This window comes from Opisthocomus hoazin, chromosome Z (genome assembly GCF_030867145.1).
Source record: "Opisthocomus hoazin isolate bOpiHoa1 chromosome Z, bOpiHoa1.hap1, whole genome shotgun sequence".
Classification (NCBI taxonomy): domain Eukaryota; kingdom Metazoa; phylum Chordata; class Aves; order Opisthocomiformes; family Opisthocomidae; genus Opisthocomus; species Opisthocomus hoazin.
Genome location: NC_134454.1, coordinates 9,316,299 through 9,419,929, shown reverse-complemented (window position 1 = coordinate 9,419,929; position 103,631 = coordinate 9,316,299). Strand labels below are relative to the sequence as shown.

Sequence of the window (103,631 nt, the reverse complement as noted above, 5' to 3'; positions counted from 1 at the left end):
TTGCTCTTGTTGTGCAAATGTGGGTTTCTAAGTGCACAGTTAACGATCTCTGCCCAAAATAATCTGCCACTTTCTCTTTTCTGCAGCTCAAGCAACTCAATTACAATGTTGTCAAATGGAGAGGAGCATTTGATTGTACATCTGAAGATTTTCCCCATTTTATTTTGTTTTTTTTCCAACTCTCTTCAACTTTTGACCTTAAATTCTCTCATGAAGCTCGATCTAAGTGGATGCAAGAGACAGGGTCTTGTTTCAACCTGCTCTGTGTATTGGCAGGAATTATTTTAAGAAACATGCCTTTCAGGGGAGCATGAATACTCTTGGGAGCAGCCAGCTTGGTTGAAATTCAGCCCCAGTACTCATCAGGGGAGAAAAGTGCAGTCATAACTGAGATGCAGCTCTACACTCTCTCTGCACTAAGCCCTACCTCCATCTTCTGAGGTCCTTCACCACTACAGGGTAGAAGACCTTCTCATAAAACCTCCAGTAACCATCTGACAAGGACAGCCAGTCCTTATGTTCCTCTTCTCACTTTTTTATTAGAGATTTCCAACACTTTTAAAGCAAAGTTACATATCAAAACCTCAGTTTTTCTTCCAAGCACTGGAGAAACAGGACCTCTTCTCTCCAGACCCCCTGACTGCCTCTCTCCACCTTGCTAGGGCTACTTATGAATGTTCCTCATTGAGTGGGTGAGCTCACTTGGTTTTCACACTGATAGAGGCACTCGAACCCATTCCTTCCCTCATCAGAACCCTCCTCCTCACACTTTCTCTACTTTGTCTTCAGCTAATGTTTGGGTGTTTGACTTTACAGCCTTAATAATATTTTGTTAGGGTATACATTTTGTTACTATGGAGCTCTCTTTTGGGAAAGAAGGAATAGCATCACTGGCTTCAAGCACCATCAGACTGTGCGCTATGTCTTTTCCAGCAACATATTTTTCCCTTCTGCTCTTTCTTCCTTTTGCTTGATTTTATTCTTCCCTCTAGGCAGATGCAACTGGCACATCCTCTCTTCAGGTGGGATGCAGTAGGTGGTTATGTTAGTCAGGTTGTAAGCCCAAATTAAAATATAGAGCAAAACTGCATGCTGCCCTAACTGTGCACCTGAAGCACATGATAAAGTTCGCTGTGTAAGAAAGTAAGAGTAGCTTCGTATGTATGGCAGATGCGATTTCACCCTCCACCTTTAAACGAAAGTTTTAATTCGCTTGTCTTCAGCCATCTCAGGGATGATATTTTTAAAAGGGTAAACACTAAAACCATGACCCACAGGAAAGTTGAACTGGCTTTTAGAACTGACTTTCACTTTACCACAAACCAATTGTAGCACATACAAGAGTAAAGAGGACTTCACAGAGCCAGTTCAGCATGTGTGAACAGCATCCCAGCTCTGTTCCCCATTTTTAATGGGCAGCAGATTAGGCCTGACAGCCAGAGGAGTGGTTGCCTCATCCACTGACAATGACAATATCAACTTGAGCTGTGTGCCCATAGGCAGGGCATACACACAGAACTTACAGATCGATGTAGTCCATTGCACAGCTAAAATGGAAAACAGGTTTAGCTGTCAGTTGAGGCTGCTGCTTGCTGGTGCTTGCACTTCCAGTCCATTAGCTGAGGAAGGGATGTACCTAAAACAGGTGCCACTAGACCTTTCAACTTTGAATGCCTGACAAGCTGCCAGTTGGCTATTTACAACAAAAGATAAAACAAGGTTTCTGACAGTCAAACTTCCTTTGCTCTCTCTTCCTCCTCCCATGGCTGAGCAGGCTGTGATCTCAAAATGCTCCTGTGCTGGTGTCTGACTGGACAGCATTACCCTGGTAAAGTGAAAACCTGACCCAGTTTGACTTGGCTGTTGAATTTTAAATGGCACACAGCCAGCTTGCTACCAGTTGGGTTATTCATGCTGCAATAGGAAGCAATCTTCCTGACATGCAAACTTCCTTCTTCTTCTGCCTGAGCAGAAGTGCAGGCAGTCAAAGATGCTGAGCTAGATAAAGCACAGTTTGACCCTGTAGAGGTATGGGTCTTGACCCAAGGCTGTACTGCAGCTTCTTTGAGCTAGCCAGCAGCAAAAAAACGTCATTACCCATGGCAAATCCTGGAGAGACGGAAAGGAGTTCTCGCAATAGAGAACTGTTGTTACAACCCCTACAGCAGCATTTACTCCATATTCAGATGCAAATGTGTGATCTGGAAATACTTGGGAAATAAAATGGGCCATGGGAGGTGGTAATCTAAATTGGACTTAAAGATGCCACTGCAGAGTCTGATTACTTTCATCTTTCAGTGAAGAATGCTAACCTATTAGAAAGGACTTCATCATCTGTGGGTTAAACTGGTTATACAAGACAACTTTCTTCCTCTCCTCTTCTGTCCTCATGGACCATAACTCTTCATTCTATTTAAAAAAAAAGGTTACATCAGCCTGCAATGGGTTTCTTTAGTCTGGTCACTTGAGTTGATGCACAATATTCCTCCTGGAGGACAGTAAGTTAGAAGAACTGTCCGTCCCATCTAAGAACACCAAGGCACCAATACAAGTCATGTGTTTGTATAAGGCTCTCCTTAGATCCTTATCTGCAGGGAAGGAGAGTCTTGAAATAGCAGAAGGAAAGAAATGGGGAGCCTATATTTTAGTTACCAGCTGAAACAAAGATATTCTGTTACTGTTCATACCCTCACACTCATAATTTTTACTCATTCTCACTGTTTGTTGCACCATTGCATCAGGCATGTAGCTGTGGGACTGGTTTTACACTTGAACCCTGAAAGCAAGGTGGCAGGCGTTGGAAATCTATTGTAATGTTTGATTAGGTACCTGGAAATCCAAGTCAGTGATATGAAAGTGATTAGGGAAATTAAAATCATTGGAAGTTTGTTAATACCCAAATGTAGGCTCTGTGGTGTACAGTGTATTTGTCTCAGCCGCAGAGATAAGAAATCCACAGAAATCCAAAGAAATACAAAGTAAGAGTATTCATAGAAGAATACCATGCTTCAGGCAGAGTAATTTCCCCTCTTAGTTGCTTCATCATTGTGACTGTAGTTTTTCTGAGTCAGCTCCCCATAAGCACCTTCACCTGTTGCTGATCATTTCCACTCATTTCCCAGAAGCCTGAGAGGTGAGCTCAGGCAAGGAGCTCACAAAGATGCTGTGTTGCAGAAGAGGATGTGGTTTCACGTTGGCTGAAAAAGGCCCAGATCAGCACCCAGGAATCTTCCCCCAGGAATGAGGACCTTGTGCTAGACATCGCCTCAATAAGTTCGCAGATGACACCAAGCTGGGTGAGAGTATTGATCTGCTGTAGGGTAGGAAGGCTCTGCAGAGGGATCTGCACAGGCTGGATCAATGGCCCGAGACCAACTGTATGAGGTTCAATGAGGTCAAGTGCTGGGTCCTGCACTTGGGTCACAATAACCCCATGCAACGCTACAGGCTTGGGGAGGAGTGGCTGGAAAGCTGCCTGAGGAAAAGGATCTTGGGGTGCTGGTGGACAGTTGGCCGAACACGAGCCAGCAGTGTGCCCTGGTGCCCAAATATGCCAACAGCATCCTGGCTTGGATCAGGAATAGTGTGACCAGCAGGAGCAGGGAGGTGATCGTGCCCCTGTAATAGGCACTGGTGAGGCTGCACCTGGAGTACTGCGTTCAGTTTTGGGGCCCTCACTACAAAAAGGACACTGAGTTTCTGGAGCATGTCCAGAGAAGGGCAACAAAGCTGGTGAAGGGTCTAGAGCACAAGTCTTATGAGGAACAGCTGATGGAGCTGGGGTTATTTAGCCTGGAGCAGAGGAGGTTGAGGGGAGACCTTCTTGCTCTCTACAACAACCTGAAAGGAAGTTGTAGTGAGGTGGGTGTTGACCTCTTCTCCCAAATAACTAGTGACAGCACGAGGGGAAATGGCCTCAAGTTGCATCAGGGGCAGTTTAGATTGGATAATAGGAAGAATTTCTTCACTGAAGGAGTTTTAAAGCATTGGAACAGGCTGCCCAAGGAAGTGGTTGAGTCACCATCCCTGCAGGTATTTAAAAGACATGTAGACGTGGTGCTTAGGAACATGGTTTAGTGGTGGACTTGGCAGTGTTAGGTTTATGGTTGGACTTGAGGACCTTAAAGGTCTTTTTCAACCTAAATGATTCTAAGATTCTATGCCTTTCTGGAGGGGTGCTCCACATCGTCATGGAGCAAAGTAGGGATGGAAAGACGTGGTGACTCGTTCTGCTATTTACATTAATGCACTATATATAAGGAGAAAAAACAAGTGGTGTTTAGATTCTTCAAACGACAATATTTTCTGCCAGAGATTGATATCCACTTGCAGCTGTGGAAAGGAAGCTGAGGAACAGAGTTAACAAAAGCAGTGGATTTTAGAAAAACAGTAGCTATGAACCAAATGTTGAGTACCCTAGGTGTATGATTCTGCTTTCAGCCAAGACTTTTGATATAAAACAAGTTAAATCTGGAGAGCTGCAGATCTGGGCTGTGTGTTGCTCTCTATTTACAAAGAAGGTACACAGAATTCTGTCTCTTTGAATAAAGCAGGGACAAACAACAGGAGGCAGTTTCTTTGTTCAGAAAATCAAATCTGTTTCAAGCCAGCATTCTGCCCAAAATTAGAACTTTCTCTCCCTCTTTGGATTTCTTCCAGGGCCATGCTGCTGGTACTTCCTGGGCTGGCCCTGGCTCCTTTTTTTACTGCCTTTTTGTTAGGTTCTCTGTACACTCACACATATGCACCTTTATGATCTAGTCTGAATCTATCATCTGTGTTGGCAAAATATCCCAGAAGAAGCTTTTTGACTGGTACAGTCCAGGCTTTCCTTAGCACCTTGCTGGTCTGTGACTTGAGTGGGAATTTCTACTGTTTCATTTGTTGCTAAGCAAAAGAGTAATTAATTATTTTCTCAGTGAGATCATATGAGAGTCTACTAGCCAGCTGTACTGAGGTTTGAGATCACCAATAGGTCAAAATTATGAACCCTGACAGCTGTCAGTATCTTCCAGTCTAGAAGTGTTGTATTTATTAAAAGAAAACAAGTTAGAATATGCAGGAATTTAACTAGCAGGTCGATAGCATGATCAGAATTAAGAGGAATCTGAATTACATAAAGTTGTGCATTAAAGGGGGGCATTCTTATAGATTTAGATTGTTAGGTGCTAAGGTAGCATGAATCTGATTTGATTAAATTGCCTTTGAATTTGAATTACAAACTTTACTAACATAAAAACTTCATTCTTAAAAATAGTATACAAAAAGGAATTAAATTTAAAATTGATTTGGCTTCACATCTTTGAGGGTCACCTTGTATGTCTAAAACATGAATATTACCTCCCTAACTCCTTTCTTGACGTCCATGAAAATGAAATACAGCTGGTCAGTGTAATATTAATATATACTGACATGCTTGAAGCAGTAGGTAATAGGCATTCAGCATTGTTCTGAAAAATAACTCCAGCTGATGATATACAAAACAGAAGGATATAACAATGCAATCCCTCTGCCAAATTTGCTCTTAGCAGCAGCGGTTGTTAGATGTGACTCATGAACACTGTCATTTAGTAAATGTGTTGCTGGTTGGGAGTGAGCTCAGTTTAGGAATCTAACTATCTAGTCCAGTTCAGGAATCAAATAGAAGAGTTGACTTCATTCAGGAACGGGAAAAGGGCATGAGCAAGTTTCTTGGTTGGTCCTAAAACTGGCTGAAAACTGCTTTAATGAGAGTGGCAGCTTGATGTTTGTTATATTGTTTGTGTCAATGAAGAGTAATTTGACACATTGCCTTAGAAAAATGATTTCTGAGCTCAAGTTTTTGTAGGATCCTCTTTTAGCAAAAGGAGGGCAGTAATTATCTCAGCCTCCAAATCTACTCTCCCTCTTCTTGTGACTCATCATCACAGAAAACAAAGACCTTTACACCTCTTTCTCTGCTGGCTATGCCAGGAGACTGGCTTCCTAGTGAGCAGCCAGCTTACCTGGATATAGGTAAGTAGCATATATATCAAGTTCTTCTCCCCAAAACGTTTCAGTATAAATCAAATGTAAGTCACATGTTACACTAAACAGATGAAGAGCTAGTGATGGCAAGAAACACAAGCTAGCAGGTGCCCAGAAACTTTACAAGGACAACTTATGTTACTTATGTAATACCATCTAATGACATCAAATGACAATTTTTCTTTTTCAGAATAGATTCCAAAATGCAGTTTGAATCTTTTCTGAAGTAAAACCATTTCTGACTGCTGAAATTTTCACTGAAATCAATACAGCTTTGCAGGAGAGAAATAGGTTGATTTGAAACAGCTTTTTTTCTGACAAAAGTTACTCAGAAAGTGTTTCTCAACTGTAGCCACTCCTGACCTTACAAAAACTTCAACTGTTCTCTAAAACTTGAGAGCTGTGATGGTTACATGTGAAGTACTGTGTTCCTTTGACTCTTCCCCTTCCTTTAAAATGTAGACCCATGACAGATCCATATATTTGTTTATCTTTCACAGAACAGAGATATGCACATTTCTTGTCCTATGCAAATGATTAATAATGTCATGACTTTTTAGTCACTGACTACGAAGAAACACTTTGCTTCTTACCCTCTGCTTCATAATTTGAAGCCTCCCACCCCCATCCATGACACACAGGCCTGTCATTCTCTTTCACTGTCATTTCCTTCTATTTTATCTAAGTGTTTCAGAGTTTTCCCCAGGAAATTCTTTTCTATTCATTTTTAGTGTTTTTAAGGGAGCAAACAAGATGAAAGCTTAAGGAAAAAAATGTTGTCTTTCTTGATATTGTAAATATAGCTGATGTTTCCCTTTTTGTAGCTATGTGGGATGCAATCTTAAAACTATTAAGGTAAATAACAGTTAGTGAAGCCTTCATTTTGCAGCACAGCAGACACTGTATCTTTCTAAATCAGTTAAGAAGCAACACAAAGTTAGAGCAATGGAAGATTTCAGTGGATATCTAAAGCCTAATTGCTCCTCTCCACAGCAAGACATGTTAAACATTTGACTATTTACTGGTCCCTACTAGTAGTTTTAAACCCAGGAATATAACTTCATTGTCTTTTTATGGTGAACTTGATTGCCTTCTTATGGTGTAAATCAGGAATAACTCATTTGAAGTCAGAGTGTTCTCCTGTGGGAGGCTGCTAATCAGACTCTGATAAAGCAGATGAGCACAGTTTCCTTTTGTCTAGCTACTCTTATGCTATAAGCAACACGCAGAAGATGAAAAGTCTCTCCAAATTTTTTACTGGAACCAACAGCCACTATGCAGACAATTTGCTGAACGTTGTCTTCCAAAATCCCCATCTGACAGAGTAATTGAATAGTACAGCATGGTGAAAAAAAGGAGATAGCCCTGTAGTAATCAGGAATTACTCCACTTTCAGTTAGTTCTTCTTAAAATATGGTAATTAATCTAACAAGTAGGAAAAATTGAGAAAGTGTAATTCCACTTGTTACCATGGAAATTACAACTTGTCTGACTGACAAAGGAAAATAGTCTTGTTGTATTAATGTCTTCAGCAGCTGAAGAGGACACAATATTTATAGAATTGGAGAATCACAGGATAACTGAGGTTGGAGGGGACTTCTGGAGGTCATCTAGCCAACTTCTTTTTTAAAATGGGTCCAACTTAGGTCAGAGGGTTAAGGACACTGACCCGTTGAGTTTTGAGTATCTCCCAAGGATAGAGACTCCACAGTCTCTCAGGGAAAATTGTCCCAGTGCAGTGGAAATTTTCCAGCAAGAATTATTTCTTATTCCCATATTCTGATGTGTGCCTGTTTCTTCCCGTCCTGTCACTGTGCACTTCCAGGAAAACTTGGCTCTGTCTTCTCTACATCTTCCTGTGAAGCAGTTGCAGATAGCAATCAAACAATCTCTGCAAAGTTAGTTTCCAACCACGCATCCCACTCTCTGTAGAGTTGCAGGAGGTTAATTCTTCACCAGGACTTAGGACTTGTCTTGGTCAAACTTTTTGAGGCTCCTGCGATCCCATTTCTCCAGCATCTTGAGAATTTCATGTTCCTCTCAGCATGCCCTCCAACATATCTACCAACCCCTGGCTTGGTATCATTGGCAGGCTTTCTGAGGGTGAACTTCCTGTAACCCAGGTCATTAACAGAGATGTCAGACAGTCTGGGTCTCATATCTGTCCCTAAGGAACAAAGGGAGCAACCAGCCAACAGCTGGACTTCATACTCATGGTTGCACACCTTGAGCCCAGCAATCCTGCCGATTTTCCACTTACTTGACCACCTCTGCATCCAATCCCGAGCTTATCATTTTGGGTACTAGGATACTATGGGAGACCATGTCAAAAGCATTGCAAAGTGTAGTGGAGTCATCTCATCATAGGAGTCAGTCGGTTTAGTGGCAATGACCTTTGAGCTGTTAAAGATTGATATTGATTCATTGATTTTTGCCTGTTTCTTTTCAGCCAGTAGTTTCGACCCTGCTATTTGTACTCAGTTAAAGCTTCTAGTTTCTGTTGTCCAGTTCACCTAGTACTGTTTGAAAACTCATAGATCGTGTCAAATGCGTGAAAACAGGAACAAGAGCCCATGAAAGAACACCTGCACTGTTTTATGGCTCGTGCTAGGTGGTACAACACGTTGCATTTGAAACAGATTTTTCAGTCAGAATGCTATTTTTCTCTACTGCTTAGGATCCCTAGCTGGCTAGGGATTCATCAGACCAACATCCATGTGACCTCATAAATACCTGATATGCTCTAACGAATCTCCATTGCCTCCTTTCTCAGGAAATTGTAGTTACTTCCTTGTACCTTGCAGTAAAAGTATTAGAATAGTAGCTCATGTATCATTACCCTTGCATGATATCAGTTCTTGCAAATATCTTCTTAGCGCATATCTAAGTGGTTCCCTGAATTTGTGTAAACATTTTGTGCTATTGAACTAAAAGTCACTTAATTTTACACCTGTCCCTTCCTCAGTTTAAATAATACACACATATTTCTCCTTCCTGCTATTGTTCTCCCATATAGGAAAAGTAAGAAGACCCAGAGTGTGCAATTTGTAAAGGAAATTACAGTAATGTATATTGGAAAAGCACATTAATAATAAATGAGTTAGCAAGTGCCCGAGTTACTGGGCACTTATTATCAGAGACATTTTCCCATAAATTACAGATATCTATTCTTTGTATGTAGTCTACATCCAATTTCTATTTCACCCAACGGGAATGCTCTTGCTTTCTTTCTCCAGCACTGACAAAAATCTGTGAAGAACAAGAGGGCAAATGATTTATACACTCGGTTATTCAAAGTCCCAATGCATGCCATTAATTTGAGAGATTCTGTACCACACGGGTGAGAGGAGGTTTAAATCAATAGTGGTGGAGTCATGGGAGATTCAAAGGAGAGGATCTCTAGACACAGAGAAAGATTTTGAGCAACATAATTCAAATGTGGCACTAACCAAGGTCAAGTGGCTGACATAATGAACTGCAGAGTCTGAACTGCACAGAGAGATCTTGATAAATTGAAGGATCAGGCCAACAGGTAGCTCAAAAGTTTCAATGAAGAAAAGTGGAAGAAGCTCACGCACTGCTATATCTGGGAATCCGGCAAACCTGGCTGATGTGCTAGTCTACTTCAGGAGGACTATAGCCAGCAGGTCAAAGAAATTTATCATCACACACTACCCTGTGCTGGTGAGACTGGCTTTGGAATATTGCCTCCAGTTTTATTCATCTCCCTTCAAGAAAGATGTGGATGAAATAGCAAGGTTCCACTGGAGGTTACCAATAGGACCAGGTGCCTACAGTGTTTACGCTGTGAAGAAATACTGAAGGATTTACTTAACTTCGGGAAAAGAATGCTAACAGGTGATCTAGCAGGTACCTATCACTACTTGGAGGGCAGTTACAAAGAGGACAGGCCAGTTCTTGGTAATGCTAGATGAAATAACAGAGACAGTGACCAGAAATTGTGGCTTGAGAGGTTCAGGTTGTACATTAGGGGCATTGGAAAGTATGGTTTTGCTGGCAAAAACAAGTACAGCACAGGAACAGGTTGTCCAGCAACATCTCTCAGTACATGGAGATTTTCAAGACTTGGCTAGAAAAAGCTGTGGCTGATGTGACTCATTCTGAGAAATTGTCTTACTTCAAGTAGGAAATTGGACTGAACGACCACTAGTGGCCCTTCCAGCCCACATTTCTCAGCTTTTGTGAACTAAATGATCTGGAATCTGTCCACTCCAATGCCAACAATGAACCCAGACCTGGAGGAAATGTGACAAAAGTATGTTACGGACTAGCTACAAAAAGAACTGAAATAATTCATAATGATCTTTACTAAATGTTGTAATAGATGAACAGCTAACAGCATGCCTGGAAGCTAGAAAAACTGAGAAATTGCAAAATTTGCGTGCATAATCAGGAATACTTTAAGGTTTTTTCATCTTATAATGACAAATTTCAAGATTTGCTGTTGTAGAGGCAAGTAGAAACAGTCAGTCAATGTATCTTGGTGTCTATTTCCCTCTCAATTTGTAAAGGATGACTATTTATTTTGCATAGCTGTTTATTTTCAGGGACGCTATCTTTCCTCCAATCACATACTCCAGAGGAATGATTTTAAGTAGAAAAGTTTCAAAAACTTTACTTTCAGAGTATTGGTAAAAAGTGGTTGGAATGGTTAAGCTTTTTGTTGTTGAGCCTAAAGCATCTCTAGCTGCCACTGTAGAAAATGCTTGGGAGAACACCAGTACCTGCCTAGACGAGCTGCAGATTCCACACAACACCACTCTTCATGGCTGAGCATCTCAAATATATTGGAAAATTAATGGTTTCATATAGTGATGTAAAATCTCAGAAAGAGCATAGGAAGCATTGTTCCTTCAGTGATGAAACTTTCATTACTACAGTGACATATGAAGGTGTATTTTCAGTTCTGCTGCAGAGACAAGGTGCAAGAACAGGTAACACTGACTTTCTGCTTTTGCATTTACAGAATCACAGAATCACAGAATCACAGAATGTTCAGGGTTGGAAGGGACCTCTGTGGGTCATCTAGTCCAACCCCCCTGCCGAAGCAGGGTCACCTACAGCAGGCTGCACAGGACCTTGTCCAGGCAGGTCCTGAATATCTCCAGAGAAGGAGACTCCACAACCTCCCTGGGCAACCCGTTAGAGTGCTCTGCCACTCTCAGAGTGAAGAAGTTCTTCCTCATGTTCAGATGGAACTTCCTATGCTTCAGTTTGTGCCCGTTGCCCCTTGTCCTGTTGCTGGGCACCACTGAAAAGAGTTTGGCCCCATCCTCCTGACACCCACCCTTCAGATATTTATAAGTATATATTAGGTCCCCTCTCAGCCTTCTCTTCTTCAGGCTGAACAAGCCCAGCTCCCTCAGCCTCTCCTCGTAGGACAGATGCTCCAGTCCCCTCACCATCCTCGTAGCCCTCCGCTGGACTCTTTCCAGTAGCTCTTCATCTTTCTTGAACTGGGGAGCCCAGAACTGGACACAGTACTCCAGATGGGGCCTCACCAGGGCAGTGTAGAGGGGAAGGAGAACCTCCCTCGACCTGCTGGCCACACTCCTCCTAATGCACCCCAGGATCCCATTGGCCTTCTTGGCAGCCAGGGCACACTGCTGGCTCATGGTCAACCTGTCGTCCACCAGGACACCCAGGTCCCTCTCCACAGAGCTGCTCTCCAGCAGGTCCGCCCCAAGCCTGTACTGGTGCATGGGGTTGTTCCTCCCCAGGTGCAGGACCCTGCACTTGCCCTTATTGAACCTCATCAGGTTCCTCTCTGCCCAACTTTCCAGCCTGTCCAGGTCTTGCTGAATGGCAGCACAGCCTTCAGGTGTATCTACCACACCTCCCAGTTTTGTGTCATCAGCAAACTTGCTGAGGGTACACTCTAACTCTTCATCCAGGTCGTTGATGAAGAAGTTAAACAAGACTGGGCCCAGTACTGACCCCTGGGGGACACCACTAGTTACCGGCCTCCAACTAGACTCAGCGCCGCTGATGACAACCCTCTGAGTTCTGCCATTCAGCCAGTTCTCAATCCACCTCACTGTCCACTCATCCAGCCCACACTTCCTGAGCTTCCCTAGGAGGATGTTGTGGGAGACAGTGTCTTAGTGAAGTTACGTTTCATTTGTGTTCCCCATAATGTTTTGGTGCAGCATGTGGGCATTTTTAAGATATTTCAGGAGTTTTTTCTAAATACAGTGTTGTTCAGGTAATCCTAGACTTCTGGCTACTGAGAGCCACAGATACCAAACTTGGGGTAGCAATACAAACCAGTATCATGTGTATTCAGAATAGAAAAGTCCATCATGTTTAGTAAGTGTGATGGCATATATGGGTTTTATCTAGCAATTTGGTAATGTGTGTACTGTGAGTCAAGAGTAGAAAACATCTTTAGCCACAAAATTTTTCTAATTGTGCTTTTATGTGTAGAGGTGGATGGATGAAGGTCACTATGACCTCCAGGGCTTCTTTAAAACCTTACATAAATAACTTAGCATTATTCTGTATTTCCATTACTCTTTGAAACCATTCCAAAGATGCAATCACTTTGATAGAATTATAGTTTGTGAGGTTCTTGAGAGCTAGCATCTCATGCTGAAAATGTTAGAGGGCATATTTTTATTGTGTCAGTGTCACAGTAAGACAAATTTTAATTCTGTGAACAAAACCTTTTACAAAACAAGGTGTTTCCTCAATGTTATCTCTTCTGATAGCTGAAACTATGGTCATGGTCAAATGAAGCTGCAAAAACAGCAGTGAAGTCGAAGAAGAGCATCTTTGAAGTACTTGCAAGTTCAGTGTCGCCAGTAGATGTGTGCTTTAAGTAAGAATACCAGCAAGTGCAGTACAGCATTAAGCAGGTATGTTATATGAATCAAAAGTCATACTTACTTGCAAAGAATCCATAAGAGAAATTTTGTCTTACAGACGCTGAACACAGAACAGAACTATGTTGAAAATATCTAAAATATGGCAAGCAGTTGGATTTAGGTAAACAGTGCTTATGGGGTCAATGAAAAACATGCAGTTGTCCTCCTAATACATCAGAAACATTAATTATATACTTCATTACATCCACAGTATGTAAGGAATTTATTTTATTTATGTGTCACATACAATGGACTCAGTATATTTTAAGTAACTATTGCCAAGCTGAAACATTATCTCCTAGTAATAAATTATTTTTTTCTGCAGTATATGAATAGATTCTGATTTGTAGAACAGCCAGCACAACTAGCACTTGTTATCTAGAACCCCAGCTGCAGAAGTTTGCTTCTATGTACAGAGTTTGCTTCAACCTGTTGCTCTGTATTTTGCACACAGGACTTTGAGATACAGCTCTTTTTGCGATGCTTTAACAGTTCTTGCTTTATTTTGCCTTCATTTGCCTTCTGCTGTTGCTGATTCAGCACAATGATATCTGTATTACCAGGTCTGATTCCAGCCATAAATGCTTTGTAATACCGTGAGCTGATCTCACACTATTCTGTCTACAATGCTTCAAAGTGCAAGTGCAGCTATCTGGTCCCATGAAACAGCAGAATACTGTTCTGTGTATTTGCCCAGTTTCTGTCCATGTTGCTGAAATTTATAGCCTACAACTACAATATATAGTTTATGCACACAAAAAGCTGTTCTATGCCAGAAGAGCAGCATCACATTCATCATTAGTGAGAGGAAGTGCACAAAGCACCAGCTGGCTTTCAACGGAGTGTGCGAGAACATTTTCTTTTCTCAGAAAGCCCTTTGGCCTTATTAGTTTTCAAACATCAGAATCCGTCAGTAAAAATAATTGCAGTCTCACTGTGACTTCACAAACATGATATAGGTGGGTCCAGGTTTAGCAAGAGACCTTTGCCACTGTTTTGCTATAGAAATGGTGAATTTGAAGTCTCAGTTTATTCCATAAACATAAAGGAACAAGACACAACACAGAATGGCTGCAGCTGCAGGCAGCAGCAGCATTCATGAGGTGCACAAGAAAGATCCATCTATAACAAAGGTAAAGGTCTCTGCCTCCTGTCGTATCTGGTAGAGCATGAGGTGCACGCTCAGTGGTAATACTGCTCCACCAGAGAAAGGGAAAACTATCTGTGAGGTAAAGATCGACAGAAGGAGAAGGGCTTCCGCGCAGGTCGGGGCATACCAAAATGGCCTTGCCAATGATGAGGTATAAATCTTACAAAATATGTGGTGTTTATTCACTTACACAAAGAAGGAATTGTTAAATTAGACAAGGTCAAAATTAGATTCGCACAATAAATTGCAAATCTGCTGCAGGTTTTTCTGCTCTTCTGGACTGAATTTGTCTCCATTACTCAAAAAGGCACTTTTAAAAAATGTCTGGTATTGTCAGTTTTATACCTTCGTTTTTTCCCTTAAGGTCATTTAGGGAAACAGGAAGCATTCTCACTCATTATGTTTCTGCTTACTGTTTAAACAACAGCATTCCCTGAGCTGCCCTTTTAACCACATTTACAAAGTTTATAAACTGGCTGCTTGGTGTTGGAATCCAGTGGAAAATCCTCTAACAGATGAAGTAATCAGAGCTGAGCTGAAGCAAAGTGACACACAACAATTTATACCAGTGGAGGTCTGCCTTCTGTATTTTCTTGAGTTTCTACGGAAGACCAGGAGCTTCATATATCTGAATGAAACCTATCGGGATGCTGTAATACACAAGTAGTTCTAATCCAAGATAAGGTATGTTTTATGGAAACATTCAAACACCTTGGATTTTATGAAGTTTTCAGGTTAATCGTGCTTGAATTTAAAAACCGTCCAGATTTCAGAAACTTTAGATTTACAAGGCATGTAGGAAAATTACAAGATCACATTGCTTCCCATCATCCTCCTGCACCTCTACTTCTGGCACAAGGCAAGGCTTTGGAAGTAAAACATCTTGGTTAACCATAATTACAGTGGGAATGTGACTTGACTGCCAGGAGCTATTTCTTCATTTCAGAGCTGGAAGTCACTGAGATACTGTATAGCTACCAGCTGAAATTGTCAACACCACTTTTACAAAAGGCATCCAGTCTGGGATGCCTTATTTCTGGGACACCCTGCCTTGTACCTGATTTTCTGAGCTGCCAGACAGCACAAAAAATCCATGTGAAACGGCATCTGAAAATCAGCCTCTAAAATTCAGAGGCAGTCTCTCCAAAACTGAGGCAAATATCAAAAGTTTGCCTATAAGGACGTATTTGTCTATAAAAATATACTGAGTAATCCCGTCAACATGAATGTTACTTCTTATCCCCTCAGTCTTTCTGGCTAGCAACTCAGGAATCAGGCTGGCTAAATAATCTCAGGTGGTCCTAAGGAACATACTTCAGTTCTCACAGAAGTTATCAATTATGATCACTGCAGCATACAGAGAATATATCTCTACTTGTACTCACAATCAGAGAGAGATGGCAATCTCTCATGCCACTCATAGGAAGTTTTCTAAGCTATTGTATTGCATGATAAAACCGATTCAATTATTCAGCGTTACAGTAATTTTCTAGGTGTTTTCTTTTTAAAGAACGTATGAATTGGAGGTATATTGGTCTATTTAATAGGATATCATGGGAGTTGAAATAGCTGGGAAATGGTCTTGGCATACCTATGAACCAGCTGATTTGTTACTACCCTTCCTCTTTTCTCTGATTTGCCCTAATTCACATCAGGAATTGTGACTGCATCCACGATAGGAACAGAGCTCTGGTGAAGTAAACACCCACTAATGTAGTCTTCTTCTGATGTGGAGAAGCAATTCTCACTTCCTCTTCCCCACCATTCTGTTTTGATGGGTGTCCTTTCTGAACGTGAAAGTTTAAGGAAAGAAACACTAAGAAACCAAACAGAAGTCCTGCACAGTATGATTCTAGCTTGCAGCTTCCAAACTGTCTGCATAAATGTCCAGACTAATTAAATGAGCAGTCTTGCTCAAAACACACACTCATGGTCTGACTCACTATTTGTAAGACTGACCTTGAATATTTATAAGACAAAACCACATGTGCAAATTATTCCCTGCAGCTAACAGGAAGACTAAGCATTTATGCAAGCAAAATGTTATAATAACATGCCTGATGTTCTCACTGGCAAATTGAGAACAGTGTTACACCTCTCACTAAATGACAGGGAAGGAACAGGACCAAGCAGAACACAATGGGGGAAAAAAAAATCATACCTGGCTTTGTATGTGAGCACAAGGGAGAAGAAACATACACTGACATGTAATCTTGGGACCACGGAAAACGTCCGAGTGCTGAAGCTCACTTTGGGAAGAAAGCAGCTTGCTCTTTGGACATTCGAATCTGAGCAAGGGAGAAGAGACAGCACAGCAAGTCCCATATTGCTTATAAGCCTTGTACACAACATACATCCCACACAGGAGTAATCAGAGCCTTACTGGGATACTGCTTGTTTTTGCTGCTATTTTGACAGTATGCAAACTCTTCCCATGATGTGGATATTTCTAGGCACGTCATCAGGATCTGGCCAGAGGTCTTTAGACAAATATCCTTGGTAAAAACATCACTTACTACCCCCATACCTAGGACTTGCAGGAGATAAAAGTGGCTAATTATATAGGTACTCCACTAAATAACTGACATGAGAAGTCTTGACTTGGCTCAGGAAATTGTACATCCACTCTGACCCTAAGAAAAAGACATTTAAAAGAACTGCATAAACATAAAAAGCAAGTTAATGAAATAAATAGGACTTTGACTTGTATACTAGTTGGTAGAAAAGATTTACCTGTAGTAAAGTGTGACTGATTATGTTTAGCCAGTATGTAAGAAGTAGGCTGTGGGCAGAATAAAACGGTGCTACAGTAGACATATTTAGAATCATCTGTCAATGGAAGAACACTTCTTTGCTCCAACTCTCTGCAGGTCAGAGGATATTTTTAGGCACCCCTGCCTAAGAAGAAACAATAAATGCTAGTTACTAGTTCAGACCCTGATTCAGAGAGGTTCTCAGCATGTAGTTGAAACCCTCTACTGACTCTGGAGCACAGTATTTTTAGGAGTAGGTAAGAATAAGAGCTAACTATAACAAGGTATGAAGCAAGACAATTCACTGAAAATAAATGGCTCTTAAAATGAATAAAAAGTGAAAGAACAGGCATGATTTCTCTAGAAGAAAAGGGAGCTACACCTATATGGCTACCATTGCACAGGCAAGGATTTGAATTTCTTTTCTCTGGCTTAAAGTTTCAGTGCTATTCCCTGCTGACATGTCATGGGGGGTGGAACAAGATGTCCTCCAGAAATCTCTTCCAATGTAAGATGTTTTACAGTTTTGTGATTAGTTTGCAAGAAAATAAAAGACCAGCCCAAGACACAGGTGTCACTAATGTGGCCAGAAGTATAGGTAAAACAACTGAAAAAAATCTAAAACTGGCTTTGGTAATGCAAATATGACAAGGCACCACACTTTTCCCATCACATTCTTCAAGGTAGTAAACTGCTTTGCCTGGATACCCACAGCAGAGAAGGATACATGGCAACTTGAGGGAGAAATGCCTTGCAACCCAACCAGTTCTACCTATGCAAAACCGTATCCTGGGTAAACTTTTAGGCCTGAAATTTGTCATGCTGCTGTTTTCATCTGTGTGGCTGGCCATAGAGAGCTGCATTAGGGCAACAGCCACACAGATTCTTTTGTAAAATCAAGCATGCAATTTTTTTAGCATTTTGTGAAGCGTTTTTCAAAGCTTCCATTTTCCAGTGCTTACAAATCTTAAACCCTTCCAAAGGGTAGTAAAAGTGCAGCAGAGCAGATTCTGTGGTCTGAATTTCCCCTGAAAGTACTTAACCACCAGGGCAATTTTGTACATGTATCATCCTTTCTCTATCACAGTTCTCTTTTTCTGTCATTCTGATGTGAGAACTGATAAAGCTTCAAACATAAAGAAGAAGTTCTCAACAATGTCTCTGCCTTTTATTTCTCCTTTTTTTTTCCTCCCTTCCCTTTACCCCTCCCCAAGTGATGGTATTGTAGAGAAAGAGGATGAGAAGTTTCTCAGACTGTTTTGGTAATGTTTAACCATGCACTTAGGACTTTTTTAATTAGCTAAAGTGAATTTGTGAACTGATGTCCTTTCCTGTTCTAACAAGTTAAGGTTGACTCTCTAGCTCCAGTTCTGCAGCAATTGGTGCCTGAAAGGAGTACAGGACCACTCTTTCTAACAGTTAAGACAGCACCTAAAATATTATCATTAAATCCTGCCATCCAGAGCAAGGTCCATTTACTGCCACAAAGCTGAAAGAAGTGCTATAGCACTTGCAAGTAGTTACAGATGGAGTATTTACCAGGGAGTTGTTACCTGGGAATTCACACTGCCCTCTCTCAGCTGTTCCAAATGTTACTATTGAGTTAGTTTTTGTATTATTATTTTCTAAAATTTTCTATCAAGGCTGGTGCTGCCAAGTCTCCTGCTACAAGACATTTTCTGTTCCTAAAGTGAATGTGGTGATTTCTTGCATGGTAGTTAGCCTGAATTACCTAGCACAAGCAAGACTGGAGGTGGGCAATTTTCTTTTTATTTTGGTGTTGCAGTTTCTGCTGGATATGTCTGAGGTCCTAATCTCTCTTCAAGCATCTTACAATGGTCAATGGGACTAAGACCCCACAAAATTCCCTGAACTGCATAGAAACTGAAGGAAAGACTAGCTCAGGACTTAGGAAATTGGACATGAAAAGTGGGCCTTACAATCGCTTTTAAGGACAAAGCCTTCAAAAACCACCTTTGCTGTGAACTAAGAGGACAATTTCTCTTCTGGAGCAGGTGCCAGAGTGGGTGCAGGGGCAGGCTGCTGCAAGGACCCATCTCCTTGGGACTCCAGGAACAAAGAGCCCCATCAATTTCAGGCAAACAACAGTCACGTCACCTGTCCAAGGATAGCATCTGCCCAAGCAGCGAAGTCACAGCTTTGTGTTTGACAGAAGTGACTGCACTTTTCTTCTTCTGCCCTGTTCCTGAAGCAGGCAGTGGGTATGACTTGGGCATAGAGCTGTGGCTATTTGGTAAGAAAATTAGAGCAGACTGCTGGTAACATGGTGTTAGTCCACATCATTATCTGCTTTGATACTCTATGTAAAAGGGAGACTTCCCCTGAAATTACTCCAAAGCTAGCAAGAAACATTAAGACCATTGCTCTAATGGCCTGTTCTCACTGACAGGGTAAAGCAAAGCTCATCTGAAGAGTATTTTCTTTTATCCTAGAAAATCGTGAAGTCTCATAAGACAAATAGAGGCTGATTGTATGTGAAATTAAAAAACTATACACATGAGCTGTCTGTGAAAACTTTGTACCAGCATCTCAAGCCAAAACGTAGGAGGTATGTCATATTCAAACAAACCAGAGAAGTAGCAATAATTCTGGTTCTAAATGGATAATCTAGCAATTGAATACTAGAATCAGAGGCTGAGGACACCAGTTCTGTCTAGAACAATCCAGGCAGCAACCCAATGTAGATCTTATCCCTTTCAGTCTTGGATTTTACAAGATGAATCAGACAAGTTGTGGAAAAGGAGTAAAACTTGTTACAGTTCCACCGTAGATGAAAGTATCTGATAGTGTTCTTGAACTCATTCCAAATCCCTTCCCAAAGAATTCTGGACATTTGATTTTAGAGGTATTTACAGAATCACAGAATCACAGAATAGTAGGGGTTGGAAGGGACCTCTGTGGGTCATCTAGTCCAACCCCCCTGCCGAAGCAGGGTCACCTACAGCAGGCTGCACAGGACCTTGTCCAGGCGGGTCTTGAATATCTCCAGAGAAGGAGACTCCACAACCTCCCTGGGCAGCCTGTTCCACTGCTCCGTCACCCTCAGAGGGAAGAATTTCTTCCTCATGTTCAGATGGAACTTCCTGTGCCTCAGTTTGTGCCCATTGCCCCTTGTCCTGTTGCTGGGCACCACTGAAAAGAGTTTGGCCCCATCCTCCTGACACCCACTCTTGAGATGTTTGTAAGTATATATTAGGTCCCCTCGCAGCCTTCTCTTCTTCAGGCTGAACAAGCCCAGCTCCCTCAGCCTCTCCTCATAACAGGGATTCTCCAGTCCCCTCACCATCCTCGTAGCCCTCCGCTGGACTCTCTCTAGTAGCTCCTCATCTTTCTTGAAATGGGGAGCCCAGAACTGGACACAGTACTCCAGATGAGGCCTCACTAAGGCTGAGTAGAGGGGAAGGAGAACCTCCCTCGACCTGCTGGCCACACTAAAAAAGGGTAATGTTTGACCACATAACACAGGTCCTATAAAGAACTGGTGAAAACACTATCCGTGCCCACTCAGGATGCCCACCAGATCATTGCTGACTACTGGGTTCCCAAAGCCACCTTGTTCTTATTCTACCATGTCTATCTAAATTTGGTGATTTCCAGCCCGGAGGGTGGAATTAACCAGACTAGCTATCGTCTTGCTTATTTGTACAGCACATGATTGTCATATAATTTGGAAATTTGCACTGCTATGCCTAGATGGCAAAAGGTCAGGTCTGAGTCCAGAACTTTCATTGTAAGTCATATCTCTGGCATCTCTAATAAGCATGAAGACCTCGCAACCCCCTAGCTGGGTGATCACCGTCCGCAGTACAGAAGAGACTAAAAAGAGAGCCTTGCCTATACACACGTGAGGAAGCTGACTACTAAGCCAGCTACATGGTGGCGTGCTGGGAGTTTGAAAACTTCATGTGCATTTCTTTCTCACAGGACAGTGGGGGAATGCAAGCCAGGATGGCCAGCAGCTCACCCAGATGTATAACAGAACAAGTCAGCTCAGAATGAACCTCCAGAGGTCATCTAGTCCAAACTCCATCTCAGAGCAGGTCTAATCAGGTCAGGTTGCTTAGGGCTAAGTCCAGTTGAATCTTGAAGTCCTCCAAGAACAGAGATTTTACATCCTCTCTGAGCAACATATTCCAGGGTTTGATCACCCTCATGATAACTTTATCCTAATGCCTGATCAGAATGTCCCATGTTTCAACTTGTTTCCATGGCCTCCTGTCCTTTCATCATGCATCTCTGAGAAGTCTAGCTCCACCTTCTCTTTGTCCTCTGATCAGGCTGCTGTAGACAGGAATAAAGTTTTCCCTGAGCCTTCTCTTCTTAAGGCTGAGCAAACCCATTTGTTTCAGCCTCTCTTCCTCTAACCAGCTTGGTGACAAGAAGGCAGAGTACCTCAGTCTTTTCTCTGTCACTTGTCACTAGTTCCCCTGCCTCACTGACCAGTAGGCTTACAATCTGCTTAACATTTCTTTCGCTACCAATGCAGTTAGAAAAATCTTTCTTGCCATCCTTCACTTGCCTTACTAGTTTCAACTACAACTAAGTTTGGTTTTCCTGATTCCATTTCTACATGCGTGGGCAACATCTTTGCATTTGTCCCAGGTAGCCTAATCCCTGCTGCCACCTGTGTGCATTTTTTTTTACATTTGAGCTCAGCCAGGAGCTCTGGGTTCATCCATGCTGGCCTTTTGCCAGCGTGCTTGACTTTCTGCACACTGAGATGGATCACTCCTGTGCTCTGAGGAGGCTGTCCTTGAAGATCAACCAGGTCTTCAAGGCCCCTTTCTTTCCAGGAAAGTTTCCTACAGAATCCTACAAGCAGGTCCCTGAACAAGCCAAAACCTACTCTTCTGAAGTCCCTGATATAGCTTACTTCTCTCAGGATCTTAAACTCCACAAGTCTCATGGCTGCTGCAGCAAAGGTTGCCCTTGCTCTTTATGCTGTCCACTAGTTGTTGCTCACTGGCGAGTCACAGGTCCAACAGAGCACATTCCCTCACTAGTTCATCAAGCGTACCAAGAAAATATCTTCAGTATGTTTCAGAAATCTCCTGGATCAGTTGTGCCCAGCCACATTGCCTTTCCAGAAGAGTAGTTAAAGTACCTGATGAGAACTAGGGTCTGTGACTGACCAAGACTTTTCTCCAGCTGCCGAAAATGCTTCACCTGCCCCCTCTTCTTTATCAGACAGGAGGTAGCAGATACCTATTGCAGCATCTCCTGTGGTCCGTCCTCTAATCCTTACCCACGTGCTCACTACCGGCTCATCACCTGTCCCAAGGCAAAGCTCCTTGCAATGACTCCTTCACGCAGATCTCAACCTCTCTGCCATCCCTGCACAACCCTTTCTTTCCTGCATCCTTCCACTGCAGCACTCTAGTCATGAGAGCTATCCCACCACAACACTGCGATCCTAATGATGTCCTAGCTTTGCAGCTGTGCATAGATTGTCCTTCTGCTTGTTCCTCATGCTACACTGACTTGTACATAGGCATTCGAGATGGATCCCACGTCGTGCTGTTTTAACAGGGGAAGTGTGAGAGCCTCCCCTGTCGTGCTGCCTCCCAGACACGTCTGCTCTGCCTCTTGTGCCCTCAGTTCTCTCCAGGTTATGGTAACCGTCCCTGGCATACCTCATGTAAAGCCCTCCTCGTTAGTTTAGGAAGACTGTTTGCAAAGACACCCTTGCCACACTTTGTCAAGCATACCCCACTCCAGCTCAGTAGCCCTTGCTGAGACTATGGCCACAGAAGCCAAAGCCCTGCCTGCGACACCAGCCACACAGCCAAGCTGTGATGCCCTGGATGGGTCCAATTCTGCTTAGGCCCTTCCTTATCTCACTGACAGGATTGAGGAGGCACCACCTGCTCCCCTTGCCCTTCACCCTCATCCCCAGTGCTCTGCAGCCACCCCTAATGCACGCCAGGTTACTCCCAGCAGCATCACTGGTGCCCACATGGCAGATCAGCAAGAGGTAATAGCCCAAAGGATGAACAGGCCTGAGCAGCCCCTCCACAGCTTCCAGATTGATTGTCAGATTGCTGCCTTCATCTTCACAGCAGGGAGTCTCCTAGAACATCATATTTCTTTTACCCTTCCTGCAGACACCCGGTTCAGTTCAGCTGGCTCTGATCCCATATGTCTGACGTGTGCAGATCATCTCTGACTCAACTTCCCTCTGGTATCAGTGCTCCTGCATTTGTCTTGAGTTGCTGCTTGGCATAGGGACCTGGGAGCTGACCTTACCTATCTACATAAGTATACAAAAGGGTTAGGAGTTAGTTGGAGCATTAGTCCTTGCAAAAACCAGCATCTATGCTTGGGGAAGTGAAGTCAGACCATCCTGGTTTTCACTGCATGTGCTGCTGGAATTCTTAGGAAGTTGTGGTTTAACCTGGCAGCTGGCAACTAGGACCAGACAGCCGCCCACTAACGCCTCCCCTTCCCCCTAGTGGGATGGGAGGGGGAACAGACAAAAGGTAAAACTCGTGGGTTGCAATAAAGACAGTTTAATAAGACAAAGGAAGGAAGGAAGAATAAGAATAATAATGAATATGCAAAACAAGCAATACACAAAATTTTTCTCACTGCCCAATGACCGAATGCACAGCCTGCAGCCCGCGCAGCAACTGTGGAACCCACCAAACTCCCAGCATTCACTGATCTTGCAAATCAGTGCCCCCAGCCAACCCTCATTTATAAACTGAGCATGACATCTATAGTATGGAATACTTCCATTGGCCAGCTTGGGTTAGATGCCTGGCTATGCTCCCACCCAGCTCTTGTACAGCTGCTCGTTAGCCAAACATGAAAAACTAAAAAAAGGTCCCTGATTTCTTAGCAACAACTAAAAACATCAGTGTATTATCAACATTTTTCTCATACTAAATCCAAAACACTGCAGCTACTGAGAAGAAAATTAGCTTCATCCCCATCAAAACCAGGACAGAGGTCCAGAGAACTACATAGAGCAAAGATATGGGCTCCCCAGTTCAAGAAAGATGAAGAGCTACTGGAGAGAGTCCAGTGGAGGGCTACAAGGATGGTGAGGGGACTGGAACATCTCCCCTACGAGGAGAGGCTGAGGGAGCTGGGTTTGTTCAGCCTGAAGAAGAGAAGGCTGAGAGGGGAACCTAATATATACTTACAAATATCTGAAGGGTGGGTGTCAGGAGGATGGGGCCAGACTCTTTTCAGTAGTGCCCAGTGACAGGACAAGGGGCAATGGGCACAAACTGAAGCACAGGAAGTTCTGTCTGAACATGAGGAAGAACTTCTTCCCTCTGAGGGTGATGGAGCACTGGAACAGGCTGCCCAGGGAGGTTGTGGAGTCTCCTTCTCTGGAGATATTCAAGACCCGCCTGGACAAGGTCCTGTGCAGCCTACTGTAGGTGACCCTGCTTCGGCAGGAGGGTTGGACTAGATGACCCACAGAGGTCCCTTCCAACCCCTACCATTCTGTGATTCTGTGTGATTCTATATCAGAAACTCCTGAAGGTTCTTCAGCCAACTATCTTCAATAGCACAAGCAGAGACAGATATGGAAATTGTAGAATCATAGAACAGTTGGGGTTGGAAGGGACATTATAGATCACCTAGTCCCAATCCCCCTGCCATGGGCAGGGACACCTTCCACTAGACCAGACTGCTCAAAGCCCCATCCAACCTGGCCTTGAACACTTCCAGGGAGGGGGCATCCACACCTTCTCTGGGCAACCTGTTCAGTGCCTCATCACCCTCAGAGTAAAATATTTATTCCTTGTATCTAGTCTAAATCTACCCTCTTTCAGTTTAAAGCCATTACCCCTTGTCCTATAACCACATGTCCTTGTAAAAAGCCCCTCTCCAGATTTCTTGTAGGCCCCTTCAGGTACTGAAAGGCTGCAATAAGGTCTCCCCAGAGCCTTCTCCAGGCTGAACCCCAACTCTCTCAGCCTTTCCTCATTGGAGAGGTGTTGCATCATGAAACATGAGGCCAGTACCAGTAGTAGTTTGAAGACTTCCTAATCCCTCTTGCTGCTTAAATTTATCAAACAGATGAAAATGAGGTGACTTAAAAAGTAGCCTGGAACGGGAGCAGACAATCGGACATTTGCTGAGTTCAAAACACTGTTCATAAGCAGCAGGGGAAAAAAAACAGAGGAGGAAGAAGGTCTATGAGCAACATCTACTTTAACTAAACTTGCTAAGGAGTATGCGGCAGCACAAGGGTATGTAAGCAGACACAATAGATGGAGCTTTAAAACAGACAAACAGACAAGCCTCTGCTTATTTTGCAATAAAAATTTTTAGAAGGATGCAATCTGAAACAACCCTGAGAAAAATAAAAGCAAATCCAAAGTGGAATAGCTGTAGACCTATACACTACACGTCTCCCTACTTTCTATAGCACTGCAAAGTACTAACAAGTCTTTGTTTCAAAAGCTATTTAAACTTGTGCAGAAGGTTCATTAAATACACAAAATCTCTTCTTGATGTCTGGAAGCAGTTCTGAGCTCCCCTGCAGTGACTAAGCCTTCTGCCTACATTTTTTGTGTTTTTGAAGCAGAAAATTAACTTGGGAGAAGCACAGAGGAAGTGATCCTTCCTTACCAAGCTCAAGATACTTGTAGAAAGGAATGTGAAAAAGAAAGAGGTATTAACCCATGGAGAAAAGCAGAAGCATCTACAGCAGAGGAGTATCAGTCTTCTGAGGACTGCACACAATCCAGATCCCACGTGAATGTAAAAATGAGCGCTTTCACAATTCAAGCTGGAAAAGGTGTCCAACTTCCTCTTCAGGGTATAGCAAAGTAAACCTTTATAGTTGTCATTGGTGTACTAGAAGTAACATCAGCAGCCTGTCTCCTGATTCATTGATCAGTATTTCCACCAAATACTGTAAAAACTACATTGTGATCATTGGCAATGATGAGTTGTTTCACTAAATGCAGGAAGTTTCAAATTAAATGCTGTAAATCTCTAGGTGTGTCGTCTATGCCCATCAGCAACCTTCTGATTACTACCCCCTCTTGGTAATGCAGGTTGGCGGGGACGAGATAGCAGAAAGAAGTCCCAAGGCCATCAAAAGGGACTTCAGGGCATTGGGGCGACTGGTTGAGGGATCAGGAGCGCAGGTGGTGTTTTCCTCCATCCCATCAGTGGCAGGGGACAGCACTGAAAGGGGCAGGAAAACTCACCTGGTTAACAGGTGGCTCAGGGACTGGTGCCATCGGTCAAATTTTGGCTTCTTTGATCATGGGGATGTGTACACAGCACCGGGCCTGCTGGCAACAAGTGGAACTCACCTACAACAAAGGGGAAAAACAATTCTTGGCCTTGAGCTGGCGGGGCTCATTGAGAGGGCTTTAAACTAGGTTCGAAGGGGGAAGGGGATATTGCCCAGCTCACTAGGGATGAGCATAGGCTTGGCGTGCCAAGGCCAGGGGTGAGACTGACAGCCCAGCTCAAGTGTGTCTACACCAATGCACGTAGCATGGGCAATAAACAGGAGGAGCTGGAAGCCATTACACAGCAGGACGGCTATGACCTGGTCGCCATCACAGAAACGTGGTGGGACAACTCGCATGACTGGCATGCTGTCATAGATGGCTACAGACTCTTTAGGAAAGACAGACCAACAAGGAGAGGTGGGGGAGTTGCTCTATATGTGAGGGAGCAACTGGAATGCATTGAGCTTGGCCTGGGGGCAAATGAGGAACAAGTTGAAAGCTTGTGGGTTAGAATTAAGGGACAGGCTCATAAGGGTGACATTACGGTGGGTGTGTACTACAGGCCACCTGACCAGGAGGAGGAGGTTGATGAGGCCTTCTACAGGCAGCTGCAAGCAGCCTCACAGTCCCAGGCCCTGGTTCTCATGGGGGACTTCAACCACCCTGACATCAGCTGGGAAGACCATACAGCTAGGCAGGTGCAATCCAGGAGGTTCCTACAGAGCATCGATGATAACTTTCTGATGCAAGTGGTGGAGGAACCAACAAGGAAAGGCGCGCTGCTGGACCTTGTATTAACAAACAAGGAGGGACTGGTGGAGGATGTGAAGGTCGGAGGTAGACTCGGCTGCAGTGACCATGAAATGGTCGAGTTCAGGATCCTGCGTGGAGGAAGCAGGGCAATAAGCAGCATCAAAACCTTGGACCTCAGGAGGGCTGACTTTGCCCTCTTCAAGGAGCTACTGGAAGGAATCCTGTGGGACAGGGCTCTCGAAGTGCTGGTCGCTCTTTAAACGACACTTCCCCCATGCTCAGGAGCAATGCATCCCCCTGACAAAGAAATCGAACAAAGGAGGCAGGAGACCTGCATGGTTAAACAAGGAGCTTCTAGCGGAGATCAGGTGGAAGAGAAAGGTCCATGGAATGTGGAAAGAGGGGCAGGCCACTTGGGAAGAGTACAGGAACGTGTTCAGAGCGTGCAGGGATGCGACGAGGAAGGCCAAGGCTCACCTGGAATTGAAGCTGGCAAGGGATGTCAAAAACAACAAGAAGGGCTTCTTCAACTACATCAGCAGCAAAAGGAAGGCTAGGGACAACGTGGGGTTGCTGCTGAATGAGGCGGGTGTCCTGGTGATGGAGGATGCAGAGAAGGCAGAGCTACTGAATGCCTTCTTTGCTTCAGTCTTCAGTGCTAAGACTGGCCCTCAGGAATCCCAGGCCCCGGAGGTAAGAGAAGAAGTCTACAGAGAGGATGACTTTCCCTTGGTCGAGGAGGACTGTGTGAGGGATCGCTTAAGCAATCTGGACGTCCACAAATCCATGGGCCCCGATGGAATGCACCCACGAGTGCTGAGGGAGCTAGCGGATGTCATTGCTGAGCCACTCTCCGTCATCTTTGAGAGGTCCTGGAGGACAGGAGAGGTGCCCGAGGACTGGAGAAAGGGCAGTGTCACTCCACTCTTCAAAAAGGGCAAGAAGGAGGACCCAGGGAACTACAGACCGGTCAGCCTCACCTCCATCCTGGGAAAGGTGATGGAGCAGCTTATCCTGGAGGCCATCATCAAGCAAGTGGAAGAAGGTTATCAGGAGTAGTCAGCATGGATTCACCAAGGGGAAATCATGCCTGACCAATCTAATAGCTTTCTACGATGACATGACTGGCTGGGTAGACGAAGGGAGAGCCGTGGATGTTGTCTACCTCGACTTCACCAAGGTTTGCGACACAGTCTCCCATGATATCCTCCTAGGCCAGCTCAGGAAGTGTGGGCTGGATGAGTGGTCAGTGAAGTGGATTGAGAACTGGCTGAATGGCAGAACTCAGAGGGTTGTCATCAGCGGCGCTGAGTCTAGTTGGAGGCCGGTAACTAGTGGTGTCCCTCAGGGGTCAGTACTGGGCCCAGTCTTGTTTAACTTCTTCATCAACGACCTGGATGAAGAGTTAGAATGTACCCTCAGCAAGTTTGCTGATGACACAAAACTGGGAAGAGTGGTAGACACACCGGAAGGCTGTGCTGCCATTCAGCAAGACCTGGACAGGCTGGAAAGTTGGGCAGAGAGGAACCTGATGAGGTTCAATAAGGGCAAGTGCAGGGTCCTGCACCTGGGGAGGAACAACCCCATGCACCAGTACAGGCTTGGGGTGGACCTGCTGGAGAGCAGCTCTGTGGAGAGGGACCTGGGTGTCCTGGTGGACGACAGGGTGACCATGAGCCAGCAGTGTGCCCTGGCTGCCAAGAAGGCCAATAGAATCCTCGGGTGCATCAAGAAGAGTGTGGCCAGCAGGACGAGGGAGGTTCTCCTTCCCCTCTACACTGCCCTGGTGAGGCCTCATCTGGAGTACTGTGTCCAGTTCTGGGCTCCCCAGTTCAAGAAAGATGAAGAGCTACTGGAGAGAGTCCAGCGGAGGGCTACGAGGATGATGAGGGGACTGGAACATCTCCCCTACGAGGAGAGGCTGAGGGAGCTGGGCTTGTTCAGCCTGGAGAAGAGAAGGCTGAGAGGGGACCTAATAAATGCTTATAAATATCTGCAGGGTGGGTGTCAGGAGGATGGGGCCAAGCTCTTTTCAGTGGTGCCCAGTGACAGGACAAGGGGCAACGGGCACAAACTGAAGCAGAGGAAGCTCCAGCTGAACACGAGGAAGAACTTCTTCACTCTGAGGGTGACGGAGCCCTGGCCCAGGCTGCCCAGGGAGGTTGTGGAGTCTCCTTCTCTGGAGATATTCAAGACCCGCCTGGACAAGGACCTGTGCAGCCTGCTGTAGGTGACCCTGCTTCAGCAGCAGGGTTGGACTAGATGACCCACAGAGGTCCCTTCCAACCCCTACTATTCTGTGATTCTGTGATCAGGCAGCAGTGTGCCCTGGCTGCCAAGAAGGCCAATGGGATCCTGGGGTGCATCAAGAAGAGTGTGGCCAGCAGGACAAGGGAGGTTCTCCTTCCCCTCTACACTGCCCTGGTGAGGCCCCATCTGGAGTACTCTGTCCAGTTCTGCGCTCCCCAGTTCAAGAAAGATGAGGAGCTACTGGAAAGAGTCCAGCGGAGGGCTACGAGGATGGTGAGGGGACTGGAGCATGTGTCCTACGAGGGGAGGCTGAGGGAGCTGGGTTTGTTCAGCCTGAAGAAGAGAAGGCTGAGAGGGGACCTAATAAATGCTTATAAATATCTGAAGGGTGGGTGTCAGGAGGATGGGGCCAAGCTCTTTTCAGTGGTGCCCAGCGACAGGACAAGGGGCAATGGGCACAAACTGAGGCACAGGAAGTTCCGTCTGAACATGAGGAAGAACTTCTTCCCTCTGAGGGTGACGGAGCAGTGGAACAGGCTGCCCAGGGAGGCTGTGGAGTCTCCTTCTCTGGAGATATTCAAGACCCGCCTGGACAAGGTCCTGTGCAGCCTGCTGTAGGTGACCCTGCTTCGGCAGGGGGGTTGGACTGGATGACCCACAGAGGTCCCTTCCAACCCCTACCATTCTGTGATTCTGTGATTCTGTGATTCGAGGCTGCTGACTAACGCCTGGGTTTTCCATTTTAAGATGGCTCGTGTTAAACACAGAGCAAACCGCTCATTCTGCCCTGCCCCTACATAACTGAGGCTGCAGGTAGAAGGAAACCAGTCGGTAGGGAAGTATGATCACGCCACGCCACCTGCTGTCTCATGGACCACTGTTCCAAAAAGACGCTGGAGGGCAAGGACATGCACAAAGCTCGTGCTTCTTTTTATTGCAGGAAGAATATTTGGATACGACAAACAGCAATCCCTTCCCACACAACACCAGCTGAGAGTCCTCAGATACTCGTCTGCTTTAAGCAGCATTTTCCACAGAAGTCTCTTGCAATGAAACCTAAAAAAGAAATGTGGTGATTCACTCCAAAATCCATATACCTTGTTTCTTCCAGATAGTTCACAAAAACAAAAAAACAAAAAAACAAAACAAAAAAAAAAAAAAAAAAAAAAAAAAAAAAAAAAAAAAGAAAAAATCACTCCAGTGAGTTTCACAAAGTTGCCTTTTCTCCAATTTCAAGGTTCACCCTTATAAGCAAAGTGTAATTATTGCACTGGCTGCAAAAATATCATGCATATCCCATTCTCTGAGGCTGTCTCCAAGAAATGCTCTATAGTAACTAAGTCCTTGACATTCCAGCCACTCTCACCCAGGAAAAAACCCTATGTCTTTGCTTAACTTCAGGCAAGTTTGGTTTCCTGATCTTGAGCACTGAGAAACCAGAAGCCAACCACACCTGCACACACCAAACTAAGCACATGGCTGAAGTCTCTTCTGCACAAAAGCCAGTGTGCTCAGGGCCTTCATGCACCAAAAGGTAAATTTATAAATACACGTTCAAATCCAAGCTTTCCTGATTAACAAGCCTCTGTGCAACTTGTATGAAGCAAATTAGACTTTGCTTGATATCAGTTGCCTAAATACTAGAAGTTACTATTTTCTTCTATCTTTTTTCTTAAGGGAGGATGTTACCAGTCTTGTACAACACTTCCAGAGCAATCTTCAATATTCTAATGCTTACTTGTCTGAATTTTTTGTGTATTACTTTGAACCTACCATTTAATCCTTCTTGGGTCCCTGCCTTCTTTTTCTACTGAAGTATTGTGAGTTATTGAATGGCATCCCCCTTCTCTCTCAAGACAAAGAAATGGCATTTCTTTAAACCAAACTGTCGACTTACTAGTTAGTTTGAGTAAAATAGCCTCAAGAAAACAAGTAGTCAAAGAACAAAGAATGGAAAACTTCAGCTATATTGCCAATTGTAATAGAAGTGAAGTTATTATTACTCCCGCTGCAGGCAAGATTCAGCCTCAGTCAGGAATCTAACCAATTCATATCAAAACAAACATGCACATCTCAGTCCTAGGATGAACAAACTTCTTGCAAATAATTCACGTTTGAAAGTGTCAAAAAAATAAATTAAACAGAATTGACCTTAAATATTTGCCATGTAACAGGTTAAATGGGTTAAACTATCTTCTGCTAAGAATGTAGTTTTATATCAGTTGTCCTCATAGTGTGAACCGAGTAAACCGAAGACTAGTGCACTCCTTCAATTTTTTGAAACTAATCCTTGCCACACTGCAAGCAGCCTTTACAAATCCTGTATCAAACTTATTTGTGGATAAAAGATGGGAGCTACCTGAGGGTCCATATTATATTGGAAAGAATTTCCAAAGGAGGGAAAACAGGTAAAAACATGTACCTCTGCATTATGTGTGAAATTACATGCTACACAGTATTAAGAACAAGTAATTAGCTATGTTCTTAGACTTATGTATGTAATACTTTAACCTATGCAACTACTCATAAAAAATCTACACACATCTCAGAAAGATGTGATACAAACTTCAAATTATCATTCACTTACACTTGCATGAAATTCCATCCACTGTGTAACAGTTTTGTGTATTTTAGTATTAAGATTGGTGACAGAAACCAGTTAGTGTGTTAGAGCCTCAGCAGGAAACCTCTGACCTTCTGTAGCCATATTTGCTTTGCTGCCTAAAGATGTGTTTCTACATGGATGGGTTCTTGTTTCTTCACAGTGACTCACTGGCTTCAATAAAGTTCTGTACTGTAGAACCAAAGACTAATAGGTTGGAAAAGACCTCTAAGATCATGAAGTCCAACTGTCAACCCAACACCACCATTCCTGCTAAAACATATCCCGAAGTGCCACATCTACATGTTTTTTGAACACCTCCAGGGATGGTTGACTCCACCACCTCCCTGAGCAGCCTGTTCCGATGTCTGACCACTCATTCAGTAAAGAAATTTTTCCTAACATCTACTCTAAATGTCCCCTGACGCAACCTGAGGCCATTGCCTCTCCTCCTATTGCTAGTTAGTTGGGAGAAGAGACCAACACCTGCCTCACTACAACCTCCTTTCAGTACAGCCTGCACAGATTCACTCCCAGAAAGCAGCCTTCGAGTTCTGACATTCACTTGAGCTGAGCAGAGACAAAAATGAAAATAAAAAGAAGAGAAGCCAAAGGAATCACAGAATCACAGAATGGTAGGGGTTGGGGGACCTCTGTGGGTCATCTAGTCCAACCTCCCTGACAAAGCAGGGTCACCTACAGCAGGCTGCACAGGACCTTGTCCAGGCGGGTCTTGAATATCTCCAGAGAAGGAGATTCCACAACCTCCCTAGGCAGCCTATGCCAGTGCTCCGTCACCCCCAGAGGGAAGAAGTTCTTCCTCATGTTCAGATGGAACTTCCTGTGCCTCAGTTTGTGCCCATTGCCCCTTGTCCTGTCGCTGGGCACCACTGAAAAGAGCTTGGCCCCATCCGCCTGACACCCACCCTGCAGATATTTGTAAGCATTTATTAGGTCCTCTCTCAGCCTTCTCTTCTTCAGGCTGAACAAACCCAGCTCCCTCAGCCTCTCCTCGGAGGGGAGATGCTCCAGTCCCCTTACCATCCTTGTAGCCCTCCGCTGGACTCTCTCCAGTAGCTCTTCATCTTTCTTGAACTGGGGAGCGCAGAACTGGACAGAGTACTCCAGATGGGGCCTCACCAGGGCAGTGTAGAGGGGAAGGAGAACCTCCCTCGTCCTGCTGGCCACACTCCTCCTAATGCACCCCAGGATCCCATTGGCTTTCTTGGCAGCCAGGGCACACTGCTGCCTCATGGTTAACCTGTCGTCCACCAGGACACCCAGGTCCCTCTCCACAGAGCTGTTCTCCAGCAGGTCCGCCCCAAGCCTGTACTGGTGCATGGGGTTGTTCCTCCCCAGGTGCAGGACCCTGCACTTGCCCTTATTGAACCTCAGCAGGTTCCTCTCTGCCCAACTTTCCAGCCTGTCCAGGTCTTGCTGAATGGCAGCACAGCCTTCTGGTGTATCTACCACACCTCCCAGTTTTGTGTCATCAGCAAACTTGCTGAGGGTACATTCTAACTCTTCATCCAGGTCGTTGATGAAGAAGTTAAACAAGACTGGGCCCAGTACTGACCCTTGGGGGACACCGCTAGTTACCGGCCTTGAAAGGAGGCTTAAGGCAGCCCAACTTGGACAGTACCAAGCTGGGCTCCACCTAGTCTTGTGCTCACAGGACTGCTCAGTTCTGTACCAACAGGCTCATCACTTCATATGCAGAAGTAAACCAAAAGTACCCAAGTGCCAGCCAAAATATATCTGTTTCCAATTCCTTCTGTTCTGGATGGTGAATGAGAAAAGATTGTTGGGTATAGAGGACTCAGTCATACACAGCTTTTTATTACTAGAACCAAGCACATTTGGCCTGGATTAAAAAAAGCTACGTCAACATGAAGGTTCTTTGTACTGTTTTTACAATCATTTGCTCTACATATGAGCGATTTATGCAGATGATACGTAATTCTAGTCTAAAAAAGTGACTGCACATGCTCTAAGAAACTTGTTAGGATTCAGTTGCAAATTTGTATCAAGATCTGCTTATCCTGGGAGGCTTAATATCAGAAAAGATGAACCAAGCAATGTGGGGCCATTCACTCTGGGACTGTGACTTTTGTTCAGGGATCTCCTTCAAGTGAGAAAATAAACAGTTGGTTGCTATGCTACCTCCCACAGCATTTCCACGATCCCATCTGATATGGAAAAACATACTAATTTATTGCTTCTGAAGGAAAAGATATTACAAGGAACAAAAGAGTCTTGCTTTCCTCTGATTCTCTTGAGATGTAGAGAATTTGAACAAACAGTTCAAGCACTTTCATACTGTTTTATCTAGATTCTGGACTCCATCTATCTTTTCAGTCAGAATGTTATATCTGATTAAGAGTGAATTTTCGTTCCATGAATTACAGAAGTCAGCTCAGATATGCATACTATTTTGTTCACTTCCATCAGGAAGTTTAGCATAGGAAAACCCTGATTTAAGTGCCTGAGGAAAAATTTCAAACCATTCTATCACTCCATTTTTCAAAAATACACAAATATGCACCATCACAGCTTGTTTTTAGCATCAAAAGTAAAATGTGGAAGCTACATGACCTGTGTTTAAAATGCAGTTTCATACAAAACAACCTAAATAATTTATCACTGTGGAGGGGGGGAGAAGACATTTTATTTGAACCCAGCTTCCAAGAGATGCTAACAGCAGTTCAGTTTGCCACCAAATATTGAACTATTCCAACAACAGATTTAACTGAAGAGGTTTAGCAGCCTGATAGCCAAACTGCTTCTGATTTAAAAGCTTTGCAGGGGTCTTCTTTGAGCTGGGAATCTGGAAAAGCATGTCTTCCAGTGTGCACATGGTTATCCGCCCTGAAGCGTGTAGTTTCATATAAATATCTGCTAATTTGGCAGAAAGGTCAGGGTTTTCTTCCATCTTTTCCCTGACTGTAGCCAGCTAAGGAGGAGAAAATGACAGACCGTTACAGCTCAGCAAGTGAAGATCTCATTCAACCACCATATTGAAGACAAGCAATCAGTAAAAGAGAAAGAAGCCTACACAACGTAAGACAAGTGGCTGATGCAACGACTCGTAAGAAGAGGATTTTAAGCAGCGCACATTATACATCACCAGACAATGCTCGAAATGCACTGGATACCTATTAGAAAGAGTTTATCAGATTTAAAACCTCCTCAAAGTTGCACAGTCCTATTTTCAGTCCTAGTATAGACTAACACAATTCTTTTCTATTTAAACCCAGGAAATGCAATTGCTTCCTGCAACCCACTTTCTAGATCAACGCAATTCTAATTATTATCATTATGTATCACACTAACTGTACAGTACAGTACAAATCATTAGAAGTCAGACTATAGAACACTGAGAAGTTCGGTATGCCAGACACAGAGTTATGAGCTTAAGTATAAGTAAATATCTTAAAAATTGTTATTGATCAATAAACTTTTGTGGAAGGAATGAGTTAGGACTAATGCCTAGTCTTCTTAGGGAATGTTACAAATTAGCCACACAAAATCAAACTACAACATTACACACACAACATTTATTGAAATTAATTTACAAAATGAAATGCTGCTTAAAAGAATTTATTTTCAACATAGCAGTTAAGATACATCGGCTATGTTTCGAAAGGTATGCCCCCTCCTACTTAGTATGTTATTTTGTGTGTTATCCATTTTGTTTAATAGGCAGCAGTGAAAGGCTAAGTACTTAATCACTAACACAGGCTTGAAATATCTTGTTCCATAGCCATGTTCAAAATGAACACACTAGTAAGTTTCAGAAAAAGCAGCACCAATGCTGCCAAGCTGATACAGGTACATAAGCACTCTGAAGGAAGACTTCTTGGTAAGCACTACTGTAAAAGCTATTTTTTATAGTAAAATATAGTAAAATAGCAAACACTATTATTTCCCATATTATACTTCCCTGTAGAGCTTCACAGGTCTTTGCTAATATTACCAACCTAACAACATCGCTGTGATCAGAACTTTATTCTCATTTTTACATCAAATGAAAATAGCATAGAAGGCAAGGGATTAAATTATTTAACGCCACTAGGAAACACTTCATCCACATTCAGATGCAATTTGAGCTTCTGAGAGCAAAATCCACAATAAAAAAAGGGAAGTGGACAGCTAAGTGCTTTGTCCAACAGTACAGAAAGCCAGCCAGCTGCTTTGGCAGAACCCAAAAAACTTCAGCAGGGTGAACTCCGGCACCTGAATCTCTGTAGCTGAACCATCGGCATCATGGCTCAGCCAAGCACCATGGACATCCTCTCATTACTGTATACTTACCACCTGCTCAGAAAACTCGATTTTTTTCACGAAGGGAGGAGTATCTTCTTCCACTGCTGCCTCTAATGTCTTTATTACTTCTTCTAGTGAACCAGATCTGAGCTGGACAAGAACCTTAAAAATGAAATAAAACCACACCATACAAACGGTGCTTATCACCAGAATGCAAATTTTTAAAAACTGCTTGAGGAGGACATGAAGGAAAGCAGGACAAAATACATTTCTAGATGCTGCGCCGATAAAAATCCATTAATCACAAAGAAAGCAGAGGGAGTGATCAATTTCCACAGAGGCTTGGGTTTTGTTCACAGCTGGGACCTGGAAAGGAAGGGTGAGCCTGGAAGCAGAGCTGCATCAGCTGTTCTTGAATAAAACATTTTTTTCCACAGCTTAGAGAGGTCACTTACAGGGTGCATGCAGTAGCCTTTCTCTCAGGGTATAGACCATGCAATTTATGAAAAACATTGTTGTATGTACTTATGGGGCTAAGGTTCGCAGAACTGAAGGTGGCCTTAAGTGAGTAGAGCACAGCTAAGAAAGGCATTTACTTGGAGCTGTGTTTTTTTAAATCTCCTGTAGCAAGAAAGCAAAAAGTCACAATGTCATAATGAGAAATTGTTCACGGGTCTACACTCACAGATGTGGGACTGGTCTATCTGCCATTCCCATCTATAGTAGGAAGTGATTTTAAAAAATGGGGGGATGGTGGTAACAATCCAGAATGTAACTCATCCAATTGACAGAAAATGTCTGTTGGCCAAAACCAAGCTCAGCAAGAGCACTGACACATGCCTGTGCTACTAAGAATCTGGTCTTCTGTTACTTTGCACATGGGTTTTTTGTCCAGTATAGCATACTTCTCTGCAAGAGTTTAATATAAAGCAAGCATACTTACTTTAAGATTATTGTATAGTTTGTTCTCTGATTTCATCATCTGCGAACAATAAAACTTAGCTTGCGCTACATCATTCTAAGAAGAAATTATAAATAATTAAAAAAAATACAGTTAAACATGGGTGACACACTTTCACAATAAAAGTTCAAGAAAAACAACAGTCTTTCACAACTTTTCAATGAATCATGAACCAACATCTGGAACCCCTCGACCAAGGTTCATAGACCTTGGGAGTGCAGATGCACCATGTTACAGAGATAAAGAGGCACCAAGAGGGCAACAAGACCAGAGCAAAACAACCTGGAAGGACACAGTACACATGATCTTAGAACGGAGTTTCCACACAAACAAAGGCCAACCAGTGAACACTGTGATGAAGAGTACAGGCGTTCATCCGAAGATCCCTGACGACCACCCGGGGATGCTAACAGACATGTGTGAAAGTTATTAACAAATGCTAATTAGTGCTCTGAAAAGTCATGACTGTGCTAAGCATTTCTCAGAAATATAATGAATCTGTGTATTGTGATTGTATTTAACCTGGAATGAAAAGGGTGTTTGGTGCGCACATTTGGAGGAGAGATCCCCCATGTGCCTGGCACCGTAATAAAGAATACCTGCTTAACAGTATACATTGAACTGCTAGGTTATTACCAGATCTTCGAATCAATGCTCAGTCTGGCACATGTCAGAGTACTTAAATGAAGTGCAGCATATGTTAATGTGGGTATTCATCCTGCCCAGCACTTTCAATCTTTTGGACACACACATTTCTGGTACTGTATTCACACCATCAACGGATTTGTCTAGGCAGTAAATGTCACACTGACATTTACTAGACCAACCACTGTTACTTGGGATCAAGAAACACCTTACTCACAGCAAGATCTACCGTCAAAGGCCATGCAGCTTAAGAAATAGTTAAGTGTAATGTGCAGTATTATTCTGTTGGCAAAACAAGAATTTCAACTGATTTTTACATAAAGCAACATCTTCAAGGATATTTCGTGTTGTTTCAGAGACAGAGATTTTGGGTTTTAGCCACAATGTCAATGAGAAGCCCTGTCATGCCATCACGCACATGAATAAACGAATTTCAATGATACTACTGTTCAGTGTCTCTGTTCAGAGACAGTGCAAAAAAGGCCACAGAGTGCATAAGAAAATTTTAACAACTCTACTTCATTCATTCAACTCTGTGAACAACATCAAATCACTAGCTCTTACAGTGCCTCTGACAAAACTGAGAAGGTTCAGAATTTCCTCAAGCTGTATACACAAATTAACTGCAGAGGAAATACTACACTTAAGAATTTCCTAACTGTTACTCTCCTGTTCAACCTTTCACCCTGTATTGCCTCAGACCCTCTTCATATCAGTGCTTAGGCACACGAGGTATATGAAAACCTCCCTCTGAAGAAACACACTGAAAGAAAGCAGTCCAGGCAGTAGGACAATACATATCATAGCCTGTAAGTCTGCCTCCCAAGATAAACATCTTAAAGAAATTATTGTGCAAATATTATAAATTACTATCTTAATTCTATTTAAAGGAAACCATGACTAAATAGCACAATCTGCAGGACTTGGTCCAAGGTTACATCTAACCTGCTAGCCCAATTCTAATTTTCTAAAGATATTGTCTTTTGTGACAATTGTGGCATTGTCATTAGCACAAAATTTCTGTGCATTAGATTCAAGACATACGTTTAGATTTCAGAATTTCCACATTCACTTTGTGTGGGAGTTGTCTATAACCCTACTCTGTTGGGAGCCTAAAGGTTCCAGTACTTCAGCTATTACATAGATCAGTTCTGCTTCCTCTAGGTTAGCTTCCTTTCAGTGACTCTCTTACTACAATAAAATTACAGAGGATTGGGCACAAGACAAAAAAAAAGGTACTGTACCTGCTTCAGAGCAGTTGCCACAGCAAAGCAAAACGCTCGCAGTGGTAATGTGTCACCTTTCAGTTGTGCTTCTTCAAGCAGTTTCGCAGAGATATTGCAAGACGCCAGGTTGTCCTGCACAGAAATTTCAAATCTAAGTTGCCCTTGTTGTGATCTGAAAGGACTGCAGGCAATTGCAATCACATTCAGAAGGCATTCAGAAGTCAACGTACTATAAGATCACCAAGGCAATTGATATCTGAACCCAACCATGCAGATTCTATGCAGTACTTCTTGAGAAACACAACACCAAAATACGATACTCAAAGCTACACACTTCAGAAGAGGGCAAAAATAACTTCTATTACTTTAACAACTACAACTTTCCCTAATAGTTCTGGCTTCTACAAGAGATAAAACCAACACCAGCAGTATGCTAAAACCAACAGACACTTTCCTTTCCACTTTCCAATCATTCCAAATCAAGAAGAAAGCTGATATTTTGTCCTTACTTTATTCTAAAAGCTACATTAAACAGTTAAAGAAAAGCAAGGTTTTGTAAGCATTGAACTGCTCAGCACAATTACACTAAAGAAATCTTGTGTATGTGCAAATTTGAACATTCAGTAATTTTTAGCCTCTCTTACAGATTAATTATTGCAAAACATTTCCGAAGTATATATTCTAATACAGTAACTTAGACATTGGCCTATTTTCCAACACAGAAAGCTTCCATTATTGCTGGGACTATTTTCAATAGGTGTCTATAATAAAAGGCCATGAGATTACCTCTGTGTTATCTCACAAACCACCAACTCTCAAAAACAATGCTCCTCGCACTGGAAATTATGACTGGAGCTGACTGGACCCCAGACAAAATAATACCTGTCAAACTTAAAGGCTGGCAGCAGGAAGGTTTTGTAACATCTGGTTCCACCAATCTGGGTAAGAGCTTTCATAGGCCCTCATAGTATTTGTTGTTGTTTTCTGTTCCTACTGTTCATAGCGTCATTCCTGCAAAATACTGGCCATGATTTAATGGATAGAGTCATCCTTTGGGTGTTTTAAGGAATGCTCTTCCATGCCACTGCTGAATGGTCTGCACAGCTTGTGAAAATATCTTTTATGTCACATGAGAAATCTGTGGTTTAAAACATGTTCTTTGAAAATTCAGAAACATTCTGAACATGAGAAGATTGATGATTATCATTACATAAATATTTTGTAGTCATCAAAAGGCCTACGGCCCTTTCCTGCACTAAAAGAAGGACCATCTGTTACCTTAGGGGATAGCAGTGCCTTACAATGATTTAAAGGATCTCAGAAGTATTTTAGACTTGACCTCTAAAACAGTTCTGTACAAAGATTAAACATCAATTCCTTTGTTCATACACTAGCAATAATCTGAGCTTTAAACCCTCTACATTCTTCTGTACCATTCTCTGGCACAGTTACTCAAAAGAAACCAAGAATTAACCTGGGAAAAATCCGGCACTGCTCTTTCTGATACCAGCACCGTTACTTCCAGTATTCAAGTCGTGCATCTTGAAGACATCTTCCTTCAAGATTTTCTTCTGAAGTTTCTTATGTTACATCACGAGCAAAACCACTTTGAGCTTCATGGTTTCTCCTCATACCACTAACAGCTGAATCAACAGATTAAGCTTTTGAAGGAGCTCCACCTAATGCTGTTTAGTACATCAAGGGTTACTACAGCTTATTACCTTCTTGACTGCATCTTATCTTAATGAAAAAATCCCATAAATTTATTGTGGCTGTTAAAACATCTGGGTGACAGTTTAGAATCATTTGCCCCCTATTTTTATCAATTCGCTAACAAGCAATGCTGGGCCAGACTCCCTACTGAAAACACAGCTAGGGCCAGAAGCAGTAGAAAACAGAAGCCTCAGGAACCTGTTCCTGTTGCACATCCCATGGATCCAAGCCTTCTGTAGCCAAGCAGGCTAAGAAAGAACCAGCAGGCTACCGAAAGAACCATGTAAAGATTTTAGGGAAGCTACAGCAGAGGGAGTAAAGGATACTTCAGAGAAACACAATGCGTTTCTGTGAAAGCCTTTACCTAAACGGGCAGAGTACAGACCAAGGAGGAACCTTGAAGTGGTAAATATTGTCTCAGTGGATGGTAGTAGCAAACACCTCCTTAAAAACTTGGGTTGTAGCACAGTGTCAGGTCTTTGTACATTCATAACTTTCTAAAAAAGGCACCTTCTATGTAGAAATGGTAGCATCCCTAAACTGACTGTAACCATCAATCTCTAGCTGCTTTTAACAGCAGACAACTTCCACAGCTCTTTCTCACCTCTTTACCGCCCTACTCTCCAACCACCAAAGCCACATGGCTATTTCTATTTCTAGCAAAGGAGGCAGGAGACCTGCATGGTTAAACAAGGAGCTTCTAGCGGAGATCAGGTGGAAGAGAAAGGTCCATGGAATGTGGAAAGAGGGGCAGGCCACTTGGGAAGAGTACAGGAACGTGTTCAGAGCGTGCAGGGATGCGACGAGGAAGGCCAAGGCTCACCTGGAATTGAAGCTGGCAAGGGATGTCAAAAACAACAAGAAGGGCTTCTTCAACTACATCAGCAGCAAAAGGAAGGCTAGGGACAACGTGGGGTTGCTGCTGAATGAGGCGGGTGTCCTGGTGATGGAGGATGCAGAGAAGGCAGAGCTACTGAATGCCTTCTTTGCTTCAGTCTTCAGTGCTAAGACTGGCCCTCAGGAATCCCAGGCCCCGGAGGTAAGAGAAGAAGTCTACAGAGAGGATGACTTTCCGTTGGTCGAGGAGGACTGTGTGAGGGATCGCTTAAGCAATCTGGACGTCCACAAATCCATGGGCCCCGATGGAATGCACCCACGAGTGCTGAGGGAGCTAGCGGATGTCATTGCTGAGCCACTCTCCATCATCTTTGAGAGGTCCTGGAGGACAGGAGAGGTGCCCAAGGACTGGAGAAAGGCAAGTGTCACTCCAATCTTCAAAAAGGGCAAGAAGGAGGACCCAGGGAACTACAGACCGGTCAGCCTCACCTCCATCCTGGGAAAGGTGATGGAGCAGCTTATCCTGGAGGCCATCATCAAGCAAGTGGAAGAAGGTTATCAGGAGTAGTCAGCATGGATTCACCAAGGGGAAATCATGCCTGACCAATCTAATAGCTTTCTACGATGACATGACTGGCTGGGTAGACGAAGGGAGAGCCGTGGATGTTGTCTACCTTGACTTCACCAAGGCTTTCGACACAGTCTCCCATGATATCCTCCTAGGCCAGCTCAGGATGTGTGGGCTGGATGAGTGGTCGGTGAAGTGGATAGAGAACTGGCTGAATGGCAGAACTCAGAGGGTTGTCATCAGCGGCGCTGAGTCTAGTTGGAGGCTGGTAACTAGTAGTGTCCCCCAGGGGTCAGTACTGGGCCCAGTCTTGTTTAACTTCTTCATCAACGACCTGGATGAAGAGTTAGAATGTACCCTCAGCAAGTTTGCTGATGACACAAAACTGGGAGGTGTGGTAGACACACCAGAAGGCTGTGCTGCCATTCAGCAAGACCTGGATAGGTTGGAAAGTTGGGCAGAGAGGAATCTGACGAGGTTCAACAAAGCCAAATGCAGGGTCCTGCACCTGGGGAGGAACAACCCCATGCACCAGTACAGGCTTGGGGTGGACCTGCTGGAGAGCAGCTTTGCGGAGAGGGACCTGGGTGTCCTGGTGGACGACAGGTTAACCATGAGGCAGCAGTGTGCCCTGGCTGCCAAGAAAGCCAATGGGATCCTGGGATGCATTAGGAAGGAGTGTGGCCAGCAGGTCGAGGGAGGTTCTCCTTCCCCTCTACACTGCCCTAGTGAGGCCTCATCTGGAGTACTGTGTCCAGTTCTGGGCTCCCCAGTTCAAGAAAGATGAAGAGCTACTGGAGAGAGTCCAGCGGAGGGCTACGAGCATGATGAGGGGACTGGAACATCTCCCCTATGAGGAGAGGCTGAGGGAGCTGGGCTTGTTCAGCCTGAAGAAGAGAAGGCTGAGAGGGGACCTTATAAATGCTTATAAATATCTGAAGGGTGGGTGTCAGGAGGATGGGGCCAAGCTCTTTTCAGTGGTGCCCAGTGACAGGACAAGGGGCAACGGGCACAAACTGAAGCACAGGAAGTTCCATCTGAACATGAGGAAGAACTTCTTCCCTCTGAGGGTGACGGAGCAGTGGAACAGGCTGCCCAGGGAGGCTGTGGAGTCTCCTTCTCTGGAGATATTCAAGACCCGCCTGGACAAGGTCCTGTGCAGCTTGCCGTAGGTGACCCTGCTTTGGCAGGAGGGTTGGACTAGATGACCCACAGAGGTCCCTTCCAAGCCCTACCGTTCTGTGATTCTGTGATTTCCCCTGACCTAAAGGCAGTCCCGAGTCATTAGAACTGAGAATTTCAGAACCACCGCTAAATTACTGTGGAGCTACCATTTTAGGCCAATTCCATTTTACCATGTATGCACTCAGTTTCATTATATGGTTATCTGAGAAACCCAAGAAAGTCAGTCTAGTGCTATAATTTGTGCTCAGCTAGTGTCTTTCTTCCTAAAAACATGGTGAAATTGAAGAAGAGTTTCCTACTGAGTTTGACAAGGGCCTATGTTAATATTTCAAACTGCAAAACTGATTCAAACCTGGAGAGGAATATGAAATCAAAAAAGTTTGGGAGTCTCACTTTGCTACAAAAGGGAAACAGTTCCAAGCAAACACTCACAGAACCTATGCAGCCTAGTTTCTTACTGTGTTCATGCTCTTTTCCTCTGAGCTTAAAATACAGTTCAGCTCAAGGGGCAGCCTGCCTCTCACTGAAGGCATTCGTTTAGGTTTCTTTTCTCCATGCAGCTGCTCATTTTCATCAGGCATGTAGGAACAGATTACCTTTGAGTACTCTAATGCTTGTCAAATTTGGTGCAATTACGGAAATGGTTCAAGGTCACTTGGAGGGGGAGGGGAGAAACGGGTGGGAGATGTCTGACAAACAGAACATATCACACTGTCTCCTAAGCAAGCCAGACTATAAAACCAATATTGAGGTTCAAGCACAGACTATAGACTGAACAGATGCACAGATCCCAGAGAAAGAATACTATCAGCTAATCAAAGGCTGTATCAAATGTGTTCCTTAGGGCTTATGTCCATGCAATTTTTTAGAGATTTGCTTTGTGACATTAGTTTGTATGGGAAGCTACCATATCATGCATAATGAAGCCATTTAGGACTTAAATACATCTAAAAAATTTGCACTGGATAAGAAATCATGACTGGGAGCATATGGAAATTTTAAAATCCAAAAAAAAGAAAGACATAGATAAGGCATTTCAAAAACTTTTTCATCATGTAAATTGAAAACACTTACCAGTTTGTAGCATATTGCAAATGCAAGTAGACAGGCTTCTTTGTTGAAAGGTATACCCTGTTTTTTCATTTCTGCCAGAACTTCCAAAGCACCTATCAAAAATACACTAGTGTTACTCACTTCACATATTTAAGGCCGTACATTCAGTAAGTGGAAAAAAAAAATCAACATGGTATGAGCTCAGTAAGTCTGTTTCAAAATAAGCATTTAAACTGAAATCTATTATTTTTAAAAAAATTAATACATTTCATAAAGTTTAACTTAGGGTCAGTTGGATGTAAATATCTCTTCCAGCAAGGAGGTTTTCAATCTACATTAGCACCTGGCCTTACTGCTCTATTATTTTTATACAAATCTAAAACTAAATTCTAGATGCTTGACAAAGCTACTCTCATTCTTCTTAACTGCCCAGAAAGCAAGCCTTTAAACACATGATGAAAGTTCCCACCATTTCAGGCAAACTATCTAATAGCTCCTCACTAAGACACATGCTCCACTACACTGCAACACTGTGCATTCAGGCACCGATCTGGTTATTTTTATAGTGGCTCAGTCTCAACTTTTAGGACAACCACTGGACTTAGATTTGCCAGACGTCAAGAGACCAAGCGCTGCATGTTCAACAAATTTCATATAAAGGGATTTGCTTGAAAAGCTTACTCCATCATCAATTTAAGATTTCTCATGGAAAGTCTTTTCAATCAGGTCAGATGATTTCCCCTTATCCTCACAATGGGCCAAACGGATTTGAAGCATTTGACAAATATTCCAGTAGTCACCCTGTATGGGCACACTAGCAGGGCAAACCAAGAGAAGACTATGGTCTGGTTTTGTTGTCAAAGAAAAAAGGGTACTCTTCCCTGCCCTGACACAAATGCAGGACTGCTAAAAAAAATTGTTAAAGAACTTACTGTTCTAAAAATCACGTAAACCAAACTTTGAATAGAGAAAACAAAAAGCTATGGGACATTACAAACCAAAGAGAACTTAAGCCTTCCGAGAAGAGGGTTTAGGAAACAAGCTCCCCTGGATAATCATAATTCTGTGCAACTGAGAATGGTAAGAATACCATTGGAAGTATGAAACAAATACAGTCTTCCATTTTTATTACACACTACGGTGCAGCTCCTTCACATCTACACTGATTTCCATGCTTGGCCTTCTAAAACCATAAAACAATCAGCAATGTTCTTTAAAAAATATACATTTATATATACACACACAACCCTACAGTGTGAAGCATCCTCCTAAAAATGCATTTGCCTTAGCAAACACAGTACTTACTTTCAAAATGGCCCTTTTTAAACAACATAGTCATCAAAATATGGAATGATGTACTCTCTGAGAAAAAAACACGCAAATTCTGGAGAAGAAAAATACAAACAGAGCAAGTGTAAAAGAAGTTAGGACAGTGAGCATTCTTACTCCGCACAACATTCAGCAGGTCTTCCTGCTGGAATAGGCCCTATCTTCACAAGTTCAACATTTAGCTCTCTGGGTTTCTTGTTTGTCCCTCTGCTAAGCAACCTCTAAAATACCAGTGACTCAATATGGTCAAAAGCTCACTAAAATTTAATAGAAATTTCCCAGAGATTCCCATTATAATATTTTTTTTAATGACAGATGATGACCTCTAAGTTAACACAAGCAGAAGTCACTAACAGCAACTTGAAATTCTCAGCAGAAATAGAGCTTGCAGCTGATTAACAGTATCTTTGGGGTAAAGTACTACCACCATGAAACTGAAAGGTTTTGCTAATCACAGTATGAAATGATGAACAGATCAGCACAAGGGCTTGAGTGATGACAAGCAGAGTAGCAGAAGAAAGAGCAAGTATATTTTACATTCCACTTCAATCACACTGCTTGTTGGGAACAGCCAAATAAAATGCCAGAGGTATTAAGTCTAAATTTCTGCAGCAGAGTCTGAAGAAGCAGTACTGTACGTTACTATCCTTCAATTACTAAGCTCTGCAAGGACTGCAGGACTTCTCTCAATGACAGAGATCTCAAACAAAAAAAGCCAAATCAAAACGAAAACCACAAAAACTCTTACACGTGCATAATTTAAGAGTAACAGCCCAAGCACGACTTCTCCCATTTCTGACTAGTCACATCTCATGCCTTCACAAGTTAACATCATAGAGATGACTTTCCACTGGCTACCAGAGATTTCTGGAGACACAACATTCATGCACAGAATCTTTTTAATTTATTATACCCTGGGCATGATTAACAAGTTGTCATAATAGCACACATAGCATTTTACTGGTGTTCAAAAACAAGTCCTTAAGTTTCTTCAGCACTAAAATGGCCAAGTTCCTGAGCTGATGAATATCGTATCACCTCTACAGAGTTCAGAGGGAGTTAGAAGTACGGAGTAACATGATAAATCTGTTGGTGCAAATAACCCAAGGGATTTTAGGGGACTACTACATAAAAACTCAGAAATATTCATCTCCAAGAATGATCTAATGCAACACAGGATGCAGGAAAACATGCAACAGAAGAATTATTTCTGAATCAATAATTTTTTCGAATGATGCATTTACACAGAAGTACAATAATAAAGTTCTCAGTCAAACTGGCATTTAATTTTCTTTTAGTTACTGTTTTGCTATTTTTAAAATAAAAAACATGTATCCGGCATCCCTAATTAATGTCATAGACATCCTTGCTATTGTAACACATATACTTCAAGTCTATGAGCTCATGCATAGCATAATAATTATTCACATTGGACTAATAATAATAACAATGTTTTCAAAATGCATAGGGGAATTACCTGATCTTTGATAAGTTCTACTGCAGGTCTTTCAAGGTCCAGCTCATAACATAGCCTCATAAAGAGGGGCCCAAATTTAAAATTGTGTAAGGCTGCGATGCTGTTCTGTTCATGGTACCTTTTGGAAAGATTAAAAAAAGTTAATCACACAGGGCATGGAATTTGTTACGGGAAAACAGCTTAAATAGACAGCAAGATCTGTATGTGCAGTGACAGAGGCACACTTCTCTAACTTCACCAGCCAATGACAAATTAAGCTCTTGTTATTTAGATAACAAGAGATTAATTTTATAGAAAAAATATTTTTTTGATGAAACTAATAAATTAACTAGTTATACGTAATCTCTTCTATTTCCAGCAAAGTAACCTGCCTTGGATTAGTAATAGAATGCCATGAAAATTCCCAGCTACTTTCAATTCACAGAGCAATAGCACAGGAAGTTGCAGCAGTTTATTTTAAAGGTAGTGCCTGCTAAAATATCTCAGCTCTTCTACACTAAAAAATAAATAAAAAGATAACACCAAAGTGTTTCACATTTATCTTTATAGCTCCTATACTGTAATTGCTGTGAAGGCATTCATTCACAAAACCTCCTGACCTGCACTGCTGGCTCCAGATCAGTCTCTAACCAGGCGTGTCTTGGCTGGAAAATGTCACTGAACACAGCACTACCTTTCAGCTGAGAGATGACGTTTCTATGTGGCTCACCATTCATTTTGCATACAGTAGGACACCACTTTGCTCCCGTAGTTTGACTCTCCTTTGATTGGAGAGTCTCTGAAGGATTGAAAGATCCAAAGTAAATGAAAATACAGCCTTAGTTTAAGGGATTAGCTATGCATATAGCCACTGAATTAGGGCAAGCCCTCAACTGCAGACATAACCTGAGATGATCTAATAAAAGCAAAAAAGCAAAAAGAGAAAAGAGTGTTACCTGGATTGTTAAAAATACCTGTAAATAACTTTTCTGGCTAGTTCCACATCAGATGAAGTCTGACATAAATGCAGTAAATTTTTAAATTCATTTCTGAGAATCATTCCATTTTTCTTTAATTTTTCTTTAATATTTTTAAAATACGGATCTTAAAATGAAACACATTGTATCAGCAGTCTACAGACAATTCCATTACCTGTGTTGCATACTTGGTAGCTGAAGCATGGAGATTCAGTGAAGCTGAAAGCTTGCTTCTTTCACCAAGAAAAATGCATATAGCTTCTTACAGACAAGCATGTCTAGGTGTCCCCATGAAGTCATGTCAGACTTGGAAAACCAAGAGGATGCTTATTGTGAACTTAATCTCATTGTGCATGTTGTGGAATATATCAGGTAACACAAAGATTTTAAAGAGGAAGGAAGTATTCTAAGTGACATTTTCTGCCTTACGTTCCTTTTTTAAAAAGCAAGCAAGCAAACAAAACCAATCCCACTCAGCATTCAAACAAGCATAAGAACTTCTACTCAACACTGTTCGTATAGAAGATTTAAATTCCTTCACAACTGATGTGAACACAGTCTCATGCACAATCTATGTATTTCTCTACATAGCCATAAACTTAAGAGTTGCTTCCCTTTCCCCCACAAAAAAAGAGGTTTGTCTATCCAGCGCATTGTCCTACGACAAAGCAAGCACAAAGATGGGTCCTTCAGTTGCCATTCTCAAGGCTCGGATTCAGGCACACACGAGGCTAAAATCAAACGTACCACCTGGCAGCCCCATTCCTCTAATGGTGCTGCCCCCCCGTCTTGAACAGGGAATTAAGCTTTTCTGTAGCAGCTGCAGGGTCACTGCTGTTTCCAAGCTAGGAACCTACACCAGAGGCGCAAAGTGAGCACCCAGGAGAACAACATCTTCAGCTACTGGATGCCTATCTGTTGCTACACGCAAATACAAGTCCCTACTCAAGACTGAGATGCAGAACTGAATCCTGTAAAGTCAGAATAGTGTATATATATATGAGTATGCACATATAACGGTTGTGATGTGTTCAAAGGTATGCAGAAATTTAACAAACACCTGGGACCCGAACTGTATTTGTAAAGAACAGATAATAGTTCTTATAATTAATGTAGGTAATTCTTTAATCCTGTAGTTAATAGTAAAACTATTAGGGTTAATAGTTGCATTACAACTATAATAAATATAGCAATTATATATTGTGTGTAACACAATAGTCATCGCTGCTTTTTCCATTTCTAAACCAAGTTTACTACTAGCCTTAATTACTTTTTTTCATCTTTCAAGTATTAGACTAAACACTGAGTACAGTAATCATGCACACACACACACAAATAGGTGCTTAGCACATTGTTTTCATCAGTTCCCAGAGGCTTCTCTTTGTACAAAACAAAAAAGGTCAACTTCGGCCTGTAAACACAAATATTTCGCTTCTGCAAACCTGTTTTAGCAAGAGTCAATTCACCCACAGCAATAAATTCTATGTATCTATCGCCAGTACAGGATGAATATTCCCCAGTATGAGTACGACATCATCACAGCAAAATATAATAACATTATGACTTGCCACTGCTTGATTAATTCTACTTTACTTAATACAGAAAAACTGTCACTTTGACCTTACCTCCCTCTCTGTCCCAGAAGACTGGTTCACATAAAACTAAATTTGATTATTTGTCTCTCCCTTGCCATGCAAAAAACTTAACTACATCCTTTGGAACATTTGTCAATTTGTATCACTAGAATACCTGCTGCACATGATTAAACAGGCACAGGAAATTAAGTTTTACCTAACATCTTTCAAATATTAAGGGCAGATTTATGTTTATATTGAAGTTTCTTAAAGAAAGGAATTTGTATACACTTCAAACAGCACGACAAAATCTCCATCAGAAAAAATCCACGGACCTTTCTCCTTCACCAGCTTGGAAAACCTGAATTTGTTTTTCATATTCTGAGTATGCATAGGTCACCTGGAATTGTATGTACAACCAAGAACTTACATTAGATAAAAGGAAAAAAATCTAAAAGCATATGCTAACTAAATTTACAGAGCAGACTAAAACAGAATTACTGGCATAGGCCTTCTCTGGATAGTTAAGTAGCTATTAGGCTTTGTATTAACTTTCTCTGTTGATATATTTGAAGCAAGATTTGTAGACTGAAACAGTATTTTCTATTAGACAACTTTCTGTCTGACAAAGTTGGAAAAGCAAGGACACAAACATTTCAGGTCTCACATGAACACCTTGCATACTTGAAAGCTTCTCCACATTTCCCATCACTGCATAACTAATATTGTTTCATTCTACAAAGCCTCAGATCTTCCAAGAATTTTAGCTACAAAAAAAATTGCAAGAGGAAGACTTAAGTGTTGCTTTAAATGGGGTCATTTGGTGTCATAGTATCATGACTTTGACCATCTTGCTTCCTAGGACTCACACTAAAATTGAGAATGGTGATTATGAAATAAATACTAATACCTTTATTGCCACGAACTTCATTTCTAATAGCCACCTTCATTTGCTGAAATTCTTGTAACTTTATATCATCTTCTGTTAGCAGATACCGCTTCCCTAACGTAAGAAAAAAAGAAGAAGCTTGAGTTTTATGTCACACTGTCTGTTTTAATACTACTAAACTTTGCATTTATGAATTACTGCTGTTAATCTTTGTGTGATGCCAGACCACTGGCAGCATGACACTAGAAAAAGACTGCAAAAATTGCAGTTGCTCACATCACTGACAAAAGAATCCGAGGACTATGTCACCGCCTTCCAGAGTTAATGTGTACAAGCATACAGAAGATAATCTTGTCCAGAGAAGAGCAAGGAGGCTGGTGAAGGGTCTAGAGCACAAGTCTTCTGAGGATCGGCTGAGGGAGCTGGGGCTGTTTAGTCTGGAGAAGAGGAGGCTGAGGGCAGACCTCATTGCTCTCTACAACTACCTGAAAGGAGGTTGCAGTGAGGCAGGTGTTGGTCTCTTCTGCCAAGTAAATGCAATAGGACCAGAGGCAATGGCCTCAAGTTGCATCATGGGAGGTTTAGGTTGGATACTAGGAAAAATTTCTTCACTGAAAGAGTTGTGAAACATTGGAAAAGGCTGTCCAGGGAAGTGGTGGAGTCACCATCCCTGGAGGTGCACTTTAGGACATGGCACAGCAGGCATGGTGGTGTTGGGTTGACGGTTGGACTTAATGATATTAGAGGTCTTTTCCAACCTTAATGATTCTACAGTCCTATGATTCTGTATTTATTAGACATGCAAAAAGAAAAACTAGAGTCATCATTCCTCTCCACCTAGTACAAGAGGATTCTGTCAAGAATGAGATCTTTCTCCCCTTTCATGTTTTTATAATTATTTGTCTTTTCATCTCTTTGTTCACCATTCCTTTCCTCACATGTGCTGTCCCTGCTATAGTAGAATGCATTGTTCTGGAAGCTCCAAACACAGTAGAAAAACAAAAGGAAAAAACACAAAGCTTATTATTTGGATTGTAGTAACACTCAGGAGACCTAGTGAAGTTCTGGTGCAGTACAGACATCAGAGCTAAGACAAGCCATTGAGCTTAGAATCTCAAAATTAATTTTTGGTGCTGATGACTTCAGCTGTACCGTGTTGTAAGCTCCTTTAACAAGAGCGTCCTGCAAATGCTATTTGTGAAGTTTTTGGTGTCACACAACCAGCTCTGCAGCAGATTTTTATTTGCAACCAATGATTTTTCTAACAGAGTCATTCTAATAGTTTATGTTGTCACAATCTAACCTTTTCAGGTTTTGGCTTCTTAAAGAATGGTTCTAATCATGAAATCATTCTAATCATGAAGGGACAAGTGTGAGTATCGACCTGAGTTAGGTCATTTATTCTCTTGCTGCATTTCCCTAGCAAAATGTAACTGGCCATGCAAATAAAAACACTTGTTTTATACGCAAGCGAAGCATGCTTATGACACACTTCACAAAATCTGAAGAAAAAATCCATTAAATGGCACCTTTAGCCATTAAGTTTAATGGAAATGGTTCCAACAGGCAAACAAATACACTTTATCCAGCATGAAATTGGCCTGGATTACTCTGCCATTCACCTCCCACAGACCTTCTCAGCTGGTCTAACACCTAAACACCACCCCTGTCCTGGGCCTCTCCAGAGCTGATGTGGGAATCGTGCTGGTGCCTGGGGTGGGGCAGGTGCGCCAAACTGCATAGACACTTAGCGGTCACAGGCAGTGTCAGCAGAGAGCTTGGGGCCGCTGAACTTTCCCCTTCTTGAATTCAATTTGCTGAATTCAACTGCTTCCTTAAATTCATACCTTACAGCGTTATGGAAACACGCCAGTGCAAATCCAAATACGAGGGGCTCCAAGATAAAAGGAGGGAGAATGATACGACGGCTGGCGCAGGCAGACGGTCCAGGCCACCCTGGAGAACTCAACCAACCAGCCCGCCTTACCTCGGACGTGTCGCAACCCTCTAAAAGGGAGGCCAGCGAAGAGCGGTGGTCAGACCACCGCAGAGAGGGAACCTTCACGTCTCTGAGGGGTCTAACAGAGCCGCAACCCGAACGAAGCCTACCCCGAGGCTGGCGCAGCTGACCGGGAGCCCAGACGGGGCCTACGCTGGGGAGCCATACGCCGCTATCCCGCGGGCACCGGTTCCGTTCCCCGGGCAGGGGAGCGCCTTCGAAAGGCCGCTGCAGCCCCGGGCGCGGCGGTGCCGCCCAGCAGGCGCAGCCCAGGGTCTGGATAACGTTGTCGTCCTCCCAGATTAAATCCGCGTTTACGAAGGTGCGTGTTTGAGGTTTTCTGGTGGCTCGCCTCCAGCCAGCGGCAAGCGCGGGATAAACCGAGCCACGCTGCTGCTAACCCTCCCCGCGGGACAGCTCTGCCGCACCAGCCCAGCCTGCCCACCGCAGCACAAGCGGGGCCGCTCTGAAGCCCACCGGGAGCCCCTCGGCCCGCCCCCTCCCCGAAGCCAGCGCCGAGAGGGGCACCCCCACAGGAACTACAACTCCCGTCAGGCAGAAGGCGGGCGACCGTCGCCGGGCCTGCCCGGGAGCCGTAGCGCGCCGGTCGGCCCCCCAGCCGGCGGGCAGCCCAGAGTCTCGGCGGGGCGTCCCGCCGCCCCTCCCCGCCGCGCAGCCCGCGGTACCTCCGGACGCGCAGCCCCAGCAGCCCGAGGCGGGCGGGCGGACCGCCGAGCGCCGCACCGCCTCCCGCACCACCCGCTGGGAGCCGCCAGCGAGCACCGCCGCCATCTTGCGCCGGGGCCTGCCCGTGGCGGCCGGGGGCGGGGCGCTCGCAGGGCTGCCCCTCGCCGGCGCTCGCCTCCTCCCTCGGCGCCATGGCCGCCCCGGCGCTCAGGCGAGGCGTGCTCTGGAGCGGGAGGGCCCTCGGCGCCGCGGCAGGTCGGTGGTCCGGCGGCGGGCGGGAAGGCGGCAGCGGGGTTCGCTGCGGCGGGGGGCGCGCTGAGGGGGCGGCGCGGGCCGGGCCGGGCTGGGCTGCGGGGGACAGGCCCCGGCGGGACGGGCCCTCGCGTCGCCGTGCTTGCCGCTGGCTGCGGTGGGCGCCCGGGTGCTGCGTGGGGACTTTCCCTTCGCCTTTTGTAGATACGTGCATATATGAAATCTGAGACAGCTCTGAGAACGGCGTGCGGCCGGCATGCGGTGCGGGAGAGTGTTCTTAGTTTGATTTTTATGGATATTCTACCTGGCCGATTCCATAGCTCGGTATGTCAGGACCTGCCTGTTTGGGGGTCACGGGAGGTCCCACAGGGTTGCGTGGAGGCCGCCGAATCCGCGGCGGTAAGCGTTCAGCAACACCTGGTAACTCGACCAAGACGGGTGTTTTTTTTGAAAAACCACCTGTCCAAAAATCCTCACCTTCGGGAGGAGCCGAGCTCAGCAATGTCTGCTTAAAGCGTGGCCGTGGTGGGTGACTTCATTGTGCCTTTTCAGCTTCCCCGAGTGGAGTTTTCTCAGTGACCGCTTCCTGGTAGCCAGATGCCCGTGCCTCAAAACAGCTGCACTGTTCTCTGGCCCTGGAGCCGCTCGGCACCGAACTGGCGTGAAGAGCTCAAACCTGACCTCCAGCTTACCTGAGCAAAAGCACTGTTGTGCAGACAGTCGCTTGCGCTGTAGAAAATAGTTCTTTAAACCCTCATGCTTGCTAGTGGTGTCCCTAGCTGTGAATGAGCATACACAGGTTTATCCTAAAAAAAACCAAACCCAAACCCCAGGTCTTTTGTGTGCCTCTTCTACGCACGTAAAGAAACGTAGCTTTAAAAGAAACCCCATCAACCAGCCAAAAAGACGTCTTTGTCTTCTAACTGTTTGGTGAAGCACTGTACATATTCTTATATTCTGACTGTGGAGTTCCATGTACAAGGTCTTCTTGGCAAAAATTTGCAAAGGTGTTCAGAGCTGAATGTGTGTGTATAATTGCATGTCAGAAGGATGATATGGAGAAAAATTGTTTTGACACACAACAAGAACAACCTTTTAGTGGTAGCAGATAGGTTTTCATATAAAGGCTTTAAGATAGTTGCTAGGAATTCTGTGTGGCATAGTAAAGCCTTTTTAAAAAATATTTTGTGTTTCCTGACATTAATTTCTGCAACCTTCTGCAGATATTTCTATATCTTCAACAAATTTTATCCGTATGTTCCTCATGCGTCTTCAAGGCCTTATCACCTGTGAGTAACGCACAAGCATGGTTTGTTCGTACAAATGAAGCATTTTCTATTTTGTTTCAAAACAGTGTCTTAAGCAGGTTCCACAAGTGGTACCTAGAGTATTTGGAAAAAAACTTTAGAAAATGTTTGAGTAACTCTGCAGTTCATAGGAGATGCCAAAAAAGGACATGATGAAAAATGGAGTATTTCTAGATGAGCAGACCTTTCATTTCCAGTGAGACAGATCTTTACAGGTGGAAAAAATAACCACCCAACAACGACAGAAAAGCCTTTTTGTGCATATTCATCTTTCTTCCTTACGCTTTTATGCCTGCGTTTAGCCAATTGCTAACATTTGATGAAAAAGGTCTGTGTGCACAAAGAAGCTATCCGTTAGTGTTTGGGATTTTTTCTACCTTGACAGATTTATCATTTTCTTAAATGCAAAGTTCAAGTCTGGGAAGATTGTTTCATGGTGAAGAAAAGATTTACAGGGGATAGCTTTTCTCTTTTAAAAACGACAGGTAATGGCTCATCCACGTACAAGGAATCTGAGTTATTATGGTAGCTGCTGCTGACAGCTGGATCATAAAGACAGTGTAATGCACCCAACTCAGTAAATGTGATGGAAAAAGGTGATATCTAATAAAGTGATAGTTGGATGTCCAAGCAACCTGGCTTACGTAGTGGTTTCTCCATTAGGTAGAAGATCCCTTCTTTCTGCGGCCTACGTGGACAGCTCAAAATGGGAAAAGAGACAAAAAGAGGAGCATAGCCTGGGTGAGAAAAGTTTGTTTCTCTTTCTCTACTTTTACTAATTAATTGCAACCTGAGCTCACTTTTAACTAACCCATCATCTATAAATAGTTCAAAATAAAAAAATATGTGGAGCAAAATGTGTGCGAGGTTCTATATCAAAATCTGTCATATATGTTCTAAGCTATAATGCAGAGACAAGTTAGAATTTGCCTATTTAATGAATGTTTGGTTTCTACAAGCTGATTTTTTTTCTTTCACAAAATGTGAAGGTTTTGTGAATGTTGTAGTTTTCTGTCTGACAGTTAAGACTGTCTCTGCATGTCCTCTTCTTGGATGTTGTTTTAATTGTCGTGCAGTGCGAAAGAAGACATTCTGTGAGTATTACAGGGCATTCCTGTTCAAAAACATTTTTTTAGAAGAACATTGTCCTCAGAGTTTTGCAGGCGGAAAGTTACATTTCTTTTTGAAATTTTAGATTTTTCTTTTGTGGAAAACTGAAACTAAACATTTTGTTTCCAAGAATTTGTACATTAAACTGTATCTGTGTATGGTACGGAGATCTCTCATGTGAATTTCGTAGTTAATTCTTTGGCTAGATTACATTTGAAATGAGATTCCACCATCTTTTTGTTGACTACGTTAAATAGAAAGCATCATGCAAAGTATTTTTTCGCACTAAAGAGACATGTGCATTATTTTGTGTCACAAGTGTTTTGGAGACTCCTAAATGCATAATGTTTGTCTTCCATTCCAGGGCCCCTGAACTGTGTTTGTTAATTGTAACATAGATTATGCGGCTGAAAGAATAATCAGCAGGTGAAATCCGAGGGCTTAAGTTAGGCAGGAAGGCAGACAAAATGATCGGAATAATGTTTTTTATGCACTAATTTGCTGCTATTGTTTGCCTATAAACAGCTAGGTTGGTATTGTCAACATGTTTTATTGTACAAGGGCCAGAAAGAGCTAGTGGGTGCTCATGACTGTAGCTTGGACCCTTCAGAGACTGTTAATACCTTGTAAGCCTTGACTGTCAGTAGGACTGCTCATGCAGTGTATTTTGGGCTGGAGCCGCAGACTAGTGCCCTGGCATGCATCTGAACCAGTCACCTCCAGATGAAAAGGGGCTCTTACTCTGGCAAACATCATAGGCGATAGAAATCCACTGTAGAAGAAAACATTATTGTGCAAGTAGTGGTACAGTCGATGTTTGGCTTTCCCCAGGCCTGGCAAGACCTTTTGTGGCGGTTTGGCAAGCACAGTTCTTGCCACTGCTCTGCCGATGAGCTTGATCCAAATCAGATGTCTGTTCCATGCTTTTCAAAGAACTGCTTTGCATTTTCAGTCAATGTTTACGGAAAAGAGAAAACAAGTTAACACGGTGTCAGCTGTATCAGCATTTTCAAAGAGGAGACAGCCCTGCAGATGTCTGCTCTGTAGCTGTCAGATGTATTGTTGCACATGTAATCTTGTGTGTAGTAACTGGTCATTGAAGATGAATTTCTTGTGCTGAGGAGATGCTCTTTTATTTGTATATTACAAACACTGTTTCAGAACTGTTATTCTGCCAGACTGTGTTGTGAGAATCCATTTAAAGGGAAAAACAAGTGTTTTTGCTTAAAAGTCAGTTCCGTTTCTCTGCTTCAGTGGTGTGGTGCCATCCCAGATTCAAACTCATTTACTGTGGCCTTAGAAGATATGCTTTATTCTTTTCTCTGTAGCCTCAGTTTAGCATTCCATGCATGAAAGACTTTAGCAAACTTCAGTACGGAAAAAAGCGTGGGAAGGAACAAGACTCTGTTTTGTGTACAGAAGCAGGTTTGTTTAAAAATGTAGATATTGAAATCATGTTGATTTGGAATTTACAAACTGCTTGCTGGTGGTAATATACCTGTCTAGATGTAATTTGGACTGCACTTACTGAAAATGAGATACCAAGGAAACGGGAAGCATGGCTGGACTTCGATACTCCAGTGTTTCAGTTGGTTCATCACTAACAAGGGTAAAATTAAGTGGTGGTAAGCATCTTGATGAGAAGAATAGCAGCTACCAGAATCCCAGGGGATGGCAGAATCGAAGGGAGATAGGAAATGTCTTTTTTGTTAAAACAGCTCACGGTACCCGAAGTGGCTGATCCACAACACCAGGTGGCAGCGCTGCCTTTACAGACTGGAGCAATTTCCACGCAAAGCCTTCTTCGGTACCAAGCTGTAGTTCTTTCCAGAAGCTGCTAGGGATGTGGAAATACTGAAAAATGTGAAACATACAAATTTGTAAGGCAAAGTACTTGCCTCAGCCTTCCTTTATATTTTAATTGGGTCTTTAAAATAAAAGAAATCAAAGCTTTCTTTATACAGAAAATGAAACGTTAGCCTGTGAGTTAAGGTAATAGCTCTGATCATCATTCCCAGGACAGGTAAGCTTTGCATCACAGTTGTATCTGCTTTCCTGTTGCTGCCCCATCACTGGATTTCAACCCTGCCTTGGATGGACCACTTCTAGGAATAAGAGGATAGTGACCTTACATGGTGGCTAAATGTGCCACGTGTTGGTGTGGCTACATGCTGTGGATAGATAGACACAGCAAAACAAACTGAAACTATGTTGATTTCCTAGGCCACCAAACTGGTGTTAGATGTCATAACCACTGACTTGGAAGATGGGGGTCGGTATTTTCCCAGTCATTGTCCTGAATCACCCTGTTGGGGGCAGCAAGACATTGAGTTTCTATGAACAAAGGAGAAGAAAAGTGAACATGAAATCTCAGATAGCAGTGTTCTAGAGATGACAGTGATGTCATGTCTAGGAGTTAAATGACCTCAGCGCAGACTTACAGTTTGTTTTGTTAATTTCTTTAAATCCATGAGATTCTGCAATATGTAGAAATAAGTTTTTGGAGAAATTAAAGTTTTATAGAAAGTTCAGCTTGTAGAAATGCATATTTAGGCAATGTGTATGAGAGATTATATATACTAGTGTGCTGTTTGGTAGTGACTGTAACATGAAAGCACTTGCAACATATGTCTGTTAGAATGTACACAGAATTTTGCTTAGTCCATCAAAACCTTTATTTGGTTTATACACCAATGTTGGCGCTCAAATTTTACCACCAACAGTGCGAGGAGACTTGGATATTTGTGTTTTTGCATTCTGATACTTCTGTTGGGATGTTTTCAACTAAGAGGAAGTTTTAATCTTAATTATCGAATAGCAACTTATGGAGCAAACCTTGTTTACAAAAGGTAGCTGAATTATTTCAAATCATGAATATGAGAGAAAAAGTCAGAGAAAACAAACCTGGAAAGAATTACTCACTGCAAATTATTCATGTGTAGAAAATACAGCAGAAATAGCAATTTCTCTGGAAACAAAGCTAAATTTCCAATTGACTTGATTTGTCTTCTTTAAGGTTTAATCAGCTTTCATTTTATTGCAACTCTTATACTGGAGCTGATGGGCAAGTGCTTCATGTTGCTTTCCATGTGAAAGTTCTGATGGAGATTTCCAGCTTTGTAGACAGCATTAAAGGTCAATCATTAAAATTCTGTGTGTGAACTCTCGCAGAGGAGGCCTGTGTGTAAATGGCTGACAGTCTTGGGATCTTGCACTCGTAGTGTTCTACTAATTTGGTTTATATTCCAATTAAGTACTCAGTGTATCCTGAAATAGGCTCTTCGTCTGCGTGAGCACCTAGACAGGAGAAGTGTCAAACTCAGGGGTTGAGTATGGCCCTGAATAGTCTTAGATATCACCTTCCAGTTTTCAGAGGGTGATGCGTAACAAAAACAGTACTGGAATAGGTAAATGAACTCCCAGCCTGTGTGGTTGTCTGTCTCAGATCCACGTTGTTATGTCATCAAACATACCAAATTTCAAGGTGAATACTTTTTTCCAGGTATCTCGAAATGTAGGTGAAGAATGTTGGATGACAGTTGGCTCAGCGTGTTTACACAAGGACCTAGCCAGTTCTTAGTTCAAGACAAGTTGACTTGACCATAGCATCTGTTATCTCTTACTTCTGGCACTACTGGGAATGCCCCCAAAGTCTTTACCTACGTGCTCCGTTATGAAATGCTGAGTTCTGGAGTGAGTGCTGGAGAGGCGGGTCGTTTAGAGTCAAATACAGACACTTCTTCTGAGGATATTTTCACAGAAATTTCTTTACCATTAAGAAAGCTGGTCCACTGTTTTAGTGGCTGTCTGGTATCACATGGCCTTGGTGGCCCACATCAGCTCAGCATCCTGTGTTGTAGTTTGTAGGAGCTGGTACTGGCTGCAGTAACTTTGCACCAGATTTCTCTTTGCTTTCATGGTCGTGAAATGCTTGCCTTCCCTCAGCCAGAGATAAATGCTCTTTGTATGTTTTGATGAACACCTTAAAGTGCCTCAGGAAGAAAGGTGTTGTGTAAACATGGAATACTGCTATGTTGCAGACAGCGGCATTGTGCAGACCAGGAGTCAACCATTTTATTCCTAATCAAGGCTCTGTCCTTTTACTGCAGCAAAAGTCTTTGCACATGTGATTTGAGAAAGTACCTATAAGGTCAGAGTAGCACTGAATGACATTCATACTGTTAGAACTGTGTGCCTCTCAGTATTCCCTGGCAGTGCAGGTATATTTTTAAAATGATGAATAGTGATATCCCATGTTTAGTGGACAGAACATATATGGACTGCATCCGTTAAAGACACAACATGTTACTGGTGCAGTGCGGTTTCTTGCCCATGACAGCTTTGCCAGAGTAGAAGGCTTAGTCTATTCTGATGTGGTGCTGCAAGCTGTGCTTGCCTCACATGCTATTGACAGGTGTGGAGGTCAGATGACCTTTTTGGAAAATGAGCTGTAAAACAAGCCAACCCATCATCTCTTAAAGGATGGCCAATGGGACTAATCAAGAGGTGTAAAAGGAGAGGCTGATTTAGTAACAGTTGTAGTCATGGGGTGCAAAAGATGAAGAAGGTGCCAATGATGCAGAGAAAATACATTGAATTCCTGGTCCTGGAAGATGCAGGGGAATAGAAACAAGGACTGTAATTGAAGTCTCTACATTTCATAGATTGTATTTCATCAGTTTGTGTCTCAGCTGAAAATCAAACAGCTGACACTAAGCATACAGCAAACAGCTTACTCTTCCTCAGTCATTGTTATTTTCCAGGAACAGTACAAAACTAAAACTTCATATTAATTTGATTTCCAATTAAATGCAATGGTTGGATACTGATTCAACAGTCAGAAGCTTCAAGTTCCTGTATGGTCAAATTAATATTGTTATACGACTACTGGGGCAGAATGCTATAAAGTTAAGGTACTGGCTCAGTGCCCAGTTTGATTAACAGTGTTTCTGTGGATTGCTGTTTGTGACTGTAGGGTTTATCAGTATGGTACTGCTTGTTTCTGTGTCTCATTGTTTTACTGTATATTAAAGGACAAACCCATGCCAAAAGTACTGTCCAGTACATGCTAAACTTGAAAGTAAATGTGAATTTTAAGGATGTCTGCTCAGATTTTTTAGATGAGTTATATTAGTTATACTGATTTGATCCAACACGTTGTAGGATAGTTTGCTTTTTCCCCGTTCTTTCTAACACGTTAAAATCTTCACATGGAGAACATTTCCATCTATTATTTTCTGTTGAAGTATTTAACAATAATTGAAAGTGTTGTTATCATACAACTTCAAAATGAGGTGTTAACAAGGAATCAGAATTTGATTTAATGGGCAGAGGTTCTATTGTAGGTTATATGATGGCTCTGCAGAGTTTCCTGTAATGCCAGTTGATTAAACATACTCTTTTTCTGTTTTCTCCAGCTGAATTAGCCCACTTAATGGACAGAACCTATGAAAGAAAGCTGCCTGTCAGCTCTTTGACAATAGCCCGGGTAAGGAAATAGATCCTAATCATAAAATGATGGAAATGACAGTGGAGTGCTTGTGCAATCAAGTGAGCTGAGAGGGGATAAATGGTATCACCTCTACTGGGAGTTCTGGGATTGTAAATGTCTTGTTATACTGTTGAATTGCTGTGTAAAGCTGTGTTATTTTTGCTTTGTACTCATTAATTAGTACTTGGACTGTGGGGTCTTCAAAACAGAAATAGTTTTTTTCGCAGTAAAATCAGGCCTCACTGTTACTGGGCTATGTGTTTCCCTAGTACGTGTTCCCTGCCTTCCTGTGGTTTCTGTCTTAGTGAGAGCTTTAACACCCCTTCAGGCACTTTATAAGAACCCAGGCTGCTAAGGGAATGCAGTGAATTAGCACAGTGCCTGTCTGTGTGCATCTTCTCTGCTTCCAGGCTGCTTTCAGAGCAAGGCAGAGGTGGATAAGTTTTGCCTCTATAGTTTTCTTTTCTTGCCTTAGCAGACTGAGGCAGGACAAGTGCTGGCGTGGCGTAAGTAAAACCATTATTTTGACTGGAGTTAGTAACAAGTTCCATCTTCTGGATGGGTTAATCTGGGGAGGGGGAGTGAAGGCAGAGAGGTGAGATGTGGTTTTACATTCCCTATGTGAGTGAGTGTTTGTACTGAAGGAGGAGAGTAACTGTCACTTGCTTTAAAAAAAAGAAACCAACCTCATTTTAATCTTCAAAATTATCCAAAAAAGCTGAGTCACCACCCTGGTACCTCAGTAACTCCGCTAATTAGGATCATTGGCACCACTAACTGAGGAGTTACAGAACATTTTGTACAGTTACGAGATCAAGCATTTATATAGATCAGACCTTCTTGATCATTGCTTCTGAGACAGTATCCATGGGGGAAGTGGGTGTTCCTTTCCCTTTTATTATTTAATCAACTTTATTCCTTTTCTTCATGTTCCTGCTTTGGACTGGCCTCTTCCCTCAAGAAATGACATTTCCAGATTGTCAAACAGCTCCGCTTTCCAATACCTGGAGCTCACATCAGATTCTTATTTCTTAAAATGTAAATAAAGCACACAGGCATGCTGTTGCCACGCTAAAAAGGTGAGACGTACATGTATGCAGCAAGCAAGGAGAGTTAAGAAACTGGAGAGCAAGTACCAGTCAGCTGAAACTATTAATTTTAGCTTATGCTTAGCATAAAGAGAAGTATTGGCCTTGAGAACATGTTGTTTATATATTCTGAGCTAAAGGTATTATATTGGGAAGACTCTGGAGTGTTCCAGCGTCTTTATGCTTACAGTAGTAAAACCTGCAGGAAAACAGGATTCACTGTTTACAAAGTTCACAAAGCTTAGTTGAAAACTTGGCTTTTATTTGAACAGTTGATAGCACTGGGAATTTTGGAAGCTTGCCTGGGGTAGACAGAGTTTTAAATAAGAGGAAAATTGTGCTTTACAACATGGGAGTAATTTTTTTCTTACTGTTATGTGTATGTGTGGTGGCATACATAATGCTATTGCCCTGTCCTTCAGAATTTATGATATGATTAGGCACAACAGGCAAATGGTAGGGAAAAGAATACTTTTTAGAAAGAAAAGTCAGGTAAGTTGAAACTCACTCAAGATTGGGGGAAAAACAATGTAAGGAACCACATGTATTGTCAAATTAAAGGTTGTGATTAAAGAGCAAAAAATTTGGAGAGAGGCAGCAAAAATATGGGGTACTGAACTATATGGACATAATTCTCAGATGGTCTCCATGTTTTCAAGGTGCATAACATTTCTTAGGGGTGATGAGAGGAGTTGTCGCAGTTTAAAAAGACTGGACTTGTAGCAATCTAGAAGAAATCTGGGTAGGAGCAAGCAAAGACTTGAAGACCCCCAGTACTGTCAGACACCTAAATGTGCTAAAGGTATTTTTTTTACTGAAGTGGCATCTTCTTCTAATATGCTTTGTGAGTGCTCCCTCTGAAGTTTATATTTCTTATTTTTTAATCAGTTTGTTGACAACATTTCTTCACGAGAGGAAGTGGATCAAGCCGAATATTACCTTTACAAGTAAGCATCTTTTTCCCCCAACGTGAACTTTGTGACATACAAGTAAATACCATGAAGTCTTGCCCTGGGAAGACTCTGACCCTTTCCAGTTTACTGGCTTTGATTTCTCTTTTTCAAAAGATGTGCATCTACTTGTCTTACAATTCACAGCTAAGGGCCTTCTTGGTAACTTCTCCTTTGTTACGGCTACCCTCCTTCTGGACCTCTGCATTGACTCCTGGCAGGCATGTTAGTCTGAGCCACCAAACAGCTAATACAATCTCCAGCTATGATTAGCATTAGAGATGCTGAAATTACAAGGAATTATGCTTGTTTACAGTTTTTCCTTCTGGTACTTTTTTGTTCTCTAAGTCATAATTTAACTAAATTGGCTAGGTGCCTATTTGCAAGTGTAAGTGTAGGACTCAAGGAGGCTTGTTTCCTTAGAATGAATAGAAATGGGAACGGGCACACTGTGATAATGATCAAGTCAGCAAGGCTAAATGAAGTATAGTTTTTGTTTTTATCCCCTTAGCACTTCATATTCCCCAAATAAGCTGTATAGTTCACCTTACGCATGGGTTGTTGGGGTTTTCTGCAACTATTTTTGTTCGAGTGAAGTGTAGTGGGTACCTTTTCTGCTTGTGTCAGGTTGGATGCTTGCTTCAGGTCAATACATCCCGATATCGACTTTAAAAGGGCAGTATTTCTTGCTGATCACTAAAATAAATTACTGCTATTGCGGATGGTTGCACACACGTTTTGAGAGCCAGGTTTCCTGGTGAAGAAAGTAGCTCATCCTGTCAAAGTGCACGAGAGAGCATCTTTACAAATAATGTCAAGTTGTTTTTCATAAATAATAATGATTGTTATTTTAATGAAGTTGTTTACTGGATGGCTGTTTTAAGTATGTGCGTAGTTGTGAGTGCGTGACTGCATTAGACTTCAGATCTCTGTAATTCTCTGGTACTACTGAGGCAGTATCTGAACCTCAGAGCTTCAAGATGGAGACAAGATAAACGCAGTTTGCTAATACTAGCAATATCCTATAATGAAAAAATAGAAGGAGGAAGAAGCAGCCCTCACAGAGAGCAGGTCACTGGAGCTTTCATTCCTTCAGATCAATATTTCATTAGTCCTGTCAGAATCTGTGGTCAGAAATCAGTTTTCCATCCTGCAACAGGTGAGATGAAAACATGAGAAAGTAAAGCCATTTTAAGATAAGCCCTTGTTTTTGATTTACAGACGTGGTATTAGTATCTCTTGTTAGCATTCTTGAAGATTGTAATGTACATCATGCCACACAGACTTAAATTCTGTCTGATTGAGTTGGGCCCCGTAGAGTAACGGATGTCAAGAGACCTTTGAGTGCCCTGACACCAAGAGGAAATCATGGTGGTTGAATTGTGGAGTCTCAGAATGGTACAGATAAAATCTAGATAGAGTGAGATGTTCATACGTAGTGTATTTTACAGATTTGTTCTTGAAACGAGGTTCAGAGAGAGGGACAAAAAAATTAGAAGCAGAGAAAACATCCCATAGTAAGAGGGAGAGAATAGAATGGGAATCTCTAACCTGTAAATATCTTCCCCACTTTTCGTCTGTGCCTGGCTATAACATCAGTGTACAGAGGTTTTATCCTTAAAGACACATTCTAAAGGAGAGATTTGCAGTTCAAAAATAATTACAGTTATTTACTGCTTCTCTAAGAAATAATTCTCAAGTGGCTGGTGAGAGTGTAGTTATGTACACATCAAGTATGATCATTTGTAATTGATACAGATTTTAGTCTGTGTGGAGAGAATAGAGGGGTACAGATGTGTCACATGGCTTGTCAGACATGCTTTGGTTTAAATTTTTCTTGTGTGTGTCCCTGTAATGCTGCTTTGTTTTGACGTTGCAAAATGCTTAGTCTTTTTGTGATGTTAGTATCAGTTTTCCATGAGACTTCATTCCAGCATGATCTGTGAAACTATTCTCAAAATGTGTTTATATGCAGGTAGTGAAACAATGTAGAGAAGTCTGTAATTCGTGTGAAAATGTAAAAATCCCAATTATAACATCAGCTTCCCTTTCAAATGAAAATAAGTGTGCTAGCTGCAGGAAATAGGAGATGTGATTGGTATCTGCAAGGCCCCTTTGATTGTTCTTTACATTTAGCTCTTCGGCTGGAGTTCAAATGAAGGACATGTTTATAAAGATGTCTTTTTGCAGCTGGGAGGATGTTTGACAGAAAAAAATCCTGCAGAAGTGGCCACACCATGAGACATAAAGGAGGTGGTAGAGAGGGAGACTTAAGAAACAGAGAAGCTTTGACAGGGAAGCTCTTTTTCTGGCTTAGTGAGAAAGTTCGAAGCACATTTTTTGTGCTTTATATAGGGAGAGTAAGTTTCTAAAAAGAAAGGCAGTATCAGCGAAAAGCTTTTTTGTATCTTCTAAGGTATACAGATCCACTATGCGCAAAAGGCACATACTTCGTCTGGTAAGTTGGTTATATGTACGTTTGCCTGAGCATAAATAAGCAGAATGCTCTCAGAGTCGTGTCTTTTCCCCTTAACTTCTTGTAGAGTATAAGGGGGAGATTTTGATGTCTCTCCCCAATGTTTGGGTGCCTCTGGCAATCTGAGGTGAAGGGTAGTCAGTTCCAAGGCCGCTACAAGCTTGGAAGATGTTCCTGGTACAAAAGGGCAAACTGTGCCAGTGGGAAGAATCAGAGGGAAGTAAATGGCATTTCCATGCTTGCTGTGTGGGGTTTTCCTGAAGATGGGAGTGCCAGAACTTGTAAGCTTTGTAGACTGGAGACGTTCCTTGTAGTGTGTCAGGCAGAACATAACTTCAAAAAGCAGTATTGCAGAGCGTTACCGTAATGCATTTGGGGTCCCAAAATACAGTATATGTGTTATATTTAGACCTGTTTCAACATTCCATCCTTTTAAAGCAGTGGGTCTCCAGCCATACTGTCTCCACAGAGGATTTTGAGCTCTCAAGAATAGCTGTGTGGAAACTGCTACACTACATTGTGGAACATGTCACTATGATAGTAAAGGCCATTTTGAGGTATGACGTCATCTGCTTTCAGTGCTCCTCTTTTTGTTCTCTTCTGAATACCTCCCCCTCTCTATTAACTGTCAGACTTAAAAAATCCTTTCATCTCCTAGGATCCCAGCACAAATTCTAATCAGAATGCCGAGCACTTTCAGCCAGATCAAAGATCTGCTGTTCGCCTTACTTTGTCCTGTCTTACTGAGATGTCACTATTTCTCACATCAGGGTGTTTTTCATATGATAGAAACATTAGCATAATAGGGAGAGGTTTTGTGGTGAGGTAACTCTGCTGATTCTGTATGTAGGTTTTATGCCAACTAACATTTTCAGTGTGTTTGAAAGCAATTGTGGAAGTTTTATGTTGAGATTCCTCAGGAGGATTTTTAATTGCATTAAACCCATGACCCGCTGTGTAGAAAAAAGTATGTACACTGTCTGTAAAATGCAAATGTTTGTGTGTACATGTGCTCTGCAAATTCTTGCATGATCTACCTAGATTTTTTCATTGCCTTTCCTTGATTGATAATTACTTTTTTGGAAATGGAGTTATTTCTGCAAATTTAAGGATTTATTACCTGGGGTCAGTATTTGTCTAGAATCACAAAATGGGGCAATAGCGAACTATTAGAAGTTATTCTTAGGTATGCTGTTCTGTCTTTCATGGTACCATGTTACAGTTTTGAGGCCTAATTTTACCCATTACGTCATTTTTGGACTATAGTGGTCTCTATGTATATGGAATTTTGCTTATTCCTTATAATGCCAGTGTATCAGTAGGTAGTCCAACATCACTTGCAAAATAACTTTCACCTGCAGTGTCTGTATCTGCATATCTGTTCTCTGGATGCAGAAGTTGCAGTTTTTGATACTTCCATGCCAATCAAGCAGTTTAGCATCTGAAAATGTTCAGTTACTCTAAAATGTTGCTTGTAATAAATGATCTCAACGGACCAAAAAAATAATTTTACTTCTGAAATACGCTTTTCATGGCATTCATTCCCACTGGTATATTTTATTTCTGTATATAAATGTGCAGGATGTAATGAATACCATTAACCTGTTCCAGCACAAACAGAAAAAGGAGAAGAGACATAGACACCATCCTGTAACATACTTAATCCTTCCTTTGAGATGTTTTTATTGTCCTAAGGCTGCAGCTGACATAGACTTCATCAGTTCATGAGATCTTGGCTTTCAGTCCCTCCAGGGAAACATGTGGGTACAAAAAAAAAAAAAAGATAGAAATAAATGAGTCCGAAGTAGCTGCCTATTATTCAAGTTATGCGGCTGTTATGTTTTGAAATGATATTGAGAAGTGGTGGAGACATCTGAGAGAAACATACACTTTCTAGCCAGGGTGGTGTGTTTTACCAGTTTGGACACCTGCCTCAGCGGAGCAATCCAAAATAACTTCATTTGCAAAAGATACAGGCTGTTCCTTGGCAGATGGGGAGACACAAGGAAAGGAAGCACCAGAGAGATTTGCCTCATTAGAATGTTCCAGTAATTTGCATGTGAATGGCAGAAATACCTGTGTTTAATGCTATTGCATGATGGTGACCAGTGTGTGGTGATGCTTCATGAGAGGAACTATTTGTCACTATCCAAGCCACTGTCAGATGTTCTGGTCTTAGAGACTCTGCTGCTCTTCTGGCTCCAGCATTTGCTCGTTTCTGCACAAAGGGGCGCACATGCTTAGTCTCCCTGTCATCTTTCATGGCTTGTCTGTTGTCATTGTCTGTCCATGATTTGTCAGAGCCTGAGCTATAGGAGTCTTTGGAGAAAATGACTAGCAACTCCATTTCAGAACCCAGAGCTGGATTTCAGCCAGCCAAATCCTGTAACTGCATCTCATTCAAGTAGGTGTTCTTGGTCAGTGTAACTGTGCTGTAAAGTGGAGGAGAACCGTCAGTAAAGATAGAACACTGAAAAGCATTCAGAAAGATCTCTTACTGTAACACAGGCCTTTTCAGTCATCTGCTTTTCATAGTTCATCTGTTCTTTTCTATATGCTTTCTTTTAAACTTGGCAGAAACTGGACAAGAATTTTCTAGACAGTGCGTATAAAAGCAGAAGAAGTTGGAAGACTTTCCTTCACCACTAATCTTTTCTGAATTTTTTCATGTTGCCAACACTACAGGGATGAGCATTTGGATTTTAAAAACATTTCTGTTTAAAACAAGGGAAAAAGAAAGGTTCTTCTACAAACAATAAATATACATAGATATCTCAACCTTAGGGGCCGAACCTCCCCCCCCCCCAATATTTCTGGAGCAGAAAGAAGGATAAAGCAAGTCAGATTCAGAAATAGAAAGAACTGACTCATTCCACACCCCGTGTAGATACATTTTTCATTTCGAATTGGGAGAAAGGTTTTCATGACTGTGCTTGCAAGAAAAGAATATTAGCAGAATTTTCACATCTTTCAACCAGCAGCTTTCTTGCCAGCAGCTCGAAGCATTGTATCTAGTAGATGGTGTTGGAAATAGACTGAAGTACAATGTGAGCAGGAAGTATTTAGGACCAGGACCTGGTTACATGTTGAAGGAGCAAAGGCAATTTTGTCTCAGAATGTGACTCACACTTGCCTTAAAGGTCAGTTTCGCTGTATCCAGTGGTATTCTCAAGGTTGTTTCGTAAATTCCTGCACCAGAAAAAAGCCTGTCTGGAGGCAGATCTTGCATTGTATTTTAGATACAGTGAAAGTCTAGACAGAGGTTAAATTGCAGCCAGAAATGTAAAGAGTGAGCTGTTCATGTGAATACAAATGACCAGGACAGTGAAGTCTTTTGTAAGCTTCAGAATTTAAAAAGCAAACACATGCAGAGATTTATTCCTTTGCTAGCTTTGATGACTAATAATTGTAAAGATGCACTGGAGAATTAACCCCATCTGGCTTCCCCTGAAAGGAACTTCAGGTTCTATTACAGCCCTTGAGCAGTAATGGCAGCAAGAGCCAGGCAGCAGCTCCAAACCCATGTAAAGAGACGAAAAAGACATGTGAAGTTATTGCTTCTGTTGAGTACCCTCTCTTACAGCTTTTCTAAGTAGTGTTAAACAGTAAACAATCTTTTCCCTTTAAGTAGTGTTGAAGATGGCAACCATTAGGATTAAAACCCTGAATTTTTATTAGGCTTATAAGCAGACCCAGAGCTGCCATGATCCGTTCTTTGGGAGCTGTAACTTTGTGGTTATTGTATCCATCAACCCAAATCATTCCTTTATGGTGCAAATATTCACTCCTTCTTGAATCAAAAGAAATACAGCAGAAAAAACATTTATGAACTAATAATTATGAACATTGTTAAGAAATAATCTTGATATGCTGTAGACCAGAGGTGTCTTATTACAGATAGGTTGATTAGAATTAGAATTACTTGAATTGTTGAATTTGATCCCAGTTTAAATCAGCAAGAAAGAAACCTTAATTCAAATAAGACTTCACACATGTTTCAGGTTTATAATTTTATTTATCTTCGTAAAGAAAGCCTTATTGTTGTTTTCTGGTAACCCTTTAAACCATTTTGATTTTCTTGGAAATGATTGTACTAAATTTGGAACCGTTTTTTAACTGATCAAGGTGGCATTCTTGTGTAGGTACTTACAAGGTTAGCAGCTGTTTATTTACAGATGTAATTTATATATTTGATTATCTTTAAAAAAAGAGAGAAGTGTTTACCAGAGTAAACAATATTTTTAGTTGGTGTGGACAACTTGAGAAAGAAACTTGAATGAAAGTATTACTGTTTTGCAAATGTACATGTTTTAATGACTATATAAACATTAATTACGTTAGATACAATATTGAAAGCATTTATCAGAACATGTTTTGCATTTAAAACTTAGCAACTACAGGAAACCTTTTCTTTATTTGGTGAAGTTACCAGATTCTCAAGATGTCAGGATTTTAGTATTTGTAGGTGCCAGTTTTTATTCCTCTGTTACTTAGAAGAGATAAGCATGCATTCCTGCTGTTTTCGGTCACAGGTTACTCATTATTGAGCTAAATTAAACGTAACATAGGAGAATAAGGAATATATTATGACTACAGCTGTAGAATGGGCAACAGTCATTAAAAATTCTGGTTTCAGTTGCTTAGCTAGTAACTTTCTCTGGTCTGTGGTATCCTGCTGGTAGAATAACTGTAAAATACGTGTTTCTTGAGGGAAAAGAAGATATTTAATGCAAATTGGTGAATTCAGGAGGGATTTTTTGTGAGCCATTTATTTTAAATAGAAATTCTGTTCATTTTTTGTTAGCTGTAACTTACAGAGTAGCACTGGATTGTGGTGTGAGGAAAAGTGGGGGCAGCCATTCAAGTAAAAAAGTTAGGCCATGTCTTCACACGTCATGTATAAAAAAAATAGGCTAAAAATGGGAGAGCATTTATCTTATACTTTGGGAAATACAGGGCTTTGTGCTACTGCAACCAGCATGTGCTCAAAATGCTGAACAGTTTAAATGTCACAAGTCGGAGGAGTAAGTACAAAGTCAAAAGGCTTCCAGATCAGGCAGAAAGTTTCTTAGGAATGTCAGTGGTTGTGATTATTTTACTATAATCAGTAGCGGAAGGGAGAGTAAAGGCAATTTATGAGAGAAGCTATGGTGTTGATTTGTTGCCATTAGCGATGGTTTTCTGTGGGGTGAATCAGGGTGTTAACAGCTTGGATGGACTGTGCAAGCAACTGTGGATGAGCTACTGATAAGATGAGGACAAGTGTCTTCTTGAAAATGGATTTTTAAGAACAGGATGAGTATTTAGAGCTTCGACATGATTTTGCCTTCATCAGTTTTATTCTGGAAAAATTTAAGTTAGCAGATGAAGAGGAAAGATAAGCAGAAAGTAGTGTTGGCTCTCTAGTGTCCTGATGTTGGGTATAGGAGTTGCATAGCCTGCCACAGCTGTTAGGTTGAAAATATGCCTTGGGTTGAATGTACTTGTTGTAAAGGTGATCCACTTACTTGGGTTTACTCAGGATTTTCTGTTTCAATTATTTTCTCTTATTTGTAACTAAAAGTAATGCTTAGAAGAAAGTGGGACTGGAGAGCCACAAAGAACGTTAAATAATTTGAAACATTCCAGGCCACATTACACTGTAGCATCTCTCTGATATTCCACTGCATGAGAATTCCCGTTCTGCTCCACTTCTATTAAGAAGGTTGTTGGTATGGTTAAATGATGGCAAGTCATGTGCTGGTTTTATAGCGTAGAGTGATGGAGAGAAGGACAAGGGCACTAAGGTATTTTTTCCTGCATTTCCTCAGCCAACATACAAAATACAAGGCTCATGCACTTCCAGTGAGAACTTTCATTTTAATGTATATAAGGAAAGATCTGTGTGATCTTAATTTTAAACAAATTGTTGTATATAAGCTTGCTGTGTTCCACAGGGCAGATAAGATGAACACGATCTGATCAAGCAAGTAACATCTTATTGGACTTCGTAGTAGTCAAGAAAAGTGTTCTGTGCTTTGTTGGTAACGGTGAAGACATTGAACTTAGTAATAAGATCCAGTACAGTATGTGTTGTGTTGTGCTCTGAGAAGATGTGTGGTTTTGATGCATGTTGCTGTATAGTATGTAGTAACAGGTAGCAGATGCGATGCGGGTTCCAGAAGGTGAAAGCCTTTGGAAATGGAAAGAATATTAAGATCACCATGATAAGAGACGAAATAATCCACCATGGGTATAGATCTGATGTTCTTTTGTTCAATTATATACCTCTATAGACAAAATGGTTGTAACAATGTCAAAGTTACTGTGACAGGGAGGAGAGAGACCTACTTTGGCATATGTCTTTCTTTAGCTTGTAAATGATTGATAGTGTTGATTTTCAAATAGCTGGCTGTTTTATGTACAGAAATGGATGTCTATGCTTTTGTAGGACTGAAAATGTTTGGTCAACAATCAGTCACTGAGACATTTAGAAAGCGATCTGATTATATCCATCAGGCCGTAGATTTCTTTTTGGCCCCAGTAATAAAGAAATTTGAGAAGCGAGCTTACTTTACTTGATTCCAATGGCTTATTTTTCTAAGTACTTCCATCTTCTTCAGAAATATGCAAAATCATCATAGTGCAGAATAAAAATGAAAATAAGCAGGTACATTTGTTCAACTTATATGGCTGCTTATTTCTGCGTATACGTTCCTGCCTGTGAAAAACTATTCTAGTCGCTACGGGGAGAAGCAGCTTGTATTGCAGACAAATGCACAAAACAACACTCTGCTGTAATTGAATAGAGGTACTGATAAGCAAAGGTCATAGTTTAACATTTTCTGAGGTTATTACTCTCCCTTGGTTTTCTAGAAGTGAGATATTAAGGTACAGATTTCTGAATGTAATGTGCCCAGTACCAAATTGAAAAAAATTATTAATCAGCATGCCTACTTTTTTTTGGGTGGGTTGTTGTTGTTGTTGTTGTTGTTTTAATGCTGCTTTAATAGTGAGCTATTGTTACAGCTGAATGCTCCAGATAATATATCTATACTGTCTGCTGGAATGAGGGCAGTTGCATTTTCAGTGAGTCTCTGTACTGAGCACTCCAGTCACTCTCTTCAGCTACCTGCTACTGTTCCTTGTAGCAGAGTCCATGTTACCTCTTCTTCTAGTTCTGTCCTTTACTTGGTAAATCTTTGATTCCTACACAGAAAATCCCTTTCTTACTCTTTTTTGTGTGGGGGTGGGTGTGGTATGGGGGATAGGACAGGATGGGGTGGGGGAAGCTTAGATAGAAGCCCAAGCCTCTGCTATCAGCTTGTGATATACCGTTACCTGTTTCCTAAAATCCTGATGTGTCTCTGAAGGGGAATGTTCCTAGGCTTTTCAGCTGCCTGATGGGCTCTTTTAAATGTGGGGTTGGTCATTTAAGGAATAATGCTTCAGCAGCTCTCCGCAGCTGGTTTCCATCTTCACAACCCGCATAGAGTTTGTGGGGTGCTGGGCTGTACATCTTTGAAATGTGCTGGAGTTGTTCCCAGCTTCAGTCTAATTAGTGATCCATGCGCGTGTCGTGAGCCAGGTCCTCAAGCAGATTGAGGCGGGTCCCCGGTAGCTGGGGGAACCATGTGTTGTCTCTTTGGACCAGGTGAGAATTTGACCCAGGATCTAGTTCAGAGAGCATTTAAACAGCCAGCAAAGAATGTTTTCTTGGGTTTGTTGTTAAAATTGGAAAGGGGTATACAAGAGAGCAGCTGGTAGAAACTTCTGTTTTCTCAGCTGTATATGTAGGCACAGTAAACATTCCTTCTTTCTCTTTCTGAGAAATGAACAGGAGTTTGATGATTTCCGCCCCCCCCTCCCCCCTTTCGCTGTAGAGCTTGTCAAGCTGAAAGTGCACGGATTTTGGCAACTGGCTTTGCAAGCAGATTTGCCCATTTATGAGTAATATCTTTTCCCAAGAATTGGTGTGGATATAAAGCTGGCTTTAATCTCTAAAGTTAACTTTATGATCATCCTCTTTAAATTGCCATTTATTTAATTCTGAACTCTCCTCTTTCACTACTGTTTTCATTTAACAAAGGGGGAAAATACTCCTTTCTTCAGTCTAATCAGTCACTTTCTACTTAGTTCCATTAGGGAGTGAGCAGAGCAAGGCTAAATCCAGCCACAAGCGAAATAGATGGCCCCTGGGAGTAACCCACCCTCCCCCTTTGCTTACCCTGCCTGTGCCAAAGCTCTGACAAACCAGACTGGCTGCTGGTGCTTGTAACTGGGGGTGGACAAAGTGTAGCAGCTACTGTGAGAGCACAACAGGAGCATTTGCAGCAGCGGTGGACTCGGCTTTCTCTGCAAAGGGTTTTCTTTTTTTTGTCTTCCATTGAAGTTACTGTCCTGCAGCGATCACCCCTTTTCACAGAGTTACCCTTGTGCAGGTTAAATCATAAAGCAGCAAGTTCATCTTATGTAAGATACTATTTTGTAGTTTTGAAAGTCATGATTCTTTGGAGGAATAAAATAGAAAAGCCAGACTGAAACACATCGGGTACATAATTGCACATAGTTGTAGTGCTTGCCCCTACCTTCTGTCTGCTTTGTTCTCCTGTGCAGAGGGTGCCACGACATGTATAAGTTTCCTGTACTGAGTGCCGCGGAGAACTGGATGCTTGTAAATGTCAGTTCGGAGCCTGAATACAAGGTCCGACTAGGCCACTGCAACAAGGTGAAGTGGCACAGGGCGTCCTGGCCTTACATCATGTGCTGATGCTCATCAGCAGGAGCAAATCCAGTAGTGGATTGTATTTGTAACCAACAGTCTTGGCTGTATCCCTATTTCAAAAGTGTAGGAACTACAAAACATCCCTTTGCATTTTGAAATCCTCTGCCTGTTTTGAGTAGCACAACCTCATTTTACTGCGCAGCTCATACCTGCCTACGCAAGAGAACATTTGTCCTACAGTACATGCAATACTTAGTGAGGTACCTACTGTCTCTCTCTTTAAATAACTGATCTGATGGTACAGTATTTTTCTGAAAAGAATAAATCAGTCAGCTGGTGAGAGTCCACAAATTTCAAACTGCCTGACAAAACACTTGAGTCAGTTTTGCCATGTCTGTCCTTGATTTGCTTACTGGTCCATGTGCTTGACATCATATGCAGTGGAATAAAGGTCATTTCTGTCCTGGCTGGGATTGGAAGAAGTTACATACACTAAGAGGTGTGTTAGCTAGAAGTTAGCCTCTGAAGTACTGTGATTGGGTAGCTTACTGTGGTTAGGGAACAGTTGAAAATGCATCGTGAAGAACTCCAGGATTTTTGTTTTCATTGCTGAAAATATTTTTCTCATGAAAAGGCATGGTTAGAAGAACAAAAAAATATCCTTAAGCTGTTGCTCATTGAGACATGACATGAAATGTAGATGGATTCATGGTGAGCTGCCTGGTAGCCAAGACCTGGCTGTGCACCTATGGTTTACTTTCTGGAAATGGTTGCCTTTTTGACAGTGTCTGTGGCTCAAACTAGAGATGAGCATCAGGTGTTTTATCCCCTCTGTTGCAGGTGTTTGTGCTTAACAGGAAAAGCTTATTTGTTTACCTTGACAGTGTATCATGTAGCTTTGCCTCTGCTTTGCTCATGCAGTGCAGAAGGACAGAAATGCACAAGGAAACCAGATTCTAGCAGAAAAGAATGAAAAGGGAACAGGTAGTAGTCTAAATCAGGTTATCGTGAACTATGGTTCAGCGGAGCAAATCTGAAAAGCTGAAACCTGAACGATGCAAATCCAGTTTTTGAAGTGTTTAACAGCAAACATAAGGTTTCACTCTTCCCTTGCTAAAGCTGGCTAATAAGATCCATTCAATATTTGTATTCTTGAAGCACTCTCTTGCGAGCACCTTCTTTTTGCTTAGGTTGTATGTGATGTGAAACTTGCAGAAGAAACAGTTTGGCTTATATGCTTCTGTATTGCTGCCTTTGATAATCACACCAGAGGAATACATTGCTTGTAATCTGTGCAAATTCAACTGTGATCAAACTGAAAAGTGTCAAGGGTTGTGTCAGTGGGTGTGGTGTTACAGTAGTTTGAAGTTAGTATGTGATGTATTTCTAGGAGATATTTTGTGAAGCATAAGGAGTTTTAGAATAAATGGAAAATACAACATCATAACAATGTGGGCTCTAGCTCTCAGTAAATTAGTTCTCTGACAAAACTATGTTTGTTTTGTCTTGGGTTAAATTTAGGCTGTGTATTAGGCACAGTTAAAAAGTTGCTGTATGCAAATACTGTAATAGCAATGTCTAGTTACAAGCTGAGTTTTTTTCCTGCTCATAAAATGTCGTTATTGGCTTTTGTTGACAGCAGTTTTTATGCCTGCCCATCGAGTGTTCCTTTTTAATATAATGTGAAAGAAGTGTACTGTCATAGTTTAAGCTTAGCGCTTGAAGGTAGAAACTGAACATTGGTCCTAACTCTGATTCAGTTCCCTCTGATGCTGAGTGAAGTGGTTAAGGGTTATTGGAACACAGGCTTCCCTGTGGCATCTCTGCAATAGTTGATGGCTAAGAGATGGAGGTTTTTGAAAGCTGCTGAAGTAATTTATTTATTTCTTTTAAAGGAAACATCTATCTAGCTTTGAAGCAATTTATTCCATAAAATCACATAATCTTACAGACAGACGGACTTTCACACACATTTCTGTTTCATTTTGAAAGATTAATCTAGTTGATAACTTGTGTACCAACTTTCAGACGTGTGGACAGTTAATTGAAGCAATGACATGCATAACTGGGCTAGTAAAATGGTAATAATCAAATCAGTACTTATATATGCCAATTTTTACACCCTTTGTGTTACATGGTTTTCAGAGACATGAGTAAAGATTCCAGTGGAACTGACTCTTTGTGGAGCTTTAACACAGGAAATTTTAGCCTGACACACTTAGAAATTGCTAAGGTTCAAAAATCTCCCCAAAGCAAGAACTGTAGTGTGTTGCACAGTTCTTACTTTCTCTCTGTATGTTTTTGTATGCCAGGATACCAGGAAAATATACCATTAATGGAAGAGTTTAAATTAGACTTTATGGTGGTTGCGTGGGGGCAAGGAAAAGCACTAGAGAGTGTCTTGTCAGCATCACTATAGCAACAGCTCACCCCATCTTTCCCCTTGATTTCCTCAGCCTATGATGCTCTCTTTTCAATCACTGGATTAATAAAGGCATTTATATTTAAAACCAGTCATTGTAACTGTAAATCCAGAAGCATATTTAACAGAGAAATTAGAGGAGCTGTGTCCTTTACACTCAGTAGTTTGGGGAAAAGTTGGGCTTTTTATTACTTCTGTTGCTGTTATGACAAGACTTTTCCTTTTTTGTTAACTGTTGCTCTTTGGGTGAATTTCAGCTTTATGGTGAAAGTAGCATGGATTCTTCATGTGTGTGAGAAGAAAATCTGATTTTTCTGCCTGTCTTTTCCAAAAGGAGTGGGAGAGGTGGACGGTGTTGGGTAACAAGACACTGTATTATGCTAGGAGGAGGAGAAAAATAGGAATACTGTATTAAAGTGTCTGTTTATTTGGTTTCTTTCATTTGGGATGTATCTCTAAGCAACAAGAACTGAAGCAAATCCCCCATGCAGTTCACCTCGTAGTTCTGTCTTGACCGTAAAGGAGTAAAGCAAAAAAGGAGTATTGCTCGTTTCATAGTTCATATTTGAAGTAAAACTTCTGAATGTCAATAAAATGACCTGGTTTTGTTTTCTGCATGAAACTAAACCAGGCACCACCACCTTTTCTCGATAGCAGTATTTGTACCATTATGATGTTCTTTTCTTTATCAGTCACGCTGGGGATCCCTAAATGGCCAGTTTTAGCTTTACTGAGATAGCTGGCAACCTTCCCTTTAACCTGTCTTGTTTAAATATTATGCTTAGAACAAGGAACCATGTTAACACTGGATTTTTAAATGTTAATACCTATAGCTTATAGCTAGAAAAGGTCAGTGACTAATGTCCTGTTATGTCAGGTTGAGGCATACAGAGCACCTTCAACCAAGCTGTTACAGAAGAAATCCAGACTCATGCTCTTTTGAGAAGAGAACTTCCACTGATGTTCTCCCTGGGAGTGCATAGTTCTGGAGTGTTATGAATCTGTGTGACATGGGGAGCTTCTTAGGAAACACATTTTACAGTCTGGGAGAGTTTTTTACCTGGGACAAAGAGTGTACTGAGAAGCAGTATATTGTTTGAACCTGGCTTTTCTTTTTCAGTCTGGTTATGAACTAAGTAGTATAAAGGTTTGAGGCATTCAAGGAGAGCCTGTGGGATACTTAAGTTTATTGAGTTGTCTGAAGAATTCCTTCTCTCTGTGCTTTGCAAATGACTCTAGAGGGGTTCAAGGCTGCCTGCTGTAACCTGATGACAGAAGGTTGGAAGAGCTGCTCCACTCCCATTCTGTTACTTTCACTGCCTGTGGATGGAAAGACAAATAAATAATTTGGGTACTTTGCAGAGCCAGGAATCCCAATAAACTGCTTCAAACTTTGCTGTAGGCTCTGGATTTGCTGCTGTTACTGTTTCTTTTGTGGTGGTTCTTATGTTTATTTATGTATAAGCAAAGCATTTCTATTGTGCTGCTGTAAACTGTTTTTCCACATTCATACATAGTTCTGAAATTTGTAACATTTATCTAGGATTTTGCAGTTATTTGATGATACCGTTTTTTCTTTTTTTAACATAAGGTTGTTCCTTGTGTTTTACTCATAAAGGTGCCTTAAATCCATCAAAAGGGAGAATAACATTTAGTGATACAAGAGATTGACAACAATGGGCAGAAATGCTTGTTGTATTAAAAAATTCAGCTTGTCGTTTGTTAATCAACTCTAATAACTGCCTGTAAAAGTAGCTAGGTCAGTAAAGGGTAAACTAGATCCTAGCCGCTGTGTGGTTGATTGCTCTATGTGATAGTCACTGTTAGAAAGAGACTTTGCAAAGTTGAGCTTTCTGTGCAGGAGTGTGGTTTTGAGCAATGCGATAGCTACTCTGAGACTATTGAATGGTGAATTCTGTCCCTTCAGTTGTTAGGAGAGGATGGTTAGCAGGGTAATATCCTGAGACTTCTGAAATGACTGCATAGTAAGTACTTCTACCAAAAATATCTCTTCTCCCAGATCTAGTCCTTTTACCAAGCATAAGGGTAACGTCAGGGTGGTGTAACTGGAAATCAAGACACAATACTAAAAATATTCTTTAAGCCTCCTGTTCAGCCTTAATGTTTGACTGTGCTTCTGTACTGTAGTTTCTCCATATCTAAAAACTGATTGTTTAGGCCTGTTTCGATGCCACATTCATCAGTGGTGTTAGAGCTCTGTGCAATTCCTGAATAAAAGATGCTGTGCAAGAAATAATGCATTCATGTGGAGGTGGAGCGAGCCTAACTTAGAAGAATTAGTTTTATGGCCAAAGCTATCAAGAGCTAAATCAGTTTAAGATCAAAGATCAAGGAAAGTCAATAAAAATTAAAATAGAATAAGGGCTGAATGTGGGCTTTCTTCATGGAGTCTGCAAGCTGCTTCTCTGCTTGTGCAAGAGCACAATTCTGCCTCAGCATTAGACTATCCTCCGTTATAGCTTACTCATCTAATTTTTTAAACCTGTTCTGTTACTGCTTTTGGTAATTGATTTCTTGTGTTACGTGTGTTAGTGGAGGTGTTTATTTCAACACAAAAGGAAAGTGTTCCCTCTGCTTTTGCTTGAGTGTAGGCAGTTAATGCATGAAGTATTTCCTATAGGGCTGATACGTTTATATGTGAAATTTTTAAAAGGTTAAATACAAAGAAAGGTGTAGGCTAAGATGCAGGCAAAGAAGAGATGGAAAAAGAAAGTTTTGTTCACGTTTAAAAGGCAATTTCAGTCAACAAAGATTTTTTTCAGGGCAGTTGCCTTTGACGCTGACACTTCAGCGATGCCTCTGGGTCCATTTAAAATGCAGACGATTTTTCCCAAGGCCTGTGGCTTGAAATGACAAACAAAGGGAGAGTTTTGGGTGACGTTTCCTTAGCCTTTCTGTTTCCAAGCTAAGCCTGCCTGGAAGCCATTTGATCATAATGCACTGTAGCTTAAAAAATGTGCCTGGGAAGAAAAAAACAAGGCATTGCCAAGGAGCTTCACAGCCCTGTATGATTTGTGTAAAACGTGGAGTGGCTTTGGTTTCATTCCACTGAGAGAGCTTTTCTTGCTGGCTCGCAGAGACATTTTTTTGTGCTATTTATTCATTTTAAGTCTCCTTACAATTTGCTTCAGGACTTTTTAGAACTTTGAGTGGGAAGAAATCTGGCACTCTCCCCTCCTGACTAAAGCAAATGAACATGCAAACTGGTATTTTTCTCTAGTTCTGAGAAAGGTAAGAGACATCTGAAGTACAGGTGGAAGAAATTTGTTACAATGACTGCCTCTAGGTAGGTTCTTTCCTTTCCTGGCCTAGATCCTACAAGGGGACTAGCGACATTGAGATCTTTCTGGTTTTAGCTCTGAGGAAAGCACAGTAGTGTCTGATTGAAGTGTATTAAAAATAATGACAGAATGGAGATTACTCAGTGTTCTTCTGTTGTTAATTTCTCCACTTCCTTGCAATGTGGCAGAAGATGGTACAGGAATCTCTAAAGCATAAACACATATATTACAGAACAAGAGGTTTTGTTTAAGGAGTTGGTTTTATGTATGGTAATGCAAAATTAGGAAAGAAAAATGCAGGTGAAATTTAGAAAGTCTTGAAGAGGCCTAGGAGATCATACAATTTGCTACACAGGACATGTAGTTCATTACAAAATACTTTCTCATTAGGTCAGACAAAGTTGGAGGAGAGAGGGGACTCTTCCTGTTTCACAGATGGGAGAAAATGAAAAAATAGTGTATTGCACAAGGATAGTCTTTTGCATTACCAGGAATTGGATCGACCCTTAAGAAAGCCACAGAGTACAAAATGGGAGCTTCTGATCAGCTTGAAAAAGAATTAGAACAGATCTGCTGAGCTGATATTCCCTCCATACATCAGATCTATGCCTAGTAGTATATTACTTCTGCAGCACTTGTTCTTCTGCTATCCAGCAAGTTTTCCTTCACGTTCTTCCTCATCTGTGACTGTCACCACAGCAGTGAACTCCCCTGTAACAAACTGGCCAGCTGGCAGCGCAGTCCTGCACAGCCACTCGCTCACTCCCCACTGGTGGGGTGGGGGAGAGAGTCAGAAGGGTGAAAGTGAGAAAACTCATGGGTTGAGATCAAGACAGCGTAATAGGTAAAGCAAAAGCCGCACACACAAGCAAAGCAAGGAATTCATTTACTCCGTCCCACCGGCAGGCAGGTGCTCAGCCATCCCCAGGACAGCAGGGCTGCGTCACGTGTGACGGTGACTTGGGAAGACAAACGCCATCATTCTGAATGTCCTCCCCTTCCTTCTTCCCCCTGCTTAATGTGCTGAGCGTGATATCATATGGCATGGGATATCCCTGGGGTCGGGGGGGGCCAGCTGTCCCGGCTGTGTCCCCTCCCAGCTTCTTGTGCACCCCCAGCCTGCTCGCTGGTGGGGTGGTCTGAGGAGCAGAAGCGGCCTGGACTCTGTGTAAGCACTGCTCAGCAACAACTAAAACGTCCCTGTGTTACCAACACTGTTTTCAGCACAAATCCAAAACGTAGCCCCATATCTGCTCCTGTGAAGAAAATTAACTGTACCCCAGCCAAAACCAGCACAGAAACCTAGGAAAAAGAGCACAGTCCAGCATCTTTGTGCTTCTGTTTGCTCTCAGGGTTGCTGTGTTACTTCCCTTGAGAATACGTGGTATGTGAAAGCAGCGCTAGACTGCATCACCACTTGATGGCACCAAACAAATTTGAAAGACCGTTTTAAATAAGTAAAGAAGGGAAGCAGCTCAGCTTTTCTGCAGTGTGGGAGGGCAGCAACAGAAGCAAGTCATACTTGCTGTGTTAGTAGAGCACTCTGTAAAGCACTCTCAGCATCTGATGAACTTTTCCATTGTTCAGTTTCTTTAACACAGCATGGGGTACTTACAGCACTGTTGTAAATAATGAGCAATAGCACCTTGTGCAGGAAGTTAGTAAATTAAAAATGTCTTCTTAGCCCAATGTGCTGGCCAGCTTGTGAGCAAAAGATTGTGCACTTGCTTGGCTAAAAATGTTCCTGTTGCCATGTACTGAATTCGTACACTCACTATATCTCTTCCAAGGTATAATCATTTTGCAAGTACAAAGAAATGATGTAATGAAAATCAAATTTCTGGACAATCTTCCAGAATAAGGGGAATTCTAGTACCGTTGCACTGTGTGCTGTTAGATTCACAATGACCTTGATATTTCAGTAACGCCTTGTCTTACAGATATTCCTCTTCTTGTTCCCTGTGGGAACAGATGTTCTCAGTTCAATGACTGGAAGGATGACCATATTGATTCTTTAGCCATTAACATTGAAGTGTACCAACAGGGAGCTCCCGTAATACTGTTATGGATGCTTCCCCTTGTCTTTTCTGAATGCATTAGAAGAATCTTGTGCTTCTCAGGATTTTATTAGAAAAATTAGTTTCAGCAGCAGACATCTGCAAGATAACCTTCTGGTCTTTCCATTAAACATACAGCAATTGCCAAAGGCTGGCTTTATTTAATTCACTCTGAATCCTCTGCTTTCTGTACTTTTAGCTTCCTTCTGTCTTTGCATCTGTCCCTGAGCATATTGCCTTGCTTAATTATATCCTGTTTTGTGTTTCATGGAGAAAGAGAAGGAGGAAGATGTTAATGCTTGTCAAAATGACCAGCAATCTCCTCTTTTCCCTTTCAAATAAAAATGTGTGCCACAATAGTTGGTTTGTTGGTCTAGGTTAGCTGTAAAAACAGGTACTCTTTTGGCTTCTCAGCTAGTAGAATAGAGACAGAACTCATCCCAGCATTATAGAGATCAGTAACAATTAAAGATTGCAGTGTACCTGTTTGATTTTCACTTCCAGTCTCTTTCTGCCACATTGTGGATTAATGGAAGTGTGTAGTGATGAGGGGTTGTGTTCATGCATGTGTATTGCATTCTTGTTGACATGGAGACAGATAAATTTTGGCACCAGTCCCCTCTCTTCATTCACAGGCAACTGTTTTGTAATTAATTATTAGAATTAACTAGGAGATCCTTTGGCTGAGAAGCCGTTTGCTTTTTATTTGTGTAGTACCTAGCACAGTGGAGACCTTGTCCAAGCATAAAAATCTTAATAGTAAGGTACAGTAATTATATCTGTTAGATCTTGTGGTTGTCCATACACACACACACTCAAATCAGTCCCAGCCCTACAAAGTTCATGTGAAGGCTTTGAAACCTAGAAGCATTTCACCATTGCATTAGGGTGTAGCATTCCCAAGGTGCAGGAGGTCTTGGAGCACTCTCTTGCACTGTGATGTATTCAAGAGAATAAATACACCTCTGCAGAAATGAGGATATTCAAACCCATTAAAAACTTTGGTTTGTTGTTTTTTGGTTTTTTTTAAATGTAGGCTTCCCTCCTGTGTAAGTAGTTAGTAGGAATGATGACAAAGATTGTGTCTAAAGAAAGGCCTAAGTCTTTGAGATCATCAGTGTCATGTTTTTTATAAGACAAATCTGTTGTTTTCCACTTGGGAAACAATATTAACCCTTTAATGAAGCAACTGTAAAACATACTGGCAGCTTTATTGTTGGGTGCTGGTGTTTCACTCTGACCTGTCTTAAATGGCTGGTGAAACGGTCGGTAGCAATTAGATAATTGTTTCATCAAAATACAATTAAATCCAAATGCCTGTAACTGGTGCTGCCTGTAAGCATTGTTGAAACAGGACTTTAAGGAAAGCAAACATATGTTCTTGCTCTTCCCAATCTTTGAACTTCAGAGGGAAGAAAATGGAAAGCAATTAGAGCAACAAAATGGATGTATGTGATTGAATATTCAAAACATGCTTTTCTTTTTCTGTTGAATTCTTATTTAATGGGGAGATTTCATGTGCCACTTTCAAAACTGTTGTATTTAGGCTTTGTGTAGTTGTTTAGCTCCCCTTTTGGCACGGAGGTCGTATGCATGCTGAAGGCTCTCTGGGCTGCAGTACTTTTCCAGGTTTGGTCGTCTGTGTAGCCCTCAGCCATGGGACGCAATACACAGAGATTCACTGGAGGGGAAAGAGGGTTGGTGGCCACGTTAATCTGATAAATGTTCTGGAAAGCATGCTCACTCAGATGGAAGAGCCAGCCCTGCCTCTAAATGGTGCTGCAGCTTGGCTTGAGGCTGCAAGCATCTGCACATGAGCCCAGCTCCGTCGTCGGCGTTTTCTGCAGCAAGTGGCAGTCACTTCTGTTCTGGGGACTGAGCCTGTTTTTCATGTATGCAATCTGAATTGAGAAGGGTTGCATGCATCTCTTTGCACTGGGGTGTGAATTTCAGCCAAGGATCAAGGCAGCAGCTCCTACCACTGGACTTTTAATTGTTTTTTGAATCTTTGCCAAAGGTAAAACTCCTTATGCTTTTCGTTACCACTTCTCCAAATACAGAGCAAAGTGTATATGTCTGAATAAGGATGAAATAAGAGAGGCTGAACATAAAAGTATTTAATTTTATAAATTGGTTGAGCCGTGGAGCAGGTTGCCTGGGAACACTGCTGAAGCTATGGCGTGAGGTGTCTCGAACAGGTTAAAGAAACACCCCTCGGGAACAAGGCAGCCAGTGCAGTGGGGCACGGGAGGGCTCTCCAGCAGAGTTTCCCCTTGTGTGAGGCATGCCTCTCTGATAAAGCATTTCTAAGGGAAATGAAGCATGCAACATATTATGCATTTGTGAAAAGGTTAGATTTCCCCTTTGTACACACTATTAAAAGTGTATCAAAGTTGTGCTCTCTTACTTGAAAGGGCTAGCTGGACTCTTTGGAGAGCAATGATTGACTGCACAGTCACATACAGACAGATTTATATTTGAGATCATGAAAGCCAGGGGTTCTGAAACTCATAGTTTGTTGATTACAGAATTTGTTTCTGTGATAACAAGGAGTCCTGTTGTCACCTGGACTGTTTATCATCCTTTAGGTTTCGGCATAGTCCAAATTGCTGGTACTTTAGAGACTGGACCATCCACAGCTGGATCAGACAGTGCTTAAAATATGGTGCACAAGACAAAGCCTTATACACATTAAAAAACAAGGTAAGTTTTTACAAGGAAAAGCTGTGAATATATTTGATTGCATCTTTGAGACAGGTGTGGCCTACCTGGAATTCCTGTTGCAGCCAGATCCTGTAGACTGTGGTTTTAAGTTTGGATATTTCTTTGTCAAAACCAAAATTGATGTTGCACTTGAATTTTATCTAAAGCTCTTTACATCTTTGATTTCCTCTTCATTCCCAGGAAGGTTTTTTTTTTAAGCAGAGTTGGTGTCCAAATCATGCTAGATGCAGGAGAGACGCAAAAACCTGATAGGCAATGTCCCTCATGGTCCCAAAGGCTCAGATAAAATGCCAAAATGAATATACTACATCAAAAGTTGGAACGCCTGCATCACAGGAGCCATGCTAATCTCCTTGTGTTGCTTGACTAACTGTCATGTTGTAGCAGTGGACAATGGCGTGGCTCTGATCTGATACCTGCAGCGCTATGCTTGGGAGGATTTGAACAGCAGATTTTCACACTGATTTTTTTTTTTTCTTCTTCTCCTTAGGTTCAGTATGGAATTTTTCCAGATAATTTTACATTCAATATTTTGTTGGATTGTTTTATAAAGCAGAAGAAATATGAAGGTAAGAAAATAATGTACCAGTTCTGCATCCTTAGTTGTGCGCTCTTATATCTGCAGACCCTTTCTTTGAATTAAAAACTTTTAGCCATATTTTCTCTGAAGTCACCTTAAAAACATGCCTTCTTCCTATAAACTACTTTTCTGCATCTTTATATGTCATTTGTGTTGGGTTTTTATTCATTACATCATTTTGAAACACATACAATTCACAATTTCTACTGTGATTAATCCTGTTCCAAATGTAAACCAACTTCTCCAGTTTTTACAGGTCTGACTTACGTGCTAACAACATCGTAGGAATTATTAGTGACAAATAGAGTGTTATAAGAATTGAAATGCATATTGGTAGAGTTTCTTACCTACATTTAAATATTCAAAAAGCCAGATATCTAAACTGTGTGTCTAGACTTTCTGTCTGTCGCTGGAGAGAGCCAGCTATGCTGAATTGCCATGTTGAGGTGCCTGACTTTCACTATTGACTGTTTTAAGTATGGAGATGGGTAATGCTCTCATGTTTGGTGACAAATATTTAAGATTTTCATTTCACTGCAGGTTTTCTGCTACTGTAGACTTGCAGTGAGCTTTTCTTTGCATAAGCCTCTTATTAAATAGCTGAAAGGGATAATATAATTGCAGGACTTGTCTGTAGCTTTTATCATGAAGGTTTTGTTAAATGGCAAATTAATATATATATATATTTGTTTTGTTGTGAGACACCCCCCTGTCTGTGAATTCGCCCTGATTCCACCCATATTTTTTTTCTGTGACAGACTCAAAGCCTTTTGTTTAACAAACTGTCCTTCCTGACAGGGAGCGTCACTGAAACTCCCTGTGGAGCTCCTCCAGAGCACTGTTTGCTGAATACAGTGAGTGCTGTGGGTGATCTGTGACAATGTTTCTGCTCCATTGTACTCTCCTGTCACCTTAAGGGCAGTGAATTTAAGCCAGTCTTCTCATGTTTATAATCAAGAACAAAAGTAATTTTTAGAGATTTTTGGAAAAATGTTACTGATTGAAGGGCTGAGCAAAGAAGAGCCAGTTGATAAGCATAGAGCTAAGATGAGTTTGGAAAGCTCCTTTGCTGTGGTCTTATGCTGTTCAACCCATTCTTCCTTCTTGCGGTGTGTTTGAGTAACGCAAGAAAATCAGACTAATTCTATACTACTAGTCATAAGAAATCTTTAACTTTCTCCCTAACTACTTCAAAGCATACTACGGCAGTAAAGCATCAGTGAACATGAGTGGGTGCAAAAGGGAGCTGTGTAAATTTGCACTTGCTGATCATGTATTGTTTTCCTCCATAGATGCTATGTCCGTAGTAACAGAGATCATGCTGCAGGAAAGTTTTGATGAATTCTCAACACAGCTTCTTTCTCTGTATGTTTTATACCAGTATCTGGCAACGAAGTCTGAACATATGGTAAGCTGACCACGCTCAAAATGATAGATAAAGCCGCTGTTTTGAAGTGTTGTGGTGCAGTCAGTTGGACATTCAATCTTGAATATATTTTATTTTCCCCAAGTTTACCTGAAAATAATAAATACCTAATTTTTTTTTCCATTATTTTTACAACTGTAGAAGAAGAAGGAAAAGAAACAACAAAATACAAAAGCTGTCAAATAACTTGTCACTCCTTTTGCTCCTTTCTGTGAAAGGAAAGGTGTGTTAGGATTTTCAGATGTAATGTACGCCCATTGGAAGGTTATGAAATGATGTTTCAATTCAATTCAAAGAGGGCTTGATCAGTTAACACAAAAAAATGTGTCACCTATTGTATAGGATCCTGTTACGGTGAATATTGCTCACCATTAGAGCTTGGTAATGGTGATACTGCAGATTTATAAAGCATTTCACTGGGATTTTTACTATCGCATTTGGCTTTGGGTGTGTTCTTTCTAGTATGTATTTGTTTTAAACCTAAATTTGTTACATCTCTCCTGTCTCCAAGGTCTAGGTGTTTCTTAGTCTAATCTCACTTGGTGAAGGCCAACATGACAGTTCAGGCCCTTCGGACTGGCACTATTCTACCTTTGCAGAAGGGGCTCAGCTAGATAACAGCAAAGGGCTCTGCCATATCCATCACTTCAGATAGCTACTTTTTGTATTTTGGTGCAAGCTTTCAGTAGCATGTTGTCTTACATAAGCAAAATGCTTGAAGCCTCCATTTGTCTTACATGAAGCATCTTCCAAAATGCGTATTACAGATGCCTTAAGTTTTTACTCAGTTGGGTTGTAATTTCAGTTTTCACTATAGAAAACAGACCTGTATTTGCCCTGTTCTGTATTCTCCTTCATTCCCCAGAAGTCAAGTATGCTTCATCACTTGTATGTGAGATTTGTATATCTCATTTTCCCATTGTTTTTTTCCATGTTTGTGTACCCTCACTGAAACACAAGCGCTTGTCAATGTGTGTAGCATTTCGTGAAAGCTAAATATGCAAACAAGGGTGGTGTGGGCACAGGACACACTTAAGGCAAGCATATTTCTATAGCTGTGATTTATTTAATGTGTGTTTTTAAATAACCCCGTTGAAAGACAGCAATAAGCCATATTTTTATATGTATACACCATACAGAGTGCCATTCAACACCTTATGATGCTCAGTACCAATTTTCTGTGTTTGATTTAAGAAGTGGAGGTAGACAAAGTTAGAGGATCTGCTCAGCTACTCCTGAAAATTCCATTCCTTTTTCTCAGGGTGTGAGACAGGTCAGCCAGTGTCCTGTTGCACACGGGCCATTGGCTGTAGCTTGGGGTCCAGCAGCCTGATGAAATTTTTAACTTTGAGAGCTGAATCTTTGGCAATCTGACTATATTAGTCCTTAGTGTGTATAGCAGTGCTGATAGAGAGCTTCCATTTTTCTGCTGTTGTAGACACCACTGAAAGCCTGACTAGTTGTGGCTCTCCCCAGAAATTTCCTCTTTGCTGCAAGCAATCAGTAGGATTGCTACCTTCCACTGCAAAGGTATTAACATTCAGTTCTTGCAGTTCCTCCAGCTCTTGGAGCCAAATAGGCTAGCTCCCAAAAGAGCCTATACCACTAAAAGACCTGTTTTTCCAGTTGCATCTGCGTTTCCTATAACATTCAGCTGGAGTGCTGAATTCAGCATGAAACAGCCCCATGTCTTTGTATCCCTTTTCTGGGTCAGGCAAATACCTTGCCTGGCTGTCAGGTGATGGTATTTTGTGTCAGATGATAACATGCAAATTCTTGTAGTGCCCGGCTGGAGACATGAAAAAATGCCATACCTTGAAAAGACATCTCTGAATAATGCATTAAACCAGAAGGTTGAACCTTTGTGCTTTTTAAGACTCAGTATACCTTAGGGAATTTTTCAGAAAACTTCGTCCTTTCACCAAGGATCTTTGAGTCAGGTCATAAGGTAACAGACAACACTCTGAAGTACCCTGCCACAAAAACCGTGTGTTGTGGAGTCAGACTTCCTCAAGTCTGTTGCCTTTTATAGCTTGCTTTTCCTCATTTTCTTAGCAGTGGGAGTTGTTCAGCTCCTTTCACTTGCTATAAAGAGACATTTATCTTTGACGTTTGTGCTTCTTTAGTCTTGAAAAATGTACAGTACTGTCCCGTAGCAAAACAAAATTCACAGTGCTGTTGTGGTTTTAGTGTACTTCACTGATTGGGTGCCCTTCTTTGGCCACCACTGGTGGTCTGGCTCGGACAGTTGGTACTGCTCTCTGGCTGGAGAGACAGCTGTACTTTTAATCTTGGGGCATACAGTGATCTTGGTAAGTTGCATATGTTCTTTTCACAGTGCAGATTTTGGACTCAGAGCAGCCATTAGCAGCATATTCTTCTCTCAGCATTTTCCTGTTCTTCTGAGGGATAGTGGAGCGTGTATCTTACCATATACTTAAAAGAAAAGGCTGCTCTAGCACAGAAGCCATGTATTTTTCTTCTTCAGCAGTGTTAGCCTGAAACAAGTGGTAGGACATACAGGACAGAGACAGAATTTGGCCAGTGTAAATCAGTGTAACCCTCTGTCCTGAAGGAAATGCTACAGTTGACTTCTGTGCAAAATCTCAACCACTCACATTTTGCTGTCTTCTGGAAACAGAGGTATTCCTCAGTATAATGTGTACTATTCCTCAGGATATGTATACTGTAACTCTGAACACTAGACATGTTTAATGATTCTTTATTAATAAGACATCTGATGAAAGCCACGTGTGTTGTCTTTGGCTGCTGCCATTTTATATTGCCGTTTGTCAAGGAACACTTACTTAGTTTACATTACTTGCAGTGGGAAGAGGAGAGGAATCTTGGAGCATCACTAGTGCTTACGGGACTAAAGCAAACAAACACTGTGGGATTTAGCTCCCAGCTGTATGGCTATGCCTTCCTTGGTAAGTATTACCTCCTTCACAGGCATCTTTTCCCTCTTGTATTCGGTGGCCAGATTAAATTGGCATATTTGCTTTATTAAAATGTAATCAAGAAGAAGGTTAAGAAAGAAAAAAAGGCAGAAGTAGTGGGAGGAACAGTTTCAGATTTAAGACTGAATATGTTTTGTAAGCCTGGAGGATAGTACTGATTTGAATGGTATACCCTTTGTTAGACAGCTTCAGAACCTTGTGTAGGGCTCCCTGCAGGTTTGGACTGGCAGCTGAAAGAAAGATGTTCTTAAAGAACAGTAGGGTTGGTTTGTTTGTGGACCAACAAATTTTAAGAAAACCCAGAAGTACAGAGTTCCATAACACAAATTTAAGGTTATGGACAATAGACTCTTCTAGTTAGTGAGCTTCTTAAAATAATCCTTAAACCTCAAGAAGTTCAGAGAACACAGCCTGAAAAACACTTTGTTTGGGACATTTACTGCTTACTGTAAAGTTAATGTTTCAGTTGTGAACAGCAGATAGCAGTGCCTGTATCCTCTACCTGTTAGGGAGTTTTCACTGCTAATGATATGCTATATTATTAAAGATCAGTTAGATCCAAGTATATCCAGAAATGGAGGGAAGGGAAATGGGATTAAGTAATACTGGCACTTCCTCTAACCTTTAGAAGAATATAGTGCAGATAGGTTTTTGTCCTTCTCTACAAAATTATTATTTACTTGAAAATAATTAATTAATTTTATATTTATGATTATACAGTTGTTCTATTACTGGATTATATTTTATTCTAGAATTTATTGAGTGTAATAAAAAGTGGACTTGTTCTTAAAATGTGGCCTCAAAATATGATGCGTAGTGGCAGAATTAGGATGCTGATTCGGATTTATGATGGCTGTAAAACGAAAAACTCATTTTCAGTCAAAAAGGGAGATAAATGTGAAAATTAATTTGAGAGCATTATTTTCCGTGGAGCTGTAGTTTGTTATCCAGTGGAGATACTGGTACAAATAGGGACTTTGCTGTCCAGTTGGCATTCAGTTTGGGGTGTTTTTTATGTCGTAGACATTGGTTGGGTAGTGGCTGTATTTCAAAAGTGCACTTCACTGTTGTCTGTGAGCCGTAGTACTTGTTTCATGACATTGACATTCAGTAGATCAAAAGCTATTTACTGTTATGTCATGTATTCCACAGTCTTGCCAACACTAATGGAACCAACCTCTGAGAGAGCGAAAGATGTCTGTGGGCACAGAGTGGCCTCAAGCAGTGCAGTTGTTTTAATTTAGCCGCAGTACACAAGCTTTGTCTGCGCATTTACTATCTTGCTTTTCCTAAATTGTTCTCTTCCATGTAAAGAAGAGTAAGGTGTTTTTCATAGTTCTGTGTCATTATAGCCAGAGCGCAGATTAGATTGATAGATTGGATACAACTCCTGTATGCTACACTGAAGTGGTATTATTTGTTACATTGATAATGACAAATCAAAACCTTAGCGTGACAATCATTGTAAATTAGTATTCACCAACTGCAAAGTGATGTACGTTTCCTTTATTATGTAGGAGTTTTGTGTTCTCTAGTAATTACCATCAGAAGTGCATCACAAGTCCTGCTAAAATCAGTGAAGAGATTGTTGTGCAGAATGTCCTAAATCTAGAACCAGAGTTTCAGTTTGGCACATCTCCCATGTTTCATCACAGGAAGGTCCAGCAGAAATAGGGGTACTAAGCTGTACAGTTAGCCAGAGCGTGTACTGCAAATACCCTACAGTCTGGCCGTGACACATGTGAGTAGACCCTAAAGGCTGCAGGGGTGAGTCCAGAGCCTCAGATTTTGTGCACGCATGCTGCACAGTCAGTCCCTGAAGGCTAACCATAGAATTAAAGGTTGGAAAAGGCCTCTAAGATCATGAAGTGCAACCATCCACCCAACACCACCATGCCTACTAAACCATATCCCTAAGTGCCACATCTACATGTTTTTTTGAACGCCTTCAGGGATGGTGACTCCACCACCTCCCTGGGCAGCTTATTCCAATGTCTGACCACTTTTTCAGTAAAGAAATTTTTCCTAATATCCAATCTAAATCTCCCCTGACGCAACTTGAGGCCATTGCCTCTCGTCCTATCACTAGTTACCTGGGAGAAGAGACCAACACCTGTCTCACTACAACCTCCTTTCAGGTAGTTATAGAGAGCAAGAAGGTTCCCCCGTCAGCCTCCTTTTCCCCAGACTAAACAGCCCCAGCTCCCTCAGCCGCTCCTTCTGAGACTTGTTCTCTAGACCCCTCACCAGCTTTGTTGTGCTTCTCTGGACACGCTTCAGCACCTCAATGTCCTTCTTGTAGTGAGGGGCCCAAGACTGAACACAGTACTTGAGGTGTGGCCTTACCAGTGCCGACTACGGGGGTACGATCACCTCCCTGCTCCTGCTGGCCACACCATTCCTGATCCAAGCCAGGATGCCGTTGGCCTTCTTGGCCACCTGGGCACACTGCTGGCTCATGTTCAGCTGGCTGTCAGCCAGCACCCCCAGGTCCTTTTCCGCCAGGCAGCTTTCCAGCTACTCCTTCCCAAGCCTGTAGCATTGCATGGGGTGGTTGTGACTGAAGTGCAGGACCTGGCACTTGGCCATGTTGAAACTCCTACAGATGGCCTCGGCCCATCAATGCAGCCTGTCCAGATCCCTCTGCAGATCCTTCCTACCCTAGAGCAGGTCGACACTCCCACCCAGCTTGGTGTCATCTGCAAACTTACTGAGGGACCACTCAACCCCTCATCCATATCACTGAGAAAGATGTTAAGCAAGACTGGACCCAAAGCTGAGCACTGGGGAACACCACTTGTGACCGGCCGCCAGCTGGATTTAACTCCATTCACCACCACTCTCTGTGCTCGGCCATTCAGCCAGTTCTTTATCCAGCGAAGAGTACACCCATCCAAACCATGGGCAGCCAGTTTCTCCAGGAGGATGCTGTGGGGAACAGTGTCAAAGGCCTTACTAAAGCCAAGGTAGACAACGCCCACAGCCTTTCTCTCATCCACTAGGCAAGTCACCTGGTCATAGAAGGAGGTCAGGTTGGTCAAGCAGGACCTGCTGATAGAGGGGATTGTAAGAAATGTGAAACTATAACAAAAAAGCCTTAATATTTTCTAGTTTTTAGTAGTCTGTAGTACTGCAACTTGTATTCCTGCATGCATAGTGATCGAACGATGTAACTGTTACACTAATCCCTGTTTTCTCATTAAGGAGTGTAGTGGAAGGACATGGGCACAAGCTATCACTTAGTCGTTACACAAAATAATTAAGTGAAACAAAAGTGGTCTTGGTTCTCAGCAAATAATTGGGATAATTGTGGGATAAAAGAGACTCCTAAATAATTCTGCTCCAGACAGCTCGGCCTTGGGAGCGCAGATACACCAAGCTACAGAGATAAGGATGCACCAAGAGAGCAACAAGACCAGAGCCAAACACCCTGAAGGACATGATGTACGTGATCCTAGAACTGAGTTTGCGCAGAAACAAATGTCAATCAGTGAACAGCATGATGAAGAGGAGGGCCTTCATCTTGGGACCCCCAAAGACCACCCAAAGATGTTAACAGACATGCGTGAAAGATAATTACATATGCTAATTAGTTCCTAGAAATATAATGAATATTTACATGTGTGATTGTATTTAACGCGAAGCAACAGGGTGTCTGGTGCACACGTTTGGAGGAGAAATCCGTGTGCCCGGCGCCACAAGAAAGAATACCTGCTGAGCAGTGTACATGGTACTGTTAGGTTTTTCCTACCGGATCTTCGAATCACTGCCTTTCATGAACCCATGCTGGCTGGGCCAGATCCCCTGGTTGTCCTTTACGTGCCGAGTGAGCGCACTCAGGATGAATCGCTCCACAATCTTGCCCAGCACTGAGGTCAGGCTGACAGGCCTGTAGTTTGCAAGATCCTCCTTCCGGCCCCTCTTGTAGATGGATGTTACGTTGGTGATCCTCCAGTCGTTTGGGACCTCCCCTGTTAGCCAGGACTGCTGATAGATGATGGAGATTGGCTTGGCCAGTTCCTCTGCCAGTTCCCTCAGCACTCTTGGGTGGATCCCATCCAGCCCCATGGACTTGTAAGTGTCCAAATGGCATAGCAGGTCGTTAACTGCTTCCTTCTCGATTATGGGAGGTTTTTTCCCCTCTCCTTCCCTATCTTGCAGCACCAGGGGCTGACTAGCCTGGGAGTAACCAGTCTGACTATTAAAGACTGAGGCGAAGAAGGCATTAAGTACCTCAGCCTTTTCCTCATCCTTGCTGGCAATATTTCCCCTCGCATCCAGCTGGGGATGGAGACTCTTCTTGGTCCTCTTTTTGTTGTTGATATATTTGTAAAAACATTTTTTGTTGTCCCTTACAACAGTGGCCAGCTTGAGTTCTAGCTGGGCTTTTGCCTTTCTGATTTCCTCTCGACCTAAAGAAAGCCCTATACTCCTCTTGAGTTGCCTGCCCTTTTTTCCGTAGCTGGTAGACCCTCCTTTTCTTCCTGAGTCCCAGCAAGAGCTCCCTGTTCAGCCAGGCCCGTCATCTTCTCCGTCGGTTCATCTTGCGGCACATGGGGACAGCCTGCTCCTGTGCCTTTAAGACTTCTTCCTTGAAGAATGTCCAGCCTGCCTGGACCCCTTTGCCCTTCAGGACTTTCTCCCAGGGGACCCTCTCAACCAGCATCCTGAACAGCCCGAAGTCTGCCCTCCGAAAGTCCATGGTGGTGGTTTTGATGGCCCCCTCTAACTTCACCTCGAACCGAGATTCTATCATTTCATGGTCGCTAAGCCCAAGACAGCCTCCAAGCGTCACATCTCCCACCTGTCCTTCTCTGTTAGTAAACAGCAGGTCTCATGAGGCACCTCCCCTGGTAGGGTCCCTTACCAGCAGCTTCAGGAAGTTATCTTCCATATACTACAGAAACCTCCTAGACTGTTTCTTCTCTGCTGTGTTGTATTTCTAGCAGATGTCCAGTAAGTTAAAGTCCCCCACAAGAACAAGGGCTAGCGATTGTGAGACTTCTGCCATCCTCTTGTAGAAAACTTCATCTACCTCTTCATCCCGATTGGGTGGTGTATAACAGACCCCCAGCAGGATGTCTGCCTGGTTGGATAAGGAGGCATTTGTCAGAGATCTTCAGACATCCTGCTCAGAGCTGCTGTTGTAGCTGCCAGACAACCAGAAAATGTGACCATGTTTTCTCCTTTCCATCTGGACAAAATTTTTAGGCAAAAGTGGAGGGGGAACGAGGAGGAACCAGAAAAAAAACATGTAATAGCTGTGAAGTTGGGCAAAAAGAAGGCACCTTAATAAAATAGGGAAATAGCAGTTCTGTCAGTTCTGTCTTTGTAGAGGAGTGTGTTGTTTTTACCACAGAGGCCAAGACACTTGCTGTTACTTCTAAAAGACAGGGCCAATCCATATGGATTATGTGAAGGCTCAAGTGTTGAAGTACTAACACTTTTGTTTTTAATTACAGGGAAAGTGGAGTTAAATAAAGGATTAAGAGCTGTATACAATCTAATGCCACTGATGTGGACACCTGGATACTTGAATAGAGCCTTGCAAGTGATGGAGAACGTGGCTTCATTGTCAGGGGACATCAAAATCTGCAAAGAAGCTGTAAGTCTGAAGGCTATAGTCTGCTGAACAGAGGGAATGTCGTAGAAGGCAAACTCCAGTAAAACCTGTCAATTCTGTGCCTTGCTAATGAGAAGAGGCCCAGCAATACTTCAGAGGTCTTTGGAAGACAGGAGAAATAGTAATGTTTAGAACAGAACCACTGCTTCAGTTGATGAGCCAGTGATCATGTCTACTGGCATGTCCTTGGGAATGAGTGTCTGTTACTGCCACAAACCATTGAAGTATGTTTCCTAAGCCTTCCCTTCCCTATAGAGACACCTGGATCTTGTGTCACAGCAAGCACATGTCTGTGGGGATGGGAAGACAGCTTTATTTCTCACACTTTTGAACTCACTCAGAAACTTACTTCTTAGCAGTGAGGATGAAATATGACATCTTGTTCCTCTCCAGGCTAATTCCATGTATTCATTGCCCTCTGAGATGATATTGTCCTGAATGATACTGGTCCAGAAAAGATACAGAGTGGTTTCTAGAAGGGCTGTAGTGCCCTCAGTTGAGGGGATGAATAGATTTGGTCCATTTGTGAAGTCAGCACTGACTAAGGGACTTGGGGCCAGGAACTCCTCAGGTTGCCCTGGGTTGTAGATGAACATCCTAGTGTTGAAACAAGGCTCTATCTGTCTGCGGTACAACAGGTCCATAGAAGATCTCATCGTTCCGTGTACTGATACTGTAAAAATAGTAAATGCTAGTAATAGCAATGCTTTCTTCGCAGAGGCACTTTTTACTTTTTAGAGAACAAGAATGTATAAAATAAGGTTGTTACTGATACTCACTAATTCTCTATGTGTCTCTGTACAAATCCAGTACAGAGCCCAAAAAGCAATGACTATGAGAGACACACAGAAACTTCCTTGAAGAGACACTTGGCCTCATTTGGAATTTAGGTGGCAGTGTATAAACAATAGTGCAAGTCACAGAAGTTGCACCAAGCTGAGGACCAAGAGCATTCCTGGATGTTTTTTTGTTACCAAAATAATTTTTCTCTAATGCAGTTTTGTGACTCCAGAGAGGAAAACAAGGAAAATATGTTGGTCCATATCCTTATCTGGTGTAAAGTAATTACAGTGTATTGATTTGCATAATCTGGCCTTTTCTGCCTAAATGGTCATTAAGATTTTACTATTAAAATCCATACAGGATATTTTTAATTACTCTTTCCAACTAAAATGCAGTATTCCTAAGGGTGAAGGATTAAGAGCACTGACCGGGTCAATACTGGGGTCAGTCAGCTTTCACTGAATTCAGCAGATGCGGTGGAAACATCCTTAAGTGCCATAACCCTTTTTTTCCTGTAGTACCCTGGGCCTCTCTTGGGCAACACTAGGTTGACCATTATGCAATTCTCGTGAATCCATATAGCACTGAGAAGTATGGGCCATGTTATAAATCATTGTCCTTGCATGCCTGCACAATCATAGAGTTACTTAAGAAAGACACAGCCCTGGTTTTGCGAACTTGGTTCTTTTCCAAAATGTAGTGTTATTTTCTGGCTGAACAAATTTCATTATCTAAAAGGGAAGTTTTCAAATTAACTGTACAGTTTTGGCGTAAACATTTTCAAGTGATTTGCCCAATCATTATTTGTCACTCACTTTTCTTTCAGGCTTTAAGCTTCCATTCATTTCTGACTAGAAGGGTCTCTCTTTTCTCTCTGCCATTACTATCTTAACAACATAATAGCAATACTGTTTTAGTATTGTGCTGTATTGTTTAACTGTGAACAAGCAAGACAAGTTTTGTTTATTTCAATTGTCTGAGAAAGTCTCTAAATGGGTGTATGTATTTCCAAGCACATAGTTATTATTTCATTGCTTATTTCATCCTTTTTCAGTACTGCTAGTTTAAATATTACAATTCAGTGTCAAGAATGTTATTTCAAATAAACCTAATTTGTATTTCTGTAACATTATATACTTAATGCTAGGCATATGAATCCATAAATATCAAGATCACTTTTGCCTGGAGAAAGCATCACAGATTCAAAGGTTACAAGGAGTTATTTCATCCTACTGATAAACATTCAGAATTAGGATTCATGGAAGGGTAACAGCTTTTTGCATTTGTAAAAGCTGAACTTTAAAATGCAGGCAACCTGCATCCAATAATTCCAGTTATGGAGACCATGTTACTCCCAAAATAGCAGCATCATCCACAAAGCAGTTCCATCTTCTGTATCAATAATACATACAGAAATAATTTACTAAGTCGCTTAGTGAAGCTAATGCATTCTTTTCATACAACTGCAATTAGAGTAGGAGAGAGTGGTTCTCTTACTACCTCAGAAGACAAAAGTATGAAGTGAACAGAGGTGTTGCAGATTAAAAATAATATTATATGCCTACATTTCTGTTTTTCCTGTTAAATTATCCGATAATGATAGGAATGAATGTTCTTGTTGCCTGCTTCTTTTCACCAAAGAGCTGTTGAGATGATGTGTTAGAGATTATATGGTTCAAACATTCCATAGTAATGACGTATTTAGATGTATCTATGATTGTGTATCATGCTAGTGCTCTTATCACTGTGAGTACCATTTAGGATTAGTATTTATGGCTGGATATCAGGCCAAGAGGAGACACTAGCCTAATGCCTGACAGATGTGCAAATACCAGTCAGTAGCTGAGTCACAGGGAGTTTTACTGTTGGCAGGGGGTGGTGAAGTTGTTCTGTTGCAGGGATTTAATTTCCAGCCTCAAAGGTCCCACGTACAGTACAAAATTCCTCCAAGAATAAGTCCCATTTCCTTTTAGAATTTGATTTTGTTTTGATCATACACAGAATTCATCTCAAAATACATAGCAACTCAAGTTGTTTGTAAACATGGCAGTGGTGTTACTTAGGTTGTATTTCCAAATGTTTATGCTAATGGTGACCAATGTGATTGTTCAGATTCATGCTCTGGAGGCCACTTTGCAGTCTATCCTTGAAGCAAAACCTGGTCCAGAATCATCTGAAGAAGTCAAGGAATTGGAGCAGAAGTCACAGTCTGCAGAATCGGAAGAAACGGAGCAGTCTAAAGTGCCTGAGTATTACAGCCAATTCAAGGTAAGAGAGTTTCATTTGTCTGAATATTCTAAGCTGTAGTAGATCTCCATAATATACACTAGAAAATATATACGCTGACTTATTATGGCTAGTAAACAGACACCCCTTCAGTGCATTTGAAGTCCTACCTGGCATTTTTGAAGCTGATGTCACCTTACATTTTCACTACTTCAAACAGGAAGCTGCAGCTTACGAAGACATAAGTGCTCAAGGCCACTTGTCTTTTGTCTGTCTACTGGGATTTTATCTTCACTTTTCATACATCAAAATGATAAATCCAGTCCTGTTCATGAAAGTGGTATGTCGTTAGAGATGCATTCTCTGACCTTGTGTGGGCTCTTGCTCATTAAAATAAATTGTAGTAGGCATGAGACCATCCAGAATTTATTGCCCATTTGTGTATGTTATCATTAAGTAGGAGAGTGGCATCCTATACTCTCAGTCTGGGGCATTGAGTAAGGCTATATCACCTCCCTTTTATCTTTAGGTGGTCATGCTGATGATAACAATATGAAACACAAACAGTTCATTAGGGCACAGCTATATAACGAATGCATTTTATTTGATCATCTCATAGCTATATAATGAGCTCATTTTATTTTATCATCTCTGATTTGTGCTGTGGTAAAAATCAAATACCCCAGGTTGAAACTAACCTGGCTTATAGTTGCAGGAGCAGTACTCCTTCCATAGCCCATCAATTCCCATTGTTGCTGTCACGACCTTGGACAGTTGTTCTGGATACAGACCGTTGTTCTTCAAAATAAATTTCAAAAGTTAAAAGACTAGTATCCTATGGTTTCACCTCACATACACACACTTTTTCTTTCTTTAATTTGTATTTACATAAGTTATTCGCCACTGATCTCTAGATATTAAACTTGCTTTGTAGGCACTCTAGAACTTTTTAATTAAAGTGTTTGAGATTCAGTGAGTGCTCAGCATGTGATAATTAATGCTTAGATGAATTACAGTGAATTAGGTGAATACAAGCGCCCTTTGGAGGAGGGAGTGAGACATTTTTATGAGTCTCTCATTGTCTGTCCGTTGTCTGGCCTTGAAGAAAATAATGCAGAGTGCTCAATAGAGGGCCTAGATGTCAAACTGGCGAGAGGCTAGTGCCAAGAGAGTAGTTTTCTTCTCACCACAACCTTTCCACAAGTTCCATGGTTAACTTCAGTTCAGGCATTCCCTGGTGTGGCAGTGAGTGCCCTAACTCTGAGCCAACAAACTACAGTCCCAATGCTCAGCTTTAAGCTCTCACCAGAGGAGTCTGAATGTAAGAAAGACGTAGCCCTCGTGTGAAGTCTAGGCATCCAACAGTAATTTATATGTAAATAAGCCACAATTTCTGGTGGTTTGGATTTGAAAAGGAGCTCACAAGTCAGAATGCCATTTAGGCTAAACCTGAAAGAGCTCTCAGGCTCTTCTCTCAAATCCATGAGGCCAGCATCAGCCGGTCTTCCCAGCTGAACCCCTGGACACCTACAGGCGTAGATCACACAGTGGAGAAGTTCACTGGAAATCCATAGAAGTCTGAGGGGAGGCGGCAGCTCTGAAGCAACCCGGTGATGTTGGCATTGACAGCTGCTGTCCCAGCACAGATTGTCTGCCCCTCATGTGATGTAACCCCAACACAGGATTTGCAGTTGTGCTGGTGAAAACACTTTGGCTGTGCTTTGACCAGCCCTGTGTTAACCAGCATGTCTCAGTCTTTCTCGTTGAGCTCAAAAGCGGTTGCTTCTGTCTCCTGCTTGCCCAGTTCTCTTGCTCAAGTCATACACCTGCGAATGCAAGGAAAAGCATATGGATTTGCTCCTGACATGCAGTTCCTGACGAGAACTGTAGCTTGTTCTGCGTGGCTTTTATACACATACTTGGACTCTAGTGTCTCATACCAACCTTCAGAATGGCCATTTGTGGAAGTACCTGAAAAAGCCAGGGCAGGCTAACAGATATGTGCGAGAGGCAGCATGTCCTTCACTTCCATTAAAACAAACAGGACTTGAGGGTATTTGGCTTTTTCCAGATAAAGCCTTTAGAGCTCTAATTTAGACTCTGACACTGTCATTTGTGTTGTAATTACCTGTTTCCAGATCGCATATGCTGAGGCTCACTACTCGATACAGTGTTCCTCAGGCAATTCCTTCCATCTGTGTTGATGATAAGTGGGCAAGCATTTCATCACATAAATGCTGGGGACACCCTCTCTAAAAGCAGTCCTCCTTCTCTGTCTGCATGCAGAACCCTGGAGACTGCTTGTAAAAATCAATGACTTAGCCGCTTAAGAACGTGCCCTTTGGTACCTGCAGGACATAGAGCCTGCTGCTTTCCTAAATCAGTTTCACTAATGTATCATAGTAGAGCAGGGAAGATTCCAGGAGTTCAGTGGTACCAGTAATGGTTTAGGAGAGAAGCCCAGCTAGTTTTCAGTTTGCTGCCTTTCTCTAGTTCAATTTCATGCTGCTTAGGTTCAGTGCATAAACTCCCTTTTCAGCACGTCCTTGGTAGTGGTTAGTACGGACAGTCTGAAGGATCTAAGCCAGTTCTGTTTAAACGGAATATGTAATCTGTAAACATGAGTGTAGTTGTCAGGTTCCATCCCTAGACCCAAGCTGTACAGTCTCTTTATGTTTCTCGGTGATGCACTGCATACTTTCTGACATCTCAGACAAGACAGAGATGAATACACCTGAATATTACTGTGTTTGGTTTTAGTCCATTAGCTTCAAAGCCGTTGGTTTTGTTTTCATTCTTTATCATAAAATCAAAAAACAGACAGAGCCAAATATCCAAGCCCCTTGGACCTGCATGCTTAGCATTTTAAAGAGTTTAGTCTGCTGTCTGTCCACTTCAAACCTTCAAGGATCTGGCAAAACACAACAAAGCCTGCAGTTGTGTTGGCTAAGGCAGAGAGAAGTGGAGGGGCCTCACAGGGGACATCATAGTTCGCTGCATAAGAACAAGACAGAGCCTCAGAACAGTAGCTGAGGTACAGTGCCTTTGCAGATTATTGCCAGCGTGGGCTGGGATAAGAGGAACACTGCAGCCTAACAGCACGGTGCCTAAGCTTCCAGTGATAACTGGAAGTGGAAGTCCAGATATCTAAATGGCCCCAGAACTGCCAGTTTGTCTGAAGGTGAATGATCCCCACATCCTTTCCATCACTGTGCAATGCAAAGCAATAGGCTTTATTCAGAGGGCCTAGGAAAGAAGCGTGGACGTATCTTTCTTTAGGACATGTACGTAGAGGATCTGCCAGTGCCGTGTCATCTTTCTCCCCCCTGGAAACTCCTCCTTGGTTGTGTATCTGCACTTTCAAGGCAATTAATCAGATTGTGAGGCATCAGGCTAAAGATTCCAGAAAGCCAGGAACAGTATCACTGGATGATTCATCATCTCAAGTGAATTAACATTTTTATGCTGCACAAAATCTAGATCAGTAAAGCGCAAGAAAGAAATACTGCACAGTTTCTTACTGAAGCTTTGCTCTCAGTTTCAGTGAAGAATATTCCTGAAAAAATGTCCCTTACTTCAGTGCTATTGTACAGTCTGTGCAAGCATAGTCAAGCCTGAGATCGCAGTAACTGTTCAGAAGAAAAATCATGGGAGTTACTTACTATACTTTTAGCAAGAGAGCTTTTAAAGTGATGTGCATCTGTTGAGAGGGGTGTTAATGCAGGCTGTGTGGAGCTAATCGTTCCATCGGTTTTGAGGTAAGACACAAACACAAAGCGTTTCGACTGTATTTATTGTAGTTGACTGGTCAGCTGGTCTTTGTTAATACCAGGTAACTGAACTTGGCAAAATAAAGAGAATTGCAATGGTTAATGAAAGTGAAACTTAAGTGGTTTACTTTCATTGCTCAAAAAATTTATTCTAGAGGTTAGCATTTCAAGAAAATCGACAACTAGCACAGTTGAAACACTTTGCTGGTATAAAATAGTTACCTGGCCTGTATAGCCCTGCTAATAGTTAGATTCAAACAGCGATGTATTGGTTGTTATAGGGAAGTGTTTTGTGGGTGATTGTTTTGTGGCTGACTGGCTCTCTCCTTCTCGCTCCCCACCAAATCCTTTTTTTTTGTGACAGGAGCTGTACTCTAAGCTGTGTTCACTTGGCAAGGTTGAATCTGAAAGCCTGTTAACGCTGACCACCCAACTTGTCAAGGAAAAGCTGCCAGCATGTGAAGTGGAAGACATTGCAAAACATGAGCAGAAGCTAAAGGAGTGGGAGCAAGAACAAGCCCTTCTCATTGAGAGAGAAAGAGAGATGAAACAAAAGGCTAAGCAGGAAATGGAAGCTAGGAAGCTAGCTAAAGCATCTGCTTAGTACTGGAACTCAAAGACTACCATAGTGGTATGCATTCCTCTGTCAGTGAACTGAAGTGCTCATCATTATTAATATTTCACTTCAATCCTGCTGCAACTGTGACTGTATGTGACTGCTGTATGCAAATTAAAGTTTTCTGATTTTGCCTGTTCCCTGAAGTAAAGCAGATGTGGTTTAGAAATCTTCATCCTCTGTGATGTATTTTTCTCCTGCCATCACCCAGGCAGGGGGTGGGATAGAGACAACACAAAGAAACAAAGACATAAGAAGTAGCTTGCCCGTGATGAAAGGTGTAGAGGGTGGAAGGAACAAAGGGAGGGGGAAGAATTTCAAACACAAGTTGTTTCAGTAGGGGTTTCTCACAGGACAGAATGCATTGGCGAATCTGAACTTCAGACACTAAGAGGATTAACGTATATTGATTGCTTTTTTTCTTCCCAGGCCATTTGGAAAATTCAGGCTACTATATGTGGAATTGGAAGCCTAACTTTAGACTGTTTTTAAAACTACTTTTAAAGAGTTTCAGCCTAGTGAGTTAGCATTTGTACAGGCACTTAGATGTACCTTCCCTGTAAGGAAGTTGCAAATTTCTGACTTGACTAGTGCTGTTCTCCTTCATTTTTAAGTTCAGTAGAGAAACACGCACCATCACCTCAGCACACATCGAGGAGCCTCATGCTGCAGTGCAGCTTCATTTTATGTTCTGGGTGCTGTTTCATGTGGAGTTTGACCTAATTCCCGTCTTGTCTCAGCTGTGTACACGGTCCCATGCCCCAT

At 42.1% G+C, this 103,631-nt stretch overlaps 2 protein-coding genes across 2 annotated transcripts; one reads left to right on the top strand and one right to left on the bottom strand.

Annotated features, from left to right (window-relative positions):
* Positions 1–33,980: 33,980 nt before the first annotated feature.
* Positions 33,981–53,192, bottom strand: PTCD2 (pentatricopeptide repeat domain 2). The gene is given in 11 exon segments (XM_075410814.1): positions 33,981–34,587; positions 35,949–36,062; positions 36,844–36,918; positions 38,751–38,864; positions 44,110–44,201; positions 45,394–45,472; positions 46,895–47,024; positions 47,848–47,977; positions 50,335–50,427; positions 52,999–53,131; positions 53,133–53,192. Coding segments are annotated over 11 exon segments (1,245 nt in total). The 3' UTR covers positions 33,981–34,362.
* MRPS27 (mitochondrial ribosomal protein S27) lies at positions 53,117–103,005 on the top strand. Its single transcript, XM_075410813.1, has 11 exons — positions 53,117–53,254; positions 55,222–55,299; positions 61,086–61,156; positions 63,136–63,194; positions 84,747–84,861; positions 85,373–85,451; positions 86,755–86,870; positions 89,716–89,818; positions 95,311–95,453; positions 98,367–98,522; positions 102,615–103,005. Exons 1-11 carry the CDS (start codon positions 53,191–53,193, stop codon positions 102,852–102,854), a joined length of 1,224 nt encoding a protein of 407 aa, XP_075266928.1. The 5' UTR covers positions 53,117–53,190; the 3' UTR covers positions 102,855–103,005.
* The last annotated feature ends 626 nt before the right edge of the window (positions 103,006–103,631 follow it).

Excerpts from the sequence above, each read along its gene's own strand:
- MRPS27 (XM_075410813.1), top strand. The coding sequence starts at position 53,191 with ATGGCCGCCCCGGCGCTCAGGCGAGGCGTGCTCTGGAGCGGGAGGGCC. Across the intron at positions 84,862-85,372 it reads TATACACATTAAAAAACAAG|GTTCAGTATGGAATTTTTCC; the intron begins GTAAGTTTTTAC and ends TCTTCTCCTTAG. Across the intron at positions 95,454-98,366 it reads TCAAAATCTGCAAAGAAGCT|ATTCATGCTCTGGAGGCCAC; the intron begins GTAAGTCTGAAG and ends GTGATTGTTCAG.